Source organism: Delphinapterus leucas, chromosome 21, assembly GCF_059928025.1.
Source record: "Delphinapterus leucas isolate spDelLeu-1000000601 "Yukka" chromosome 21, BTC_Dleu_Yukka2, whole genome shotgun sequence".
In the NCBI taxonomy this organism is placed as follows: domain Eukaryota; kingdom Metazoa; phylum Chordata; class Mammalia; order Artiodactyla; family Monodontidae; genus Delphinapterus; species Delphinapterus leucas.
The window spans coordinates 32,753,198-32,865,065 of NC_143149.1; the positions used below are offsets into that span (position 1 = coordinate 32,753,198).

At 47.2% G+C, this 111,868-nt stretch overlaps 1 protein-coding gene and 2 long non-coding RNA genes across 19 annotated transcripts; 1 reads left to right on the top strand and 2 right to left on the bottom strand.

Moving 5' to 3' along the window:
* Positions 1-42,279: 42,279 nt before the first annotated feature.
* LOC111173551 (uncharacterized) lies at positions 42,280-50,086 on the bottom strand. Its single transcript, XR_002644238.2, has 3 exons — positions 49,562-50,086; positions 44,775-44,807; positions 42,280-43,822 (listed from the first exon to the last, which is right to left on the bottom strand). It is a non-coding gene; the product is annotated as an uncharacterized LOC111173551 (long non-coding RNA).
* Positions 49,884-111,357, top strand: IKBKB (inhibitor of nuclear factor kappa B kinase subunit beta). 16 transcript variants are annotated; one of them, XM_089903798.1, is made up of 23 exons: positions 49,884-49,991; positions 50,579-50,701; positions 51,149-51,209; positions 61,365-61,459; positions 62,158-62,280; positions 62,371-62,488; positions 64,817-64,886; positions 76,570-76,658; positions 77,686-77,775; positions 79,860-79,984; positions 83,217-83,324; positions 84,477-84,606; positions 84,905-85,099; positions 85,727-85,841; positions 86,465-86,588; positions 87,102-87,253; positions 87,409-87,470; positions 88,471-88,580; positions 89,777-89,826; positions 89,912-90,011; positions 90,204-90,351; positions 92,164-92,357; positions 94,529-96,965. In XM_089903798.1, the coding sequence occupies exons 6-23, from the start codon at positions 62,417-62,419 to the stop codon at positions 94,728-94,730; spliced, it is 2,136 nt and encodes a 711-aa protein (XP_089759924.1). In that variant the 5' UTR covers positions 49,884-49,991; positions 50,579-50,701; positions 51,149-51,209; positions 61,365-61,459; positions 62,158-62,280; positions 62,371-62,416; the 3' UTR covers positions 94,731-96,965. The 16 variants fall into 16 exon arrangements, 14 of the variants coding, with proteins under 14 accessions (XP_089759924.1, XP_089759923.1, XP_022427031.1 ...); XR_016391182.1 differs by lacking the exons at positions 49,884-49,991; positions 51,149-51,209; positions 62,158-62,280 and adding exons at positions 50,181-50,454; positions 98,627-98,848; positions 107,574-107,661 and having other exon boundaries at positions 94,529-94,619; XM_089903793.1 differs by lacking the exons at positions 49,884-49,991; positions 51,149-51,209; positions 62,158-62,280 and adding exons at positions 50,181-50,454; positions 107,574-107,672; positions 110,224-111,357 and having other exon boundaries at positions 94,529-94,619.
* LOC149744457 (uncharacterized) lies at positions 70,026-92,361 on the bottom strand. 2 transcript variants are annotated; one of them, XR_016391184.1, is made up of 3 exons: positions 92,273-92,361; positions 78,649-91,988; positions 70,026-78,282 (listed from the first exon to the last, which is right to left on the bottom strand). It is a non-coding gene; the product is annotated as an uncharacterized LOC149744457 (long non-coding RNA). The 2 variants fall into 2 exon arrangements; XR_016391185.1 differs by having other exon boundaries at positions 70,027-78,857; positions 80,060-91,988.
* Positions 111,358-111,868: the final 511 nt, after the last annotated feature.

A 111,868-nucleotide genomic window follows, 5' to 3' on the forward strand; every position in this document is an offset into this window, starting at 1 on the left:
CCAGGGCAGAGACCCTACTGGGGAGGGGATGAGGGGCAGCATGTGATTAAAGAGGGGGTAGGGAGAGTCCTACCCCCCATTCTGCCCCCACCCCTGCCAGGGTGCCTGCAATTTCACCTTTAGAAACATGATCCCTTAGTACATATATACAATGGAATAGTACGTATGGGGTCTTGAGGTGGACCAAGAGCTGTGGATTGAAAGGAGAGAGTTTTCTGGTCACCAGCAGATGCCCCCCGGAGCTTTGTTGAAACACAACCAAATGACTCAGACCAGTTAATATCCTGGTCCTAGGAACGGGCCTTTGTGTTCCTATTAGCATGAGAGTGTTTTTCTCTTTCCTGGATTCTGGGGAAAGTGGGAGTAGGGAGGCTGCTATGATGACAATGGGAGCATTGATTTTAGTCACAAGATTCCTGTGGAAAAAAAAACGAAGAAATGAAAATAAATTTTGGTGAAATCACATCCTGAGAAAATTGTATCAAAGGCCTTTGCTTTCAAGGAAGAGAGATAAAGCCCAGGCCCAGATAACACGGAGACCAACTGGGCACAGGGAAACTGGAAGGAAGTATTCCTACAGAATTCCTCCAGGGCTTTCCCAGCTGATGCTGTTTCTGCTGTGGCCCCCTCCTCTGCAGCATCATGAGTCACCAGCCCCCGACCCCTTATCACCCAAGTGGATCCAGGGATGGGCACAAAAACAAGGACCTCACTGAGACCCCAATCAGCTGAGTAAGAAATGATGTGATGTCTGGAAACTCAAAGAAAAGAGAGACAGACAAGAGGCTTATGACAAGGTGGTCTGGCACCAGAAGACAGAAATGTTGTGTACAATCTAAGAAGTTTTTTTTTTTAATACAGCAGGTTCTTATTAATCTATTTTATACATATTTGTGTATACATGTCAGTCCCAATCTCCCAATTCATACCACCACCACCACCACCCCACTTCCCCCATGGTGTCCATACGTTTGTTCTCTCCATCTGTGTCTCTATTTCTGCCTTGCAAACTGGTTCATCTGTACCATTTTTTCTAGATTCCACATATATGCGTTAATATATGATACTTGTTTTTCTCTTTCTGACTTACTTCACTCTGTATGACAGTCTCTAGGTCCATCCGCGTCTCTACAAATGACCCAGTTTTGTTCCTTTTTATGGCTGAGTAATATTCCATTGTATATATATGTACCACATCTTCTTTATCCCTTCGTCTGTCGATGGGCATTTAGGTTGCCTCCATGACCTGGCTATTGTAAATAGTGCTGCAATGGACATTGGGGTGCAAGTGTCTTTTTGAATTATGGTTTTCTCTGGGTATATCCCCAGTAGCCGGATTGCTGGGTCATATGGTAATTCTATTTTTAGTTTTTTGAGGAACCTCCATACTGTTCTCCATAGTGACACTAACAATTTACATTGCCACCAACAGTGCAAGAGGGTTCCCTTTCCTCACACCCTCTCCAGCATTTGTTGTTTGTAGATTTTCTGATGATGCCATTCTAACCGGTGTGAGGTGATACCTCATTGTAGTTTTGATTTGCATTTCTCTAATAATTAGTGATGATGAGCAGCTTATTATGTGCCTCTTGGCCATCTGTATGTCTTCTTTGGAGAAATGTCTATTTAGGTCTTCTGCCTGTTTTTTGATTAGGTTGTTTGTTCTTTTAATATTGAGCTGCATGAGCTGTTTATATATTTTGGAGATTAAGGCTTTGTCCTTTGATTCGCTTGTAAATATTTTCTCCCATTCTGAGAGTTGTCTTTTCCTCTTGTTTATAGTTTCCTTTGCTGTGTAAAGCTTTTAAGTTTCATTAGGTTCCATTTGTTTATTTTTCTTTTTATTTCCATTACTCTAGGAGATGGGTCAAAAAAGATCTTGCTGTGATTTATGTCAAAGAGTGTTCTTCCTATGTTTTCCACTAAGAGTTTTATAGTGTCCGGTATTAAATTTAGGTCTTTAATCCATTTTTAGTTTATTTTTGTGTATGGTGTTAGGAAGTGTTCTAATTTCATTCTTTTACACGTAGCTGTCCAGTTTTCCCAGCACCACTTATTAAAGAGACTGTCTTTTGTCTACTGTATATTCTTGCCTCCTTTGTCATAGATTAGTTGACCATGGGTGCGTGGGTTTACATCTGGGCTTTCTATCCTGTTCCATTGATCTATATTTCTGTCTTTGTGCCAGTACCATATTGTCTTGATTACTGTAGCTTTGTAGTATAATCTGAAGTTAGGGAGTCTGATTCCTCCAGCTCCATTTTTTTCTCTCAAGATTGCTTTGGCTATTCGGGGTCTTTTGTGTCTCCATACAAATTTGAAGATTTTTTGTTCTGTTTCTGTAAAAAATGCCATTGGTCATTTGATAGGGATTGCATTGAATCTGTAGATTGCTTTGGGTAGTATAGTCATTTTCACAATGTTGATTCATCCATTCCAAGAACATGGTATATCTCTCCATCTGTTTGTGTCATCTTTGATTTCTTTTATCAGTGTCTTATAGTTTTCTGCATACAGGTCTTTTGTCTCCCTAAGTAGGTTTATTCCTAGGTATTTTATTCTTTTTGTTGCAATGGTAAATAGGAATGTTTCCTTAATTTTGCTTTCAGATTATTCATCATTAGTGTATAGGAATGCAAGAGATTTCTGTGCATTAATTTTGTATCCTGCAACTTTACCAAATTCATTGACTAGCTCTAGTAGTTTTCTGGTAGCATCTTTAGGATTCTCTATGTATAGTATCATGTCATCTGCAAACAGTGAAAGTTTTACTTCTTCTTTTCCAATTTGTATTCCTTTTATTTCTTTTTCTTCTCTGATTGCGGTGGCTAGGACTTCCAAAACTATGTTGAATAATAGTGGTGAGAGTGCACATTCTTGTCTTGTTCCTGATCTTAGAGGAAATGCTTTCAGTTTTTCACCATTGCGAATGGTGTTTGCTATGGGTTTGTCATATATGACCTTTATTATGTTGAGGTAAGTTCCCTCTATGCCTACTTTCTGGAGAGTTTTTATCATAAATCGGTGTTGAATTTTGTCAAAAGCTTTTCCTGTATCTATTGAGATGATCAGAAGAATCAAAAATATGGTTTTTATCCTTCAATTGTTAATATGGTGTATCATATTGATTGATTTGCATATATTGAAGAATCCTTGCATCTCTGGGATAAGTCCCACTTGATCATGGCATATGATCCTTTTAATGTGTTGTTGGATCCTGTTTGCAAGTATTTTGTTGAGGATTTTTGCATGGTGTGCAATTTTCTTTTTTTGTAGTATCTTTGTCTACTTTTGGTATCAAGGTGATGGTGGCCTTGTAGAATGAATTTGGGGGGGTTCCTTCCTCTGCAATTTTTTGGAAGAGTTTGAGAAGGATGGGTGTTAGCTCTTCTCTAAATGTTTGATAGAATTCCCCTGTGAAGCCATTTGGTCTTGGACTTTTGTTTCTTAGCAGATTTTTAATCATAGTTTCAATTTCATTACTTGTGATTGGTCTGTTCATATTTTCTATCTTCCTGGTTCAGTCTTGGAAGGTTATACCTTTCTAAGAATTGTCCATTTCTTCTAGGTTGTCCATTTTACTGGCATAGAGTTGCTTGTAGTAGTCTCTTATGATGCTTTGTATTTCTGTGGTGTCTGTTGTAACTTCTTTTTCATTTCTAATTTTATTGATTTGAGTCCTCTCCTTCTTTTTCTTGATGAGTCTGGTTAAGGTTTTATCAATTTTGTTTATCTTCTCAAAGAACCAGCTTTTAGTTTTATTGATCTTTGCTACTGTTTTTTTGTTTCTATTTCATTTAGTTCTGCTCTGATCTTTATGATTTCTTTCCTTCTACTAACTTTGGGTTTTGATTGTTCTTCTTCCTCTTGTTCCTTTAGGTGTAAAGTTAGGCTGTTTATTTGAGATTTTTCTTGTTTCTTGAGGTAGGATTGTATTGCTATAAACTTCCCTCTTAGAACTGCTTTTGCTGTATCCCATAGGTTTTGGGTTGTCATTGTCATTTGTTTCTAGGCATTTTTTGATTTCCCCTTTGATTTCTTCAGTGGTCTCTTGGTTATTTTTTTTAATTTTTATTTATTTTCTTTTTGGCTGTTTTGGGTCTTTGTTGCTGTGTGCGGGCTTTCCTCTGGTCATGGTGAGCTGGAGCTACTCATGCAGTGGCTTCTTGTTGCAGAGAACGGGCTCTAGGCGCACGGGCTTCAGTAGTTGTGGCACATGGGCTCAGTAGTTGTGGCTCGCGGGCTCTTGAGTGCAGGCTCAGTAGTTGTGGCGCACGGGCTTCGTTGCTCCACAGCATGTGGGATCTTTCTGGCCCAGGGCTCGAACCCGTGTCTCCTGCCTTGGCAGGCGGATTCTTAACCACTGTGCCACCAGGGAAGCCCTCTCTTGGTTATTTAGTAGCATATTGTTTAGCCTCCATATGCTTGTGTGTTTTACATTTTTTTCCCTGTAATTGATTTCTAATCTCATAGTGTTTTGGTCAGAAAAGATGCTCGACATGATTTCAATTTTCTTAAATTTACCAAGGCTTGACTGGTGACTCAAGATATCCTGGAGAATGTTCCGTATGCACTTGAGAAGAAAGTGTAATCTGCTGTTTTTGGATGGAATGTCCTATAGATATCAATTAAATCTATCTGGTCTGTTGTGTCATTTAAAGCTTGTGTTTCCTTATTAATTTTCTGTCTGGATGATCTGTCCATTGGTGTAAGTGAGGTGTTAAAATCCCCCACTATTATTGTGTTACTGTCGATTTCCTCTTTTATAGCTGTTAGCATTTGACTTATGTATTGAGGTGCTCCTATATTGGGTGCATATATATTTATAATTTTTCTATCTTCTTCTTGGATTGATCCCTTGATCATTATTTAGTGTCCTTCCTTGTCTCTTGTAACATTCTTTATTTTAAAGTCTATTTTATCTGATACGAGTATTGCTTCTCCAGCTTTCTTTTGATTTCCATCTGCATGGAATATCTTTTTCCATCCCCTCTCTCTCAGTCTGTATGTGTCCTTAGGTCTGAAGTGGGTGTCTTGTAGACAGCATATAGATGGGTCTTGTTTTTGTATCCATTCAGCAAGTCTGTGTCTTTTGGTTGGAGCATTTAATCCATTCACATTTAAGTTAATTATCGATATGTATGTTCCTATTACCATTTTCTTAATTGTTTGGGGTTTATTTTTGTAGGTCCTTTTCTTCTCTTGTGTTTCCCACTTAGAGAAATTACTTTAGCATTTGTTGTAGAGCTGGTTTGGTGGTGCTGAATTCTCTTAGCTTTTGGTTGTCTGTAAAGCTTTTGACTTCTCTATCGAATCTGAATGAGATCCTCCCAGGTAGAGTAATCTTGGCTGTAGGTTCTTCCCTTTCACCACTTTAAATATATCGTGCCACTCCCTTCTGACTTGTAGAGTTTCTGCTGAGAAATCAGCTATTAACCTTATGGGAGTTCCCTTGTATGTTATTTGCCGCTTTTCCCTTTTTGCTTTTAATAATTTGTCTTTAATTTTTGTCATTTTGATTACTATGTGTCTAGGCATATTTCTCCTTGGGTTTATCCTGCCTGGGACTCTCTGTGCTTCCTGAACTTGGGTGGCTATTTCCTTTCCCATGTTAGGGAAGTTTTTGACTATAATCTCTTCAAATATTTTCTCAGGTCCTTTCTCTCACTCTTCTCCTTCTGGTACCCCTATAATGCAAATGTTGGTATGTTTAATGTTGTCTCAGAGGTCTCTTAGGCAGTCTTCATTTCTTTTCATTCTTTTTTCTTTATCCTGTTCTGCAGCAGTGAATTCCACCGTTTTGTCTTCCAGGTCACTTATCCATTCTTCTGCCTCACTTATTCTGCTATTGATTCCCTCTAGTGTAGTTTTCATTTCAGTTATTGTATTGTTCATCTCTGTTTGTTTGTTCTTTATTCTTCTAGGTCTTTGTTAAACATTTCTTGCATCGTCTCGATCTTTGCCTCCATCCTTTTTCCGAGGTCCTGGATCATCTTCACTATCATTATTTTTAATTCTTTTTCAGGAAGCTTGCCTACCTCCACTTCATTCAGTTGTTTTTCTGGGATTTATCTTGTTCCTTCATCTGGTACATAGTCCTCTGCCTTTTCATTTTGTCTATCTTTCTGTGAATGTGGTTTTCGTTTCACAGTCTGCAGGATTGTAGTTCGTCTTGCTTCTGCTGTCTGCCCTCTGGTGGATGAGGCTATCCCTAAGAAGGTTTAATTTGGGTAGCCATCTGGTTTTTCAGGGATGGGGTAAAAATCACAATGGATTTGACACGGTATCATTGGATGTGTCCTTTCTATGCCGTCATCCAGACCAGACTCTCACATTGGTCAGCTGTCCTGGTGACCTGCTGAATAGGACAGCCCCAATGCCTGGAAAGTGCCCTTAAAAATGGTTGCTCTTGTTAAGAATCATTCACCAGGTTGCAAGTTCTTTGACCTACTCTTGTAACTTTTCTGTAAGTTTGAAATTACTTCAAAATAAATAGGTAAAAACTGAGTTATTCTCTTGGAGTAGTAATTCTACTTCTGAATATTTAGCCCAATGAAATAAAAAATTTTAATTCTCATACAAGAAAACAATATGTGCAAGATATTATCCTGACTATCTAAACACTGAAAATGATATATGTCCAAAAATAGGGGAAGAGTCCTACATAATATGTCAGTATAATGCAACACTGTGTAGCCATTATCATGACTATAGTGTAATTGTATAGAATATCAAAATCAATCATAAATTACCTTACCCGAAAAAGTAGAAAATGAATTTGTATATGAACTATGATATAAACTATGTAAGCACCACATATGAGTGTAATAAAGATTGGGAAAAGATCAAAAGTGGAGTGCTGTTATTTATTTCTTTTTACATTTTAAAAAATAAACTTTATTTTTAGAACAGTGTTAAATTTACAGAAAAAATGAGAATGTATCATATTCCCTGCACCTACTGTTCCTATTAGCATATTAAATTAGTATGGTACATTTGTCACAATGAATGAGCCAAAATTGATGCATTATTATTATTTTTAATTTTTTAATTTTTTTAAAAATTGAGGTATATTTGTTTTACAATGCTGTGTTCGTTTCTGCTGTACAGCGAAGTGGAGTTCCCTGTGCTATACAGCAGGTTCTCATTATGGAGTGCTGTTGTTATTATTATTAATTTATTTATTTTTGGCTGTGTTGGGTCTTCATTACTGTGTGCAGGCTTTCTCTTGCGGTGAGCAGGGGCTACTCATTGTTGTGGTGCACTGGCTTCTCATTGTGGTGGCTTCTCTTGTTGTGGAGCACAGGCTCTAGGAGTGCGGGCTTCAGTAGTTGTGGCACATGGGCTCAGTAGTTGTGGCTTGTGGGCTGTAGAATACAGGCTCAGTAGTTGTGGCACACGGGCTTAGTTGCTCTGAAGCATGTGGGATCTTTCTGGACCAGGGCTCAAACCTGTGTCCCCTGCATTGGCAGACGGATTCTTTTTTTTTTTTTAATTTTTATTTATTTTATTTTTGGCTGTGCTTGGTCTGCCTTGCTGAGCACGAGCTTTTATCTGGTTGCGGCGAGTAGGGGTCACTCCTCATTGTGGTGTGCAGGCTTCCCATTGCCGTGGCTTCTCTTGTTGTGGAGCACGGCCTCTAGGCACGCGGTCTTCAGTAGTTGTGGCACACGGGCTCAGCAGTTGTGGCTCGCGGGCTTTACAGCGCAGGCTCAGTAGTTGTGGCGCACGGGCTTAGTTGCTCCGCAGCATGTGGGATCTTCCCGGACGAGGGATCGAACCCATGTCCCCTGCATTGGCAGGGGGATTCTTAACCACTGCGCCACCAGAGAGGTCCCTGGAGTGCTGTAATTTTTGATGCATTTTTTTTAATACTTTGAAATTGCTTTAATAAAAAGAGACTTACTGACTTTGCACTGGATCCAGGCTAGTCTGAGCGCGACCAGCCGTTTCTCTCTGACTCGGGCAATGGAAGGGCAGGCCTGGTCAAGAGGAGGCAGGCTTGTGTGCCGGAGGGTTAGGAATTTTCCTTAATCTGTTATGGAAAGTTATGGAGTTACCCATGAATGTGTTCAAACACTCCTAGAATACATCTCTTGTTTAATCAATTCCTTCCTGGAGGGAATCGACTTGCTCAGGTTAGCCTCTTGATTCTCTAAAACAGAACTTTCTGTCCCATCAGAAAGAGAAAGAAAATACCATGATATCACTTATACGTGGAATCTAAAATATGACACAAATGAACTTACCTATGAAACAGAAACAGAGTCACAGACATAGAGGACAGACTTGTGGTTGCCAAGGGGGAGGCGGGTGGGGGGGGGATGGACTGGGAGTTTGGGATTAGCAGATGCAAACTATTACATAGAGAATGGATGAACAACAAGGTCCTACTGTAGAGCACAGGGAACTATATTCAGTATCCTATGATAAGCCATACTGGAAAAGAATACACAAAAGAATGTATGCATATGTACAATTGAGTCACTTTGATGTACAGCAGAAACTAACCCACCACTGTACATCAACCCTACTTCAATTTTAAAAAAGAGCGGGGTTTCCCTGGTGGCGCAGTGGTTGAGAGTCCGCCGGCCGATGCAGGGGACCCGGGTTCGTGCCCCGGTCTGGGAAGATCCCACATGCTGCGGAGCGGCTGGGCCCGTGAGCCATGGCCGCTGAGCCTGCGCATCCGGAGCCTGTGCTCCACAACGGGAGAGGCCACAACAGTGAGAGGCCCACATACCGGGAAAAAAAAAAAAAAAAAAAAGACCTTTCCATCCCTAAAAAATTGAGTTTGAAACATAACCCCTAGTTTCGGCCTTTCAGGAGTCTTTTTTTTTTTTTCTTTTTTGCGGTACGCGGGCCTCTCACTGTTGTGGCCTCTTCCGCCGCGGAGCACAGGCTCCGGACGCGCAGGCTTAGCGGCCATGGCTCACGGGCCCAGCCGCTCCGCGACACGTGGGATCTTCCCGGACCGGGGCACGAACCCGTGTCCCCTGCATCGGCAGGTGGACCCTCAACCACTGCGCCACCAGGGAAGCCCTCAGGAGTCTTTAAATAAGCATGTGTCCACTGTGTCCCTGTGAGCTGTCCTCCCTGTGACATGTGAGCTGTGCCTCTGTGGTGAGAACCTGTGGGTGTAAATCAGAAATTTCACCCTTTTTCCTCTGAAATCAGTTGCACCACTGTGGCCAGTTTGCCTGAGCTTTAGCTTCTTTCTGTTTCAGATGAGAGCTGTAAATTCACAGGGTTGTTATTTGACTCAAATAAGACAGCACGGGAAAGAAAAAGCTCTCAGGCCGATGACATGCTATGGGTGATTTCATAAGCCATTTCATAAACTTGCTTTTGCAGCTTCGTCCCTCTTATATCTTTCCTCAAATGGAAAATCCTTTGTAGGGGAAAACCTCTCCCTCTTTTTTCTACCTCAAATTTTCTCAAACTGTCTTTGAAGCAGTAGGAGTGTCACACTTATGAAAAAAATCAATGCTAATGATGTTTTTCTTTTAAAAACAATATTACCGTGCTAAATGTAAGATAATAATGCAGGAAGAGAAGAGTATATGGGAAAACTATTTTCTGCTTCATTTTTCTGTAAATAAAACTTCTCTAAAAATGTTTCTTAATTTTAGAAATATTTACTTGAAACTGCAAAAGATGGCCATTTCTGATATAAAATTATATAATAATATCATATGCATGTATACACATTTGACAAATTGTAAACAAGAAATTTTAGCTCTAAGATTACTTTTTAAATTGATTTTAAATACGGCAAGATTACATCTGAAAGAGATGGATATAAAGCCTATGTTTTATCAGTTGATTTCAGTTGACCTGTAGTGATCTCTAACATTTGAATATTTTCCTCAAATGACACTAAGAATCCAGTTTTTATGGTTTTTTGGCAGAGATTAACTGGTCTGTGAAACCATCCACTGCCGTCTACTTATATGCACATCTATCCCATCTAATCCGTATCTGTAAGGATTCTATCAGCATCTTAGGATTGTAAGGGTGTCTGTGGTCCATTAAGTTTACCTAAAGGAGTTTAACTTTAAACCTGAGGACACTCATAAGTGACCATTGGAGTCGCTGTGTAGGTGATGCTCGGCAGTGACTTGTCCTACTATATCCAGTGCCACCCAAACCTGAGGCCTCATTGGAAGCCTACATTTGATTTGTTTCCTTTCAGCCTTTCTGGTCATTTCCTTTTTGTTTGGAAATAACTACAGCAGCTATAACCAAACTAAGTGGATATGGATCTGCCCATGAGCTGACCCCATAGTGTCAGGTCCTTGTGGTGTCTGGGACAGGCCTGCAGAGGGGGCCAACGCCCTCCTCACCTCCCAGGCACTCACACGACACAGTTACGTGGGCGAGGCAGTCCACGTCAGTTCTGATCAGCGTGGGGGAACTGCATGTGTCCAGGGTGACAGGAACACTCTGTTTCCGCTGGACCCTCCCACTGCAGCATCATAGGATCCCCTGCCCACGGCCTCTTCCTGAGTCGAGCATTTTTGCCTGGTGAATTCAGCTCTGGTGGGGCCTCCAGTGCCCGTCTCCTCCACCCCAGGGAAGTGATGTGTTTTCTAGGAGATGCTCTTTTAACTCATCCTGACTGACTGTACATTTCTTTCCCCTGTGAGGCGTTTACACCAATCCCAACAAACCTGACATCAGATTTTTTTCCCAGCTCCCCTTTATCAGTGGGGTACAGGGTTTCCTGTTTGATTTTAGATTGATGGCTTTAATCACATCCCAAATGTCACTTGTCCTATCTTACTGTGTGGTTCAGGCATGGCTCATTCCACAGCTTTTATTAGAAATTGAGGGAAGCTGCCAGAACACCGAACACTGAACACGCACTTGTTGATTGGATAATCTGACCTATCCTCCAATTCGAAAGAAAGACCTTTGTGAGCACCGATCCACCTACCTGTCATCACATCACAACTGCAACTGGTCAAGGGCAGAGACCCACCCATTCTCAAGGTACTAGCTGATGTGTTTGGGTTAATAGGGAAATTACTTTGGAAAGTGAAGAAATAATCAGGTTATAAATGTCCATCAACAGAGGAATGGGTAAAGAAGATGTGGCACACATATACGATGGAATGTTACTCAGCCAACAAAAGAATGAAATAATGTCATTTGCAGCAACACGGATGGACCTAGAGATGATCATAATAAGTGAAGTAAGTCAGACACTGATGTCACTTATATGTGGAATCTAAAATATGACACAAATGAACTTATCTATGAAACAGAAACAGACTCACAGACCTAGAGAACAGACCTGTGGATGCCAAGGGGGAGGCGGGTGTGGCAGAAGGATGGATTGGGAGTTTGGGATTAGCAGATGCAAACTATTACATAGAGAATGGATACACAACAAGGTCTTACTGTAGAGCACAGGGAGCTATATTAAATATCCTGTGATAAACCGTAATGGAAAAGAATACGAAAAAGACTGTGTATATATGTATAACTGAATCCCTTTGCTGTACAGCAGAAATTAACACAGCATCGTAAATCAACTACACGTCAACAAAAAAAATAAAGAATTTTTAAAAATTAAAAACTTTTAAAAAGAGAAATAATCAGGTTACTAAGCACCCTGATGCCAACTTTAAAAAAACACCCCCCCCCCGCCAAAGGGTTCACAGGAGAGGAGAGGTTGTAGCTGAAGAAATAATATTTGAAACCAAGGGAGTAAGTGAGCCCCTCCGAGGGAGTGTTGAGATGGTCAGGTCCAAGCTTGGAGTTAGAATAAGAGCGTAAGAGTTTCTAGCACATTCGTGGGCACCGTGTTAATGGGCTGTTGGGTCCAGGCTGGTAGAGGGCAAAGGAGTCAGGGGTTGGGATAGGTGGAGCTGAAGAGGAGAGGAGACTTGGGGACTGTGAGGTGGGGAATGGGGGCAGCTATGGGGCAGCATGAAGCTGGGAGGGAAGACACCTTCCCTAACCCTAACCTTGCTGGGAAATGAAAGGTAATCTGAGTCCTGAAGGAAAGGAGAAGCTACTCCTGCAGGGTGGTGCCAGCAGTGTGGTCCCCCACCTCACCGCTCCTGGCTGTGGTACCTAGGGGATGCTGAGTGTTTGGAGAAGAGATAGAGGGAGGAAGGAGGCTCAAACAGGGAGATGCCAAATGCTTCCAGGGTGAGCCGGCCTTGCAGACACCACGGGATTGTGATAATAACTAATTTTATACAGTGCCTTGTCTCTTACAAAGCTCTTTCAGGTATGTGATCACTTCTGTTCACAAATGTGATCGCCTAGCAGCAAGACAGAGAAGGTGTTAGATCCAATTTGCAGAGCAGCAGACAGAGGACCAGAGAGGACTTGCCTGTAGCCACAGAATTGTTCACTGGTACCGGAGGAAGCCCAACCGAAATAGGATCTGGGCTCAGCCAGGACAGTACACAGCAGAGGGCTCCGGCCACCTGTCAGTGGGCAGGCGGAGAGTCCACAGCAGCTGTCTATAGGCGGCAACTCAAGCGAGGATTAAGTTTGTTGATGTTTTTGCCTGTCGTGCCCCCAGCAGAACCCACACCACATCAGAAGCCGACGTGCTGGCTAGAGGGATGCTCTTGTGGTAGGTGTGCCCGCCAAGTGGCTCCCTGGAACCAGTGCCACCTGGCGCTTTCCACGTCCTCAAGGCAGAGCTGCTCAGCTGGCTCTTGTCGCCATGGAACGTTCCTGAGACTGTGTGTTGTGTTTCCTCCTATCCCACACGGATGGGAACAGAAGACCGCTTCCCCGCATTCTGTGACTGCCCATGTCTCCTCCCGGGCCTCTTGGCTCCCAGGAATCCCCTGGGTCTGAAGTGGCCCCAGCCTCCCGGTCAGGAAGAGGGCATGGACGCCAAAAAGCTGAGGCTGCCACACGACTTTGCCTTTCCCACCTGCCTCCACCCTGCCAGGCCTGGGACGGGTCACTCTTTTTCCATCCCCAGAGATGCCAAAGGCGTGCCCTTGCCAGAGTCATTAAACTTGGCCCCATAGCCTGACCTCCCACTGGGCTGGGAGTCCCGCTTTGGTGGTGGTGGTGATGGTGGTAGTGATGGGTCCCCCGACCGTGCTCTGCCAGCCAGGATGTGCTCCACCTGGGGGGGTGGGGCAGCCCCGCCTGGCACTTTCTCCCTGAGAGAAGCAGCAGGAGGCAGGTGGGACGGACAGGCTCACACATGGAACACCCCTGCCCAGAGGGTCTCTGACTGCCTCTATTAGCAGACACGGTCCAGCGATCAAACTAGGCCCCAGGCCATTCACCAGGTGCCACTTAAGCTCTTGGACCAGTTTCCTCATCTGTAAAATGGGAATGAAATCCACCCACCAATATCATTGGTGAGACCTTGCTATGCAAAAATAAGTTCAGTTATGACTCCCTATGAAATACCTTCATAAAGGGTACAGGTCAGAAAGGAGGGTGGGGGCAGGGCAGGCACAGGGGGCAGGGCAGGCACATAGGGCAGTGCAGCTACCTCTGCACACCCCGCCTGGCTACCCAGCTCCTGGATCTTTCTCAGGCCACCCTTGGGGTCATCCAGCTGTGCAGGGGGTAGATGGCACAGGGGACAGAGGGCTGGAATGGCTAATCCGCACCATTTCCCTTAAGCACTCTGCGTGTCCTAAACAGGAAATTGTGCCCAACCGCTGAATTCCTGTAAGTGATTCAAGGTAAAGCAATAAACAAAAATGCATCTGAAGTGGTCCTGTCTGGCTGGGGTTGGACAAAAAGTTAAACACAATTGTTGATGCACGCACTCCCACCCTGCCACGCCGAAGGGAGAACGGGTTTCCATCAAGGGTCTAAACTTCCTCGGTTGCGACAGAGATAGCCTGAGTTCCCGGGGAGAATATTAATAGCCATGTCTTACACGGCACCTCCATGGTCAGGCCCTTCACACGTGTTCAGCCCTGTGAGGGAGGTGCTGCGATCGCGCCCATTTTGTAGATGAGAAAACAGAGGCACCAAGCGCTGCATGTCACACAACTAGTAAGTGACAAACCAGGATTTAGTCCAGCCTGACTCCAGAGTACCCCTGTGCAGCCACAACGCAGCACCGCCCAGCGAAGACTCTCCCAGAGAGAGAAGTAAGGGCATCGGGGAGGGGGCCCCGTGGGGCCCTGAGCTGCCTGAAATGCTGTGAGAAGGCCAGGACTCTGCTGTGCGCTCAGGAGGTCTGGTCCCGTGCACGGCCTTGAGCACAGAGGAGATTTATTGGCACAAGTAGCCGGTAAACTGGCCTGTCGGGCAGCAGACACTGGTCTTTGCTCACCGTCTCTCCCCTTCTCTCTATGTGACAGGGCCTCTCAGACTGGCGTGCCACGCGTCCAGGGGATGCAGACAGTCCTTATAGCCCGTCACCACAGAAAGATCCTGGAGACAGGCCCAGCCTGGGTCATGTGTCTATCACTATGGCCTGCAGAGAAGCAGAGAGGGTGCAGGAAGACAGGAGCATTGGCCAGCACGCTGCCTCGGAGATCACACACCAGTGCCCGTCTGCACTGAGACCCTGGCACCGTAGTCCCATGGACGGGAAGGGACTCTTGTACTCCCAAACCAAAGGGAGAATAAATCAGATTTGCAGAATTATGGAACTAGAAGCAGCCCTGGATTCCACTTGACTTAGCCTACACTCCACACTTTCATGTCTCTGGACCAGTGGTGGTAGGACTGGGTCCCCGGTGCTCCTTGACCTGGTCCAGGGCTCTCTCTAGAACACCACGAAATCCACCTTGCCACTCCAAAGAAATGACTCAGACAAAGTTAAATATGGCTACAGGGTGAGGATGCTGCCCATCTGGAGAAAGGCTCAGTTACGACCCTCCCCGGAAGTAGGCATAGACAGCCCAGGGCAACTTCATGCGTGAAGCCATTACCACTTCACAACAGGCTGATCTGATATCCGGTTTTCCCTCTTAACAAAATCTGACTGTGGACTCTTCCTCGGACAGAAGCAGAGCTCCCGCCCAACTTCCCTGCTGTCCTCCTGTCCAGGGACTCTGTTTTGCAGTCCCAGGGCATCCTGGGAGAATCCTCAGAAGCACAGGCAGAGATGGAGTTTTTGTCATCCAGATAAGCTACTTTATGTCACCATTTCATTTGGATATGCTCACTGGGGTCCAGGCGACTTCATCTCAAGCACAAAAATCCTTTGCCTCGGGCTTCCCTGGTGGCGCAGTGGTTAAGAATCTGCCTGCCAATGCAGGGGACATGGGTTTGAGCCCTGGTCCCGGAAGATCCCACATGCCGCGGAACAACTAAGCCTGTGCGCCACAGCTACTGAGCTTGCGCTCTAGAGCCCATGAGCCACGGCTACTGAGCCCGTGTGCCACAACTACTGAGGCTGCGTGCCTAGAGCCTGTGCTCCACGACAAGAAAAGCCACCACAATGAGAAGCCCACACACCACAACGAAGAGTAGCCTCCACTCGCCGCAACTAGAGAAAGCCCGCGCGCAGCAAGGAAGACCCAATGCAGCCCCAAATAAATAAATAAATAAATAAATAACAAAAAATCCTCTGCCTCTACTTTCAAGCCACACGATGGGTCCCCACTCCACGGGGGGATAAGGAAGACAGAGACTCTCAATTCCAGTACTTATGTGCTCGCTCTTCCATCTCTCAGACATTGGCTAGAATCTTGCTACGTGCCAGGCAGGGTGCGACGTGCTGGGGATACAAAGGCAGGTGACACTCGCCCTGCCCTCAGGTAGCTGACAGTCTAGAGAGAGGAGACAAGGATGTACTAGAGAAGATGCTGACAGATTTCTCTGCAACGTGCCAAATGGTCCAGGGCCATAGGGTCTCCACGGTGACTATGCAACACTGTCATGGCAGCATGAAAGCAGCCACGTGGTCCACACAGGAGTGTGGCTGGGTTCTGATACAACGTTATGGACCAAGCCGGGTGGCGAGCTGTATTTGGCCCATGGGCTGCAGTTTGCCGATCCTGCCACAGAGGGTGGCGCACCAGCTAGATGTGACCACCCAGTATGGGGAGGCTCAGAGGGGAGTCGGCACTTTTACTGAGGAGACATCAGGACCGAGCAGGCCTTGTGAAGGAGATCTTGCAGGGTTGAGCTGACCGAAGAGTTGAAGCTACCATGTGGGCTGGGCTGGGGGCAGCTTGGCTGGAAAAGGGAGGCATGTGGCAGAGCAAAGGCCCTGCGGTCAGCACTGCACAGGATGTCAGGCCACCACAACCCAGGAGTGTGATTAGACTGGAGGGAACGGGAGCCAGATAGGAGGCCGGAGAAGCAGCAGGCAGCTCAGGGGGGCTCCGTCCTCAGGGCCGTGGGGAAGAGGACAAGCAGGCCTGAGGCGTCTGTGCTCGGCACACTTCCAGATAGTTTACATAAACAACCTCAGGTTCATTCTCGCAAAACACAGTGAGGTCGGCATTATTAAGCCCGTTCTGTGATGGGAACCCTTGCCCAAAAGTCACTGCCTCGCCTGAGCGGCAGACGTGTTTGGTGCCAGGCCCCTGGCTCTCTCCACGCTGCCCCTCGTGGGTCCCAGCCCTGAGGACCCACTTCCCTTGTCCCACTCCTGTGGCCTCCCCTGCCAGCGGGGAAAGGATGCCAAGATTTCTCAGAGTTGGAAGAAATTTAAACCGTGGGTAGTGCAGGGAGGGGATCTTAAGAAGGGGCGCTGGCCGGTCACCCCATTGGTCAGGCTGGAGCATCCCAGGTGGCTGGCAGGGAGCCAGGGGAATCCAGTGCCCTGGGGGGAGGGCATGCCTTTGTGGCTGAGGGTCTTCTGCTCTGTGGCATCACCCTGGCCGGGGCCCACCTGGAGCCCACTCCTGGCAGCAGGCTGTGGTGCCCGAGGCCATAGAGCAAGAATTCCAGAGATTCCCACACAGCTCCTTCCTGGGCCCTGTCTATGCGGTTGCTTAGCTGCTGGACACTTGGGCTCCTTTTTGAGTCCAGGCTCTGAAATTGAGAGTAATTCTCAGGAATTTTGTCTTCTATATCTGCCAGGTGTTTGGTGGGTACCTCAGCAGACACTGGGTGAATTAAATAATTAACATCAAAGTGTATCATTTATCCAAATAACTTTTATTTGGTTCTTCACATTGGCTTCACACCAAGACGTCTGTGGCCACTTTACAGAGGTTTGTCTTTTACAGAAGTCTGGCTCCTGTTTACCCAGGTGTGAACTTGGACTGGAACCCCAAGCCCCTCCCTGGACCTGCTAAATCAGAATATTTATTCTAATAAGATCCCAGGTGACTCATATGTACATTTAAGTTTGAGAAATGCCAGGAATGTGATTATGCACCTGTACCCAGAAATGGTCACTAATCCCATTTCAATCCTTAAATCACCTCTAAAGAGATATTCTTTATATATTCTGAATCCAGCTGTATTCTGAGTCCAGAAACATGATCAACTGTCCCCCTGCCCAGGTTTCTTCCTCTTCCCATTTCTGTCCCTCGTGTGCACCTGCCCCATCCCTGCTTCTAGTGGCACTGGTGGTCGACTAGGTACATTTCCAACAGCGATGGCGGTTGGATAGGTAAGAAGGAAGTGAGAGTAGAAAAACTGTAAAGTGACACATTTGAGAGTCAGAGGCAAATACCTCAGTCCTGAATTCCCATCTTATGTCTATCTTGTGTCCTACTTCTTCATTCCTTTGCCCAGCCTTCAGAGGGTTAGAGTGAGGGCAAGGCGACTTTTGCAATGGAGCACGTGGAGGAGAATCCCCTGGTGTCAGCACTAACCCTGGAAATAGGGCAGAAACCCCCCGGCCCCCAGCCCCGGGCCCTGGACGTACGCAGCCCGCACTCTCCTTTGCACAGAAGACAGGTCTCTGCATTGCTGGTCGGGCCGTGCTTTCTCCACAGTCACCGCCTGGGGCAGAGGAAAGAAACCAGTTTCAGAGTCAACACACTTGTTTTGAATCTTAGTTCCACAATTTGCCAGCAGCGTGGCCTTGGGCAAGATACACGCTCTCTGGGCTTCCCTGGTGGCGCAGTGATTGAGAGTCCGCCTGCCGATGCAGGGGACACCAGTTCGTGCCCCGGTCCGGGAGGATCCCACATGCCGCGGAGTGGCTAGGCCCGTGAGCCATGGCCGCTGAGCCTGTGCGTCTGGAGCCTGTGCTCCGCATCGGGAGAGGCCACAGCAGTGACAGGCCCGCGTACCGCAAAAAAAAAAAAAAGATACACGCTTTCTGAGCAGTTTCCTCATTTGTAAACGGGGACGGTGTTCACTCTGCAGACTGGCTGTGGGGCTGAGAGAGAGAATATCCACCGGGCCTGCACACAGCCTGGCACTTATTGGATGCCTGCAAACGAGCCGTTATCATTTCTCAAAAAGTTGTTCCCAGTCATCGCTCAACAATGCCTGCCTCATATAGTCACCTTGCTCTAAAACATTCACTGGCTCCCTGCTACCCATGGGAGAATGTGCAGGCCCTTTAGGAAAAGCCTCCCCTGTCTGTCCCCCCTTCACCTTTCCAGCCTTCCGTCCTTCTTATTCTTTTAAATGGACATATGCCAAGAAATCTGATTTTCATATTTCTAACTACTATTATTTCTAATAATAAGTATTATTTCTTCTAAAATATATAGATTAGTTCAATAGTTTGTCAGGACTACTGGTTGATTATGGGAATTAAGCCACTTCAACTGATACCTTCTCTTATGCCTACAATGAATTTTTGGTATTTTCATTGATCAACAAAAAATATTTTCAATTTCAAAAGACCTGTACCTTCTTTTTCTATTAAAATAAGCTTGAGGTTATTACCGCTAAAAGCATATTTAAAGTTTAACCTAAGTTCCATTTTCCATAACTGACTATCTGGGTGGAGTTGGCCTCTCCCCTTTCCTAATAAATCTTTTCCTAATATTGCAACATAGATGACTTCGTTCTGTTAATTGTTCATGAGTTGTTCATTTAGTTACATTTAGGATTTGAAACCCATAAGATTTTGTGCGTCTAGTTCTGGTTAATTTTTCATGCCGAAGACGTAAGTTTTGATCTTGGCTAACTTTGATTGTTTATCATTTTCTTACAGCACTTGCTTAAAATCCCCAGTGTTTTTTCCCTTCTTTAAGTGAACAAGACTGTTTTAAGAAATGTGGAGGGCTTCCCTGGTGGCGCAGTGGTTGAGAGTCCGCCCGCCGATGCGGGGGACACGGGTTCGTGCCCCGGTCCAGGAGGATCCCACATGCCGCGGAGCGGCTGGGCCCGTGAGCCATGGCCGCTGAGTCTGTGCGTCCGGAGCCTGTGCTCCGCAACGGGAGAGGCCACAACAGTGAGAGGCCCGCGTACCGCAAAAAAAAAAAAAACGAAAGAAAGAAATGTGGAGCAGAGTTTAATTCGACTTAGGAAAGGATTAGGGTGGGGTCAGTGTAATCAAACCACCCCCAATTTGCTTGGATTGAGCCACAGCTGATTCATCCAAGTGTACCTGTCAGTCAGCTCACCATGTTCTGACCCATCTGCTCTGTGGTTCCAATAAAATACATCATATTATGAACTACAGATCTTTCATTGAAGTTGGGTATGAGTGCTTCATAGATGGGTTTTTTATTATTAATTATTAAATCCTCTTTTGGACTATTTAACCATGAAAACATTCACAAGCCACATACTCTATAAACTAGAGGACGTAGCTCCTTTGTTCTTAACCCAGATGCTGCACCTTTTGTGACAGTTTTATGACCATCCTGTGCCTTCTCTTCTACAATGCCAAGGCTCTGCTGACCTCAAGGGTAAGGAAGCTGAGGTTTACAGGAGAGTATCAGTTACAGAACAGACTCCCAGAGGGATACAACCACCACATATTATTTGGTTTTTAAGCCATTACTAGCAGTCCTCTGGCAAAAAAAAAAAAAAAAAAAAATGCTTTGTCTGTGTTAGTTTAGGATGAAGCAAGGGAAAGTATCTAATTCTTGTCAGGGTCTTGACTTATATAGTCTCCAAAAATCATTTTCTTAAAATCACCAATTTGCAGTCCCACATATTCATCCAGTCAATGATCACAACAGATGCTGAAACGATTAGGTGAAAATCATTAGTGAACAGCATATGTTCATGGCACCAAAGTACCATCCACAGATTCATTGTGATTTGCAAAGAGAAGACACACCTTTATAATGGAGCAATCTGATAATCACCCCTTTAATCAGGTGATCAACATTAGCCTCACAAATAGTGGGACAACCTGAGTGTATGTGCCTCCCACTGGGATGCAAAAAGCACCCAACATCCCCCATGAAGGACAGTCCAGAATGTCTCACTTGCATCTACCAAAGCTGTAAACCTAACCTCCAGTCCACAGGAGTACAGGGGAGGGAGAAAAAGTTAAGTGACATCAGAGGCCGGTTAGACAAATCTAGGCAAATCCAGGCTGTGGAGCATTCCACAGGATAACAGTCCTGGACTCATCAAAAAGTCAAGGTCGGGCTTCCCTGGTGGCGCAGTAGTTGAGAATCTGCCTGCCAATGCAGGGGACACGGGTTCGAGCCCTGGTCTGGGAAGATCCCACATGCCGCGGAGCAACTGGGCCCGTGAGCCACAATTACTGAGCCTGGGCGTCTGGAGCCTGTGCTCCGCAACAAGAGAGTCCGCGATAGTGAGAGGCCCGCGCACCACGATGAAGAGTGGCCCCCGCTCGCCGCAACTAGAGAAAGCCCTCGTGCAGAAACGAAGACCCAACACAGCCATAAATAAATAAATTAATTTAAAAAAATTAAAAAGTTAAGGTCACTGAGGAAAAAAAGGAGTGGGTAGACTGAAGAACATGTAACGAGCAATTCCAAGGCAATAAAAGGTATAAAAACATTCTGGACGCAATTTAGGAAATTTGAATATGGAGTGTATATAAACGCTATTCAGGAATGATAGCTTTTTCAAGTGTGATAATAGGACTGTGGTTACACAGGAGATTGTACTTATTCTTAGAAGGCTCATGCCGGAATATGTAGGATGACCTGTTCTCCTATCATAAGGTCTGCAACTTTACTTTCAAATGACATAACCAAACATAAAAATAAATTATATAACGGTACATCTATCTATTGATCAATCTACCTACCTAGAGAGACAGAAGCAGAGAGAGTTTGGGAGAGAAAGAGAGAGAGGGTAAACATATGGCAAAATGTTTAATCTGCGTGGAAGGTATAAGGGTTTTCACTGTATCATTTCTTCAACTTTTCTGTATGTTTGAAACCCACTCCACCCCAACCGAAAAAAAGGGAAAAAATTAAGTATCTTCATTTTTATTTCAGCTGGAATTATCCACAACGCAGTTGAATTTGAACTTCACTTTTCAATTCTTAGACATGCTTTACACGGGGGAATGCTGGTTTGGATCAACTATATGCACTCAACTGCTAGGATGAAATTTACTGTTCTCAGGACAGCTTAGTCAAACCGCCATTTATTGTTCGATAATTTAAAATTATTTATTGACAATTTGATTCCGTGGGGACTTGGTCAAACAAGATGTGATGAGCTGCCTTATGGTATTCTCGGCGCTGCAGCCTTTCAGTTTTCGTGGACCAGAGCCCCTTCCCTTTGGTGTGCAAATGCTGGCACGTGCAATTCTGCTGACCGCCATCGATAAAGCCAGGCCCCGCCTTTAGGCTTATGGGCCTGTAAAAGCCCACCTGGGTGTTTCCGTTACCCAGCTTTAATATAAGCAAGATCAGCTCAGGAAGCATTTGTGTGCTGTGTCCGTACTGAAGCATAAAATCAGGTAATTTACATAAATGCAAAACCAAGGTAAAAATTCTGTAGGCTACATCAGTAATTTTTCTTTTTTTTCTTTTTTGCGGTAAGCGGGCCTCTCACTGTTGTGGCCTCTCCCGTTGCGGAGCACAGGCTCCGGACACGCAGGCCCAGCGGCCATGGCTCACGGGCCCAGCCACTCCGCGGCATGTGGGATCTTCCCGGACCGGGGCACGAACCCGCATCCCTGCGTCGGCAAGCAGACTCTCAATCACTGCGCCACCAGGGAAGCCCTACGTTAGTAATTTTAACATTATTTATACCTAAAAATTAGTCTTTTAATACAGGATAGTAGCTATTGCTGTTGTATATAATAATCTTACATTAGAGGTCTAACAACATATTAAAAGTAATAGGGCTAGGTAATTCAGGAGGTAAACTAATTAACTTAATTTTGTATTTATTTCTAGTTTATGCTTAACTACCTCATGTACATTTGTGCTCATGTACAGATCTTTATTACACATTGCTTTTGATAAAATAAAGATTTATTTTATGGCTCAAACATTAAGAAGATAGCATTCATAGATCACACGTTATAAGCTCTTAGACCGTATTTACGTTTTTACGTTATATCTGGATTATAGCATCTCCCTCACTTAATAAGATACCATGTGATCTGACTGATGTCAAGCTGCAGCCTTACAGTTTATGTACTTTTCTATATGTATGTTAAGGTTACATTAAAACAAAATAAAACAAAAGATACGCAACTGAAGAAACGACAATTATGTGTGACTATGGACCAATTAGTCATGAGTTCATTGTCATGATGTCTCATTTAAGAGGAATTAAGGTCAGTTTTAGATTGCATGATCTTGAAGGAAGGACCAGCCATAGTTCAGCTTAGAAATTACTTTGAACAGCAGGCCAGGCCAAGAAGGATCTTCTCCAACAGGGTTGCTGGGTTCTCATGAGTTTGCTGATCAAGGAAAAAATGTAGAGATGACATGCATGGTGATAAAGTTACAAATAGTATGTGATGTGGAAAGTGTAATGCACCTTGTCTTGTAAAGATGTTAATGAAGCAAGTATAGCAAAGTGCTAATATCCATTTTTGAAATTAATGGTGGATGTGTTGTTGTCTGTTATATTATTTCTCTATTTTCCTGAAGTTGAAATATTTCACAATTTATAATTTAAAAATATACTAGAAAAAGCATTCGACTAAAGTGAGGCTTAAAAAAAGAGAAGAAAAAGAAAAACAAAAGAATGGGAAAAAAAGGGAAAACAATTAAGTGAGTGTACCAGCTGCTAAAGATGACACAGTAAAAAGGAAGGATGAGACTAGGTTTCCTGTCTCACCAACATCTGTTCATCCGTAAAGCTGTGATTAATAGAGCCACGAATAAAATTGCTTTAAAAAAAGTATGTGCTTATTGCAAAGGAGTTTTAAGTACGTTGGCTTCATTCCAATTGGTATATTATTACTCCTAATTGGCAGAAAGCTGAAAAAGCAACAATTTTTAAAATGTTTAAAAAGTCTTTATTTTTAGAGCAGTTTTAGGTTCATAGCAAAATTGAGCAGAAGATATGGAAAGTTCCCATGTACACCCTGCTCCCCTCCACCATCAACAACCCCCACCAGATGGTACATTTGTTACAATTAATGAACCTACGTGGACCCATCATTATTGCCCAAAGTCTGTTGTCTACATTGGGGTTCACACTTGGTGTTGTACATTCTATGGATTTGGACAAATATATCCACCATTATAATATCATAGACACTAGGTCACTGCCCTAAAAAACCTCTGTGCTCTACCTATTCACTCTTCCCTCCCTCCAGCCCCTGCCAACCACTGATCTTTTTACCATCTCCATAGTTTTGCCGTTTCCAGTATGTCATATAGTTGGAATCATATAGTATGTGGCCTTTTTAGATTGGCTTCTTTCACTTAGGAATACATACTTTAGGTTTCTCCATGTCTTTTCATGACTTCATAGCTCATTTCTTTTTAGTGCTGAATAAATTTCCATGTTTATATATACCACTGGTTACTTACCCATTCACCCACTGAAGGACATCTTCGTTGCTTCCAAATTTCGGCAATTCTGAATAAAGCTGCTATAAACGTCCATGTACAGGTTTTTTGTTGGTGGTGGTGTTGGGTTTTTTTGCGATACGTGGGCCTCTCACTGTTGTGGCCTCTCCCGTTGCGGAGCACAGGCTCCGGACGCGCAGGCTCAGCGGCCATGGCTCACGGGCCCAGCCGCTCCGCAGCATGTGGGATCTTCCCAGACCGGGGCACGAACCCGTGTCCCCTGCATCGGCAGGTGGACTCTCAACCACTGCGCCACCAGGGAAGCCCTACTTCTGTATCTATTTTTAACACCACTTAATATATATATCTGAACATAATATATTTTGATATAGAAAAAAAGATGGCAATGAAATTATTCACGATTCCATGCTCAAGAATTTGAACTGTTAAAAATGTAATGCAATTTATTTCAATCTTTGTGTTCATAAATATAGGAATTGTAAATTTTGAGTTTTTTTTCACTTACTACATCATAAGTAGTTACCAATCTTATCAAGTCTCTTCAAGATATCATTCTGTGAATATATAATAATTTTTGGATGTGACAAAATAGAGGTTTCTAAATTACAACTGCATATAAAAGGAGTACGTTTAGTTTTGTAGGAAGCTGCCAAACTGCCTTCTCAAGGGGCTGCACCATTTTCCATTCCTTCCAGCAACGACGGAAAGATTTCCTGTTGCTCCATATCCTCACCTGCATTTGGTGTTGTCAGTGTTCTGGATTGGGGCCATTCTAACAGGCCTGTAGTGATATCTCATTGTAATTCCTTAATGACATGTGATGTGGAGCATCTTTTCATATGCGTGTTTGCCATCTGTATGTCTTCTTTTTAAGTGGGTTTGATTACTTTCAATTGGTATTGTTACTGACCAAGGTTCTTGGCTTCCTTAATCAATAGAAATTGATTAGAGGCCAGACAAGAAATTCAGGCAATCTGTATATCATCTTTGGAGAAGTCAGAATGGCCATCATCAAAAAATCTACAAACAATAAATGCTGGAGAGGGTGTGGAGAAAAGGGAACCCTCTTGCACTGTTGGTGGGAATGTAAACAACATTGATACAGCCACTATGGAGAACAGTATGGAAGTTCCTTAAAAAACCAAAAATAGAACTACCATATGACCCAGCAATCTCACTACTGGGCATATACCCTGAGAAAACCATAATTCAAATAGAGTCATGTACCACAATGGTCATTGAAGCTCTATTTACAATAGCCAGGACATGGAAGCAACCTAAGTGTCCATCAACAGATGAATGGATAAAGAAGATGTGGCACATATATACAATGGAATATTACTCAGCCATAAAAAGAAACGAAATTGAGTTATTTGTACTGAGGTGGATGGACCTAGAGTCTGTCATACAGAGTGAAGTAAGTCAGAAAGAGAAAAACAAATACCACATGTTAACACATATATATGGAATCTTAAAAAAAAAATAAAAAATGATTCTGAAGAACCTAGGGGCAGGACAGGAATAAAGACGCAGATGTAGAGAATGGACTTGAGGACGTGGGGAGGGGGAAGGGTAAGCTGGGTAAGTGAGAGAGTGGCATGGACATATATACACTACCAAATGTAAAATAGATAGCTAGTGGGAAGCAGCCACATAGCACAGGGAGGTCAGCTCAATGCTTTGTGACCACCTAGAGGGGTGGGATAGGAAGGGTGGGAGGGGGACGCAAGGGGGAGGAGATATGGGGTATATGTATATGTATAGCTGATTCACTTTGTTATAAAGCAGAAACTAACACACCATTGTAAAGCAACTATACTCCAATAAAGATGTTAAAAAAAAAAAAAAAGAAATTCAAGCAAGGCTTTACTGGGGCCCCTGCTGCAGCAGTGGGGAGCAAAAACAAGTAACAGGTTCCCTTACTCGCGCCCGGAGCAGGGTGGGAAGGGAGCGGGGTGGTGTGAGCTAGTTCTTTATATGGGGTGAAGGTAGGGGTGTGTCCCGGGGTCGGGCTGGAGGCGTGGCTTAGGTGGTCTGCCCGCCCCTTAGGTGGGGTTGAGAGCAGAGGGCGTGCACAGTACCCTGCTTTTGCTCCCAGCTCTTCAGAAGTGGCAGTTGGGTTTTTGGTCTTTTTGTATCTTGTTGTCCATAATTTGCCCCAACTGCCCATATACGCAGTGATTTTTAGTCCCTTATAGTTTCTTTGTGTTTTGTTGCTAGAGGAGATGCAAGCCCTGCAGCAAGGGCTCCCAGGTCTCAGGTCCCAGCCTGTCTCGGTGTTATTAGTACTCTTAGTAGGTCAAAGGTTGAAAAGTAACAATTTAAAAATCTAATGTTTTCATGAAAATTAGATTGCTATCTGGGCTCATAAACAGAGTGTTCTGTTTCGTTTTGTTTTCTCTAGGTGATATTAGACTCAGATTAGTGTAAACAGGTCCTGTTCCACACTTGGCCTGTAATGAGGTAGGGCTGTTAGGGTGGAAGATTTCTACTGTATGAGGCAGTCATGGCCAGACCCAAATTGGGGTGACTTCTCAGGTCTTTCAAGGAAGCCTGAAGTGGGAAGCCAAGTAGGGTTGATTATGAAAATTAGTTATAAGCTTATGAAGTAGAGATAACTATAAATTTTTCAAAACCTGGTTCAAAGCTGACAATTCAACACAGTTGCCGAGAACTGCTTGGAGGAGTGCTGTGTTTGCAACTGTGTGACCGTATTATTAACGAGTTAATAACATGACATGACTACTGTGCCTTCTTACTCAACAGAAAGTTTGAAAATATCGTTAGGCACCAGAGTTATAGTGATCATAAATCAGGGTAAAGGTTTTGAGTAATTGATTAATATTTGAGGAAATATGTACCCACTTTTTAAAATTTCAGAATTGAACATGTTCTTAAAAGGCAGGGGGAATAAAGATTACCGAAATATAATCAAATTTAACATTTATGAAGAGCCTAAATATTTGCATAGTTGGTCAATGTGGGTTTGAAATGGTAGTCATCTGACCTGCATTAGTAAATGTAAGACCAAGAAGAGGACAGGTTAAAAAGTCATGTGGGGGCTTCCCTGGTGGTGCAGTGGTTGAGAGTCCGCCTGCCGATGCAGGGGACACGGGTTCGTGCCCCGGTCCAGGAGGATCCCACATGCCGCGGAGCGGCTGGGCCCATGAGCCATGGCCGCTGAGCCTGCGTGTCCGGAGCCTGTGCTCCGCAACAGGAGAGGCCACAACAGTGACAGGCCTGCGTACCGCAAAAAAAAAAGTCATGTGGAAGAGCTATTTGAATATTGATATGACTCGTGCAAATGTGTGGATAACGTAGGAAAAGTGACCATCAGGTTTATTACTGTTAAAGTATTAGTATATTAATATTTTTTAATTTGGAGCATCACCAAGTTTTTGGCTACTGAGCAAACAAACTAAAAATTATTATCTAAAATCTTTAAAAATCCACTGTTACATAAAGTAACAGGAATTCGAAATTCTTAAAATTTTTCTTAGTAAATGAGAAGCAATGAGCTTCTCTTCATAGAATCACGATCCAAGGTTTAATTTAAATTGTATTTACAGTACTGAACCCATGAATAATTTTAGGATTAAATTATAGGAGTAGAAGAGAGATTACATATAAATTTATGTGAGCATGTCTATATGGCTTAGTGCAATTAAAATGATAAATACATATGCTACTTTCTATTATAAAGACTATAATTAGAACGAGCTGTCATTACTAAATTTAGACCTATCTGTAAAACAGTAATGTTCGATTAAAAGAAAGAATCATTAGTTACAAGTTTGTCCCAATTAGATTAATAGGCGGGGAAAAGCTAGGCTTGTTAAATCAGCTGACAATAATGTTTATAATCCTCACACAACTAAATAGCACTACTATAAATTTCCTTATAATTTGAATTACCAGTTAAGTAATATAGATGTTAAATCATGAGCGATCACAAGAGGTTTCGCCCCATAAACATTCATATGCTTGAATTAGTGCTGCCGTTACTGTTGCTGATGCAGAAGCCATTTGTGATTTTTTAAAGTCTTTTAAAAAATATATCCCCGGGACTTCCCTTCTGGTCCAGTGGTAAAGAACCCGCCTTCTAGTGCAGGGGACGCAGGTTCGATCCCTGGCCGGGGAACTAGGATCCCACGTGCCGCGGGGCAACTAAGCCTGCGCACCACAACTAGAGAGAGAAAACATGCTTGCCACAGGTAGAGAGAAGCCCGAGTGCCGCAATGAAGAGCCCATGCGCCACAACAAAAGATCCTGTGTGCCGCAACTAAGACCCGGTGCAGCCAAATAAAAAAATTTAAAAATGTGTATATATATATATATATATATATATACACACACACACGCGTGTGTGTGTGTGTGTGTGTGTGTGTGTCCCCAAAAGGCAGTATTTTAATTTTTAACAGATAGGTTCTTCTGCTCTGGGATGATGGAATAAACAGATTTTCTGTATTCCTCCTGCTAAATACCACTGGAAACCCTGGACATTACACATAAAACAAACTTAAGAAGAGTCTGGAAGGTGGAGAGAAGGCAGACTGGCTAGGGGTCACAAGTCCCAGGTGGTGAAGGGTGGTGAGTTCTCTGGGTTTTCTTTTTTGCCTCGTCTATTTCCCAGACTTGGAGGTGGAGAAGTGAGCCCCCTGGAAACGCCAATAGGTGCAAAAAACAAACAAAACAAAACCCTCGAGAAAAGGCTGTCCCTCTACCAAAGGAGCAGGGAAGCGTCAGCCTAGCAAGACAGGAAGCCTGTAGACAATACCTCTACCCTAGCCAAACATCGAAGGAAAGCCCTGGACCTACAAGCCTCCCACACCAGCCAAGGCCGAGGCGGGTCCTGGGCCTCCACCCTCCCCTGGCTGGAACCACGTGCCCCTGTCTCCCTCCTGGGGGCTGTCAGAGGAGCAGAGGAAAGAGCCAGAACTTTCTCCACCGCCCAGTGGTAACAAGGTCACCCCACACTGGGTGTCATGGAAAGCACGTGCGGAGCAGGAACTCCCCCCCTAGCAGTAATGATGCCCCCCTCAGGGATCATCACTGGCCGTGGGGGAACCTGGACTCCTACCCCTCCTGGCTGTAACAAGGTGGCACCTCCCCCCATCACCAGCCAACTGCCCTGCCAGTGTCATGTCAGAGGCAGCATGCTAAAACACAAGGTTTGAAGAAGATCCAGAGCCTAATAACATAATACCCCAAATGTCCAGGTTTCAACCAAAAAGCACTCATCATGCCAAGAACCAGGAAGGTCTCAAACAATCAGTAGATTGAGTAAAAAAAGACCATCCATAGATGGCAAGACGGAGTTGACAGAGGTGTCAGAATTAGCTGACTAAGACTGGAGAGTGCTGTCATAAAAATGCTTCAGTGAGCGATTACAAACACACTCAAAACAAATGAAAAAAGAAATAGAAAGTTAATATGGAAATCTAAGCTCGCGTGCTTATAAGCAATAGTGGTAAAAGCCCTGCTGTTAACAGTGGAGGAGAAGAGAGAGCACGGGTGGCATTGGTGAGTGTGGAATTTGAGCTCAGATCAGATCCCCGATGTACTTACATCGCAGTAGAGAGGCCCATTAATATGACAAAACAAAGAGCCTCCGTTTACAGTAGGGATGGTTTAGAGCATCAGCCCTGTGGTTGGGATAAAATTTTCTAGCGTTGATAAACAGCCAAGATTTTGAGTAGAATCAATATTGCAGATGTTAGATGCTGTTATTAGCAAGCCTCATCTTAAAGCAGCACCGGGCAGTGAAAAGACCAGAAGAATCAGAGAGATTAGGGTAGATGTTGTTGAGGGGACGTATAAAGGACCCCTGTGAGAAACAATAAAGGTATAAGGAAAACTCCATACTGGTGGCTCGTCAGTGAACTCTGGCTGAGTTCTGTAGCAGGTAGGGGAGCACCCTGATCCAGGCTGTTTCCTGCCACCCTCCACAGATGTCAACCCATTTTGCCTGGTCATTGGTTACCGTACTGTACCGACTCTTTGCAGCGTTTGCCACTGCCCACAATCCTTCCATAGCCTCTAGCATAGAAAGCCCATGCCACATCTGCGAATGCCATCCCCCCATCCCTGCCGAGAGGCTCCGGCTGGCCTTTGGACCCTCTCCCAGTCACTCCTAGTGCTGTCCAGGAGGGCTGTGGGACACGGGGGACTGGACATGCCTAGTCACCATTTCCACGTGACTGCTATGGCACCAGGCTTGCTGCCCATGGGCAGGTCTCTCTGGATGTGCGCATGGGGCCTCTGTGTCCTCCAAGCCCCACACATCTCCGGGGTTTTCTGTCTCACCACCCCCCTGAGATGTGGTCAGGATTAATAATAATAACAACGACTATTAATTAGCATGATTGACGGCATCACTTCAGATGAAATTGCTACTGCTGCCTCAGAGCCCTGCACGAGGCCCCAGGGTTCCAGGCTGAGTCAGATACCAGGACTGAGTTTCAGGGAGGCGGACAGTCCTGGCAGGAACCCCAAGTTTGTAACTGCAGGCGAGCTCAGTGGTCGACTGGTGTTCAGAGCATTAAAATAAGGATCAACAGTCCTGGTCCTTTGGTTAATCATTTTAAGAGTATCTGTAGTTGGACACATAATATTTGAGCTTTTTGACCTGCATGTTGTCTCAAACTTTGTTTATCCTCGAAAAATTAGACTATAGATAGAAGCTCGACTGAACTCCGATGATGCAGGACATTGGTCGCTGAGGGCTTCTGGCTTTATTAGCAGTGACTCCGCGAGGGGGATACTGATATGACTTCAGGGCTGGACACCCTCTAGTCTATATAAACTCTAAAACAGGTTTCCTATTATTTGGGAGGTAACTACTTCTAGTAATCATGTTTTGGTTCCACTGATGATGTATGAACACTTTTCTTTAAATGTATTAATTATTCTATTTGGGCGTTTGTCATGCTTTGGGGTCTCCCAACCAAAATGTGGAAATCCAGGCCGATGTGTGTGTCATGTCCGTGTGGTAATTTTATGTGAATGGATTAGTTAAACCTTCACAGTTTTCTAGTCTGATCCCTGATTGAAGGAAGAAGCTAGTAAAACAGAGTCCATTCTCTTTCCTGTTTAAAAAATAAGGGGGGGCTTCCCTGGTGGCGCAGTGGTTGAGAGTCCGCCTGCCGATGCAGGGGACACGGGTTCGTGCCCCGGTCCGGGAGGATCCCACATGCCGCGGAGCAGCTGGGCCCGTGAGCCATGGCCGCTGAGCCTGCATGTCCGGAGCCTGTGCTCCGCCACGGGAGAGGCCACAAGAGTGAGAGGCCTGTGCACCGAAAAAAAAAAATTAAAAGTAAAATAAAATAAAATAAGGGGGACTGTGTCCTTGGCCATCCCAGTGCTGTGGCTGCCAGACATGTGATGGGACAGGCAGTGCCTCTAATGCATGCGATGCTCCAGGTGATGTTTGCAGCAAACAGGCCTGATTTAAGTGTGCCAAGTTCCTTTTGCTTCTTTTAATCTTCTTTACCGTGCTCCTGCGTTGGTATAGCAATGATTTGAGAAGTAATCCATAATTAATTTCATATGTTAAGTTGTCAGCTATCAATGGATTATCCAGCGACACGAGGCTGCTCTTGTAATTGGTCCAAGGATTGGAAGGCAGGAAACATGATGGGAACTATTTTCTAAATTGTACCAGGCTGGACGGCGCATCGGTTCTGCCCCTGTGCTCTATGCTATACCATGTTGAGGAAGGTCTTCTGCTGCATTGGAGACGCTGATCTGAGAGTGTGTTGCTGCCAAAACGGTTTATTCTCAGAATTGCAAGATAATAATAATTTATATTTACATACGACTTCAAAGCAGAGTTTGTGGGCATTTCTCATTTCACCCTCACACCAACCTGGTGAGGCAGTGATCATCCCCTACTTTACCAGTTATGTCAGAACCAGGCTTGACACAGGTCAGCTGTGGACGAGGCCCCAGCTGTAAGGCCGAGTCCTGAGCCTCCAGGGAGGCAGTGCAGGCGGGGAGCTGGCTGCTCACAGACCACAGCCCTGTGGCAAAAGCAAGTTGATTTTGCGTGTCATTCTGCTTTCAAAGTCCGAGCTGTCGCTTTTCCTGGGCTGAGGGGTGTTTTGGAAAGTTGCTATGTTTCCTCAGTTGGCCACTTGGTTGTAGGGAAATGGTTCTCAAACTGGTGGGCTTAGGAAACATCTGAACTCATCCAAAGGCAGGTTCCTGGGCTTCTCTTCCTAAAGTCTGATTCCATAGGTTGGGCGTGAGGCCCAGGAATCTGAACTTTTAAGAAACTGATGGTCTCTGAGGCACACTTCTGAGCAACAAAGTGTTGCTCTCCTCCTACATTGGAGGAGAACTGTTGTGAACTTAAACAAATTTAAATTGCGGTAAAGTACACATAATATAAAATTTACGTTCTTGACCCTTTTAAGTGTACAGTCCAGCAGTGTCAAGCATATGCACATTGCTGTGCAACCAGCACCAACATACATCTCCAGGACTTCGGTCATCTCGCAAAACTGAAACTCTGTGCCCATTAAACAATACTGCCAATATAAAACAAGAGCTCCCCATTCCCCTCCCCCGGCCCCTGGTAACCGCTACTCTGCTTTCTGTCTCTGTGAGCTTCACTACTCGAGGCACGTCGTATAACTGGAATCATACATTATTTGTGTTTCTTTATGACCGGTTTATTTCACTTGTGATGTTTTCAAGGTTCATCCATGTCGTAGCACGTGTCAGAATCTCCGACCCTTTTAAGGATGAATAATATTCCATTGTGTATAGACCACATTTTGTTCGTCCATCAGTGGACACTTGGGTTGCTTCCACCTTTTGGTTATTGGGAATAAGGGTACCTCTTCAAGTCCCTGCTTTCAATTATTTTGGGTTTGTATCCAGAAGTGGGATTGCTGGATCATATGGTAGTTCTATTTTTTTTCTTTTTGAGGAATCTCCATACTGTTTTCCACAGTGACTCTATCATTTTACATTCTCACCAGCAGTGTACAAATGTTCTAATTTTCTTACATCCTTGCCAACACCTGTTGTTTTCTGGTTTTGGTTTTTGTTTTTTGATAGCTATCCTAATGGATGTGAGGTAGTATCTCATTGTGGTTTTGATTTGAACTTCCCTAATGATTAGTGACGTTGAGCATCTTTTCATGTGCTTCTAGGCCATTTGTATATCTTTTTTGGAGACAACGGACTTCTTCAAGTCCTCTGCCCTGTTTTTAATAGGGTTTTGTTGTGGTTGTTGAGTTGTAAGAGTTTTCCATATATTCTGGATTAGATAGATGGTTTGCAAATATTTTCTTCCATTCAATGTGCTGCCTTTTCAATCTATTGATTATGTCTTTTGATGCACAGAACTTTAAAATTTTGATGTCAAACTTATCTCTTTTGTTGTTGTTGTTGCCTGTGGTTTTGGTGTCATATCCAAATCCAGTATTGTGTAGCTTTTCTTCTATGTTTTCTTCTAAGAGTTTTATAGTTTTACCTCTTACATTTAGGTCTACAGTCCATTTTTTAAAATCATTTTCCCCCCAGTTTTATTGAGATATAATTGACACAGCACTGTATAAGTTTAAGGTAAACAGCATAATGACTTGACTTTTATATATTGGGAAACAATTGCCACAATAATTTTAATTAATATCCATCATCTCATGTATATAGTAAAAAAAAAAGGAAAAAATGTTATTTTCCTTGTGATAAGACCCCTTAGGATCTACTCTCTTAACAGCTTCCAAATATAGCATACAGCAGTGTTAATTATATTTATCATGGTGTGCATTACATCCCCAGTAATATATTTTTTTTTTTTTTTTTGCGGTACGCGGGCCTCTCACTGTTGTGGCTTCTCCCGTTGCGGAGCACAGGCTCCGTACCCGCAGGCTCAGCGGCCATGGCTCACGGGCCCAGCCGCTCCGCGGCATGTGGGATCTTCCCGGACCGGGGCACGAACCAGTGTCCCCTGCATCGGCAGGCGGACTCTCAACCACTGCGCCACCAGGGAAGCCCCCCCAGTACTTATTTATCTTATAACTGGAAGTTGGTACCTTTCGACCCCCTTCATCCAGTTTTCCCTCCCCCCCACCCCTGCCTCTGGTAACCACAAATCTGATCTCTTTTTCTGTGAGTTTGGTTTTTTGCTGTTGTTGTTTTCTTTAGGTTCCACATATAAATGAGATCATACAGTATTTGTCATTGTCTGACTTATTTCACTGAGCATAATGCCGTCAAAGTGCATGCATGTTGTCGCAAATGGCAGGATTTCCTTGTTTTTATGGCTGAATAATATTCCCTTGTGCATAGATACCACATCTTCTGTATCCGTTTATCTGTCAGTGCACACTTAGGTGGTCTCCATGTCTTGACTACTGTAGATAATGCTGCTATGAACAATGGAGTGCAGATATCTCTTCGTAAGAGTGTTTTCGTTTCCTTTGGATATAGTCCCAGAAGTGGGATTGCTGGATCGTATGGTAATTCTACTTTTAACTTTTGTTGTTGTTTTTTTGTTCGTTTGTTTTGTTTTGTTTTGTTTTGCGGTGCGGGTCTCTCACCGCTGTGGCCCCTCCCGTCGCAGAGCACAGGCTCCGGACACGCAGGCCCAGTGGCCATGGCTCACGGGCCCAGCCGCTCCGTGGCACGCGGGATCCTCCCGCACCGGGGCACGAACCTGCGTCCCCTGCATCGGCAGGCGGACTCCCAACCACTGCGCCACCAGGGAAGCCCTACTGTTAACTTTTTGAGGCACCTCCATACTGTTTTCCATAGTGGTGGTACCAATTTACAACCCCACCAATGGTGGGTCCCTTTTCTCCTCGTTCTCGCCGGCGTTTGTCATCTCTTGTCTTTTTGATAACGGCCACTCTAACAGGTGTGAGGTGGTGTCTCATGTGGTGTTGGTTTGTGTTTCCCTGCTGATTAGTGATGTCGGGCACGTTTTCATGTACCTGTTGGCCATTTGTACATCTTCTTTAGAAAAACGTCTATTCAGATCCTTTGCCCGTTTTTTAATTGGATTACTTGTTCTTTTGTTATTGAGCTGTATATGGCCCACTCTTAGTTAGTTTTTGTAGAATATGGTATAAGGTAAGGGTCCAAGTTCCTTCTTTTGCACGTGGATATCCAACTTTCCCAGCACCATTTGTTGAATAGGCTTTTGAATCAGTAAGACCTGGGTTCAGATACTGATTTCCCCCACTGGCTAGGCCAGAGATATATGGGGAACCCTCAGGTAAACCTCCTGCAAATGCGCTTTCCCTCTGAATGGAAGTCAGAGGGATACATAAGCTGTGGTTTGCCTTAGCCAGCTGTGCCAAGATCTGTGTGCTCTTGGCACACAGAGGGCACATCAGCAACAAGGGGTAACATCTGGGAAGCCCTGGCCTAAAGGGGCTTTTAGGCCCTTTGTTTAGAAATCACACTTTTAATGCTTCTATACAAGTCAGGAATACCTCTCCCTTTCCCATCAATACTCCCAAAGCAGTGGGAGCATCGTGATTGGGTGAAGCCGTGGGTCTACATCCTCTGATCTGAGGAGAGCAACGGGACAGGTCAGGACATTTCACCCCCTCAGTACCGCAGGTGGATTGTGCACACAACGGCCCAGCGACAGGTCACCAGCCATCTGTCACAGCACCCAGGGAGCCACCCGGCTCTGGGTGGAGAAGCCTTGGGTTGCTTGAAAATCACATGGGCAGGCAGAGCACAGTGAGGGCTTCATCTGGACACCACTGGGCACGCATGTGACAACAAAGTAAAGGGAGAGGGAAACCCTGTGTTTTGTAGCCCGTAGTTTCATCTTATTGTGATCACAAGGGAATCTAGGACCCTCAGGCTCAGAGGGGAAAGCCAGCCCTCAGCTCACGAGACACAAGAGCCCTTATCTGGAGTTTGCCTGTAAAACATAAGCATTCTGCGGAGCCATTTGGCAATGACTATTACAGTATTTACATCTGCATGGCTGTTGAACTCTCAATTCCACTTCTAGGGATTTCTGTGAAATTCTTGACATGTGTGCAAAGATACACGTACAAGGATGTTTATTGCAGCACTGTTACAATAGCCAAAATGTGGAACACCCACCAATGGGAAAACAGTTAAGAAGTGGTACATCCATCCGATGGGATACGAAGCTGCTGTTAAAAAGAATAAGAACTGACACAGATCTATTTTCAAGACAGAGTATTAAGTGGAAAAAAAATTGCAGACGAGTTTATCTCTGTGAGTTGCCTTGTGGGAGTTCCACTTTCCGAATAATACGTTTCTGTATTGCTCTGTTTTTTCCCCCCTGAGATATATATTTTCCATTTAAAACATGTTTAGATAGGAAAGGTGTATACAATAAAACTTATATTTAAGGATCCAATGAGATTTATAAAACCCCTAGCACAGATCAGGCATGAGGTGATGCTCACTAAAATTTAGCTCTGCGGTATCAGGAAACATCTAGATAGATACATTCTTGATCTTGGTGCAGAAAACCATGCATCTCAGCAGGAGAGCCAGTGGAAAACAGTTTCTTCAGCAGCTTTTCCACCCTTTGACTGTCCTTACAAAGCAATTTCAAGTTTTCTGTCTAAGGAAGATGAACTGGTTTCTTACACCATACTATCATTAGCTTGCTGGTCATTTTCCCAGGCAACGGTTCAGTGAATTTCAGATGCGGACAAAGAAGAAGGGTGCTCTCCAGGAAACACTCATCTTTACCTTGGAGTCCAACCTCATTGCTCCTTTCACCAATATCTCTGGTTCAGGCACACTCGCCATACGCTACTGGACTCTAAGAGGGCAGGTATGCCTCTTTTTAAGAGGTCTGAATATCTGAATCACAAAAAGATCAGTGAAGGAGAAAATTTTACAGTTGCAAGAGGACTCTGCTGTGCTAGATCGCTGAAGTTTCTTTCAACAGAGACCCCCCCCTCTGGTTCATTTGAAAAAGGATTTACTTTGTAAAAATTGGTTAATATGACCTTTCGGAAACATCTCTTATATAGAGCAAGGAATATTTCTATTAACTGGGACTATCTAAGATGAACTGCAAGACCTTTGATTGTGACAGGGTAAACCCAATGACTCTTCTGAGCCCTAGTAGGATATCAGAACCTACTAAGCCCTGCTGGAAGGCCTCACATTCAAAAAAGCCCCGGAGAGCGATGGAGAAGTTAGGGTGGGTCCTGGGATCCTAGTAAATTTTCTGCAGCCCAGAGCAAGCTGCCTCTCCTCTTTTCCATTTCCTCACTAGCAATGATGGGAGAAACATTTTTCTCTCTGAGTTGTTTCGAGGTTTAAATGAGATCATGTGTCATCTTCCAGATATTCAGACAGTATAAAGTACAGTCATTAAAATAGCTTTTTCCTCCCTGGAGAATAAAAGAGAGCTGAATGACACAAAATAGAGTTCAGAAGTAGATTCTCAAGACAAATGAGGGTGAAGTTTCTGATAAAGGTAAACTTCAGTGTAGAGAGAAATAAGATGGACGTTTAAATAAACGTCTGGAAGTAGCCTCTTGGGGGGGAAATAGTGCTGAATCCCTACCTCATTCTTTACACAAAAGGAAATTCTAAGTAGACTATTAAACCTAAAAAAAGAAACCACAAAAGTATAAAGAGAACATCTGAGTGATGTTCATTGATGATCTTGTAGTAGGGAAGGCTTGTCTAATCAGAATATAAAGCCTAGAAGCCACAAAATGTCAATAAGTTGGCAATCAGAAATGTTTTTTTAAAAATCACACTAAGAGTGTCAGAAAATAAATTGGGAAAACATTTCAAAAGGCTAATGTCTTCATTTACAAGGAAGGTATACATCAGTAAGAATAAAGAGAATGTCTATTTATGGGAAAAGAATTTGACCAGGCAGCATGAAATACAAATGGCCAGTAAACCAATGAAAGATAGTCAATATCGCTTGTAACACAAGAAATCCATTTAAAACCATAACCAAATTGACAAAATTAAAAATTTTTGATAGTATTTTGAGTCAGCAAGATTTGGATAAATAGACACTCCATCATTGATGTGGAGTGAATCAGTGTACTTTTCTAATCTTTTCAAGGGATAATTGAAAATACCTATCACATTTTTTAAAAAATTTATTTTATTGAAGTATAGCTGATTTTAAATGTTGTGCTAATTTCTGCTGTACAGAAAAGTGATTCAGTTATACAAATATGTGCATTCTTTTTCATATTCCTTATCACATTTTTTTCCATTTAAATGCCACCTTCATTGAAGAAGCCTTGCCAAACCTTATAAAGTTGCTCTAAATTTTTGAATGTGAATCTTTAAGTGAATCTGTACCAATAAGATTTATAATTATACATTTATTGTAAATAACGTGCTAGTTTTAATGGTTGCTTGGCCATCTATCCCTAAGCATTTTTGAAATTTTCATACATGTTAGTCGGATATGTTTTATTCAGTGGAATTTGACTAACTTGGTTTTTTAGTGTACATGTGAAATTAAAGATACTTACTTACTGGAGCCACTGACTTCAACCTTCTCCCACTGTGACAAACACCAAGTGGGTGTAGATTTGTCCCCTGCCCCCGTGCAGAGCACATCACTGCTCTGCTGATCTTGCTAACAGAACAAACAAACCCATTTTTCATGAGAAGTACGTGTGTAGCTTCTTCAGTGATTAAGCTAAAAAATCAAGTGTGTGTTCGTGAGAAGTATTTTCTAGAGAGCAGCAGACTGTGTAGACACTGGACAATTTGAGGAAATCATGAAGTTTTTAAATGATCTCAAAATAGTGAAGTTCAGCACTTACTGAAATTGCAGTCTGTGGTTTGAGTGAAAGTGGTGATTTAAAAAGAATAGGGAATTCTGCATAAACCTTAGAGACAGAAACCATCTATAAATCCCTAGTAGCCTCAAGGACCTAATAAAAGGATCAATATGCCCAGCTGATTCCATGTTTAGAATCTGATCATATAACATGTTTTATATCCATATTTTCTTGTTAAGTTTTTGCCTTCACTTTATTTATCCTACTCAATTGTATCTCTCATCCTTGTGTATTTAACTGTGATATTGTATGTAATCTAAAAATAGAAAAAATTTAGCTTAAAATAAATTGAATAAATCCTGGCACATACCATCTCTGACTCTCACGCTTGCCTTTTTATGACTTTTCTATAACAAAGATTCTGGGGTATTATATAGGTGAATTTAACATACTTTAAACCTCTAGTTAACCTTGTGGGTAGGGTAATGTTCATATTTTCATATGATTAAATATACATAATTATCAATTCAAATTTAGCCTGGTCCTTCATTTATTATTTTTAGTTTTTAAGTTCTATTCCCTTACTTATGACCGCTCTGAGCAATTCAATCTACTTGTTTTGTTAATCCTTGGAATGCTTGTTTCTAATTTAATCCTTCTGCTTATATTGTATTAAAAAATTTTTTTTTCTTAATAGTCATCCATTTTATACACATCAGTGTATACATGTCAATCCCAATCGCCCAATTCATCACACTACCACCCTCCCCCCACCACTTTCCCCCCTTGGTGTCCATATGTTTGTTCTCTACATCTGTGTCTCTATTTCTGCTCTGCAAACTGGTTCATCTGTACCATTTCCTAGGTTCCACATATATGCGTTAATATACGATATTTTTCTCTTTCCGACTTACTTCACTCTGTATGACAGTCTCTAGATGCATCCATGTCTCTACAAATGACCCAGTTTTGTTCCTTTTTATGGCTGGGTAATCTTATCAAATTTTTGAATGCATAAACCTGATTGATCATGTCACTGCTAGAAATCTGCTCTATAGATATATTCCCAAATGTAAGCCAAGAGTATTCACAGCAGTGCACTTTTGTAATAGCTAAAACTGATGACGCTACAAATGTTCATGAACAGGTGACTGGTTATAAATCATGTTACATACATACAATAGAATCATATCCAGCTGATAAATCAATTAGGTGAAAATGTATATGCTGCCAGCACCCTGATCTTGGTTTCCAAATATCATTTTCCATTAAAAGGAGCCAGGACTCCTTGGAGAAAAGGCTGATTCCAGGACGGTGGCATAGAAAGTGTGAGATAATCCTGGAACATCTTGTTGCCAGAATGTTACCAGAATATAAGGAAGGGCTCAAAGAATGATGGGGCCACATCAAACGGACACAGGAGCCAACTTGAAGTGGCTTTCACTGGCAATTTGAGATAATTTAAGTATCAAAATTAATAAAAGTAATAGCATTGGATTACAACTCATTAAGTAAAATAAGAATCCAAAGGTTTATACTAATATAAACAAAACAAATCCATAAATAAATGGTGGAGAAGGGAAAGCTCTTCTTTACAGTAGAATGCCAGCTAAAAAACCAAGTTCTTTACAGTAGAATACCAACTGTAAGGAACAATAGAGTCAGAACATCACCAAAGGGGACATCCCTGGCAGTCCAGTGGTTAAGACTTCGCCTTCCAGTGCAGGGGGTGGGAGTTCGATCCCTGGTGGGGGAGCTAAGATCCCACATGCCTCGGGCCAAAAAACCAAAACATAAAACAGAAGCAATATTGTAACAAATTCTATAAAGACTTTAAAAAAAATGGTCCACATCAAAACATCTTTTAAAACAAAACAAAAAATTATGAAAAGATGGGAAACAAATTGATGAACAGTCAGATATTTACACAAATTACACCTTAATCACAAAGGGAAAATAGTAGCTTTACAAGTGGAGAAATCTGGCAGAAATCACCTTAACCAAGTGATCGAAGTTAAAGGCATCAGTGATGGGTGGGATAAAATGACATCACGGCCCTCCCCTGCACGATGTCTTGATGTACCATCAAGGTATGACATCACGTCAAGCACACCCATACTGAGGTACATTCTGCAAAAGGGCTGGCGTGTACAGGTCCAGGAAGACAAGGAAAGGCCGAGGAATTTTTCCAGATTGGAGTAGACTAAAGAGATAGGACAATGAAATGTAAGTATGATCCTGGCTAGATGCTGAACTGGGGAGAACATGGACTGCGAACCGAGTAACAGTTGTGAATCAGTGTTAAATCTCCTGATATTAATAATTAGACTGGGGCTGTGTAAAAGAAGGTCCTATTCTTGGCAAATACACACTGAGGTAAATCGGGGTAAGGGGAAGACCGTCTCTAACGTACTCTGAAATGGTTCAGATAAGTAATATGTAGCAGCACTATTCACAATAGCTAAGACGTGGAGCAACCTAAATGTCCATCAACAGATGAATGGATAAAGAAGATGTGGCACATATACACAACGGAATATTACTCAGCCATAAAAAAGAACAAAATAATGCCATTTGCAGCAACGTTGTTGGCCCTAGAGATTATCATACTAAATGAAGTAAATCAGAAAGAGAAAGACAAATACCATATGTATCACTTATATGTGGAATCTAAAATATGATACAAATGAGCCTATCTGTGAAACAGAAACAGACTCAAGGACATAGAGAACAGGCTGGTAGTTGCTAAGGGGGAGGGGTTTGAGGGAGGGTTGGAATGGGAGGTTGGGATTAGCAGAGGCAAACTAGTATATATAGGATGGATAAACAACAAGGTCCTTCTGTATAGCACAGGGAACTATATTCAATATCCTATGATAAACCACAATGGAAAAGAATGTATACATGTGTATAACTGAGTCACTTTGCTGTCCAGCAGAAATTAACACATTGTAAATCAACTATACTTCAATTAAAAAAAACCAGAAAAGTAATATGTAGGTGGGTAGACAGATAAAGCAAAAGGGGTGAAATATCGATAATTGGTGAATCTGGCTCATGGGTGTACAGGAATTCCTTCTACTATTCTTGCAGGTTTTCTGTAAGTTTGAAATTATATCAAAATTAATGTATATGCTGACATGGGACAGTGATAAAGGGAAGGTACAGAGCCATGCATATGTTATGCTGCCTTAAGACAATATCCCCGGGACGTCCCTGGCGGTCCAGTGGTTAAGACTTCGCCTTCCAATGCAGGGCGTGAGGGTTTGATCTCTGGTCGGGGAGGTAAGATCCCACATACCTCACAGCTAAAACATAAAAAAAAACCAGAAGCAGTATTGTAACAAATTCAATAAAGACTTTAAAAATGGTCCCCATCAAAAAAATTTAAAGGAAAAGGCAGTATCCCCTCTTCCCCCTACAAAGGACATAAAAGAAATACTGATGTGTTGGCTCTTGGGGGACAGACTGGGAATTAAGACCCGGAGAGAGAATTTTTTTACTTTTAATTTTGTTTTTTACTGTTTGAATTTTTCTTTCCCTCTGGTAAAAGATGTTCAAGACGTGATTTTACTTCCTTTTCTTTTTCCAGTTAAAATTCAAACGCCCCTGCAAAAGGTCCCACTCACAGAAAAGGGCATGAAGCTGGAGGCAGAGGCCCAGGGGAGAGAGGAGCTGGGTAGGATGTCTTCAGACAGAGAGAGGCCCCAGCCCGAGGCAGGAAGTGGGTGGGGTGATGGAGATCCGCTTTACCTATTGGGAGATCTGCCCCCCCCACCCCCCCCACCCCCCGAGTCCCCCGCAGTCTCCTGCAGAAAGGAGAAGTTGGGACGGGGCAGGCAGGTGGGACACCCTTGACCAGGGGAAGTGCTGACAGCAGCCTGGGCTTGGGGTGGATTGGAGTCTGACAGTTGAATTGCAACACAGTGCAGGCCTTTAATTATAAAGTTCCCATCTCTGTGGCCCTGTGGCCTTCCACCTTCTCCCTCTGGAGTTGCCCGGCCTTTCCCTTTTCTCTCTGTTCCTCATTCCTGGCTCAGGCGGCTCAGTGGTGAGCCTTTCTTCCCCACATGGCTGGCTCAGCCGGGTCTGGAGCCGCTGACCCGGGCCCTTCCCAGAGTGTACACTTGGTCATCTCCAGCTTCTGGCTTCTCAGCAGAAGAAATCCAGCCCAACCCAGCAGGCTGGCCACACCTTAACAGTTCTCTAGAAGTGGTAGCTGCAACGAAGTTACATGAACATGGGCCAAACTGAGTAACTGCAGTGACTGCATCAGTGTTGGCCGGGGGGCTGGGCCTGGAGCGGGGGAGGGGTGGACGGCAAGGGGCCCCAAGGGAGGCAAACTTTGGGGTGATGGAGATGTTCTACGGGGTGATTCTCATGAGAGTTATTGGGCTACACGCAGTTGTAAAATAACTCCTTAAATTGTACACTTAAAATTGGTACATTTTATAGTATGTAAATAGTATCTCTATAAACCTAATTTTTTTAATGACCAAAAGGAAGTAGAAAGATTATCTATGTGTTTAAGTGATCTGACATCCTCTGGTAATAAAATGAATAGGGTCTACAATTTTTTCTCCTAAGAACCATCCCTCCGGGTCCTGCCATTTTTTGCCCACTTCACAGACCCACCCACCAGATCAGTGTGAATTGATCCACCCACCAGATCAGTGTGAATTGATCCAGACTGGCAGGTAGCAGTAGCAGAGAGGGGAAAATTTTTATTATTTAGGACCCAAAACGGTCTGTCGGTGTTTCTGTCTTCTAAGGGGAGGCAGGATTCCTATCGAATCACTGCAGTTAGGGAACTTAGAGGGTAGTGGCTCTGCAGGGACAGAGAAAGAAATTAGAGTGTAGACGTCCCCTCGTTCAGCCCAGGATTTTTGCCATGAAGCGGAGGCCTCCAGGGGGTGACGGAGCGTCTGGAGGAGGTGATGGCAGCCTGAGGGCAGCAGCTGGAGAGAGGGTGGGCCCGGAAAGGACAGGCTTGAGGCCTCAGCCTAAAGCGCTGGGATCTGAATCTAGTTTAGAAGCTGTGCAGGCTGCCTGAGGGCCCCTGGCTGTGCTCTGTTGGGGACCTAACTGAGGACGGGGTTGTGGCCGAGAAGAGTGTGCTGCTCTGCCTGAGATGGCAGAGGGATCTGGTTCTTTGTCCACGAGCAGGAGGCCTGGAGCTGGGCGGCCAGGGCAGCTGGGAGGTGGAGATGGGGGAAGCTGGGCCAGGTGGTGGGAATGGAAACTGCTCAAGAGAAGGTGTCCATGCTTACTTCAAATCGCCTGTGGTGCTGGGATGTAAATGTCTCCATCTCTGCAAACCTTTGGCAAAGTCTGTAAATACAAGTCGAGCTGAAGGGCTGTCTTCCAGGTCTGGGCAGAGAACTGGATCCACAAACCCAGGGGGGCAAAAGGATTTAATTTAAATCCTGATGGGGTTTCCTAGGTGGCGCAGTGGTTAAGAACCCGCCTGCCAATGCAGGTGACACGGGTTTGAGCCCTGCTCCGGGAAGATCCCACATGCCGCGGAGCAACTAAGCCCGTGTGCCACAACTACTGAGCCCGCGTGCCACAACTACTGAAGCCCGCGCGCCTAGAGCCCATGCTCCGCAAAAAGAGAAGCCACCGCAATGAGAAGCCCACGCACTGCATCGAAGAGTAGCCCCTGCTCGCTGCAACAGGAGAAAGCCGCACGCAGCAGCAAAGACACAACGCAGGCATAAATAAATAAATACACAATTCTGTTAAAACAAAAATTGAAGTCTTTTTAAAAAAATTAGTGCTAATGGCTCTTAAGGACTAGAAGAGAGTGTGGTGACAAAATCGCTGGCTGTGGTGGAGAGGAAGACCGATTTAGAAAGGACAGTCAAGAGTTCAGCAAAAGCAGGAGCTCAGAATCAGAGGGGGCTGCGAAGCATACTGTCTTTTAACACCACCACCTCTTACATCAAATTCCTGGAGAGACGTGAAAGGTGAATGGACACAGGGCCTTTCACCGTTAAGTGGGGGCCGGTTGGAGCCCATTTCACTTGAATCACAAAGGACGAGGATCTCAGCTGAATTCTGGATTATTGCATTTAAAAACTAACAGTATTAGGACTTCCCTGGTGGCACAGTGGTTAAGAATCCGCCTGCCAACGCAGGGGACACAGGTTCGAGCCCTGGTCCGGGAAGATCCCACATGCCACAGAGCAACTAAGCTCGTGTGCCACAACTTCTGAGCCCGCACACCCTAGAGCCCATGCTCTGCAACAAAAGAAGCCACCACAATGAGAAGCCCACGCACCTCAATGAAGAGTAGAGACTCCACTTGCCACAACTAGAGAAAGCCCGTGCGCAGCAATGAAGACCCAACGCAGCCGAAAAAGAAAGACAAAAAACCAAAAAAAGTATTAATAACTACTATTCAAACAGGTTTTAATAAGTACCAAGCTCTGTACTAGGCACTTTATAGATCTTATCTCACTTAAACCATATAACCATGAGGGGTAGGTTTTATTATCCTCCAATTTAGTTTTTTAAAATTTTATTGAAGTATAAGTTGATTTACAATGTTGTGTTAATTTCTGCTATATAACAAAGTGACTCAGTTATACATATATATATTCTTTTTCATATTCTTTTCCATTATGGTTTATCACAGGATATTAGTTTCCTGTGCTATACAGTAGGACCTTGTTGTTTATCCATTCTCTATATAATAGTTTGCATCTGCTAATCCCAAACTCCTACTCCATCCCTCCTCAAATCCCCTCCCCCTTGGCAACCACAAGTCTGTTCTCTATGTCTGTGAGTCTGTTTCTGTTTCATAGATAAGTCCATTTGTGTCATATTTTAGATTCCACATATAAGTGATATCATATGGTATTTGTCTTTCTCTGACTTGGTTCACGCAGTATGATAATCTCTAGGTCCATCCATGTTGCTGCAAATGGCATTATTTCATTCTTCTTAATGGCTGAGTAATATTCCATTGTATATATGTACCGCATCTTCTTTATCCATTCATCTGTCAGTAGACATTTAGGGTGTTTCTATGTCCTGGCTATTGTGAACTGTGCTGCTATGAACATAGGGATGCATGTATCTTTTCGAATTATGGTTTTCTCCGGATATATGCCCAGGAGTGGGATTGCAGGATCATATGGTAACTCTATTTTTAGTTTTTTAGGGAACCTCCATACTGCTTTCCATAGTGGCTGTATCAATTTACATTCCCACCAACAGTCTAAGAGGGTTCCCTTTTCTCCACATCCTCTCGAGCATTTATTATTTGTAGACTTTTTAATGATTATTAGCCCCCAATTTAGAGATGAGAAAACTAAGGCTCAGTGAGGGCCAGTGAACTGCCTGTTCACAAAGCCAAGAAAACGCAGAGCCAGGATTAGAACCACATCGCTCAGACTCCAGAGACCACTTATAACCAAATGCTAAAGGGTGCAGTATCACCAAGTCTTTGCCTTGGCCAATTCACCCATTCATTCAGTAAACTCTTACTGAGCACCTGTGATGTTCCAAGCACTAGGAATGCAGCAGGGAATAAAATCTCTGCTCCCATGGAGCACAGGTAAGAGCTCAGAACTAAGGTGAGCTAAGAAACATCCTAAGGTATGAGCACACACAGCCAGCTCACATCCACGGTTTCCCCACCACCACAGCCAAGGGATGGGCAGCTGTGCTTTATCAGCTCCTTCCTCTTTAATTCGAATTTACTGGAATAAAAACATGTGCATGTACAAATGAAGGGAGCTTACAAGCTGATTTCCTCCCCCAGCTATCATCCCTCTCAGGAGGGGAACTCAGGGCCCCAAATCCCCAGTTGTCCGTGTTTCACGCAAGGTTTGAGGCACGGGCCAGACTGGCCCAGGTCTCATTCACAGAGGTAGAAGTTAGTTACATTTTCTTCCCTTCCTCACTGCAGCCGGCTCTGCCCTGAGCCACATAGGGTCTGGGCTAAAGTTCATTCTCAGCATCTCCACCAGCCCATTCCCACCTCCCATCATCTCCCCTAGAAGAAAGGCGGATTTCTTTATGTCCTCCAACTGAACGAGTTTTCCAACTTTTGCGACAAAAGATTTTTTGTTTGTTGAAGGAGCAGGTCCTGACTTGCAGAGCTCTCTCCCTGCAGGGCTGAGATAAAACAAACTCGGAAGGATAGTGAAAGAGTTGCTGAAATCACTGAACCAGAGCTGACTCCGGGGCTGGGGGCCTGGGGAAATCCTCCCTCTGCCAAGTGGTCTGTTTTACTGCTTTCCTATCTTTCAAGCTGGCTTCTCTTACTATGACTCAGCTCCCAGATTGCTCAGAAAACAACCCTTTTCTCACTCAAAGGAGCTCAGAGCTGTTTTGTTCTCAAAGATCGAGCAAGAGGATAGTTATTTTTGACCTACCCTGTGAAGAAGACTTTTATTTTTAAGATAACCCCATTGGAAACATTATCCTTATCGCCAACAGCATACCGCCTCTAGAGCAGAACAAATTAGCACAGGACTTTGTATTGCCTGGTCCCCATCTCTCGTCACTTGGGGACCCTCAGTGAGTCATACGCCTCCAGTAAGATTCTAGGTGCCCCTAATGAGAGTTGGATGCCCTAGACCAGCGGTATCCAGGGCTGTGCGGGGCACTCATGCTGCTCAGTGTTTCTGGATTACCCTAAATAGCACATTCAGCCTCAAAACAGGAAGGAAAAGGAAGACTTTTCTGCTGCATCTGAAAATGTTTTTTGTAAAAATTGCTCAGTCATCTCTAGAACAGGATAAAGACCAGACGTAGGCAGTGGACGCGTCTTATCTGGAGGGAAAAAGGGACTTAACATGATAAACATCTCAGGACGTGATAAAACCCAGAGATTCCTTCCTGGGCCATCATTAATTTTTTTTAAAAAATCCAGTAATATGTGACTTATCAGAAAGATTTATATTCAGTTGAAAACCAAGCTATTTTTAGCTGAGCAAATGAGAATTCTCTGGCATATGTCTGGATGTCTCACTAAGTTTCTCAGGGACAGTGATTTTCAGTGGTGACAGGATTAAAAAGAAACCTTTTGTGATGTCATACAGGAAACACACTCTAGAGAGGGGCCAGCACCTGTAGAACTCGGTAAAATTTTATTTATGAAAATAAATTTATTTTAAAAATTGATGTATTAAACAGACTCTTAGGACCTCCCTGGTGGCACAGTGGTTAACAATCCGCCTGCCAATACAGGGGACACGGGTTTGAGACCTGGTCTGGGAAGATCCCACATGCCGCAGAGCAACTAAGCCCATGTGCCACAACTACTGAGCCTACGTTCTAGAGCCCGCGAGCCACAACTACTGAAGCCCGCGTGCCACAACTACTGAAGCCCATGCCTAGAGCCCATGATCCACAACAAGAAGAGCCATTGCAGTGAGAAGCCCGCGCACCACAACAAAGAGTAGCCCCCGCTCGCCGCAACTAGAGAAAGCCCGCGCGCAGCAACGAAGACCCAACGCAGCCAAAAATTTAAAAAAAAAAAAAAAGAGAGACACTTACACTGCACTTAGAATATGTCAGGCACTATTCTAAGTGTTTTACAACTGTTTACTCATGTTCTTTTCTCTTCCTGCTTTGAGGCCCAGCGTGCTGTTTAGCAGAAGCAATAGGATAAGTGGAGAAACTCTGAGCATCCTGGCGTGGCTAGGGCAGCCCTGGGCACACCGACCCGTCTGCTTGGGTTGACAGCAGACGTCTGTTCCTAAGAGGAAACTTCAGCCTCAGGCTCTGTCCAGGCAGGAGTGTCCTCTGTGTCAGGCACGGCTCTCACCATCTTATCACCTGTCCTTCACAACACCCTCGCCCTCCCAGCCCTCCAGTCTCTGACTTGTGTGCCCTCTTACCTCCTGCTGCTTTTAGGCTGAACCAGATGAAACTGCTAATCTTTGTTGCTGATGTTTCAACTGGTTTTATTTTAAAAAATGATAATTTCATGCAATTCACCCTTATGTTGCCTACCTTTTAAAAAAAATTGAGGTATAGTTGATTTACAGTATAATTAGTTTCAAGTGTACAACATAGTGATTCAAATTTTTTTATAGAATATACTCCATTTATAGTTATTAGAAAATATTGGCTCTATTCCCTGTGCTGTACAATGTATCCTTGTAGCTTATTTATTTAATACGTTGTAGTTTGTACCTCTTATTTCCCTACCCTTATCGTGCCCCTCCCCCTTTCCATCTCCGCACTGGTAGCCCCTAGTTTGTTCTCTATATCTGTGAGTCTGCTTCTTTTTGTTATATTCACTAGTTTGTTGTATTTTTTACATTCCACATATAAGTGACACCACACAGTGTTTGTCTTTCCCTGTCTGACTTATTTCACTTAGCATAATACCCTCCAAGTCCACCCATTAATACTGCCTACATTTTAAAGAAGAGAAATGGCTGCTTAGAATGGTCTAAGTATCAATAACTTGCCCTAAATTCTCAGAGGTTCTCAACAGCAGTACCCGGATTCAAAATCCAGTTTGCTCCCTTCTGAACTTACTAGTATGCTACTTTTAAGAGTGTGCACCCAAGAACCAGCTGCTGCGGTTTAAACATCAGATCATCATCCTCTTATACGGCTGTGACTTTGGGATAAAGATTTTTCGCTCTGTGCGTCAGTTTTCTCATCTGTAAAATGGGGATAATAATAATGCAGTACTGTCCAATTTGTAGGACGGTCTTGACGATTGGATGGGGAAATCCAGGTACGGAATTTAGACAGTGCCAGGCACTCAGTAAGCACTCTATAAAGTGAGCTATTATCTTCAGGTTGCCCTTAATACTTTTTTTCCTGCTTGAGTAAATATACCAACACACACAGGCCTCTCCTTCGTCTGCTAACATGAGGCCCTCGAACTGAGACAGTCAATAGTAAAAACCTAATTATGACGCCAAGTAGGTAGGTGATGACCGATTAACAGCGGCTGTTCTCACAATTTCCAGACGTCACGGGGCTGAACCTGCAGTTCTGTGTTACGCTACTGGATTCTTTCCCTTGTTCTTTATTTTTTTAAGGAGGAAACGGGGGCTGTCACGCCTCCTAGAGACGACAGGTGTGACTTACCATTCTCGATATGAGCCAAGGAGCCTCCAGACAGGGCAGGGAGCGCAGCCCGAGAACAGGAGGCCCACGGCAATTCCTGTAAACTGTCCCTAAACCAGTCCTAGCAGGGGCCGGGAAATTCCCCCAGTTCAAAGTCTAGGAAGCGTGTCAGGCTGACCCCGGCGGTGCCAGGTGAGGAAATCCCCATGTTCCCTGTCCCAGAAGTCGCCCAGGTCTAAGTCGCTAAGTCTAAAGAGGACTCTGGCGTTTCTTAGGGCTGGTCACCGGGCGGAGCAGGGCGGGGCCTGGGCCGCGCAGTCCCTTTAAGACCGCAGCCCACGTGCTCCGTGACGTCATAGTAGGAAGTGTTTGAGGAAGTGGCGCTCTGCTGGCGGGTTTGAGATTCCCGCACTTTAATGTCGTCTGGGTGGCGCCCGCGCCCCGCCGCCAGGTGAGTCCCTCGGGCGGGCGCCCCCGGTGTCACCTGCCCGGCGGGCTCGCACCCCTCCTCTCCGAAGCTCGCGGAGACGCCTGTGACGGGTTCTGAGTCAGGGGTTCCTGGGCGGGGGGAGCTGGGAGGCCCCGGAGCCCGGCCCCGGCGGGGTGGTGCCGGGTGGCGGCCGCGAGGCGGGGGCCCGGGACGGGGCGGTGATTCGTCCGCGCCGCGGTGACGCAGGGACCGCGGGGAGCTGGGAGGGGAGGCGCCCCGGCCAGCGGTCAGGGCGCCCGGGCGGGGTCCCGGCTGGGGAACCCCTTGCAGGTCCTGGGCAGTGGGGCGCCCTGTCCTTTGAGGGACTCTCCTCCCTGCTGCTTCCGTACAGCTTGGGGAGGGGGCCGTCGGTGGAGGGGCTGCGAAAGGCCGGAGTTGGCTACCAAAACCAAAACCAAACCAAACAACCTGGTTTATGTACGAGGTGAAAACCACTTCCGATTTTTCTCCTTTCACATGGAAGGTCTGTAGTATCTCTTGTCCATCTCCTTGTGTTCCATTCTTCCTTAACTTTCGCTTTTTGTCCCCCACCGCCAAATTGCTTACAGAGTTTGCAGGACATCAGTATGAGCTGGTCACCTTCCCTGCCAACCCAGACATGCGGGGCCTGGGAAATGAAAGAACGGCTTGGGACAGGGGGATTTGGGAACGTCATCCGATGGCACAATCAGGTAGGCCCGGTGCCGCTGGGAAGAGCTGGGGGCGGCGGGGTTGCGGGCAGGCTCCCCCCTCACTGCCTCTGCCCGACCCTGGGCTCCCTGGGTGAACGGGGCTCACCTTGGCCATGGGCTTCTTGGGAGAGAGTGAGAGAGGGGGCCTCAGGGCCCCTAAGCTGACTCTAGGTTAGTGGTCTCCAAGCTTTAATGACTGTGTCACCTAAATAAATAGTAGAAAAAAAAAAGTTTAAGCTTTCAGCTTCAGTTATATATATTGAAAATTATATATCTATGCTAACCTTAGACTAACACCTACTAATACATTGTGTAGTAATATATTACATGTTATGAAACATGCAAAAATAGAAAAATCTAAAGTGTGAAAATAATAAAATATTTTCAAATGTTTGAAAAGAATTTTAAAAATATTTAAAGTACTTACCAATTATGATGTCTTCCCAGTATTGTTTGCAATACTTCACAGCACGAATTATACAGAGACACACGAAAGTGAGAATTATCGGTAAGGATGGTGGGTGAACATCCGTATTTCAAATAATTTTTATAGTTTTGAATTCTTTGGACCGATTTGTTTATAGCTCTGCTAGATCCTGATTTTTTTTTTTTTTTTTTTTTTTTTTTTTTGCGGTACGCGGGCCTCTCACTGTTGTGGCCTCTCCCGTTGCGGAGCACAGGCTCCGGACGCGCAGGCCCAGTGGCCATGGCTCACGGGCCCAGCCGCTCCGCAGCATGTGGGATCTTCCCGGACCGGGGCACGAACCCATATCCCCTGCATCGGCAGGCGGACTCTCAACCACTGCGCCACCAGGGAAGCCCGGATTGTTTTGTTTTAAACATCTTTATTGGACTATGATTGCTTCACAATTGTGTGTTAGTTTCTGCTGTATAACAAAGTGATCCTCATTGTTTTTATTCCTTATGTGTCTGACGTGAGTTTGTCATCCCACAAGCGTTAGGTCTTCCATATTACTGTTTGTTTGTACTGGTGTTACATGCACTGAAATTCTCCACAGCGGTGTCTTTAAGCCATTCGTCCATTTTATGAGAGTTATTTTGTTAAAATCGGATAATACCATCCATAATTCTACCAAAGTGGGGCACACGGAACCTGCAGCACGTCCTCCATCCCCTGCCTGTGGAATGCCCATTTTCCTTGGGATCCCTCGAGTGTCAGAAACGGCACGTGTCCTGACAGATGATCTGAGGACGGTGCTGTACGGTTACTATCAGGAAAGCTTCATTTCGTGTTAATTTTTTGGATTCCAGTCTTGGGAAACCCCTACGTATACCCAATTTGGAGACCACTGCTTGAGGGAACCCCCTCTCACCAAATAGATAATACTAGTTTCTTGACCCAAAATTCAGACACGCCAGAGCCCCTGAGGGAAGAAGGCTCCTGCTTTTTAATCAAGGGCCGCGAGCATCTTTTTGGACTCAAGAGATGGAAAATTTTGTACCGCTTCCCAGGAGCCTGGCTGCAGCCAGCAGGGAGGGTCATCCAGGCCTCCGGCCAGCCATGGCAGAGGGCTATCTCAGACAGCCACCCTCCTGTATCAACTGGAAGGCCCTGCCCGAACCCTGTCAGCTCTGAGTGGATGAAGCGGCCCCTGGAGGAATGTGAGAGCCAGAGCTGGAGGGCAGAGGACAGTCCTGCAGCTGGTAATTCTCACACTCACCCAGGAGACGCCAATTCCAGCCAACCCTGTGGCTGGGACAGGGTTGGGGGAGGGGTGCAGGGGGTGCAGCCAGGGGCCTGGCATCAGGACAGGAGAGTCAGATCCTTCCACAGCCCCACGCAGACCTGGGCCGGGCTGCTTCCAGACAGGCCAGGGCTTCTGGAGTCTTGACTATAGCAAGTGTCCGGCTGCAGCTGAACTGGAGACATCTTGGTTTCCTGCAGGAGGAGTTCTATCAGGATGTGCCGAGTGTCTGCCACGTCTCACCCCAAGTGGCCTCCATCTGCTCTCTGGGCTTCGAATACGCTTGTCAGTTGGAGTTTGTTTCTGGCTTTATAGCTGCGAGCCCAAGAGTGTGTGTGTGTGTGTGTGTGTGTGTGTGTGTGTGTGTGTGTGTGTGTGTATGTATGTATGTATGTATGTGTATGGACTTGTTCTCTAGAATTACTGCTTTCCAGTTTCTTCTCCTGTTCAGAAACCTTAATTTTTAGAAAGCCAAAGGCCGAGCTCTCGTTCTCCCGTTTGCGGCCCCTCCACTCCCTGCCTCTCCCCCGCCGGCTCCCAGCTGAGCCCTGTGTGGGACGAGCCCCTCTCTCCTGGACGTCTCTGTGTGCATTCTGCCCCTGCCTCCAGGACCCCGTGTAGACCACCTCCCGCAGAGCCGGCAGGCAGGACCCCTCGTCCCACGGGAGCTGGTTCTCACTGAACCCTTCACCCTCGCTCGTTCGGGCAGCCTCGCGCACTGCGTGGTTTTCTGCCTAGGGGTGTCCCCATCAGCCTGGGCTCTGCCTGGCTTTGGGCTTCTTTCACTCCCCCCCCCCCCACCAGAGACTCTCTTCGTGTTACACGTGTGTTAGGTGCACAGGGTCATTCACTCTTGGTTTCTGGAGAAGGGAAAGAGCCATTCATCAAGTGTTATAAATGTAATAAGCTCCCAGCTGTGACCATTGCGACCCAGGAGAGGGGCCTGGTGCAGTGAGACCTTGTACCGGAGGCCGGGGTCTGTCAGGGGGTCTGGAAGGCTGCCCCAAGGAAGCAGCGCTGGACAGGAGCCCTGAGGGTTGGTGGAAGCTAGCTGGGCAGAGAAGGCGGGAGGAGGATTCCAGGCCCAGGGCGTGGCCTGTTCAGAGCCCCTGCTGGGGGGTTGGGAGGGGTAGGTCATGGCAGGTGGATGTGAGCGGAAGGGCTGAGAGGGGAAGGACTGCTTCAAGGAGCCCCGCTTGGGCTGCAGGAACACATGGCGGGGCCCAGGCAGTGCTGGGCTGGGAGGTCAGCTCTCTGAAAAAACTCCCCTACTCCTGCAGCGTGAAGGCTCCCACCGCGGCTTGTTTCTTGCCGCTGGCGGTTTAACCTCCTTTCTCACCGAATTCCTGAGTATTAGCAGTCAGCTCTTGGGATCCGGTACTGGGCCCCCACTGGCACTGCCCCGTCTGTTGGGGAGACCAGTTAAGTAAGAGGTTTCCGGAGCAGTCCGGGTGCGAGATTGGACTGGGCTGATGGTGGTGGACGTGGGGGGAAGTGGGCAGATTTAAGAGCTTTTCAGGGTGACATTGGCAGGACACAGGGGTGGAGTGGACAGTGAGGGGCTGGGGGAGAGGTGTCCAGCGTTCCCAGGTGTGTCGTGAGCACTGGCCCGGGGCCTGGCTCCGTCCAGGAAGCACTCCAGGTCCTCCGGGCATTCCCCCCTTGGGGAAATCCCTGGGCTGCTCTGGGTGCTTAGGGGAGGGTCTTTAATCGGTGTTCAGAATCAGAACACAAGCGTGTTCTCGGGGCGGGGGGACACCGCTGCTTTCAGAACCTCTGGAGGAGAGCAGCTGGGATAGGGTGGTGGTTACTTAACTCCAGTCGGGCACAGTAATTGCTTATATTCGACATGACAACCATGTACGTTTTCCTAATACGCCATGTACCTTGTCTACAAGAGAGAATATTTGTCCTTCATCAGGAGAAGCATAAAGGAGCCTAAGCATTGGTGTCCTCAGTCAGATGAGTCAGACTAATGATCAGACCCATCATTTTTTTTTTCAGTATTTTTAAAATTAATTAATTAATTAATTTTAATTTTTGGCTGCGTTGGGTCTTCGTTGCTGCGTGCGGGCTTTCTCTAGTTGTGGTGAGCGGGGGCTACTCTTCGTTGCCGTGCGCGGGCTTCTCATTGTGGTGGCTTCTCTTGTTGCGGAGCACGGGCTCTAGGCATGCGGGCTTCAGTAGTTGTGGCTCGCGGGCTCTAGAGCGCAGGCTCAGTAGTTGTGGTGCACGGGCTTAGTTGCTCCGCGGCATGTGGGATCTTCCCGGGCCAGGGCTTGAACCCGTGTCCCCTGCACTGGCAGGTGGATTCTTCACCACTGTGCCGTGAGGGAAGTCCAGACCCATCATTTATTGAGAACGTCCTGTATGCCAGCATGGGCGAGGTGTTTTCACATGCGTTATCTCCAGTCTACTCAACCACCCTAAATGGAAGTACTGTTGTCTTTACTCCCATTTTATAACTGAGGAAACTGAAGCATAGAGAAGTCAACTAGCTAGTAAGTAAAGGAGCGGGAATCTTCTGAACCTACATCTGTTTGAATCCCAGCCTCATGCCTCCTCCACTGGCTTGTGGCTTCTCCAAGGTGGGGATCCAAGGTCAGGGACACCCCGGAACAGGCTCAGTTGAAGCACTAAAGGAAAAACACCCCTTTGGATGACAAAATATATAAGTCTTCCTTGCTAAACAGAGAACCCTAAAGTGAATATTTCCCACGGAGGAAGGGCAGTGCAACAAATGACCCTACCTGTCTCCGTGAGTTTTTTGGTTCTCTTACCAAGCATGGGCCTCGACAATCCTTGCTGTGTGGATACTCCCTTAAATCTTCAGCCTAAGGGTCAGTACTTTCTGGATGGGCTGATATTTTCAATAAGGTGTTTGTCAAACACAAAGGAAGAAGAAGAAGAGGCGGGAACCTCAGTGACCTCAGCTGTAGCCCCCTTCAGGAGCGAGGGGGAGAAAACTCAGGACTCGCAGTCGCACAGCCTGGGCTCAAGTCCTGGCTCTGGTGTCGGCAGCCTCAGGGCTCTGGGCCACAGCCTCCCACACGGATTTGAAAGAAGCTGAGATATCGATCCCCTCTGCCCTCAGCTTGTCTGGGCCAGATGTGGCGCTGCTACGCCCTGGAAGCCTCTGGACACGTCCCAGGGTACCTCACAGATACCACATACTTACTCTGTGCGCTGTGAAGGGAAAGGCTGGGAGTTGCTGCCCTGGCCCCCGAGGACACACCGGTTATCCTTCTAGAAGTGGCGCTGGCTCTACTTGTCCCCTCACTGGACAACACTAAGCTCACTTTAGCCTGTCTGTGTGTCTTCAGGTCTTAAAGACTTTGAGCACGGGACTGAGGCCGTCAGGGGTCCGTCAGGGAAAAACAGAGGTGACCCTGACATACTGTGCTCTAGTCGAGGGGATAAAGTGAATCCTCAGGAACATATCAAGTGAGTGTAAATGTGAGCACCAAATCGTGAGGAAATAATCACGGCTCCTGTTTATCGGGAATGTCATTGCCAGTTGTGCTGGGTGCTTTACCCACACTGTCTCATCGATGCCCGGAGGTGGCCGGAGGCTTCTCAAAGCAGGGTTTCACGGGAGGTGGACTGCAGGTGGTGGGACGGGGAGAGCACCGCCTACACGGGGCTAGGAAGGGAACGGTGCTGCGGGAATGTGCGCCAGGCCCTCTAGGATCAGATGCTCTGTCTCATTTAACTGACAGCACCAGCAGGGGTAGGGTCGCCTCCGCCTTGTGGATAAAGACCTAGAGGCCTAATGGGCTCAAGGTCGCACATTCACCAGGCGGAGTACAGGGATCATGATCTGACCTGCTTCACCCCGAGCCCATGTGGGTGGGTTTGGAGGCCGATGTGCCCGTTAGGTGTTTACTCCGAAGGGAGTTGGGTGGAGTCAGCTGTCTCGGCGTAGACTGGTCACCGGGGTTGAATCAGGGGTGAAGCTGTGGCCAGACCTCGGCCTTCTGACTCTCAGGCCTGGGTTCTGTCCCTAGGATCTCTCTGGGCCCAGCTTCGCACCTCCTTCCTGAAACACTCATCTTGGAGGGAGGACCTGAGAAGGAACAAGGAAGGTATTTCTAATCCCCCTCTTGGACCACAGAGGCCTGTTGGGTGGTTGCCGTGATAACAAGAGTCAGCGTTCTGACCTGAGGGTGTGGAGGGACCTCTCGGCTTCCCGTGCATGCCGCCTTGTCGTTAGAAGAGCACCATCTGATGGTCTCAGAAGTCTGAGAATGCATGCCCCCCGCCGCCCTCACTCCAGAGTATACCCACATTTATACACGAGGTTCGTGTTTTCCTGTGCAAAAGGCAGAGTCACAGACACTCAGAGGACCTTCATAATCAACTGCCTTTGATGTAGGTACCACTGTGGGCCCCTTTCTCCGTTTTCTCAAAATACACATCACTTCTAAATTTTTCCCCAACTTACTAGGCGTCGGATACTGCGATGGTTTGGGCCGAGTCTGGGTTTCCAGAGAACTGAGCTGAGAGTGGGAGGTTCCGAACCAAGTGGAGACAGTCATCCATGCCCTCGAGTGTCATTGCTGCTGGGGAACCAAGCCCCCCCCCAACCCGACTTTCAAAAACATCTTCGTAGTCTGTTTACGATGAATTGAATTTCTCTTTCCAGAGCCAGTATGTTTTGAGCAATGGAAGGTCATTCTCTTTGGGTTTCTGTTTCAAATGAAACATTACTCATGGAAAAACGGGAATGTTTTAGAGTACTTCCTAGAGGGCCACCGGGTAAGAAAAGTTGTGTCTGTGTCTGCATGGGACACTCAGGCCTAGGAAGTCAGGATTTCCCCTGCCGCCGTAGGACGAAGCTGAGCTGTCCAGAGTCAGTGTTGGTGTCTGTGCCCACTTAGTCTGTGATGTGTTCCGTGTTCATATCGTTAAGTTCGCTCTTTAGGTTTGGTTTGGCAGTTGAGACCAATGTTGGATCAGTCTTCAATATCAGAATCTATTTGTGGATTCTGGGATGGGCCAGGTGATGGCTGTGTGTTAGCTCCGGTGTTTGTGTTGGGCAAAAGACTACAGTTATCTACAATCACCCGACATATACAGGTAGAGTCTATAAAATATTTTCTAAGTCACTTAATAAGTCTACCCTTTGGGTTTGATTTACCTGTTATCTTTATGAAGGAAGCATACTGTTTATGCTTGGGAGAATAACAATGCCTCCCAAAATGTGTGCATCCTAACCCCTTGAGCCTGTGACTATGTTAGGTTATGTGGCAGAGGGAATTAAGGTTGCTAATCAACTGACTTAAATGGGAAGATTATCCTGGGTGATCTTGGTGGACCCACTGTAACCACAAGGGTCATTAAAAGTGGAAGAGGGAGGCGGGAGAGTCAGTGTCAGAGTGATGCAACCTCAAAGGCTCAGCTGGTCACTGACGGCTTTGAGCTTCAGGAAGGGGCCATGAGCCAAGGGATGAATGCAGCCTCTGGAAGCTGGGGCGGGCAGGGATGTGCGTTCTCCGGAAAGGGACACGGCCTGCCCACATCTTGATTTTAGTCCAGCGAGGCACTTGCCAGACTTCTGACCTCCAGAGCTATCAGGAAATAAATCTGTGTTGTTTTAAGCCAGTAAGCTGGTGGCAGTTTGTTGTAGCAGCAATAGAAAACGAATACACTGTTCTGTGTATTGAAGTTAAAGTAGGTGCAGATTTTTAAACTCTCAGAGACATCCTGAGGTAACACACCATGCGCGGCAGTATCTTCTTCGAAACTGTCGCATGAGGCACTGTCCATCACAACGTCACACGCTTGAGTGGATGCTCCCAGTGGCGTCACCTCCTTTTACAGCCTGGCCGTCAGTCTTCTCTCATTGGTAGATCTCGGCATCCCAGCCCGGGTTCCTGTGCGATCCCGCCCACCTGGAAACAAGCATCTAGACACATGTCAGAGCGGCTGTTGGTGAAGTTACCAGAGAACTGGGCTAAAACTTTCTAGTCTGAACGCTTAGTGGGAAGTGAAACTCGAAAGCAGATTCAAATCAGTTCGAGAGCAGAGGAATCGGGAAGTTCACGCTGTAGAGGATGGAACGTCTTGTGAGATGTAACTCAAGCCTGTTTGTACATCTATTAAAGAAATAGTGGTCTCTTGACACACACCGTAACTCTTGACAAGTATTAGCTGAACGTCCACCCAAGTTCACTTGTCCAGCTGTAGTGATGGGTTCAAGAGCAATAGGACTGACAGTTTTTGAAAGAGGTCAGCTCTTCTTCAATAGGGCTTCTGAACCCAGGCCAGAGATCAGGATTCTAAGAGCAAAGTGAGTGAACGATGTGGCACAGCCTGGCCATCAGTGCCTGCCTGGCACCAGGGAGTGTTGGCACAGAGGCAGGCATGGACCACTGCAGGGTGAGCCTGGGGAGCACTGTGCTGGGTGAGAGGCCATCACAAAAGGCCACATCTTGTATGATCCCACTTAGATGAAATGTCCAGACAGCTAAATCTGTAGAGACAGAGTGTAGACGGGTGGTTGCCTGGCGCTGGAGGGGGTTGGGGAGAAATGGGAAGTGATGGCTGACGGGTGTGGGGTTTCTTTGGGGGTTGATGAGCGTGTTCTAAAACCGACTGTGGCTTTGGCCACGTTACTCTGAATGTGCCCCAACCATTAACGTGTATGCTTTATTTATTTATTTTCGGCTGTGCTTGGTCTTCGTTGCTGTGCGCGGGCTTTCTCTAGTTGCGGCGAGCAGGGGCTACTCTTTGTTGAGATGCGCGGGCTTCTCACTGTGGTGGCTTCTCTTGTTGCGGAGCACGGGCTCTAGGCGCATGGACTTCAGTAGTTGTGGCACGTGGGTTCAGTAGTTGTGGCTCGTGGGCTCTAGAGCGCAGGCTCAGTAGTTGTCGCGCACGGGCTTGGTTGTTCAGTGGCATGTGGGATCTTCCCGGACCAGGGCTGGAACCCGTGTCCCCTGCATTGGCAGGCGGATTCTTAACCACTGTGCCACCAGGGAAGTAAGTCTCCACATGTGTGCTTTAAACAGATGAATTGAATGATATGTGAATTATAGCTCAGTAGAGCTGTTGAAAAAAAAATAAGCATGTGAGGTGACTGCACGACAGAGGCTTACCCACAGCCACGTGGGGATTTGATAAAAGCCACTTACTTCTGAGAGTGCCCTGGAGGTGTGGCAAGTACCTGATTCAGGCCTTGGAGCCGTCACGGTCAAAAAATGCCTCCGCCTTCTTCCCGAAGCTTTTGTTCTTGAATGTCGGTTTTAGGGACGGGTCTGTTGACCAGCGAGTCAGGGGTCTTAGTGGACACCGTCTGTCTCTGTCCAGGACTCCCATTTTCCTCTTCCTCCCGGGTGGGTCCTTGTTCACAGGGATAGTGGCTAGTTTGGTGGACGTGTGACCACGATGCACTTCCACTGCCCTCGGGAAGCATGTGTTCCTGGGGACCTTGCCACGTCCTCAACATGCCTCTGTTAGGTCCCGTCTGTACCGAATGAACTCCTGCACTTACAGAGCTTATGATTCCTTACGGTATGCCTTTTCATAAACAGAGACAATGGTCCGACAGGGCCTGTAGGACACCCATCCTTCAGTTGGGCACCAGTCGGATCTTGGTACCGTTCTGAAGCCTTTTCTTGCTGGATTTACACTCCGCCCGTCCCACCAGCTGGGGCTTGTCCCAGGGCTCATGGCACGTGGGCTGTTGGGGGAAGGGGTCTCGCCGCAGGTGTGTAGGGTTCGCGGGGTAGGGGTGGAGGTCGGCTTGCTCGCTGATGGCAGGGCCAGCACCCAGGCTGCTGCCACAGAGCCATGGCCAGGGCAGCTGCTGACCCTTGGCCGTCCTGGGGGCCCCATGAGCCAGGAGGTGGCGGCCGAGCGCTGTCCTTGATTCTGTCTAGACACCTGGGGGAAGGGAAGAGTTTATTCTCGGGGCCCAGGCAGTCGCTCATTCACGAGAATTGTAGTGATTGCCTTCGTTCACGGAGCCTCCATCGAGGGCACTGTGCCAGGTACTGCATTAGAGGTTAAACGCACGAGGAGGGACAGGCCCATAGTTTAACGGAGAAAAGAGAAAATAACCCTGTGACCCTATGGAAAGTAAGTCTTTGGTAGGTAAGTACAATGAAGGAGTGGGGGGGTCAGTGCCTGGCATCTGCACGAGCCAGAGCAGAGACCCTAGAGCACAGGACCGGGCCGATGGTCTGACCTAGACTTGGCGTCAGACGCCTGGGGTGGAGTCGACGGTGGGTGATGGAAAGGCAGGTTAGAGCCCAGCCTGGAAGGGTTTTTTTTTACATGCCTGGAGTGCCTGTGTGACATGGGTCTGCCCCCAAGAGTGTTACTGAACACCCCTAAGGGCTGGACACTGCTAGGGGCTCAGCTCCATGACAGCCCTGAAAGGTGGGTGTCAGTGTTCCCATTTTACAGCTGAAGACACTGAGCCAGACCTCGTGGTCTGCCGAGGGTCACAGAGCTGGTACATGGCTGCATCGGGATTTGAATCAGCCTGTGTTCCATCTTCTATACCAGGCTTGCATTCTCTCTGGAGAGAAAAACCTCCCAGTGGGAGAAGCATGAAGACTGAAGCCAGGGCATTAACTGTTAGGTTGAAGTGCAGGGAAGTGCCCTTTGCATGGGTCGGAGGTCACGTCCAGCAGCGTTGGGGTCTGAGGAGTGAGGACCCTCTGGGGCAGGAGTGGCCGGCAGAGGTCTCGTGGAGGAGGTGGGGACGGAGCAAGGCCTCCATGTGGACTTGGGATGGATAGAGATGAGGGGAGGGGGAAGGCTGGGAGCTGGGGCTGGTGGGGACCCACGTGACGGGCTGGAGGTGACGGGGTACGTCTGTTCAAGTGGGCACCCATGCAGACCTTGGGAGCCTGGAGGTGATGGCGGTCCGTGCTCCAGGTCCTAGGGAGACAGCTTCGGATTTGACCCTCGGCTTTCTCTGATCCTCCCGTACGTGTCCTCTGCAGGAAACGGGCGAGCAGATCGCTATCAAGCAGTGCCGGCAGGAACTTAGTCCCCGGAACCGCGAGCGCTGGTGCCTGGAGATCCAGATCATGAGGAGGTGAGGGCCTGGTGCACGAGTGCGCCCGGGTGCGGGACCACAGGGCCGGGGGGCCGCAGGGCCGGGGGCCTGGGACGTTGGAATGACTCTGGAGGGAGCTAGCAGGCCGAGCTTTGGGATGTGGAGCAGCAGCCCCAGTTCCGTCTGGGCAAGAGTCATAAATCCCAGTCTCTCAATAAGGACCCCAGCCCCACTGTCCAGAGGGGTGACTTCTGGAGGAGTGGCAGTTACAGCCACCACTTGGCCTTGCCAAGGGCTCTTGGGGGTTTTCTTTGTTATATTAAATTATTTAAAATAGCCATCACAGTGAATTTTCCTTTGTTGGCAAAAGTCCTTTTTTCTCCAGTGTTTCCAATTCCGAGCTGGTTTGTGAGTCTCCCGTGCCCTGAGCCTGTTGCTGCCGTCTGTTCCTCCAGGGTGCCCTCCCAGCCAGGAAGGCATGTGGGGAAGCTCACAGACCGACAGGTCCCAAACAGGGGCTCCCTGCTGGAGCTCAGGGAAAGGGGAGGCGTCCCCTTGTTTGCAGGTGCATGTGCGCGCGCTCGTGCGCGTGCACACACACACACACACACCACACACACATACACACACACACCCCCCCCCACACACACACACACCCCACACCCCACACCACACCACACACACCATCCCCGCCCAGTGGTGTGAGATCTGAAGTCCCCCTGCTTTCTCTGCCTCAGAGCAGTGCGGAGATACAGGGAGGACTGGCCAAGGGCACTCTAAAGAGAACGGAGCTCTGCACGGGGCGCCCAGAGCTGGGGCTACGGTGCCGACAGGAACGCTGCCCGGGCCCTGGGCGAGTGGTGAGCCCCGCGTCTCCCCGCCCCGCCGCTCGCTCTCCAGGGCCCTCGGTGCCTGCAGGCCGCCCTCCCTCACTGGTTCCCTCCCCCCAGGCTGAACCACCCCAACGTGGTGGCCGCCAGGGACGTCCCCGAGGGCATGCAGAGCCTGGCTCCCAACGACCTGCCCCTGCTGGCCATGGAGTACTGCCAGGGAGGGGACCTGCGGAAGGTGAGGCTGCGGGGGCCGGGCAGGGCGCTCGGGAGCCTTGGGGCGGGGTCGCGGGGTTGCGGGTGCCCGGAGGGCAGGGAGGGGCTTGTCCCTGACATGACGCGGAAGACCCACCAGGTCCGAGCGCAGGGAGAGGCCGGTCAGACTCCAGGACGGGTCTTCCTCCCTCGACACGCTGGGGCCACTTGAGCCCTTAGGTGTCGTCGTGGCCACTGGCCCGGATCAGAGGGCTCCTCCCAGATGTGGCCGCCCGGGGTCCTGGAGCGGGGCAGGAAGGGACTGGCTTGGGCCAGCTGGGCTGGGGACCCAGAGCCCCACTGACTCAGCTTCTGGGTCCCTCTCCCTTTCTTCCCGCTGCGTCCACCACGTCCCTTTGCCAGAACGCACGCTGCGGGGTGGGTGTCGGGGACCGTTGTGTGTCCCCCTCCCCAGCGATCTCCGGAACAGTGTCACGAGCCGCTGTTACACGTGGCCTCATGTGATTCTCAGCAGCCCGTGACGTGGGTAAAATGGATGGGATCCCGTGTGAAGGGTGGGCCCCGCGGCCCCGAGGGCCCACGTGGGTGTCCGGGCCTCACACAGCTGCAGCAGCAGAGGCTGGGTCACGGCCGGTGGGTCCCAGCCGCAGGCCCCCCTCCGTCTGTGAAGGGAATAGCACCCGGCACACGAGGACCATGAGAGCTCTGGACAGAAGCTGGTTTTGTATTGAAAAGAGGTTGCCTGTTCGTCTCCACCCCCCTCACCTCGCACTCTGGACAAAGGTCTGCATTGTTCGGGGGCGCGGTCAGGATGGCCAGGCAGTTCTTCCATCCGTACTCAGCACTTTCTGGGACCCGGCATCGCGTGCTTTCCCAGCACTCTTCCGGCCCCTCCCACCTTCCCTCTCCAAAGGAGACTTTCCATGAGGGCTGGTGTGCCCGGGTGGCTCTCCCATCCTGGGGGATGGGCTCATCCTGGGGTTCAGGGCAGGATGTGAGCACAGTCATTGGCAACCCGCAGGCCGGGGACTGATAACCGATGACAAATGGGGACCTTGACGACACTTCCATTTTCCCCTTTATCTTCCTAATCTTTGACAGCTGTCTGATTCCTAACTGCCTCTATTTAGGGAGATAAAGCCGTGTCGTTGTAGTTGAGTGGACAGCCCTTAGAGGGCAGCGTGGGAGGGGTGGGAGGTGACCAGCTTACAGAGGCAGAGGACTTTGGACGTCATCTTGTAGGCAGCAGGGAGCCGTTGGCCAGGGAAGACTGACACAGACTTTGGCGTGATTGACCTGGCACGGGGTGCAGGATGGTGCAGGGACGCGGGAAGCGATTGTACCCCACAGGGCCTTGGTCCACGTGGTCACCAGGGCACCTGGGGTGCCCGCGGTCTGTCCTCTTTGTTCTCCAAATGAGGTGGCTCATCTTTTGCATCTCTAGAAAGTTCAGAATCCGCACCTGGTCTGGAGAGACAAGCTTGGCCAGTACGGGAGCGAGGGTAAAAGCCAGAGCTGATTGAAGGAGTGCCGTGTGTGTGCCTGTCGCAGGGAGCGGCTGGCGGACGTGCGCGGGTGTGGGTGTGAATTAACGACGGGGCACCCTGTCGGGAAGTTACTTCCTGAAGTTGAGGCCGGCTTCCAGCAGCAGATGGAGTCCCTCGACAGGCTTGCCAGGGCCAGGAGGGCACAGGGGCTGAGCGTTTGGGCACGAGCCTCAGGTGGACCTGTGTCCTATGGCAGCTCTGCTGCGCAGCGGCCGTGGTGGCAGACGGATGGCTGGACCCCTCCCATCCAGCACCCTCACCTGTGAAGTGGAAATGCCGCCAGTGCTGGCCTGGGCAGGGGAGCGGGAGAAAGGGTGAAGTGAGATGGGGCAGGTGAGGCTGCACTGAGCCCATCCATGCGGCTCTGCCAGGTGCCCGGCACGTACGAAGTGCTCACTGCCCGGGCCCTGCTGTCATCCCCACCCCACAGCAAGGCCGCGTCGGGGAAGGGGTCGGAGGGAGGTGTTCAGTGGCTCCTTCAGGCTCTCGGGAGCAGTGGACCAACTGTGGCTGAGCTCAGATGGGCCTGCGTCCCCCAGGACCGCGGCACAGGTGAGACTCTGAGAATGACTCAGGGTTAGGGTTAGGGTTACACCCGGGAGCGCTTCTAGGAGTTCTCAGATGCTTCCTCCTTCCCCGCCTGGACCGACCCTGCCCCTCCTGCCCGGGCTGGCTGTCCACCCAGGTCCCCAAGGCCCAGGGCCCGGGGAGTGCTCAGACGGCCTTGGCTGGTGAAGGACACTTGTGGGCGCATTGGTGGCTGGTGAGCGCTCCCCCTGACGCCTCTTTCCCCTTCTTGACAGTACCTGAACCAGTTTGAGAACTGCTGTGGCCTGCGGGAAGGAGCCATCCTCACCTTGCTGAGCGACATCGGTAAATCCCAGCCCTGGAAGTCAGGCCGTGCCCTCTGGGGAGAGGCCTCTGGGGGCGAGGAGGGGAGATGACTGGTCCTCCGGTCTCTACGGAGGTGGGGTTGTCGGGGACAGACGGTGGTGGAGGACTGGGGACGGTGGGGATGTCAGCAGGGCCTAGTCGGGCCGGCACTGAACGCAAATAGATTTCCCTTCCTTCCAGACTAAGTCATGAAGTGAACGATGATATATATAGGGTAAGAGATTTCCTTTCCCACTAAAAGCTCCACTCCCTACTTTCCCAGAACAGCCAGTGATGGAGTAGGTTGTCTGTCCTTTGAATGAATTTCATCCCTTGGCAGTGAATTTTTCCACTTCCACACTGGCGGTTCTTTTGCTGGCCGCAGGCTTAGGAAAAACGGGCCTTGTTTATCGCTTTGGTGCCCGTGGTGTCCTCCGAGGAGGGTGTCCATGGCCCTCAGAGAAGGCCTGGCTGGCAGCCCGGCTGGCCTGGGGAGCAGGAGCCTGACCTCATCCTGCAGGGGTCAGATCCAGTCTCCTTCACCCTGGCGCCTGCTATTATTTAGGGGTAAACCTCCGAGGTTGGTGGTGCAAGGATCTAAAGTTGAGAGGTACCCAGAGTTCATAACTGAGCCTTTGCCCCCAGATTTGGGGAATGACGTCATTTTCATCCCTCTGCCACCACAACCTCTTCGAAGCTGTATTTTTCTTTTTTCCTTCTATGCGTTCAAACTTTCTTTTTAGGAAAATATCAAACATATAGGAAAGTCGGAAGAGTAGTGAAACCCACACACCTGTCACCCAGGTTCACCAGTTGTTACCGTCTCACCATGTCTGTAAAGCTGTGTTGGCTGACGCTTGGCCTGGGAGGGCAGGGGTCCTCTGGTCCCCGCGGCTCCGGGTCTGCCCCCCTCTCACTCTGTGCAAGAAGGAAGTGAGCGGAACCGAGGGATGACATGCTTAAGGTTAGGATCCGAGCGGTCGGACATAGAAAATTCCCTCTCCCCCTGTAGCCAATGTCCCTGTCCTGTGGATGGGGTTCACGGTGAGGGCAAGTTGACCTGGCACCAGTTTGGGGGTTTTTTTTCCAGCTCTGTTGAGGTATAACTGACAGGTAACACATGTAAGTTTCAGGTGTGCAGCGTGAAAACATCGCACCGGTTTTGCGTGACCAGCATGGGCGTCCGTCACCGGCCAGACTGCTTCCCTCGTGTGGGTGTGTGGGAGGTGCCCTCTCTGACTCCCTAGGGTGTCCAGTCCTTAGGCCAAGATCCCACCTGTTCCCTCGACACCTTGCCCCACCCTGGCCCATCCATGCTGTGCTTACACATTTACCTGTTTTTTGCCCCAGTGGCCACATCATCAGTTTATTCTCTGTTGGGTTGAAGGCAGGTTCGGAGGTTGGGGAATATTCTTTTGCTCTTCATGGGCAACTTTGATTTTGTTTCTCTCTGGTTAGAGCTGCTTCAAGTCATTTTTTTGTATGTTATTCCCTCAAATATTGTGCTTCCCCTCATTAGATTATTTGTGCATTCAGTAGATCGTTATTAAGAAAGTCTTTAAATTATTGGCTCAAGCACACGAAACCGTCTACTTCCTCATGCAGCCTTCTACTGCCTCAAGTGACTGTAGTGATATTCATGGAGCCTCTGCTGGTCACGTGTCCCTTGGTGTGGGCACGTGTCACATCCAGTTACCTTGGCCTCCTGCGGTAGCTTTCCTGTGATGCATTCAGGGTGTCTGTGTATAAGTTACATGTAAATCACAGTCATGAAGACAGGAGACTGGTTCACTCCACGTGCTTATGTGGCTCCGTTCTCCTTTCGGTGGATGAGTATCAAAGGTCTTTAGGTCGCTGATTCCCTATCTTTCCTCTCTGTGGCCCCAGGTTGGAAATAATGAGGCTTTGAAGTACTAGTCAACTAGACTTAAGTCTGTGAAGGCCGAGACTTAGTCACTGCTGTGTCCCTGGCATCTGGAACAGCAGTAGTACCTTATGTAGCAGCTTCTTTGTAAACATTTGTCAAACAAATGAAATAAATCCCAAAGGAAATTAGAATAAGGACCTATTTTTTTTATTTAAAAGAACTGCTGTCCACGTATAATTAAATTAACACTCCCAGGTCAAATACCAGCGCTTCCACCTGTTGGCAGTGTGACGTAGGGCACGTTATTTAATTCTTAAGGGCAGCAGCTTTATTTGCTGTGAAGTGGGAACATAACTCACCACGTGAGAACCGTTAGGAGGGTGGAGTGAGGGAGGTGGGACACGTAATCCCAGCACACGCTCTGCTCGCCGCGTTACCGTGCAGTGAGCCCGTGCTCGTCCCTTCCTCCTGTCCTTCCCCCCTGGGTTTGGGTTCATAGCACCCCTTTTAGAAAACCTCCATCGCCCTCATTTGGGTTGTGACCCGAGGCTGGGATCCAGTGAGCCAGGCAGGCGGCTGTCTTCTGAGACGCCCCTCCCCGGAAGTGGCTGCCTCTGGGGTGCCATCAGGCACCTTCGGTGGAGGTTGCTGATAAGCCTGGATTGTACTTTCACTCCCTTTTATGATTTGTGTACGAGATTCATGAAGTTTATTTATTTTGCATGGATGTCGTCACAGAGACCAAGTCCGAAAGTTTTTCTGCGAGTTCATCTAACATAACTCTTTTGTATTCTGGAACATTTCCTGAACCTCTTTTGTTCCAGTTTGTCCCAAGGGCCGGCCGCACATCCCCTTTGTGGAGCTGCCCTGCTGGTCCCTGCCAGGTTGATTTCAGATAAGGGCAGAGCCCCACCCTTGCCTGCCAGGTCAGATTCACGACCTTCTCCTCTGGGTGACACCTACTTGCCTTTAACCTCTTCGGTGCCCTTGGCCTCCCAGAGATGCTCACTCAAAGCAGCGTCAGGATGATAGACGTAGGCGGGATTTTTTCCAGTGAGCTTTATGTTGCTCAAGAAGATCTTGCAGAGTACGCATGAGTGAGTGAGCAGACGCCCGGCAAGCACGTGGGTGAGCCCGTGTCCTGTGCCAGGACGGACAGGCCTGTTAGAATATTGCTCTTACGCTAGTAAGAGGTCTGGGGACAGGTGGCAGAGGCAGCTGGAAGTGTTCTGTCTTCCACGTAAAGCAACCCTAAAATAGCTCCAGGAAGTTGTATCTCAGTGGACCCTATTTAAACAGTGTGCTCGTTATCCTTTGGAAAACATTGCCATGTGTTTCCCTCTGCCAGCTGACAGCAAACCCCTATGCACTCTGGAGGCCCAGGTCTCTGCTGCCCAAAGAGCGGGGACCTGCCCACACCCAGGCTAGCTGGGCGGGACAGTAAGCGATCACCGTCTTAGATCTTAGATCTGCACCCATCTTGATTCTCCAGGTGGCTGGGGTACCATGGTGACCGACCATCCTGTCCTCTAAGCATTCAGGGCCCCCGCTCCCCATTTTGTTTGTGCTCCGTTCTCTGAGTCACCATCTCTGTCCCTGTTAGAGCTGCTCCTAGCAGGCGTCCAGCCCTTCCACCTTACAGGACAGGGAGGGTTCCAAAGGGAACTCAGGGCTTTAGGGAATCAGAACACTGGGCTCTCTGTTTTGTGTTTATGTAATTGTGGATTTCTTTGCTTATTCTGTTGAATACTTACATTCTGACTGCACTGCTGATTATAATAAAAGATGACTACCTGGTCTCAGCAATCCAGGTCATTTGTATATAAAATATATGGAAAGGCGTAAATAACCAGATTAATGAATGTAATCATAATAGAGAAGACAGCTGCTCTCAGTCCTGGCCTCGCTGCCTCTCCAGCTCTGCTGCCTCTGACGAGGGCCTTGCCTCTCTGGAAAACCGAGGTGACTTTCTGGGCCTGCGCGTCTTCAACTTTAAATGAGGCATTTGGGCTGGGTGACCCCTAGGGGCCCTTCTGACTCTGAATATTGCTTTTTCATTGTTCAGGTTCTGATTTTCAGAAAGGTTGCCCAGAATGTCTTTGACATCCGCTGCAGTGCCCCAGCCTGCCTGCTTCCCGCGGTCCTCATGCATCATCTTCTGCCTGGAACCTTGTCCTGGTGCTGTGTCTGTTCCTGCCCCAGCCTGTGTGTCCCTCTCTGCGCCTGGGTGACCGCCCGCCACTTCCACTAGTATTCTGTGTGCCGGGCCATTCTCACGATATCTTTATCCACCAAATCTTTTCCAAAGTCAGGACATTGAACGCTGACCTCCACCCTCAGCTCCATATCCACGTCTACACAACATTTCTACCCAAGTCACTTCCAAATTGAAGTCCTAGACGTTTTCCTTAAAGCCGATCCCTTCCTGACGTCCTCTCTGTTGGGTCACTGGCCCTGTCTTTCTGCCAGCTACCCGACACGGCTGCCGACCTCGAATCTCGTCTCTTCCTACAACCTGCCCTCTTCCTGGTCCTCACCATCCCATTTAAACAGTCTCCATCCAGGGCTTCCCTGGTGGCGCAGCGGTTGAGAGGCCGCCTGCTGATGCAGGGGACACGGGTTCGTGCCCCGGTCCGGGAAGATCCCACATGCCGCGGAGCGGCTGGGCCCGTGAGCCATGGCTGCTGAGCCTGCGCGTCCAGATCCTGTGCTCTGCAACGGGAGGGGCCACAGCGGTGAGAGGCCCACGTACCGCAAAAAAAAAAAGTCTCCATCCTTTCCTTCGTGCTGAGCATCGCACTTTCCCTTTCTGTTCCCACCACCTCTGCTCATTCAGTGTCGCAGCACATCACTTACCTGGAGTCCTTACTCCCATTTTACTAACCCATCTTTCAAGCTTCTGAAAGGATGCTTTCGTCATAATCCACCACTAGATCAAGACCAAACCTCATAGCCTCCCATCTCTCCTGATCCCCTCTAGCCAACTTCAAGACCCACTTTTCCATCCCCCTGCGAGCCTTTGTCCACACGCTCCTTTTTAGAATGCGCTCCGGCCCCTCCCCACCACCCTGCGCTTTCAACCTGACACTCCTCAACCTGACACTCCGTGGGGAGCGCCCTGGCCTGGCGAGCACAGTGGGTCTCGCTTTCGGGATTCCTGTGCCCTCGTGGCCTCCTCCACTCAGGACTTGGTTTCCCTGCTATTGTTATGTGACCTCTGCCTGTCCTTGACAGTAAGGACTGACTTCTGGGTTTGGGGCCCATCGACCAGACTGTGCAGTAAGTGAAGAAAACGGTTCGATCCAGTGGCACATTTTTGATGACACCTGGCACACTTATGTGTGAAGATACTTCCTGAGGATGGTTGAATGAATGAGAGAAGATTTTGCACTTTTCTCTCAGCACTTGGTGTGGCTGCCTTGCCGATGAGGCATAGGGGCTCTTTTAGCCAAGAAACCATTAGCTGGACTAAATCTCCACATGTCTGCACTTGGCCTTCCAGCCTGTTTTGCTTGGAAAGCCCAGTGACACCAAAGCGACTGGCACATAGTAGGCATGCGGCCAGTTTTTACTGTGTGAACGAATGTCCTCTTGCCCTTCTCCCGCACTGCTGACTCAGACTGGTGACTCAATTACCAACTGGTAATTGTCTTTTCTTTCCCTTCTAATCTCTGCGTCAGCTCTCTGGTCCATTTATCTTTCCATTTTTCCATCGTTGCTCAGGACTGTATCCTGAGCAACAATATTCTCAAGAGAGCTTAGTAATCTCTTTCAGTTCAGGGTATGGTCACTAGGCTTCATGGACACGATCCTTACACAGCTGTTTCTCGACACGGGAGTCTAGCTGGTCCTGTCTGTTCCCTAATTTGTGGAGTGTGGTTTGGGATTCTGGCTCATCAGTAAGAACTCCAGGAGTGCCACCGTCTTCAGTTATAATGTCTGTGTCTCCCTCTTCAGCTGAGCGAAAGCTGGGGTCCAGACCTGGGTGCTGTTCCTGACAAGGACAGCAGGAGGGGGCAGATATGGACCCCTCCGAGCAGCATCTGTCCTAGGAAATGCCACTGCGTGGTGTAAAAAAGTTCACACGGAGTACTGCTTGGCAACACTTTTCTATCACTGGAACATGAGAAATTAACCTGCAGGCTTTTCTGCTTTGTGGTGTGCTTTTCCATTTCTATACACTTGTAGTACCTCTATTGTTAGGGTCTTCGATTTTTAAGAAACTTTCAGACACAAAGGTGTTGTTCATCATCTCAGATTCTTACGTTCCATCCAACTGAAATCAAATTTAGATTCTCTTGGCTTGAGACAATTACAATTCATGACACTCTCCTGAGGTACCGTTGTGTAAAACAAGGCACCGTCAGACTGAACTAAGCCTTTTAAGGACTGATCCTGTAAGGGGAGCTGTCTAAGAGCTCCTGCCCATCAAGGTTTTGACCATTTCACTCGGTCCAAGAAACCGTGTATAACAACACCTATAGGATTTTTAAATTCCGGGCTTTATTAAGTTGACAAAAAAGCATTTGAGAATAAATGACTCCCCCGAAATGAGGATTCAAGTTTGTCATGTACAGTTGCTTAAGCATAACGATAGACAGCTGTTAATAGTGATCACTGGCTTGGTCACCAGCTTGCCCTCTGTCCTCCCTAAAGACCTGGTGACAACTCTCAGTCTTTGTAGTGTCGAGAGCAGCGCTCTCCGTGTGATCTGATTGCCCTCCCTGGGAGCTTCTTGGGACACCTCCCCTGCTTGTGCCCCGTGTCACTGGCTCTGAGAGGTTCACATCTAACTTCAGAGGCCTTGCCTTAGTCTGTGTTTCTACTTGCTCTGAATACAGTGAGTTTCAATGTTCATATATCCTGCTCTTGAACAAACTGACCCACGCCTTTATGTATTACACCCTGACACTGTGTCACATACCCAAGCAGGCCTTTGTGACTCAGTCACTGAGCAGGCATGCCCGGTCTCCCCACACGGTGCTTCCGCTGGCCACTCGTTCACACGCAGCAGTAGCAGCATCCCTGTGTGCAATGTCGTGTCTGTGCAATTATTAGTACTTGTTATTACACGTTGCTTTGGTTCTTTAATAAAGATTAGTAAAATAAAAATGAAAGTGCTGATAAGAAGCATGTCTTTTAAAAGTTACTGTAACCGAGAACAATGTTTGGGGGGATTTGGTGAGGCACACTTTGAAAGCAGCGAGTGTGTTCCTTCATTTGGACGTTTGTTGGACCTAAGCCAATCACTGTACCCAGTTATGAAAGAAAAGAAAAGAAGGAACAGGTGTGAAATGTTGAAACTCTATGGTCAAAGGCTGGGTTTAAAAGGGCAGATTTAGGGACTTCCCTGGTGGCACAGTGGTTGGGAGTCTGCCTGCCAATACGGGGGACATAGGTTTGAGCCCTGGTCCGGAGGGATCCCACATGCCACGGAGTAACTGGGCCCACGTGCCACAACTACTGAGGCCGGCATGCCTGGAGCCTGTGCTTCGTAACAAGAGAGGCCACCTCAATGAGAGGCCCGTGCACCACAACGGAGAGTGGGCCCCGCTCACTGCAACTAGAAGAGCCTGCGCGTAGCAGCGAAGACCCAATGCAGCCAAAACAAATAAATAAATTTATTTTAAAAAAAAAGAAAAAGGGGCAGATTTAAGGAGCGGTTTTGCGATTTGACTTAATGTGCGGATGGAACATCCCCGAGAAGATGGAAGCTGGGTGTTTATCTATTTATTTTTAAAATAAATTTATTTATTTTATTTATTTTTGGCTGCATTAGGCCTTTGTTGCTGCACGCGGGCTTTCTCTAGTTGCGAAGAGCAAGGGCTACTCTTCGTTGTGGTGTGCGGGCTTCTCATGTTGCAGAGCACGGGCTACAGGCACGTGGGCTTCAGTAGTTGTGGCACGCGGGCTCAGTAGTTGTGGCTCACAGGCTCTAGAACACAGGCTCAGTAGTTGTGGCGCACGGGCTTAGTTGCTTCACACATGTGGGATCTTCCCGGACCAGGGATCGAACCTGTGTCCCCTGCATTGGCAGACAGATTCTTAACCACTGAGCCACCAGGGAAGTCCCTGAAGTTGGGTGTTTAACTCTCAGTTAGACTTTCTCCAGTGTTTTCAGGAAACATTCAGCATGAAAGTCTTTAATCAGCATATCTGATCCGTTGGTTTCTGCAGAGGACTTCTCTCTTACCCCCCTCCCTGCTGTGCCCTGGCCGAGGACCCATTAGTAAACCTCTCTTAGTGTTGTGATCACTTTTGCTTTTTACCTTTTTTTTTTTCCTAATAAAAAAAAGGTTCATACCATTACATCATTGACATCCCTCTGAGTTGGGTAATATAAACCTAAATAATTTTTAATAATTGCCTGTTATATTATGGATTTCCCATAATTTGTTCAGCCGTTCCCTGATGACTTTCCATTAGTTTCTAATTATTTCACTCCACACTGTGCAGTCCACATCCGTATTTGTATGTGACAGTGCTTTTGATTTTGTAAGCTGGATTACCAGAGGCGGAAATGAAGGGTCAAATGATACGTATGTCTTAAAATTTAATAGCTTTTGCCATATTTCTTTCCCCCAATTGCACAGCAGTTATTACTCCTTCCAGCAACGTAGGGAGTGCCTTCTATCTCTCATCTAAAATTCCTGCCAGCTGAAGAGGTGAAAGGCATTTCGTTGTGGCTTTTTTTTTTAACGTATTTTTTTTTGGCTGCGTTGGGTCTTCGTTGCTGTGCACAGGCTTTCTCTAGTTGCAGCGAGCAGGGGCTTCTCTTGTTAGGAGCATGGGCTCCAGTAGTTGTTGCCCGTGTGCTCAGTAGTTGTGGTTCGCAGGCTCTAGAGCGCAGGCCCAGTAGTTGTGGCGCACGGGCTTAGTTGCTCCGCGGCATTTGGGATCTTCCCAGGCCAGGGATCAAACCCGTGTCCCCTGCATTGGCAGGCAGATTCTTAACCACTGCACCACCAAGGAAGTCCCTCAGTGTTGCTTTAATGTGCACTTTGTGGACGGCCAGTAAGCTTGAGCGACTTTGTGCATAATTGCATAATTGTTCACGGTTTGCGTTTCATTTCTACTCCTGTAAGTTACCGCTTCACTTGTTCTTTGCCCTTTTTTCTACTGGATTGCTTTCTTTGTGTGTATGTGTTAAAATGGTCTTTCCTTTTTTACATTATTAATTACTAAATTACGGTGATAGTAGATAATATTTATTATTTTTAGATGAACTTAACCTCACAGAATAGAAATATAGTAATCTTCTCTTGGACCCCATCCTCAGTTTTTATTCTTAGTTCTACTGGTCTGAATCCAAAAACTTTGGAGCCACCTATCTAACCCACCTCTTTGTTTTTTTATGTTCCTTTAAAGTAAAAAGCTATGTATTTTTTTATTAGAAAAGTAACATAACATTATGATTTTGAAAAATAGAGGTTCAAGAAAGGAAAAACAGAAGTTTTCTTGCTACCCTAACATCTGGGTTGCTTTTGCATTGATTTGTAGTAGCTTTTGTCTGATAGGTAATATATGCTTTTTGGCATATGTGCCGCAGATATTTTTTTCCCTTTTTTTGGTCTTTTGCTTTGTGTATAGTGTCTTTCGCCATAAAGCTTTCTTTCTTTTTTTTTAATTGAAGTGTAGTTGATTTACAGTATTTCAAGTGTACAGCAAAGTGATTCAGTTATACATACGTGTGTGTGTGTGTGTGTATACACACACACACACACACATTCTTTTCTAGATTCTTTTTCACTGTAGTTTATTACAGGATACTGAATAGAGTTCCCAGTGCTATACAGTAGGTCCGTGTTGTTTATCTGTTTTATATATAGTAGTGTGTATCTATTAATCCCAGCCTCCTATTTATCCCCCCCCGCCTTTCCCTTTGGTAACCATTTCTTTTCCATGTCTGTGAGTCAATTTCTGTTTTGTAAATAAGTTTTTACATTCTACATATAAGTGATATCATATGATATTTATCTTTCTCTTTACCTTTGTACTTATTTCACTTACTGTGATAATCTCTGTTTCCATCCATGTAGCTGCAGTTCCATCCATGTGGTTGCAAATGGTGTTATTTCATTCTTTTCTATGTCTGAGTAGTATTCATTGTATATATGTACCACATCTTCTTTATCCATTCGTCTGTCAATGGACACTTAGGTCACTTCCATGTCTTGGCTATTGTATATAGTGCTGCTGTGAACATTGGGGTGCATGTATCTTTTTGTTTGTTTTTTAATTTATTTGGTTGCACCGGGTCTTAGTTGCAGCAGGTGGACTCTAGTTGTGGCTCGCCGGCTCCTTAGTCGTGGCATGTGAACTCTTAGTTGCAGCATGCACGTGGGATCTAGTTCTCTGACCAGGGATCGAACCCGGGCCCCCTGCATTGGGAGCATGGAGTCTTAAACACTGTGCCACCATGGAAGTCCCCTGGAGTGCATGAATCTTTTTGAATTAGAGTTTTTGTCTTTTCCGGGTAAGTGCCCAGGAGTGGGACTGCTGGATCATATGGTAACTCTATTTTTAGGTTTTTAAGGAGCCTCCATACTCTTTTCCATAGTTGCCATGAATTTTTAAAACCTCTTTATGTTATTTGTATTGCTTTTCTTTATGCCATATAGTTTTCCTCACATGACACTACTTTTTTTGCTAAATTTATCCTGTGGTGTTTTAGAATTTTTGTTGCTAATGTGAATGGGATTTTATTTTCTTTTTCCTTTCAACTGGATCTATGACAGGGAGAAAAACTATTGATTTGTATATACTTGTTTTGCCTCCAGACAACTTACTAAATTTTTCCCAGTTTTTAGTCTATTGAGTCTTCCTGGCATAGAGTCAGATCATTTCCAATTAAAGGTAATTTTATCTCTTTCCAATACTTCTTCAATTTTTTCTTTTGTAGTACAGGTTGTTAGGACTTCTGTTGAAGTTATTAAACCTCTCTTAGGGGTAAAAATCACGTCCTGCTTGGAGTCGTAGCCTTGGCCATCCTGGGTCAGTCGCATAGTCATGTTTGCTCTTCACGGCAGAAGCTGTGGTATCAAGTGACTTCACAGCCAGCTTGTGCAGGCTCCTTCCTTGCCAGCTAGATTCTGAGCCCTTTAAAGTTGGGGACCATGCCCTCCCTGATTTTATGTCCCTCAGAACCCAGCAGAGAACGGGGCGCATAACAGGCACACGTTGGACTGTCAGATGTGTTGAAGGTGCCCCCATTCTCTCCTTCCAGAGCCCCCCACTTCCTCCTTGGAGCCATCTCTGCCCTGCGGACTCTACAGCAGATGACCAAGTGCTCTCTGCCCAGAGGGCCCTTCTCCCTTACCTGCCCAGCAGAATTTAGATTTTTTTTGAGCCTCTAGACCAGAGAAGTTCCCCTTCTCAATCTTTATCAGCATCACCTGGAGGGCTTGGTAAAACACAGATTGTGGGGTAACCCCCAGGTTTCTGATTCACTTCGTCTGGATTGGGACCCAAGGGTTTTGCATTTCTAACAAGTCTGCATGCTGCAGGTCCAGGCAGTGCAGTTTGAGAACCGCTGCTCAAGACTGGAGTTGGTGACCTCGTGGGTGGAAGGCTCAGAGTTCTTTGCGTGAACGAGGCAGATTCTGGTGCTGGTCCAAGTTCTGCTCACGTAGTCGGGTCCCCTTCCCTTCACCGGAGGGGTGTCTGCCGGTCCCCGTCCCTCCACTGTGATCCCCTGCACCAAGTCAGGGTGTGTGTCGGGGGCACGCGGTAATCATCTTTCACTGGGTAGGCGATTCCAAGTGAAAAGCATTGTCCAGGCTTAACGAAAACTCACTCCCCTTTCCACCCTGTCAGCCTCTGCACTTAGATACCTTCACGAAAACAGGATCATCCATCGGGATCTAAAGCCAGAAAACATTGTCCTGCAGCAAGGGGAACAGAGAGTGAGTGACCCTCCAGGGCCTGGGGAGGGCGGGTGGCAGCTGGGCGGGGGAGGAACCCGCTTTGTGTGTTTGCGTTTCTTTGCTCACATATTTGCTTTGATTCTCTGGAAATGCTTTTTGATTTGAAACGAAATTCCGCGGAAAAGTTCTCGCTTGCAGATTGAGGCAGGTTTGAATGGACCACATTGTTAGTCATCCAAGTTGCAGGAATCTGATAAGTAAAATAATGTTTGTCTTCTAGCTGACACCCCCAGCCTTTGGGACTTGCACTTCTTGGAAATGGACTTTCTGTTTTCCATCTGTTTGAGAGCCTCAGCTTTTGAAGCTGACAGGGAGTCCATCTATGAGTTGGTTCTGGACGTGGCTGAGAGGAGGCATTTGGAGCTGGCACCTGCCCATGGGGCCTGGTCCAGCCTGCAGTTTCCCCAGAGCTCTCAGGGACCTTTTCCGGGGCCCCCTGCTCGGGTGTGGGGTAACCTCCCCGCAGGGCTTGGCCCTGTGCTCTTCCTGGCCTTGTTTGTTCAGCTGGGTGACGGGCAGGGGCCCAGCTGAGTGGGATGCAGTCACTCAGCTCACAGACTGTCTGATCTCTTCCACGCAGCTTCCTCCAGCATCCTAGGTGTGACCCACGCCTGTCCTAGCTCTCACCTTTGGCCCAGTTCACGCTCATTCCTGTCAGTTCTAAGATTTGAGAACTAAAGGTATTTACTGGGAAGGAGCTGGCCTGGTCCTTTGCGTCTAGGTTTAGCAGTCCTGAGGGCTGCTGCGTGGTCTGCTAATTTTGACCTTCCTCTGGCAGTTGGTCGCAGAGCAAGGGAGAACATGTGCCTGGCGTTTTTACATTGTTTTCTTTTGCCTAAAGCTACCGTGTCTAGGGCATTCTCCTGTGTATTTGGTGGTCCTTTGGAACGTAGGGTCTTAGGATTGGAAATTCAGAAATATCCTCTGCTCTAACAGAGACATCCAGAATTCTTGAAGGACAGTATACTCTCATAACCGTCAGGTTTCTCCTCCCTTTTTTTTTCAGTTAATACACAAAATTATTGACCTAGGATATGCCAAGGAGCTGGACCAGGGAAGTCTGTGCACTTCCTTTGTGGGGACCCTGCAGTACCTGGTAAGAGACGGGGTTTCCATGTTTGTGTGTCAGTTTCTGTCCGATGGCTGTGTCTGTGGGGCTCTTCCTCCATCCTTGCCTTCTGCCATCTAAGTTTGCCGGCTCTTGGATGTTTCCTGGGTGCCTAGGAACTGTTGTATGAGGTCAGACTCATAATCCATTCAAGTCAGCACGTTTTGCTAGCAGAGGCCTTATGGAGGGATGTGGTCGTCTTCTCATATCAAAAGGGCTCTGCTCCCGGGCCCTCGCACGAGTCCCATAACCTCTCATGCTGCAGTATTTTGTCTGAGGACAAAGAGTTTAAACCAGGTTCTTGCTGGTCTGTAGGGGCCTCAGTTTCCACGCAGCATCTCAGGGGCCATGGAGGAGAGAGGGCTGAGCTTTGAGCTCCCACCCTTTCTTTTTGTTATTTGGTCTTAATACTGCGGTTCTATTTGAGTCACTCATTCATCCAAGAAATATCGGTCAAGTGTAGTTTTAGAGTTTAGGAGGAAAGCAGGCATCACCCTGATACACAAATAATGAAGAAATTACAATTGTGATAAATACTGCAAAGGGAAAGTTCAGGGTGTTATGAGAATATATTTTAGGAAGACCTAGCCTGGTCTGGGACCTGAAGGATGAGTGGGGGAAAGGGGGACTGGGGGAGGGGGAGAGAGAGGAAGTTCCAGGCAAAGGGATAGGACATGGGAGACCAGAAGGTGTGGCAGGAGCCAGAGAAGAAGGAAGAGGGTATCTCGAGTTGAGGCTGGAGAGGGAGGTAGAGGACAGATTATTCAAAGCCTTGTTGGCTGGGTTAGAGATTTTAAACTTTATCCTGAAACCTCTGGAGAGACGTGGAAGGTTTTTAAGTGTGAGAGGGATTGGGTTTACCTTTTGAAGAGACCATGCTTGGTACAGCGTGGAGGGTGAATTGCAGGTAGTGGGTGAGTGGTAAGGAGGCTGTTGTACTGAGCTGGTCCGAGCTGGTGGAGGGCCTTGAGGATGTAGAGGATGGTTCAAGAAATGCCTGGAAGAGACCCAGCAGAACTTGGTAATAGATTGTTTGCAGATGGTAACCAGTACATGTTGATTAAAGGAGTCTACAATTTAAAAAAGAAAAACAAAAACAGGTTGAAAGCCACTGGGCTCGACGAGCTTAATTATCCTACGTGGTTCTTATACAGAAAGAGAGAAAGCAATTATTGAGGTCCTTTTGAGCGTATCCATACTTCCCACTAACCCCCCAACCAGGCAGTGGACTGCCGGTTTATCACCTGCCCTGGGGAGTAGAGGATTCAGAGCGGGGACTTGGGGCTGTGACTCAGCACGTGTGTCCACAAAACGTGACCCTGTGGGTCCTGCCCGGTGTCCTCTGGACCCCTCGTCAGCTCAGCAGCAGTTAGTGAGGACCCCAGGCTCTGACAAGGATGCTCGGCCAAATTGTTCACTTGCGGACCTAAAACTTCTGTCCATAACCAGACACAGAGGCTGACCTGTGCGTCCCCACGTTTTTCCTCTTGGTTTGGACTCCGTGGTCCTTCATGAGTGTCATGCCTCCAGCCAGCCTGTGCTCAGTCCTGCCTCCACACCTTCGCTTGTCATGGTCCTTTCTGGGCTGTCTGCCCTGAGGCACTCTGATCCGGTCCCGTCCCACCTGTGCTGGGAAGCTTTCCTTGGTTGTCCCAGCCTCTCTGCTTGGGCAGCGGCCATGCATCTGGCCTTTCCTACCTGACTGCAACAATCCATCCCGCTGTCCGACCGCATGCTGTGGACCTCCCCACTTTAGGGGACCAGCTGGCATGCATGGCCGGGATCACTTTCCTTTGTTGTCCGTGCCCTGTCTTCCCCTCCCTGCACAGTGCTGGGAAAAGGATACACGCTGCACTCCGGTTCACCTAAAATACCCCCAGGCCCTTGTTTCAGCACCGGGACTGAATGAGGTCCAGAGAGATGTTAGGAACCACCTGCTGAACACGTGGTCACCTCCTCACCTGGAGCGGGGCCCAGGGAGCATGGGGCACGATAAGAGGCTGGGTGCCCCCCTCTGTGGTAAACCCTCGGATGGGGAGCAGCTCAGGTATGTCCCCACATTGTCACCACAGGCCCCTGAGCTGCTAGAGCAGCAGAAGTACACGGTGACTGTGGACTACTGGAGCTTCGGCACCTTGGCCTTCGAGTGTATCACGGGCTTCCGGCCCTTCCTGCCCAACTGGCAGCCCGTGCAGTGGTGAGTGAGGGCTTGGGGCGGGCCGGCCGCCCAAAGCGGGGAGTGTGCCCCTGTCTTTGTCAGATGTCACCTCACCTGTGCTGTCTCACTGGGCGCCCCAGGCTGGGCCTGAGACACCTGTGACCTCTCACCCAGAGGAAGTCCCGTTAAGACCTGGCACGTGGGCAGTCTGAGCTCCAAAAGCCTGGAAAGATGGAAGGTTGTTAAGTGTCAACCTGGATTCTGAACCTTAACAGCTTTAAATCCAGTACTGTGTAAATGAGTGCGCTGTGCAGGGCGGGAGGTCACTGTGTTTACGGAGTGTGTGTGTAGTGCACTTACACTGAAAACGCTGTGCATTGGTAAACAAACAGCGTGTTCACACGACAAACTGTGAGCTGTATTTACATGAAAATTTATTGTTGACAAATTTTACTGTTTCTAAAAACGTCAAAAAGTGGCTTAAAATGTGAACTGAATACATTTCCAAAAAGAGATTTTCTAATAAAAAAAGTCAAAGGATACAATTAAGTTTTTAAAAATTACTGTATATTTTGAAACTTCTTTTCTGATTATAATACTAACGTGTGGTTCATTGCATACATAAAAGTTAACCATTACTGAAATGCATCATTTAAAAACTAACATCCCCCTAAATCAGTTAGGATTCATTCAAAATGATTCCTTGAGAGACCACACACTAATTGGAATGATGCTACTGTTGTTCAACATTATTTTTTTATCTCCAGTTTTTATTTTTTGGAGCAGTGGTAAGTTCATGTGGTTCAAACTTCAGAGTATAAAAGTGAAAAGTCATGGTTCCTCCCCACAGGCATTTGGTCCTTTTGATCTTGGGTCCACCTCTGAGGATGTCTTGTACGTGTACAAGCAAATGGGCATGTACCTGTTTGTTAACTCATTTATGTATGCCGCCCCATTTTACCTCAGTGACAGTGTAATATGCACACTGCCCTGTACGTGCTCTTCCAGGATTTTTACACTGAGAATTTCCTCCAACTGCTGTGAACATATCTCTTTGTCTCCAGATTCTTCATTGTGCCTGTGTTTATTTAAAAAACAAAGTAGGTTACCCTACATACTCTCACAGAACCTGCCTTTCAAACTTGCTACAGAAAATGCTTTCTGTTTTTCCATGTTCTCTGTCACATCTGTTTGCTGTTCCACTGTAGTTGGTTTAACCTGTTCCCCATTACTGGAAGAATCAGTGGTTTATAATTTTTACTTCTTAAAATAACACCAAGCATAACATCATTGTAGGGAAATCCTTGTATGTCCGCAGTTATTTCCCTGGGATAAATTCCTAGCAATGGGATCAACAGATCAAAGATTATCTGCATTTTAAAGGTCTTCCATGTGCACTAACAAATTGCTCCACAGAAAGTTTGTATAAATAACGTTTCCACCAGGAACGTACGAAGCTGCCCCTTTGTGGGTCCACACTGGCTGTTGTCACGTTTCTCAGTATCTTTCTGGAAGTAGCGAAAACATTGACTTTTTCAAAGGACAGGTACTTACATCATGAGATTGTTTATTTATAAGACTAAGATGTAGCCTTTGAAATCAGTTCCAGAAGAGTAGTTTTGTGTGACGCGGTCCAGTTCAGTCACCGTTCACATGCCAGACACTGGAAGAGATGAACCAGGCATGGTCCCAGCTCCTGAGGAGCCTGGTGACGTGGCAGAGAGTGCCCTCCTGTGGGGACTGACTTTAGAAGAGGCAGCGCTCCTGAGCTGGGTTCTGGAGTGTTGAATTAGCTCATTACATTAGAGTCACACCTTATCATGTAACCATCATGACAAAAACTTTAAATGTCTGTACATCTATAGTGTTTTTAACTAACCAAGGAATTACTGCATTTTTTTCAGTTCAAATGTCGAGCATTTCCATTATTTATAACAAGATGAGTTAAAGTCCATTAGAACTAGAAGAAGAAATGCTATTTGAAGCTATCTCTAATGGCCTGGCATCTTCATAGTAAGTTTTTTGTCTGCAGAGCCAGCCTCCTGTATGGAGCCGGGAGGCTGGGTGACCACTTGCAGGTGGACATCTCTGAAACCTAGTAGCTGTGAGACGTGTCTGTCTTGTCTGCCTTGTAATGCCTCAGGCAGCTTTAGCAATTTCACTCTCATCTCAGATGGCAGGTAGATATTAATTTCAGGACAAATGCAATTTGAGCTTTATTATCCTGTCACTGAGCTACTGTGAAGTACATTTTAGGACCGGCCTAAGCAGTGAGCATTTCACTTACTGTGTCCTTTTCTTTATCTGTATGGTTTCCCGTTGACAGACCGAGTTTCTGTCAGAGGACCATCCCATTGTGTGTAATGACAGCCTGACGTAGAGCAGGCAGGTTCCAGCTGGACCCCATCTCTTCCAGGCTACGTGTGTTCCACATGGTCCGGTTCACCCCTCGCCAGTGAGGCTTCAGGGCTAAAGCATTTTGCATTTGAATTTCTTACGTGTTTTTGAAAAGGAAGGATGTAGACATTTAGACAGAGTAGAAGGAGCACCAGACTTTGGATCTGAGGCCCCGGTGGTGTGACCTTGGGCAGGTCACCTGATCTTCACTTCCTTACCGCTGAATGGGTGGCTGAAAACCGTCTACCACATGAGGTCATCGGGCAGAGAAGGGCATGTTCACAGTCAGTGCTTGGTTATCTGTGAAGCATTATTCAGACTTACGTCATCACCCTTGTCACCGAGAAGATTTGAAACCAGTTTAAAAATTTGCTTCCTTCAAATACTATTTCAGATACATCAGAAGGGTCTCTAAGTTGGGAAGTATAACTGTTCATTCACCATCAGAAGTAACGCTTAGCCACATGCATTAAGAGGGAAGTGTGTGGTGCGTGCAGGTTTCACGTGAACAGGATCCTCATGCAGTGATCTTGGTGTGCACGTCCTAATTTCATCCTCTACCAAAACGTGAGAGTTTTGTGTTTGATGAAAAGTAGAAGAAAGATAAGGATGAGCCAGGGTGAGGCCAGGAATCAGCAGTACAAGCCTGAAGGTCAGTGACACACACTGGGCAGTACTGACGGCCTTAAACTCTCAGAGAAGCATCCTAGCAGGACGCAGACGCACTGGCCGGCATCCCAAGGGGTTGACTAGTGACCTGGGGGCATCCCGTCCAGTTGTCAAGTGGAAGGCTACCGGTGTAGAGGGGCTGTTGGCTGCTGGGTGATGCAAGGTCATCACAAGCAGCGTTACAGACCAGGCCCTGCGTCCGCAGGCACTCCAAAGTCCGGCAGAAGAGTGAGATGGACATTGTGGTTAGTGAGGACCTGAACGGAGCCGTGAAGTTCTCCAGCTCGTTACCCCACCCGAGCAACCTCAACAGGTACGGCCCCAGGCCTTCCCCTCCGCGTCGTGTCCTTCCTGTTTTAGAAATGGATGTCAGAGCCGACGTCCTGGTAGCTCTGACATCGGGACATCCTGCTGTGGCCGGCACCTGGCATAGTCTATCTCAGTGTTAAACTTAGAACGCCTTCCCCCCGACCCCATCTAGAAGTCTTCTCCTTCCCGAATTCACACAGCAACCTGTACCTTTCATCACTCCAAGAAGCTTCTACCTCGCGTGACATTGGGTTTTGCAGAGGGTTTACCTTCTGGTCAGCCGTAAGCCTTTGACCGCCAGGGGATTACGCGTTATTTCTCTTTGCCTGCAGCCTAATCGTGTGTTACTGTCAACAAACAAACCTTTGCGGTTTGAACGGCACTGCCGTCTGGTCTTAGAGCCAGAATATGAGCAGTCAGGTAATCCTATCAGAATTGGGGGCTAGTACAGAGGAAAGCTGCCAGGCGGCCACACACAGCTGAGGAGCACGGAGCACAGTGAGCATGAGTGTTTGGAGGATGGGGAGAGAGGCACCGAGTCGACTAGCTGTGCAGGATGACTGGGTGGGCTGGAACTTTCTGGAAGAATCTGGAAAGACGTGCAGGACAGGCATGGGGAAAGATGGGGGGTGGGGGTGGGCCCAGGAGAGGCAGCTCGTAGCGGTGCTGGCCTCTGCAGGGCTTTCTTGGCGTGGCGAGGGCCTCTGAGGGTGCCGGCAGGGCCCCGCCGGGCCAGGAGAAGTGAGAACTTTGTCATGTGGACCCCCTGAAGGGTCCCCGGGGTGACCGACAAAGCGAATCGGCAGCGAGGGGTCTGGATTGTGTGGGCGGTTCTCCTGAGGTGGGGCGGGCCTAGGAAGCACATAGGAAGCTTCCTGAGGTTCTCGCACAGCCATCTGCCAAGACGCCCTGATGTGAGGGTGTTGGCGCGGATCCGGGAGGGGTGAGCGCCTGAGTGAGTCGTTTTGTTGGAAAGGCTCGTCTTTCCTCAGGTTAGTTCATCCTCAGGGATCACTTTGGCCCCGTCCGCGTGATGGTCACGTGCGTGTGAGGTGTGAGCGCCTTTCAGTTCCCACGCGGGGCCCTGAGGCTGGCTCTGGACCCATACGCGCGCGCACACACGCGCACACACACGCACGCGGCCCCCTCTCCTCAGCGTCCTGGCCCAGCGGCTGGAGAAGTGGCTGCAGGTGATGCTGATGTGGCAGCCCCGACAGAGGGGCACCGACCCCGTCTACGGGCCCAATGGCTGCTTCAAGGCCCTGGACGACATCTTAAACTTGAAGGTGAGCCTACGCCAAGTTAGCCCAAGGCTGCGAGCCATCGGCTGCCCGACCAGTGGGCAAACGCAGGCTCCCACGAGGGCATCTCCACATGAGAGGATGATGGGACCCCCTGCTGACCGTTGTGGGTCGCGAGGTCGTAGCTGTGGACAGACAGGAGTGGGAAGACTCCTGTGTGTGGCCCAGCGCTGGCCTTCCTCCCCAGGCCGGGCCTCTGGGAGGCTGGGAGGTGTGGGGAGTAGCAGAGGATCCGGGCCAGCAAGCGGGAGTGTCAGGTGGTTTGTCCTGGGTTGCGTTGCAGCTGGTTCACGTCTTGAACATGGTCACGGGCACCATTCACACCTACCCCGTGGCAGAGGACGAGAGTCTGCCTAGCTTGCAGGCCCGGATCCAGCAGGACACAGGCATCCCTGAGGAGGACCAGGAGCTGCTGCAGGAAGCGGGTCTGGCCTTGACCCCCGACAAGCCCGCCGCTCAGTGCGCCTCCGACGGCAAGGTGAGACCGGCCTCCTGCAGGCGCCCCAGCCCCACCCGACCCCGGAGAGCTGATCGCCCATCCCGTCCCACTCCGTCGTGCCAGGCAGTCTGTTACCACGCAGGGCAGGCGCCTGCCTGTTTTGAGGTTGGAATGCGAGATCCCGTGAACCTGATAGGAGACCTGAGTCACCCCACGCTTCGCCTGTTCCTTCCAGACCACTGGGAGTGCCTTTCTTTTGCCTTTGCTGCCAAAGTGATGCTTCATTTTTCCAAGTCAACCAAAACCATTTTTGACACACCTCGTGTGCAGAACCGTGCTGACAGCTGCACAGAAAGAGCTGGAAAGTTAACGCAGGAGAGACAGTCACTAGACAGTAAAGCAAACCATCTAAGTTGCACGATAAAGACAAGCAGAGAATAAAACAGAACAGAATAAGTTGTAGATGAGGTTTGCATTTGGGAATAAGTGTAAAAGAAACAGCCAAGGGAAGTAGAGGCCGCGGCCCCTAGGAAAGGCTCAGTGGGCGCCCGGCACCTGCTCTCTGAGGACGGTGCTGTTGGGACCCTCTGAAGACTCCCCCCTTGTTGCTTGAGAAAAGGAGGGGCTGGGTCCACGAGGCCTCATTTTGCTCTTGTCCCTTTGCAGCTGAACGAGGGCCGCACCCTGGACATGGATCTCGTTTTCCTCTTTGACAACAATAGGGTCGCCTATGAGACCCAGATCTCCCCACGGCCCCAGCCTGAAAGCGTCAGCTGTATCCGTAAGAACAGCGTGATCTCTTTAAAAGATAATTACTTACAGTGCTTGGGACGAGGCTGGAGGGAGAGCCCTGGACTGAGGGAGGGGTCGCCCCTGAGAAGATGAGTCCCTCCGGCCCTCAGTCAGGCAGGCTTCCTCACTTGCACCCGTGAGGAGTAGCCCAGGTGAAGAGAGGAAAGGACATCCATCTTCAATTAATGTCAATCTCATTTAAACAGAGGACAGACAGGCCACTGAAATTCAGCCACGTGACCATTGTCTTGATGTTTGAAGTCGTCTTCATATTTTAATAATCGATACGTGCACACGATACCATAAAATCAAAAAGACTGTACGGTAGGCAGTAAGCGCCTCCGTCTCCCCAGCTCCCCAGGGAAACCACTGCTGCCTGACTCCTTGGGTCTGCCTTCCGGGGTGTTCTGTACATCTGTAACCTTTGACGTGCCTGTGCTCTACCAGGGCACAAAAATGTCTGCGACGGCAACCAGGCCCGGCACCCAGCATGGTTGTGTAGCAGCAGAGCATTACATAACGGCGCAGTGTAGATGTGCCTGTGAGCTCCGTGGGCAGGAGGCGGTCCGTCGCAGGCGCCGCTCCCTGACGGTCGTGTGTGTCTCTGGCCAGTGCAAGAGCCCAAGAGGAGCCTCCCGTTCTTCCAGCTGAGGAAGGTGTGGGGTCAGGTCTGGCACAGCATCCAGGCCCTGAAGGAGGACTGCGGCCGCCTGCAGCAGGGCCAGCGCGCCGCCATGTACGTGCCCGGTGGTTCGCCTTCACTTGCTCAGAGCTGCCCGGTGGCCCGGCCGCAGGACGGTGGCAGAGGCGAGGGCCCAGGGGTGGCCGTTGGGAGAGCGAGCAGGGGAACGCTGGTCTGGAAGGGTGGGACGGAGGGAGGCTCCGTCAGACCCGACCAGGCCAGTGTGGTCAGCGGGCGGTGCTGGGGCCGTGGAAGGGCTTGCTGCGGCGTGGGTCGGCCACCCTCCCCTGACCGTCCTGCCAGGCCAGGCTGACTCTTTCCCCGGGTTGTGGCTGATTTGGGTCACTTCGTGTGGTACTTGGCCTAACTCCAGTTTGGGAGCAGAACCTCACCCATTGCCGAGGGCCAGGAGATTGTCGTTACGGTTATAGGTGGCTGCTCTTGTTGCGGTTATACCAGTTACAGCAGGGGCCTGCCGTCGTGTTTGAGCTGGGTTTGCTCTTGTCCGGGAACTGGCACTTGGAGGCCAGAGACACCCCACGGTTCTGTTTCTCGGGGTCCCTGCAGGATGAATCTGCTCCGGAACAACAGCTGCCTGTCCAAGATGAAGAATTCCATGGCCTCTATGTCTCAGCAGCTCAAAGCCAAGCTGGATTTCTTTAAAACCAGCATCCAGATTGACCTGGAGAAGTACAGTGAGCAGAAAGAGTTTGGGATCAGTGAGTGTACTGTTTGTGATGGGTCTCGAGAGACCGTTCCTTTCTTCTTTCCGAGGTGTCTTTTGTCCCCTTGCCATTGAATCGCTTGTTTTCTGTTTGGGTTTGGGGATGTTTTCGTTTTGCTTTAAATTTATTTTCCTTCCATTTTTTTTCAGCGTCAGACAAGCTGCTGCTGGCCTGGAGGGAGATGGAGCAGGCCGTGGAGCTCTGTGGACGGGTAGGAGGCACCCTGGGGTCCCCAGGCCGGCCAAGGGCGCGAGCCTCTTCACTGCTGTCCTCCCCTTTCTCACTGCGTGCTCGGTCGAGCTTGTATGTCGAAAATGAGATTTTCCTCTCCCAGCTCTCTGCGCTCAGCTAGGACTTGCTGGAAAGAGGGGGAGAGGCAGGGGTTGGGGGACAGTGCAGGGGGCCCTGCCGTGGCAGGTCCGGGAGCTGCACAAATTGGAGTCAGGATTACGACGTGAATTGTCCTCTTTCCACGAGAAGGGGCCTTGGATGAAGGAGCAGCACGCTGTCTCGTCGGAGGTTGTCCTAACCTCCTTGGGACAAGAAATCCCCAGGAAAGAACGGGTCTAAGGGGCAAGTCTTAGGACAGTGTAAATCAGATGCCACTGAAAAGTGTTGATTATGAGGCCAGCGTGTGACGTGGCAGACCTCATACAAATGGAAGACTGTGGTCTCCAAGGCTTTTTCCTGGACTTTGTCACCATTTTCCCTGTGAACTTGGGCAGGGAGTTTCACCTCCGTGTCTTAACATCTGTTTCTATAAATCAGTACCGATATGCCTCCTTAAAGGTGGGTGTCCATCGGCAGTACCTTGTTCAACCACAGGGCCACGAGCGCACCCCCAGTCTTGGCACTCGTGGGTGTAATCCCTGAGATAATCGATGAATTTGGAGAAGAGAATGTGCCCTGGCCACTTCTCCACGCCAGGACCGGGCCAGGCCCCGACCTGCTCTGTCTCCTCTCACCCTAACGCAATCCTTTGAGAGCCTAGTTTACGGTGGAGGAAACTGCAGCGCAAGGTCAGGTAACCTGCCCGAGGGCCACACAGCTGACAGGTGGCCGACACCAGATCCGACTGCAGGGCTCCAAGTCCGGGTCCCTTCCGGCTGGTCAGCTGAGGGTCTGCGGTGAGGCCGGAGGGCTCCCCTGAGAACCCCGTGTCTCAGGAGTTTCTCGCTGCGTCCTTGGCCTCAGCACTGCTCTTCCTTCAGGAGAACGAGGTGAAGCAGCTGGTGGAGCGGATGATGGCGCTACAGACGGACATCGTGGACCTGCAGCGCAGCCCCCTGGGCTGGAAGCAGGGCGGGACGCTGGACGACCTGTGAGTGTGTGTGCGCGCGCGCGCGTGCGTGTGTATATGTATGTGTGTGTGTGTTGTGTGAGAGTGAGCCTGTATGGGAATGTGTCTGCGTGTGAGTGTGTCTCTCTTTGTGTGTGTGGGTATGAGTGTGTGTGTCGGGATGGTTCGAGTGCGGTCCCGGTGGAGCCCCGTGGGCCCGTTCCCCCTGGAGCTCGGCCCCTGGGGGGTCATCTCGGCACATGCAGAGATGAGCACGGGCACACCTCCGTCACTCTGAGCCTCACAGGATAGAGAAGCGATGTCTGACCTCACAGTTATGGGGACCAGTTCAGATAACCGTGGTGTCTTGTGAACTACGGAGGCTGCCGTCCCAGGAGCCTTTGCTTGACCAAAGTATCATATTAGATGCCAGGGCCGCCCAGCCCACCCTCACTCGCTGTGGCCCGAGGAGCAGAAAGTAGAACAGGGGAGGAGCCTGGCAAGTCTTAGAAGGTGGGATCTGGAAACTTCATTTGAGTCTTGATCAGGAACTTGGCCTTGGCTCCGGGAGAGGGGGAGGGCGGTGCAGGGGGGTACCTAGGCAGAGCAGCCCCACCTGCAGCCCTGGGAGCAGACAGGAGGGGCAGGTGAGCCTCGGGGCCCCTCAGGAGCTACCTCCTTGGGGCTCAGCCGTGTCCTCTGACACTTCTACCAGGATTCTTAGGACCAGGCGCCGAACATCAGAAATTTAGTTATTTGTAGTCCATATTTTCTCAAGTCATTTAACCCTTTATTCTCCTCTGGTTTTCAAACAAAAGTCACCCCTGAGAATGTCACCCCGTCTCACTGTGTTAGGGGCATGGGGAGGGCGTCTGTGCCTGCTCCTGGGCTTGAGTTTTCGGGGGCCGCGTTCTCCGGGCTCAGGTCCAGCAACAGACTGCACCCAGAGTCCTGATGGCAGGAGCCGGGCGGGCAGGGAATTCAGAGGAGACTCCTGTCCTGAAGATTCTCACTAGACCTTGGAGGTGTTTGAGTTTTGATAATGAGGCGAGCCTTCCCTTGTCATGGGTTTCACCTGTAACATCACCAGGAACGATCATTTGCTCCAGTCGGGATGTGCTGCCCGCCTGGCTTCTAGAAATCAGTAGTCCTGCCGGCAGGAGTTGGCCCCGGCGCTTCAGGTGAGCTTGTTGACCTCTGCTCGATGCTGACCAAAGCTGCTGTCTCGTGTGTTTCAGAGAAGAGCAGGCGCGGGAGCTTTACCGGAGGCTGAGGGAGAAGCCCCGAGGTGAGTGGGCCACCTCCCGGGTCCCTCGCTACCTGGGCACCAGGCCAGCCCCCCGCGGACCGTGCGACCCCGTCCCTCTTTGCAGACCAGCGAACTGATGGCGACAGTCAGGAAATGGTGCGGCTGCTCCTGCAGGCAATCCAAGGTTTTGAGAAGAAAGTGCGAGTGATCTATACGCAGCTCAGGTATCAGGCTGCCTTCCCTCCGGCGGGGTGGAGTGAGGAGGGGCGGCGGGCTGTGTGCGATGCCTCGCCCACTCACCTGAGCCCCGCGGGACCTCCACCTGCAGCGGCCGAGCGGAGCCTTAACTGCCGGGGCTGCGTCCTGCTTCCTCCGACCCACATGCCACTGGAGCTTGTCATGTTTGTTCTTCACAGTAAGACTGTGGTCTGCAAGCAGAAGGCTCTGGAGCTGCTGCCCAAGGTGGAGGAGGTGGTGAGCTTAATGAGCGAGGACGAGAAGACTGTGGTTCGGCTGCAGGAGAAGCGGCAGAAGGAGCTCTGGAACCTCCTGAAGATTGCTTGTGTGAGTGACCCTCGGCGGGGCCCTGTGCTGCCGTCCCCAGCCCACGCACCACAGGGCCACCCCCAGCGCTCCGCTGCTGCCGCTCCCTTTCCACTTCTCTGCTCCGTGACTTGGTGTGAGTGCGGAGGGCCGGGGTGGGCGCCTGTGTCCTTGTGTTATTGTGCGGGTGGCGGCTGTGATAAATTATCACAGTTATTCTCACGGTCCTGGAGGCCAGAAGGCCGCCATCCAGGTGTCGCGGGGCCAGGCTCCCTCTGGAGGCTGGAGGGGAGAATCACTCCTCCTTCCTCACCTCTTCTTCGATTTCCGTGGCTCCTGGTGCTCCTTGGCTTGTGGCAGCATCCCTCCAGTCTCTGCCTCTGTCTCCACGTGACCCTCTTCTCTGTGTCTCTTTTCTGAGTATCTCTTGTAAAAACACTTGTCGCTGGATTCAGGTCCCACCCAGATAGTCCAGGGTGATCTCATCACAGGCTCCTTAGCTGCACCTGCAAAGATCCTTTTTCCAGACGAGGTCACACGCCCAGGTTCTTGGAGATCTGCATGCAGCCCCAGCAGCACGTGCCCGTGTGGCCTGGTGGGTCCTGAGCTGTGCCTGTGCCGTGCAGCACTCAGCCCACACTTTCTGTGCCCGCCGTCTCAGCGTAGCTGTGATCCCACTGAGTGTTGCTCAGAGAGAACCCTCAGCACAAAAGAGAGCCCAGGACAGAGAAGGGAGAAGAGCCGGGTAAAAGCTGTGTCTTGGAAGCGAGCTGGTGGGACAGACCGTGCTGCCGTGTGGGCTGCAGGGAAGTTGAGGAGGTGACAGCAGAGCGACTTGGTCACGGATCAGGGGAGCACGGCTGCATAAGGTGGAGTGGCCACTGCAGCCTGGGGCGTCAGAACACCTTAGTCTCCTTCTGTCCCGCGGATGGTGCGAGTCACAGAAAGTCACTTAGGACCTTTGTGTGTCTGTCTTCTACTTGGAAAGAGTAAACACACCTTCCTTCTAATTTCCTTGTAGGAGTTCGTTAAGCGACCCAACTAATGAAATAGAGCCCTCAGATCTCTCTGTAGTTAGAATCTGGTTTTTTTAATAGATTTATTTATTTTTGGCTGCGTTGGATCTTCGTTGCTGCACGCAGGCTTTCTCTAGTTGCAGCAAGCAGGGGCTACTCTTTGTTGCGGTGCACAGGCTCTAGGCGCACAGGCTTCAGTAGTTGTGGCACGTGGGCTCAGTAGTTGTGGCTTGCGGGCTCTAGAGTGCAGGCTCAGTAGTTGTGGCGCACAGGCTTAGTTGCCCTGTGGCATGTGGGATCTTCCCGGACCAGGGATCAAACCCGTGTCCCCTGCATTGGCAGACGGATTCTTAACCACTGCGCCACCAGGGAAGCCCCTAGAAACTTTTACCAAAAAGCACACCTATAGATACAGAAACAGTTTCTAAACTGAAATGCAAACCATCAAATAACGATGTTGACCTATTTCTCCAGGAAGAGCCTGTGTCTCGTGACCAGTTGTCTCATGAGAAAATACCCTGGTGTGGTGCCTGGGACTTCCCTGGCAGTCCAGTGGTTAAAGACTTCACCTTCCAATGCAGGGGGTGCAGGTTCGATCCCTGGTCAGGGAGCTAAAATCCCACGTGCCTCTCAGCCAAAAAACTAAAACATAAAAAACAGAAACAAGATTGTAACAAATTCAATATAGACTTTAGAAAGGGTCCACATAGAAAAAAAAAAAAACTTGAAAAAAAGAAAATACCCTGGTGTGAATGCAAAATTTGAAACATCTGTTTGCTCCAAAACTGCTGACTCTCTTCCTGGTTTTGTCATCTAGAGCAAGGTCCGCGGTCCCGTCAGCGGAAGCCCAGACAGCATGAACACGTCCCGCCTGAGTCACCCCAGCCAGCTGCTGTCGCAGCCTTGCCCAGCCCCTGACAGCTTACCCGAGGCCGTCAAGAAGAGGTGCGTCCCCGTTCGCCATGCCCAGTGCAGGAGTCAGGGACGTGTCGGTCACCCGTCGGCGGTTCTGTGCGTGTTCCTCCATGTTTGTTCCCTTTGCCGGGCGCTGTGGGGACAGATGGGGTGTTTTGCTCTCAGAGCTCCTCCTGGCTTGCTGACTAAGGTTTCCTCGTCTGAGGTCGCGTTGCTCGTTGCTGGATGGGAACCTGGAAGTGCCGGCCAGTCCCTGCTGTCCTCTAGTCCACCCGTCGCGGTCTGCTCGTAGAACCAGGTCCCTGTGGGCGTGCCCTGGCCTCCACGCCTGAGTCGCGTGTCATTGGTCCTTCCCGTGGCCTCTCCCTGCCCCACTCATCACCTGCACCCCTGCCGCAGAGCTGGGAGCAGAGCCCCAGAGCCCTTCCAGCGAACTTTTCCCTCCCTGCTTCCCACCCTAGTGCTGCCTCCAGGCCCCTCTGGTCAAATCAGCCTTCACAGGAGACCATTTTGATCGTTATTCCTCAAGTTATTTAGGGACCAGCCATGGCTTCCTGCTGCCTCGGGGTCCAAGCCTGAGCCTTCTCAGGCCTTCAAGCCACCTCCGCATTCTGACCCACTGCTCCGGGGCAGATTCCTGGCTCTGCCGTCAGGGGTCTTAAAGTCTGGTCCAGACCAGCAGCATTGGCGGGTTCTGGGTACTTGCCAGAAATGCAGATTTGGGATCAGGAACTCGGGGTGGGGTGGAGCAGTCCTGTTTAACCAGCCCTGGCTGACCCTCCTGCAACCTGAAGTTCCAGAACCTCGGCTCCGCTGACGCCTTTCCCCGGAGCCATCCTACCTCTGCTCCCACCTCCTCCACGGCCCTGGCACACGAGCACAGGGATCCTTCTCCTCCTGGACCACCTGTGGGGTTTTTTTTGTTTCTGGTTCAGTCTCACATTTATTCAGCACCTTCCCTTTGCTGGGCCCCAGGCACTGGAGACAGTTAAAATCGGTTCCTGTGGGCAGATCTATAGAATGGAAAATACATTAATGATTGCTGAGGGCAGGGGGCGGGGCAGGAATGGGGAGTGACTGACGACAGGTACAAGGTTTCTTTTTGGGTGATGAAAACATTCCAAACTGGATTACCAGGATGGTTGCACAACTCCGTAAATGTACTCGAACTATGGAATTGTGCACCTTAAATGGGTGAACTTTACGGTTTGTAAATTTATCTCAATACAGCTGTTTTTAAAAATCCTGTTCCTGTACTTAGGGGGTTTGTAGCCTCTACTGTTTGGGATTTTTTATTTTTAATTTTTTTAAATTTTTTATTTTTTTTTTGCCGTTTGGCTGGCGGGGTCTTAGTTCCCTGACCAGGGATTGAACCCGGGTCCTCAGCAGTGAAAGCGCAGAGTCCTAACCACTGGACTGTCAGGGAAGTCCCTGTTTTGGATTCTTAATTCTCTCCCCAACTTACTGTTAGCTCCTTGAGGATGGTAACCAGGTCCTGTGCCTCTCACGGGGCCTCTGGGGCCGGCCTGGAGCCTGGAGCCTGGTTAGTAGTCCATGGATGAGTCTGGGCAGCGCTGTGCTCTGTTCCTTCCATCAGTGCCCCCTTCACAGTGAGAGGAGGGGATCGAGGGTCCTTCCTCCTGGATTTGTCACTCTTTTTCCATGATATTCTCAAAGCTCTGGAGAAGTCGTCCCGGGGGCACAGGCTGCTGTCTGTGTCTCCACGCCCTTGAGCCAAGGTTAGAAAGGACAGATGGCTCGCTCTGCTCTCCTCTTTCTTACCGTGGCGGGTTCTCAGGGGTACACGTGCATTTCTCATCAGAGAGAAGGAGAGAGCACAGTAAACAAATCAGTTCCCAGAACTTGCTTCGCCCAGATCTCAGCGAGCTGGGGACATCTGGGGAAATTGCATGGTGTGTATATTTTTGTCCATTTCAAAAAGTGGAAAACAGGTGGTTTGGGAGAGATCTTCAGATTATGGCAGTTTGGAGAGAATCTAGTTAAGTCAGAAAGAGCTTTGTTATTAAGCCGGGTCGCTGCTTTTTCACATGGTGAACAGTGATGCTCGTAGCTGGATTCGAGCTTCTGTAACAGCACTTAACTAGACAGATGAAATCACTTAGGCAATAACATGGTGTTTTAAGACACTCAGCCTCAGAATAATTATTTAATTTTTAAAATCTTTCCAGAAGCTCTTTAGCGTATTTGTAAACACCTTTGAAAAGTTAACATTGACCACGTTCTAATAATTCAATCGTTTTTTTTAGCGAAGACCTCGTGGCTGAAGCACACACTCTGTGTACGCAGCTGGAAAACGCCCTACAGGACACCATGAAGGACCAGGACCAGAGCTTAAGGGTAATGGCCCGTGGGAAGCCCCGCCGCCCCACGCCCTTTCTTTCTACAGCAAACGAGAAAAAGCAGATGGAAAGGCGATGCCGTGCTTCCTCGATCGCAGTGTACACTTAGGATTTTCTAGTACATACTTCTTATTCACCGTGATAACAATGCTGATGCCTGTTGAACGTGTGCAGGTGCTTTGTGCGCATTATCTCATTTCATCCTTGCTACACTCGCTGCTTACGAAGAAGGTAGCATCACTGTGAGAAGGCCTCTCCCCTGCTGCACCTTCTGTACAATTGCCGGGCATGTGTGTGTGGGGTGCAGTGCTGGGCTCCGGGAACAAAGCAAGAGCCCGTCACCACCCCGCCTCTCAGGGACTCGGGGCTTAGCAGTCCTAGTTATAGGGAAGCTGACCTAAAGGAAAACGAGTCCAGATGCAGGTACGTTGAGACAAAGCTGAAATTGCGGAGAGGGTGCTGAATCATCCGCGTGGCTCTCTGGCCTTTTCCTGCCGAGACAGTCACATGCTGGCGTCTCCACAACTTCTGATTTGGGGGAAGAATCGGAGGGGATACTGCTCACTGTAACCACTTCTTATTTATTCAAGTGTCCTTCTCTGGTTTGCTGCTGTCTGTGTCTCTTCTTGCTGTTCTTCCTCCTCCGAGCCGTGTATACTTGGATCCTTTCACTGCCCGTTTGCACTTCTGCCAGGAGAAAAGGAAGTGTGACCAGGCCATTTCACCTGGTGAGGTTGGAGGTCGAGAGCTGAGATTAGCCCAGGGTACCAGCTGCCCGCAGTGAGCGTGAGTCAGTGCTGTGAGCTGCAGTAATAATACTTAAATCACCTTCCCGGAATCTCAGGGCTCCAAGCCCATCTGAAGAAAAGCTCCGGCATGGTTTTGCAGACGTAGCTCTACCTCAGGGGTACCCTGCAGAAACAAGACTGTCTTAACGAGAGGAATTAAATTTCCCTCTAAACTGTGCTGGTTGCCTGCCGAAGAAGGCAGATGTCTAGGTGGCCACGGTGTCTTTAACGTGCCCGTTGACTTTTAGTCTCTAGACTGGAGCTGGTTGCAGTCGGGGGAGGAGGAGAAGCACAGCCTGGAGCGGGCCTCCTGACGGTGGGCGGCCCTGACCCTGCCGGGCTGCCTGGCCCGAGGCCCCCGGGGCCCCGCCACGTCGCGTCTGGTGTCCTCGGCACCCAGATGGAGATCTCGCTTCCCCAGCAGCCATGACCATCACCGTGGACTGAGGGTGCAGCCCTCCGTGGCAGTGCCAGCAGCTTATCTGCACGCTGGACGTCCTCCGCCACGGAGACCCAGCAGACGAGGATGCCGAGCACGGCGTCTGGGGAGGTGGAGCCACGGCAGCCACTGCCTCTGCGCAGAGAGAAGTGCTCCGAGTACAGTGGCTCCACAGACCACTGGCCACACGTCAAACTGACTTTTAGGATGAAGTATGAATGGCACTTGGTGCTAGCTGTCCTCTCCTGACCCCTCCTGATCTCCAGAGGCCTCATCCACCTATCTTCACAGCTAAGGTTTCATCTGGATCCGGCTTCTCTTGAAACCATGGATTCGGCCCAGCCCGGTCCTCCCTCCTCTTCTGACTTCACGGCTGCTAATGTTTTCCTTCTGCCTACGACCTTGGGCCAGGTTGGGTGAGTGCTGCTTTCCCCGTCCAAAGTCTCTCCAGCCAGAGTGAGTCGCTGGTGCCAGGAGGGGAGAGCGTCTCCCTTCCTGTGGACCCCAAAGAGTCCCCGGGAGCAAGCTGCCATGGAGAAGAAGGAAAGAAGAGGAAGATGTCTGTCAACCACCAGCTTGCTGACCCCTGTGCCCATACCCCCTGCCCCTGGGTGCGGCAGGGTTGACGGGGCAGTTCCCATCCCTCGTGTCATCCAGCGGTATTATTAAGTGGATTTATATTTAAAAAACAGATTCTCTATTTTGTAACATGATTCAAGTCCCACAGTCTATTTTTATAATACCTCTGGTTGGGACTTCTGAACTCAAAGTCCAGCTTTAATGGAAAGTTTTATGAAATTGAGTGGTGCCTGATCAAACAGTGCCAGAGCACCAGCAAGGCCTCTTGGACGTTTCACAAAAGCTGCTCCTTCCTATAACAGCAGGAAAGCAAAGTGAGTTCAGATGATAACAAACAGGCAAGTCTGGTTGGAGAAGAAAGTGGGACGAGAAGAGTTTCACAGAGTGCCTTCCATGGAGGCGGTACAGTGGGTTCCGTGTCAGGGAAGTTGGGGAAACGCTTCATGCTTTAACTGCCTCTTGGAGATTCACCTTGTGCACTGGTTTATTAAAGAATCTGAAAGATCTGTAATAATAAACTGGCTTAAATCTACCTAAATCCACTGTTTACCCAACTCATTTGACAGTAGAGCCTTTTTTTTTCTCCCGTGTGCATGTAACATTGATTAACGTCCCAAAGAACTGAGTTTGATAAAGCGTGATTTTGGAAACACTGGTGAGGAACACAGTGGGACATTATACCAGAAAGGTAGGCTGGGATGGGGTCAGATTAGGGAGGGAATGAATGTGGAGTTGAGAGTCAGGGGCTGATTTTATAGGCAGTTGGGAGCCACTGAAGAATTTTGAGCAAGGAAGGACATTACCAAAGCTAATGTTTAAAACGAGTGATGTAACTGGAATATGCTAGTTGGTTGAAAAAGTGAAAATTCTGGAGGTAGGACTTCCACTTCCAAAACGTGGAGCAGATGTACTTTTTTCCTATTCCTCCTGCTAGTACAGCTGAGATCCTTGGATGTTATTTATAAACAAAGATAAGAAGACCCCAAAAGGCAGTGAGTAGGAGGCAGACCAGCTAGGGACCTTGGCCCTGAGCGGTCATGTGGTGGTGAGTTCCCTGGGTTTTTCTCTTGCCTCCTGTGTCCCTGATGGAGGCTGGAGATGCCGACCAATGGCACAAACAAAGAAGCTGCTCTCCAACTCTGTTAGATTCCTAGGTCTGCTGTAACAAATCACCACAAACTATATGGCTTAAAACAGACATTTATTCTCACAGGTCTGGAGGCCGAAGTCTGAGATCAAGTCCTCCAAAGTCCCTAGGGGAGATTCTGTTTTTTGCTTCTTCCAGCTTCTGGTGGGTCCAGGAGATCCTTGACTTGGTGGCTGCATCTCTGCCCCTGTGGTCGCGTTGCTACCTCTTTTTCTATGTCAAATCTCCCCTGTGTACCTTTCATAAAAAACCCTCGTGATTGAATTTAGGGCTGATCTGGATAATCCAAGATAAGTGCCTAAGAGGCACATAATTTGATCAAGACCCTTAATTTGATCTCATGTTTTACAATATAAGGCGATATTTATAGATTCTGGGGATTAGGATGTGGACATTTCTTCCTGGGGAGCCACCATTGAACCCACTACAGTCCACCATCTAGCCCCCCAGAATTCACATTCGTCACATGCAAAATATATTCACCCCATCCCGAAAAGTCTCAAAACCCACTACAGAATCAACACTAAGACCAAAATCTAAATATCGTCAGCTCAGAAGCCTTGAATCTCATCTACATCAGGTGTGGCAGGCCCTGGGCATGATCCATCCTGTGACAAAATCCCTCCATCTGTGGGCCTGTGAAGCTAGAAAACCATTTGTCTGCTTCCAAAATACAATGGCGAGATAGACATTCCCATTCCAAAGGGGAGAAATTGGAAGGAATAAAGGAGTCACTAGCCTGAAGCAAGTTTGAAATCTACCAGGGTAAATTCCATTAGGTTCCAAGTCCTGAGAATGATTTTCTTTCACTTGAGGCTCTGTCCACTGAACCCAAGGCAGCTTCATAGGCCTCTCTCCCTCTGCACCCACTGCCTCTGTAACTGCTCTTCCAGTCTCTTCCTTTGCACCCATGGCTCTGCCCTCAGAGTCATCCCTCCTTTGTTTTGACAGCTACCACATGTTTACAACCAGGTAACTCTGTTAACCATTTCCTGGCTCTTGAGTTTTAGAAGTCCAATAGACTTATGCCATCCTCTCTCTGTTCTTTTCAGACCAAGCTTGTTTCTGCTGATACAACATTCTTAATAATCTTGTGGGTCTCCTGTGTATGTCATGGGAGTCCACACAGTTAACAAAAGATCCACAGGTCTTTCTTGGATAACTCCACTTCTATTCCTGGCTTCTGCTGAGATGAGTGAGTGGGTCTGTGAGTCACACAAATAATCTCTTCAGCAAAAGGATGTCCAGCTGCACCCTTGGACTTCTCTCCAACAGTGAGTTTTTTAATTTTAGCATCCTTTGCAATATGGATAGATGGAGAATCTCCTAAATCATCAAATGCTGCTGCTTTTCTTCTTAACAGTTCTTTCTTCAATTTATTTCTTTTGTCTTGCATTTTACTGTAAGCAGCAAGGAGAAATCACACCGCACCTTCAACACTTTGCTTGGAAATCTCTGCAATAAAATACTCAAGTTCATTGCTTACAAGTTCCGCTGTCCACATAATGGTAGAACACAATGGCAGAGCCAAGTAACATTCACATCTACCGACATTCTGTTCATGACGATGTATGTATCCTCTGAGACATTAGAAACTTTTTCTACCATGCTTCTCACTTTCTGAGCCCTCATCATCAATTTCTTTAACACTCATTTATACCAATCGTCTGTTTAAGGCAACCTAGGCTTTTCCTCTCATGCATCTCAGAATTCTTCTAGCATCTAACCATTATATAATTTGAAAGCCATTTCCACAGTTTGAGTTTTTTAACAGTAGCACCTCACTTTACAGTACCAAACTATAACAAGTTGCCACAAACTGGGTGGCTTAAAACAACAGATACGTGTTCTCTCACAGTTCTGGAGGCCAGAACTCTGAAATCAGGATGCTGGCAGGACTGTGCTCCCTCCAGAAGTTGTAGGGGAGATACGTTCCTTTCCTTTTCCAGCTTCTGGTGGCTCCAGGTGGTCCTTGGCTTGTGGCTACATCTATTCAGTTTCTGCCAATGTGATCATATTGCCTTCTCTTCTATCTGTCAAATCTCCCCTGTGCATCTCTTACAAGGACACTTGTCATTAGACTTAGAGCCAATCCAGATAACCTAGGGTGAGTTCCTCTCAAAGTCCTTAACTGAATCACATATTTTGCTGTATAAGGTAATGTTCACAGGTTCTGGGAACTAGGACATGGGCATGCCTTTGTGGGTGTGCACCCAACTCACTACATCAGGTGAAGGGTCAGGACGAGGCAGCCACACAAAACAGGAGAAATGTAAGTGATAACCACTGTATGGCAGCCAAACATCACAAAACATACTGCCCCACCCCTGCTTGCAAAGACCAAGGGGGAAACTTAAACTTCCACACACATCAGGCCATAATTAAGTGCCCCACTGGAGTGATGGGGTGAGGAACTGGGACTTTCATTGATGCTGGACAGTAACAAGGCCTCTCCTGCTGGTATCAGGGGAGACCACGTGGGGAATGCCCAGCAGGAATGAGGCGTTCCTGCCCCCAGGAGACAGCAGACCTACTGGGGAGCCTGGACTCCTATTGCCACCCAACAGTGAGGAAGAGCTCTTCCCACTCGGGAAGCCTGGGCTTCCACTCCCACTTGGTGGTGATGAGATAGCACCCTGCTTCCCCCACTGGATATCAGAGGAGGCCTGCTAAGACAGGAATTAAATGAAAGCCAGAGTCTCATAACCTGAGACTCAGATGTCCAGGTCTTATTCCAAAATCACTCGTCATACCAAGAGTTAGGAAACCTCAACTGAGAAAAGGTAACCCAACAGACACAGACACCCAAGTGGCAGAGATTTAGAAGTATCTGAAAAGGATTTCAAAGCAGCCATCATTTAAACATGCTTCAAACAATAATTATGAACTAGCTTGAAACAAACAAACAAAAATAGAAAGCCTCAGCAAAGAAACAGAAGATGTAAAGAAGAACCAAGTAGAAATTTTAGGACTGAAAAATACATGAAGTAAAATAAATGAAGTAAAAATATCAATGGATAGGCTCAGCAGCAGAATGGAGGGGAACAAATCAGTGAACTTGAAAACAGAACGATAGAAAGAAAGAAAACATTGGGAAAAAACAACAGAGCCTCAAAGCCCTGTGGGGCTATAACAAAAGAGCTAATATTTATGTCATCTAAGTCCCAAAAAGGAGAGCAGAAAAGAGGTGTAGCTGAAAAGTATTCAAGGAACGAATACCTGTAAATCCTTCAAATTTGGCAAAAAATATAAACCTGTATATTCAACAAGCTGAGCAAACCCCAAACAGGATAAACTCTCACAAAGAAAGAAGTGTATATGGAGACACATACAGTCAAACCCCTAAAAACTAAAGATAAAGGGAAAAAAATGTGTAAAACTACAAGAGATACACCTTAGTTATGGGGGGCGGGAAACTATTTGAATGATAGCAGATTTCTCATCAGAAACCATGGAAGTCAGAAGAAGTGGCACATTTTTCAGGTTCTGGTAGAAAAGAACTCTCAACCCAAAATCCTGTGTCCAGCTAAAATTTACTAGAGGTATATTCAGGAATGCCTTCTGAATGAAGGGGGAAGTCACGACATTCTCAAATCAAAGAAAATGAAGAGAATTTGTAGCCAGCAGACACACCCTAAAAGAATGGCTAAAGGAAGCTCTCAAAACAGAGTGAAAAGGATAAAAGAAGCATTCTTGGAACTTCAGTAAGTTAGAAAGAATAAGAGAAAGACTAAAAGTATGGATAAATATAATAGACTTTCTTTTCTGGAGTTTTCTAAGTTATGTTGGTGGTTGAAGCAGAAATTATAACATGGTTTGATATGGTTCTCAGTGTATGTACAGGAAGTATTTAAGGCAATTTTACTATAAATGGGTTAGAGTAAAAGATACAAAGAGGCAAGGTTCCTATACTTCACTTGAATTCAGAGGGAATTCATAAATTGACACTTTAGGCTCAGGTATCAAACTGTGATAAGATATGCATATATAATAGAATACCTAGAGCAACCTGAAAAAGGTATACAAAGAGGTACACTCAAAAACACCATAAATAAATTGAAATGGAATCCTAAAAAATGTTCAAGAAACTTATAGAAAAGGAGGAAAAGGAAAAAGAGAAGCTAGAAGCACAGAGAAAAAACAAAGCAACCTAAAATGAAATGGGAGACTTGAGCCTTAACACATCAATAATTATATTTAATGTAAATAGACTGAAATGCAGCAATTAAAAGATAGATATTGGCAGAGCAGATCTGAAAGAGACCCCAATATAGGCTGTCTACAAGAATCTCCTTTCAAATATAATGATCAAAGCAAGTTGAAAGTAAAAGGATGGAAGAGATATGCCATGCAAACATTAATCAAAAAATGCAGGAGTGACTATATTAATATCAGATAAATTATACTTCAGAGCTAAGAAAATTACCCGTGACAGGGAAGAACATCATAGTAATAAATTGCAGCAGTCCATGGAAAGACATAGCAACCCTAAATCTATATGCACCAAACAACAGAGATGCAAAATATATGAAGCAAAACTGATAGAGCTGCAAGGTGGAAAAGACAAGTCCACAAGTATAGTTGGGGATGTTAACAATTCATAGAACAACTATATAAAATCAGCAATATATAAAGGATATAGAAGAACTCAACAGCACCATCACCCGACAGGATCTCATCAACATTTATAGAGCCTTCCCCCAACAACAACAGAATACATATTCCTTTCAAGCACCCATGGAACATATACTAAGATAGACCAAATCCTGGCTCATAAGACAAACCTCAAAAAACTTACAAAAATTTATATACAGAGTGTGTTCTCTGACCACAGTGGAATCACGCCAGGAATGAGTAACAAATATAGCAGGAAAATCCCAAACATACGCAAACTAAAAAAAATGCTTCTATGTAGCTCATGGACCAAAGAGGAAGTCTCACAGGAAATTTTAAGAATACATTGAACTGAATGAAAATAAAAATACAACATATCAAAATTTGTGGGATACGGCTAAACCAATTGAAAGAGAAATTTATAACACCAAAAGACTTCAAGGACTTAAAAAAAAGAAGAGCAAAATAATCAAAAGCAAGCAGAAGGAACAAAACAAGAAAGATAAGACCAGAAGTCAAAGGCATTGACAAAAAGGAAAACAAAATCAATAAAACAATGAGCTGCTTCTCTGTTAAGATCAAAGAGAGAAGACCCAAATTATCAATATCAGGAATAAAGATGATATTATCAGTGTTGCAGGTATCAAAAGAATAGGAAAGGAATACTGTGAACAGCTGTATGCAATAAATGTGACAGCTTAGATTACGTGAACCAATTCCTTGAAAAGCACAAGCTACCACAACTCATCAAATATGAAATAATTTGAATAGCCTTATAGCCATGAAGGAAATTGAATTTGTAATTTAAAAATCCCTGAAAAAGAGATCTCCAGGCCCAGATGGTTACATTGGAAAGTTCTACCAAACAATGAAAGAATTAACACATGCTACACTATCTCTTGCAGAAAACAGAATAGGAGGAAATACTTCCCAATTCATTTTGTGAAGGCACTATTAACATTGTACCAAACTAGACAAAAACAGTACAGAAAATGAAAGTTAACACATAAACATCCTCATGAATATAGATGCAAAAATCCTTAACAGAATATTAATGAAAATTCAACAGTGTTATAACCCATGACCAAGTGTGGGGTTTTTTTCCATGGATACAAAGCTGGTTCAATATTTGGAAATCCATCAGTGTAATCACATATTAAGAGGCTAAAGAAGAAAAATCACACGATCATATCAGTTGATGCAGAAAAACTCTGGACAGCATTTAGCACCCATTCAAGATAAAAGGCTTAGGAAAATGGAAATAGAAGGAAACTTCCTCAACTGAATAAATAGTCATCTACAAAAACCCAGCAGCAACCACTTTACTTAATGGTGAAAGACTGAGTGCTTTCCCCTTACATTTCAAATAAAGCAGGGATGTCCTCTCTCACCCCTGCTGTTCAACATAGTAGTAGGAGTGTTAGCACAATAAGGCAAGAAAAGGAAATAAAAGGCATAGGGATGGGAAATGAAGAGATAAAACTGTCCCTATTTGCAGATGACATGATGGTTTATGTAGAAATCCCAAAGAATCTACAAAAGCTCTCCTAAAGCTAAAAAGTGACTTAAGCAAAGTCACAGAATACAAAGATAAACATTCAAAATTCTATACTAGATGAGCACATGAAACCCCAAATTAAAAATACACTAGCATTTATAATTACTCAAAACCAAATTAATACTTAGGTGTATTAATATCCAACATATATAAACAGCTCATACAACTCAATGTAAAAAAAACAAACAACCTGATTAAAAAATGGGCAGAAGAACTGAATAGATGATTTTTCCAAAGAGGAAATGCAGTTGGCCAACAGGCACATGAAAAGATGCTTGACATAGCTAATCATCAGGGAAATGCAAATCAGAACCACAATGAGATACTACCTCACACCTGTCAGGATGGCTATCATCAAAAAGAACATAAATAACAAATGTTGGCAAGGATGTGGAGAAAAGGGAACACTTGCACACTGTCGGTGGGAATGTAAATTGGTGCAACTGCTGTGGAAAACAATATAGAGATTCATCAAAAACCTAAAAATAGAATTACCATATGATCCAGCAGTTCCACTCCTGGGTGTTCATCTGAAGGAAACAAAAACACTAATTTGAAAAGATACATACACTCCACTATTTGTAGCAGCGTTATTTACAATAGCCAAGATATGGAAGCAACCTAAGTGTCCATCAACAGATGAGTGGATAAAGAAGATGTGGTACATCTATACAATGGAATACTCCTCAGCCATAAAAAAAAGAATGAAATTTTGCCATTTGCAGCAACATGGATGGACTTGGAGGGCATTATGCTTAGTAAAAGAAGTCAGAGAAAGACAAATACTGTATAATATCACTTATATGTGGAATCTAAAAATACAACAAACTAGTGAATGTAACAGAAACGAAGCAGACTCACAGACGTAGAGAACAAACTGGTGGTTACCAGGGAGGGGGGCAGTGGGGAGGGGCATTGTAGGGGAGGGGGAGTGGGAGGTACAAACTATTGGGGGTAAGACAGGCTACAAGGGTGTGTGTGCAACACGGGGAATAGAGCCAATACTTTGTAATAACTGTAAATGAAGTGTAACCTTTAAAATTGTATAAAAAAATGAGAATAATAAGAAATTTGAAAATCATAAAATAAAAATGGATCCGAAGGCAAAAAAAAAAAAAGATACGTAGGTGTAAACCTAACAAAACATGTATAGGACCTGTATGCTGAAAACTATAAAATGCTGATGAAAGAATCCAAAGAACTAAATAAATGGAGAGAAATACCATGTTGTGGATTGGATGACTCAACATTTTAAAGTATCAGTTCTCCCCAAGTTGATAGGTTTAATACAATTTTTATCAGAATCCAAGCAATACTTTTGGTAGATATAGGCAAGATTATTCTTATATTTATATGGAGACACAAAGGAGCTAAATAGCTAAAATAATTCTGAAAGAGAAGTGTGAACTGGATTAATGACTCTACCAGTTTCAAGACATTCTAGTGGTTAGAAAAGTAGACACACAGATCAACTGAACAGAAAAGAGGAACCGGAAATAGACCCACACAAGTACAACCAACAGATTTTTTGACAAAGGTGCAAAAGTAATTCAATGGAGGAAGATTAGTCTTTTCAACAAATGGTTGGATATCCATTAGCAAAAATTAAAAATTTGACCTGTCTCACACTTTATATAAAAAATATCTCAAAATGGATCATAGATTTAAGCGTAAAATGTAAAACTACAAAACTTTTAGGAAAAATACAGAAAATCTTCAGGATGTAGAGCTTGGTGAGGTTTTCAGACATTATATCAAAATCATGGCCCATAAAATTTTAAAAATCAATAAAGTAGACGTCATCAAAATTGAAAACTTTTGCCCTGTGAAAGATACTTAAGAGAATGAAAAGACAAGCTATAGATTTGGAGAAAATATTTGCAAACCATGTATCTCACAAAGGATTCACCTAGAATATATAAAGCATTCTCAAAACTTAACTTTTTTTTTTTTTTTTTTTTACTGACAGTCTGATTAGAAAATGGACAAAAGCCATGGAGAGATATTTCACGAAAAAAAAGGATGCACGGGTGGCAATCATGTAAAGAGATGTTCAATAGAAATTCAAATTAAAACAATTAGTGATACAATATCATTATCACTTACAAAGCAAGTAAATTTTAAAATGGTGACAATATCAAGTGTTAGTGAACCTGTGGGGAGCTGAATCACTCAGACGTTGCTCGTGGTGTATAAAGTGGTGCCCTGGAATCGTTTGGCAGTTTCTTAAAAGAACTAAATAGATACCATACGACTCAGCAATCACATTCCTGGCATTTATCCTAGAGAAATGAAATCTTACGTCCACACAGGAAGGTGTTCATTGCAGCTTTATTTTTAAGAGCCAAAAACTGGAAGCAACATTTCCCACAACAGGTGAATAGTTAAACAGACTGTGATACGTCATAACGTGGAGTACTACTCAGCGATAAAAAGACACAAACTATTGACACATGCAACAATTTGGATAGACCTCAAGGACGTTATGCTGAGTGAAAAATAAAGCCAGTCTCAAAGGGTCACATACTGTGTAGTTCCATTTATACAATGTTCTCAAAATGACTGCGTTATGAGATGGAGAATAAAGGGAAATTAGTGATTTCCTGGAATTAGTAACGTTGGAGGGGTGGAGGGGGAGTGTTTAAGGGATAACCCAAGGGAGATATTTCTGGTAATAGAATGGTTCTGTATCTTGATTCTGCTGGTGGTTGCACAAATCTGCATGTGATGATACAGAGCTATACACACACATTGAATCAGTGTCAGTTACCTGGTTTTTGTAAGATGTGACCATTGAGAAAAACTAGGTGCAAGGTGTGTGGGACCTCTCTATAGAGTATTTGCAACTTCTTGTAAATCTGTAATTGTTTGGAACTTCCTGTGAATCTATAGTTATTTTAAAATTAATAGTTTTTTTAAAAAAGAGCAAAAAATCCCTGGAGGTAGAAGCCCATTTTTGTGGATGGGTGTTGGGCTGGGGCTTGGGGAGAAGAGGAAGGTGTGGGCAGAGACGGTAATGGTAGAAATGGAAAGAATGTGAGTGACATGGACACTTAGTAATATATTCTGTGTATATAAGAAGTGTATGTCTATTGCAGCAACAGGGATGGATCGGGAGGGCATTATGCTTAGTAAAATAAGTCAGAGAAAGACAGACACTCTGTGTTATCACTTATATGTGGAATCTAAAAACAAAACAAATGAAGGTATATAACAAAACAGAAACAGACTCACAGATATAGAGAACAACCCAATGGTTAGGGGGAGGGGGGAGGGGAGAGGGACGGGGGAGGGATGTGATGGGGGTAGGGGATTAAAAGGTACAAACTATTATGTATAAAATAAGCTACAAGGATCTATTGCACAGCACAGGAAAATATGGCTGTTATTTGTAATTACTTTAAATGGAGTTTAATCTTTAAAAATTGTGAATCACTATGTTGTACACTTGAAACTAATATAATATTGTAAGTCAACTATACTTCAAAAAAAAGAAGTGCTCGGTACAAATTGACAATCTGTTTTCTAGTTAGCGATGCTGGTTTTATCTTATCCTTTTCTTCTATATGCATTCTGATTAATAAATAATAGGTAGCATCCTCTTTACCCTCCTCACCCTGTGTCATCTTGACGCCAATCTCAGATTAAAAATTGTTAAAAACAAAGGTATGCATTTTTGCCTATTCCAAGTTGAAGATATTTTCATAATCTACATTTACTTTTAGAAGCTTTCTATGTTTAGCATTTAATTTAATATCTGCATATGTTATGAAGAATACAGTTTCAATTTTATCCAAAAAAAATATATATATATGTCTTATTAATAGAAGTTTCTAGAAAAGTGCTCCTCAATAGAACTTCGTGTGGCAACAAGAGCCATCCAATCTGCACCGTCCAGTAAGGGGGCAGCTGAGACTTGAAATGTGGTGAGTGCAACTGAGGAACTAGATTTTTCATCTTACTTGTTATTTAATTGCATTTTCAATGTGAATAGCCATGTGTGGCAGGTGACTACTCTATTGGATAGTGCATTCTAGAAGGAAAGCACTGTCTTTGAAAGATGTATCTGGAGCAGGACCAGCATGTGTAGACTGGTTGCAGTGTGCCGGGCACTGGACTAACTTTACTTGAAATACATGTTTCATCAGCGATAAAAAGGGTGTAATTTTTTCAACGTGGGACATGTTTTTGAATCAATATCATGTCACAGTTGTGGTTATTGACTTACAGTTGTCATTTGCGTGTGTGAACTTGGTCATAGCTGTCATTCAGTTGAGCCATGTACACTTGGTACTACCCACGTTGAATCTAATTGCCTTTAAAAATCTCTTCAGAAAGATTACCCTTTTTCTTTTTTTTTTTTTTCCTTTGGCCTCGCCACATGACACGCAGGATCTTAGTTCCTCAACCGTGGATCGAACCCGTGCCCCCTGCAGTGGAAGCGCGGAGTCCTAACCACTGGACCGCCAGGAAGTCCCAGAAAGATTACCCTTTGATTCAACTTGACACAAATGTATTGTGTACGCAGAAACGCATAGAAACAGCAGTGAGCATAAATCTGATATTGGTCAAATAAATATTTCATGTGGAGATATGACCATAATTCTACCAAATTCTAATGGGTCATAAGAACAGAATATACCTACAAAAAGGCGAGCCTGTCTGTCACTGAAACACAAGCCAAAGGACAAAGGTCTGTCTCGCATGCCAAGCAATGCAATGGAAGGCAAGAGAAACTGCCAGGTCCCTCAGGGTAGCTGAAAAAACTTAAAGCAACAAGAGTCTGGTGTGACTTGTTCATTTGTCATGGCGATTACTGCTAAGACGTGGCGCCAAAGTTCAGTTGCTGGCATTTTCTTCTTACTGGTACATAAAATCATGGTGTTTCTTACAATTCAGTGGGTTTAGGTTGTTGAGATACAGCCTTTGGTAGCCCTCACAATTATCCACGAGGAAACTAGGGCTGTAATCGGCTTAAATTAAATGTGATCTTCTCATGGGGCCCAGGAGGTCTCTCAGAAGTGGCTCTCCCTCTCCAGGAAGAGCTGGCTGTGGGGTGAGGGCAGCAGTCAGATTTTTCCCATCACAAACTGTCTCCCAGTTTGTTGGAATGATGCTGGCTCTCACAGGATGTGGCATCCCTGCATGGATCACTGCACACAACTCACTGAGAAACTGCCTCCGGGCGTGGGCCCCCAATAGGAGCACATCCGAGCAGCAGGAAGAGCCCCTCCTCCTCTGTGTCCCTCCAGTGTTCCCAGTGACAAAGCTGATAACCGGGCCAGCCGGCAAGGCGGAGGTGTTCCAGCATCAAAAACAGGACCATGTAGGGTGGATTTGGGATGAACAGGCAATAAGCCGGTGATGCGCAGAGTCCAGCCCTTTGACCGTCAGCTTCCATATCCGTCCTCCCACATACACTTAAACTTCCTTCCAACAGCAAAACAACTCTGTTTCCACCTAACAAGATATGAGCATCCTGCACAGAAATGAAAATGTTCTCACCCTTCCCCCAAATCAAGAGATACAGTCACTGTATCCATCACCAGCTATATGAATGACTCCCCAAATTCAGTCGCGCTAAATTATAAAGTTCTATCTCCAACAACCTGTATATGAAATAATATTAGGAAGAAGGAGAGAGAAGGAAATGGATTGCATGTACAAGTAAGCACACACATAACAAGCAAAGAGAAACTGCACACAGCCCCTGTGTCCTTGTTTCTGTACCTGATACCTTTGTCTTCCATGAGGCTGGAATTGATCAGATGGCTTTCTTTCCCCACTACGCGTTCCATATTTCCCCTGCCCTCAGCCAGAGCCTCAGCTGGTCGGGATTCTTTGCCAGGTGCTGTGATCCAAATCTTCATTCCTAAAAAATCCAAATCCAAAATCATACAGCCTTTTTTTTTTTTTTTTTTGCTGTAATTTTACAGTAATCTTAACTATCGCACATAAAAGTGCCAAGAGACGCTCCAGAGAATCCCCTGGGTTCCAGACACAGTTCTCACTGCCCCGATTGTATAGCAGCAACTCAATTTCTTCCTGGCAATCAGGATCAATCATTCTAATCAGTAGAGTAAACACTTTCCTGGCCTGTTGGCTCAGTGGCATCAGGAACCCAGAATGGGCAGGTGGCAGTCTCATGCTCCAATTAAACAGAACGCTGCTGGTTGAAGTGTTCCCTCCTTGGGCACTAAGACCTCCAGACCAGCAGAGCTCAAGACCGTCAGTGTGGGAAGCAAAACTTCTGCAAGGCTTTTTTTTGTATATATAGTGAGCAAAGTCTCTCCTTTCACCCTTTCAATCCCAGACCCATGCATTCTCACTGTGGCAGAGATAACATCATATAATGTCCTTTGATTCAATGCGTAGACTGCATCCTATAAGGCAGAATCCCATCCTTTCAGGATGTTGTGTCCCAACTGGTACTGTAACTGTGTCTTCATTAAGCCACTCCAATTTCTGTTTTCCCAGCCACTTCCGGACGATAGAGTATGTGGCTGCACTTCCTTTGCTGTGAAATGAGCTCCTTCATCAGAAGCAGTGCTGTAGGGAGTGTGGTTCTATGGGTCTGCAGACGGTGGTGCTGACAGAGGCAGATGGGGAGAGCAAGTCCATATCCCGAATGCGGAGCTGTTCCCGTGGAATGATGCCCAGGATGAATCTCTGCCTCTTCCACTATAATCAAGCTGCCGTCATTTGGCTGGCTTGTCTCCCTGGGAACAGTGCCACGCTGGGGGCTCATGGGTGTCTCTGCTGGCCGGTTAACAGCAGCATTATCCATCTCTGCCTTGGTCAGAGGAAGGTCATACTATTGAACAAACAGTGTAGTGGCCGAGCAGAGAAACTGACCAGCATCCACTTACCATGTAATTTTGCCCGCCTTGTTATTAGCAGGCTCCCTGCAGTGGCTCTCCTCTGTGGGCATTGACAGGAGACAGAAGTATCTTCAGTCTCTGCCCATCCTGGGACGTTCATCCCCGTGCCTCTCCTCCAACCTCCCTTGCCCACTCCTTCCATGTCCCTTATCATCCAGCCAGCCATGAGTGACAGCCCAGGAATCAGAGTAGATCCATACTTCTGGCCGTTTCTTATTCCAGACAAAGTGGACAAGAATTGTAATGCTCACTGAGAGGCTTGGCCTTCGCTTCTGTGCTTCCGAGCTACCCGCATGGGGCTGTAGTGCTGCAGCTATATACTTCCAGGTGGTGTCAGCGTGTCATGCAGAGCCATCCACAAACCAGCCTTCAGTATTTTCTTCTTTAGTCCACTGGCCATAAGGAGCACCCCCAAGAGGCCATAGGCATGGATTGAGAAAGAGGAAGAGGAAGCAGCATCAGTTAGTGTTGAAGGGGTCTGATCCACCCACTCCTGCAACTTACACCCTCTGGACCTTCCCTCCCATGCAATTACCACCCCCCACCAAAAAGAACCAGTGTTCTGACCTCTCTCACTGTAGATTAGTTTTGCCTATTTGCACTTCACATAAATGTGGTCACATAGTATATACTCTTTGGTGTCTGACTTCTTTCCCTCAACATATGGCTGTGAGATTCATCCACGTATTGTATCTGTCCATTTATTCGGGTCTTCCGTAAAGCTTTAAATAACTTAAATATTTTCCTCATGTAGATTTTGTGCATTAAAAAAATTTCTAGACACTTTGTTGTTTTGGTCTATTGTAACTTAGGCCATTTTTTCCAATATATTTTATTTCTACAAATTTTTGAACACTAACCAATAATTTATTCATTTCTATATCTACTTACATCTTTTAATTTTTAAGACATACATTTATGGTTCTTTCTCGATTATACTGACAAAATACTTTTCTTACTTTCAATCTGGTAGGTCCCTTTTGCTATATGTCTTGTTGTTGTACTTGGACTATAGTCAGTTTCTGGCTTTATCCAAACTCACTTTTCAGAGTGACTTTGTGTAGAAGGGTATTGAAAGATTAAGAAGAGTTTGTATAAGGAATCTCATCTTTTCTAGGAATTAGGAAAAGGGTGTAACCCTCATTGGGCTTATTCTGTCGTGTTCTAATAAGGCTCTACTGTTGAGGCCATAGTGTAAGGCCATCCTCGCAGAGGTAGACATGATTTTCTCTGGAGAAGGT

What these genes read in the sequence shown, in the direction of transcription:
- IKBKB (XM_022571319.2), top strand. An exon ending in ACGACATCTTAAACTTGAAG is followed by an intron (nt 84,607 to 84,904) that starts GTGAGCCTACGC and finishes GTTGCGTTGCAG; the next exon opens with CTGGTTCACGTCTTGAACAT. An exon ending in GCAGAAAGAGTTTGGGATCA is followed by an intron (nt 87,254 to 87,408) that starts GTGAGTGTACTG and finishes ATTTTTTTTCAG; the next exon opens with CGTCAGACAAGCTGCTGCTG.